A 144179-nucleotide genomic window follows, 5' to 3' on the forward strand; every position below is an offset into this window, starting at 1 on the left:
GAGGACATGATCCAAGAGATGGTCAGAGACTGAGAAGAGCATTAGGGGGGCCGGAGAGCACAGGGCAAGCAGAGAGCACTGGAGGAGCTGAAGGGCGCGGGGGGGGGGGGACTGGAGAGAATTAAGAGGGGTTTGAAAAGCATTGTAGGGGGGTTGGAAGGCGCAGGGGTGGAACTCACTGAGGGGGGAGGCAGGGAGCACAGGGGGGTGGAGAGCACTGGGGGAGCCAGAGAGCATAGGGGGGAGATGAAAAGCACTGCGGGGAGCTGAAGAGCACTGGGGGGCTAAGGAGCGCTGGAGGGCTAAGGAGCGCTGGGGGGCAAGAGCACTGAGGGGTTAAGAGCACTGAGGGTGTTAAGAGCAAGGGGGATGTTAAGAGCAAGGGGGGTGTTAAGAGCAAGGGGGGTGTTAAGAGCAAGGGGGTGTTAAGAGCAAGGGGGTGTTAAGAGCAAGGGGGTGTTAAGAGCAAGGGGGTGTTAAGAGCAGGGGGGTGTTAAGAGCAGGGGGGTGTTTAGAGCAGGGGGGTGTTTAGAGCAGGGGGGTGTTTAGAGCAGGGGGGTGTTTAGAGCAGGGGGGTGTTTAGAGCAGGGGGGTGTTTAGAGAAGGGGGGTGTTTAGAGAAGGGGGGGTGTTAAGAGCAGGGGGGGGTGTTAAGAGCAGGGGGGGGTGTTAAGAGCAGGGGGGTGTTAAGAGCAGGGGGGTGTTAAGAGCAGGGGGGTGTTTAGAGCAGGGGGGTGTTTAGAGCAGGGGGGGGTGTTTAGAGCAGGGGGGGGTGTTAAGAGCAGGGGGGGGTGTTAAGAGCAGGGGGGGGTGTTAAGAGCAGGGGGGGGGGGTGTTAAGAGCAGGGGGGTGTTAAGAGCAGGGGGGTGTTAAGAGCAGGGGGGTGTTTAGAGCAGGGGGGGTGTTTAGAACAGGGGGGGTGTTAAGAGCAGGGGGTGTTAAGAGAAGGGGGTGTTAAGAGCAGGGGGGGGTGTTAAGAGCAGGGGGGGGTGTTAAGAGCAGGGGGGTGTTTAGAGCAGGGGGGTGTTTAGAGCAGGGGGGTGTTTAGAACAGGGGGGTGTTAAGAGCAGGGGGGGTGTTAAGAGCAGGGGGGGTGTTAAGAGCAGGGGGGGTGTTAAGAGCAGGGGGGGTGTTAAGAGCAGGGGGGGTGTTTAGAGCAGGGGGGGTGTTTAGAACAGGGGGGGTGTTAAGAGAAGGGGGTGTTAAGAGCAGGGGGGGTGTTAAGAGCAGGGGGGGGTGTTAAGAGCAGGGGGTGTTTAGAGCAGGGGAGGTGTTTAGAGCAGGGGGGGTGTTTAGAGCAGGGGGTGTTAAGAGAAGGGGGTGTTAAGAGAAGGGGGGGGGGTGTTAAGAGCAGGGGGGGTGTTAAGAGCAGGGGGGGTGTTTAGAGCAGGGGGGGTGTTTAGAGCAGGGGGGGGTGTTTAGAACAGGGGGTGTTAAGAGAAGGGGGTGTTAAGAGCAGGGGGGTGTTAAGAGCAGGGGGGTGTTAAGAGCAGGGGGGGTGTTAAGAGAAGGGGGTGTTAAGAGCAGGGGGGGTGTTAAGAGCAGGGGGGGGGTGTTAAGAGCAGGGGGGTGTTTAGAGCAGGGGGGGTGTTTAGAGCAGGGGGGGTGTTTAGAGCAGGGGGGGTGTTTAGAGCAGGGGGGGTGTTTAGAACAGGGGGTGTTAAGAGAAGGGGGTGTTAAGAGCAGGGGGGTGTTAAGAGCAGGGGGGTGTTAAGAGCAGGGGGGGTGTTAAGAGAAGGGGGTGTTAAGAGCAGGGGGGGTGTTAAGAGCAGGGGGGGGGTGTTAAGAGCAGGGGGGTGTTTAGAGCAGGGGGGGTGTTAAGAGTAGGGGGGTGTTTAGAGCAGGGGGGGTGTTTAGAACAGGGGGGTGTTTAGAACAGGGGGGGTGTTAAGAGCAGGGGGTGTTAAGAGAAGGGGGTGTTAAGAGCAGGGGGGGTGTTAAGAGCAGGGGGGGTGTTTAGAACAGGGGGGGTGTTAAGAGAAGGGGGTGTTAAGAGCAGGGGGGGTGTTAAGAGCAGGGGGGTGTTAAGAGCAGGGGGGGTGTTAAGAGCAGGGGGGGTGTTAAGAGCAGGGGGGTGTTAAGAGCAGGGGGGTGTTAAGAGCAGGGGGGGTGTTAAGAGCAGGGGGGGTGTTTAGAGCAGGGGGGTGTTTAGAGCAGGGGGGGTGTTTAGAACAGGGGGGGTGTTAAGAGAAGGGGGTGTTAAGAGCAGGGGGGGTGTTAAGAGCAGGGGGGGTGTTAAGAGCAGGGGGGTGTTTAGAGCAGGGGGGGTGTTTAGAGCAGGGGGGGGTGTTAAGAGCAGGGGGGGTGTTAAGAGCAGGGGGGTGTTTAGAGCAGGGGGGGTGTTTAGAGCAGGGGGGGTGTTTAGAGCAGGGGGGTGTTAAGAGCAGGGGGGTGTTAAGAGCAGGGGGGTGTTAAGAGCAGGGGGGGTGTTTAGAGCAGGGGGGTGTTTAGAGCAGGGGGGTGTTTAGAACAGGGGGGTGTTTAGAACAGGGGGGTGTTTAGAGCAGGGGGGTGTTTAGAGCAGGGGGGGTGTTTAGAGCAGGGGGGGTGTTTAGAGCAGGGGGGGTGTTTAGAGCAGGGGGGGTGTTAAGAGCAGGGGGGGTGTTTAGAGCAGGGGGGTGTTAAGAGAAGGGGGTGTTAAGAGCAAGGGGAGGGGGGGCTGGAGAGCACTAGGGGGCCAGCAAGTTGTATAGGAGAGGGGATGGGACAGCTGCATATAGATGATTCGATCTTTACATATTCCTTCTGCTGCCGCTAACTGACTGCAGGAGGGAGAGGAGAATCAGCCATTCAACGGCAGCAGGAGAAATACGGAAAGATGAATCCCTCTATATCCAGCTGTCCCATCTCCTCTCCAGTCCAGACAGTCACACAGACACACAGGAGGAGGCTGCTCAGTGCTCACCTTCTTCCCGCCGGCCGCCGCCCCCGCGAGCAGCGCGGACTTTAGAAACTGCAGCTCCTTCACACTGACTGATATTCCGAGCAGCCTGACACCCCCCCAGTGCGTGGCACCCGGGGCGGCCCGCCCCCCCCGTAGGTACGCCACTGGGAGGTCCCAATTCCTCTATGTAGATCTTTATATCACTAGAGGGATAACCAGCAGGAGGAAGGAGATCCCCATTCCTCTATTCCTCTATATAAATCTTGATATAATTAAAGGGTCACCAGCAGGAGAAAGTAGGTCTCTATTCCTCTATATAGATCTTTATATCACTAAAGGGGTCCCCAGCGGGGGGGGGGGGGGGGTGGGGGGGAAGGAGGTCCTGATTCCTCTATATAGATATTTATATCAATAGAGGGGATCACCAGCAGGACAAAGGAGGTCCTGATTCCTCTATATAGATCTTGATATCATTTGAGGGCATCACTAGCAGGAGGAAGGAGGTCCCAATTTCTTCTATATAGATCTTTACTGTATATCACTAGAAGGGTCACCAACAATAGGAGGAAGGAGGTCCCAATTCCTCTATATATAGTTTTATATCATTAGAGAGGTCACCACTAGGAGGAAGGAGGTCCTGATTCCTCTATATAGATCTTTCTATCACCAAAGGAGTCACCAGCAGGAGGAAGGAGGTCCCAATGTCTCTATATAGATCTTTATATCACTAGAGGGGTAACCAACAGGAGGAAGAAGATCCCGATTCCTCTATATATAGCTTTATATCACTACAGATGCCACCAACAAGAGGAAGGAGGTCCTGATTCCTCTATATAGATTTTTATATCACTAGAGGGGTCACTAGATGGAGGAAGGAAGTCCTCATTCCTCTACATAGATCTTTATATCACTAGCGGGATCACCAGCAGGAGGACGGAGGTTCAGATTCCTCTTTATAGATCTTTATATCACCAGAGAGGTCACTAGCAGAAGGAAGGAGGTCCCAATTTCTTCTATATAGATCTTTACTGTATATCACTAGACGAGTCACCAGCAGGAGGAAGGAGGTCCCGATTCCCCTATGTATAGCTTTATAGCACTACAGACGTCACCAACAGGAGGAAGGAATTCCCCATTCCTCTATATAGATCTTTATATCACTGGAGGGATCACAAGCAGGAGGAAGGAGGTCCGATTCCTCTATATAGATCTTTATATCATTGGGGGGGTCATAGCAGGAGGAAAGAAATCCTGATTTCTCTATATAGATCTTTTGATCACTAGAGGGGTCATTAGAATGAGGTAGGAGGTCCTAAATCCTCTATATAGATCTTTATATCACTAAAGGAGTCACCAGTGGGAGGAAGGACGTCCCTATTCCTCTTATATAGATCTTTATATCACTAGAGGGGTCATCAATAAGAGGAAGGAGGTCCCAATTCCTCTATATAGATCTTTATATCACTAGAGGGATAACCAGCAGGAGGACGGATGTCCCTATTCCTCTATATAGATCTTTATATCACTAGAGGAGTTACCAGCAGAAGGAATGAGGTCCCCATTCCTCTATATAGATCTTGATATCATTAACCACTTGCCGTCTGCTCACATTGCTGCTACTGCAGCAATGTGGCTCGTTATCGTCCAGCGACGTAGACATACGTCACTGGACACCTCCCCTTGTGTGCGGCGCGCGCGCCGCCGGAGGCTCGCTCCCGCTGTGTTCAGTCACAGCGGGAGTCGGGCCAGGGGAGGAGCAGCGGCAATCGCCGCTGCTCTTCCCCGATCGTCGGGGAATCGAGTCTGGAGATCCGCCCGCTTGTGTAAACAGAGCGGGCGGATCTCCTAAGTGACAGGCAGGGTCAGATTGCAGGGTTCAGCATAGCTGAACCTGCGATCTGTCCCTGTGTCACTCAGTCACCTCCCCCCACACACGTCAGTAAGCACCAGGCATACATTAACCCCTCCCTCTCCAATAAAATGAACCCCTTCCCTGCCAGTGTCATTTTTTCAGTAACAGTGCATATTTATAGCACTGATTACTGTAGTAATATCACTGGTACCCCCAAAAGTGTCAAAAATGTCAGTCAAGGGTCCGATCTGTCCGCCGCAATGTCACAGTCCCGCAAAAAAAATCGCAGATCGCCACCATTACTCGTTAAAAAAAAACACCAAAAATGACAGAAATCTTTCCCTTAGTTAGTAAACGCAATAACTTTTGCGCAAACCAATCAAAATACGCTCATTGCGATTTTTTCTACCAAAAATATGTAGCAGAAAACAAATTGGTCTAAAATGCTAAAAAATTTAGATTTTTACATTTTTTTTTGAAAATTTCATATGAAAAATATTGTTATTTTTTTCAAAATTGATGCTCTTTTTTTGTTTATAGCGCAAAAAGTAAAAATCGCTCAGGTGATCAAATACCACCAAAAGAAAGCTCTGTTTGTGGGGAAAAAAGGACGTAAATTTCGTTTGGGTATGGTGTCGCATGACCGCGCAATTGTCAGTTAAATTCGCACAGTGCCGAATCACAAAAAAAGTGGCCTGGACATAAGACAGCAAAGTGGTTAAAGTGTCACCAGCGGGAGAAAGGAGGTCTCAATTACTCTATATAGATCTTTATATCACTAAAGGGGTCACCAGCGGGGGGAAGGAAGTCATGATTCTTCTATATAGATCTTTATATAAATAGAGAGGAGCACCAGTAGGAGGAAGAAGGTCCTGATTCCTCTATAAAGATCTTGATATCACTGGAGGGGGTCACTAGCAGGAGGAAGGAAGTCCTGATTTCTCTATATACTGTAGATCTTTAGATCACTAGAGGGGTCACCAACAGGAGGAAGGAGGTCCCAATTCCTGTACTGTATATTGATCTTTATATCACTAAAGGAGTCACCAGTGGGAGGAAGGAGGTCCCCGATTCCTCTATAAAGATGTTTATATCACTAAGGGTATCACCAGCAGGAGGAAGGAGGTCTTGATTTCTTGATATATAGATCCTTATATCATTGGAGGGGTCACTAGCAGGAGGAAGGAAGTCCCGATTCCTCTATGTAGATCTTTAATTCAAAAGAGGGGATAACCAGCATGAGGAAGAAGGTCCTGCTTCTCTATATAGATCTTTATATCACTAGAGGGGTCACTAGCAGGAGGAAGGAGGTCCCAATTCCTCTATATAGATCTTTATATCACTAGAGAGGTCACCAACAGGAGGAAGGAGGTCCCGATTCCTCTACATCAGGGGTCTTCAAACTATGGCCCTCCAGTTGTTCAGGAACTACAACTCCCATCATGCCCAGTCATGTTTGGAGATCCCTGCTCTACATAGATCTTTTTTTTACTAGAGGGATCACCAGTGTTCGAAACAGACTTCTCAGCTATCACGATACTTCAGAAAAGTTGTTTATTTTCTTAAAGTAAAGCAAAACCTACGAAACAGAACAAAACAGAAAGGTTTCATGCATCAAAAGGAAAGAGAGGGCTGTTAAGTGTCTTCAGAGTGTACGATGTTATTTTCTCATCTCTGCTCAATTTGTAGATATAGTTGTCTTTTATACTGTACAGTATGTAAAGACGATGTCAGCAAAAAGTGTGTCCCAAGAAGGTAGTAATTCTAAATATAAAAGTAACACCCACTCTTGCCTATATATGTATACAGTATATATTTTGCCGGACTATAGATCTATGTTTGTCCCAAGCATGTTTGAATTTATTTACTGTTGACTGTCTCACTACCTCTGCTGGAAGTTTATTCCAAGCATCAACTACTCTTTCAGTAAAATATTAATTTCTAAGATTCGTTTTGAACTTTCCTCCAGTTAGTTTAAGGCCCCCATGTTCTTTTTTTTTTTTGTTGCTTCATATTGAAAAAAACTCCCTCCTGAACCATATTAACCACTTCTGTACCGGAAAGGATTTGCCCCCTTAATGACCAGGCACACAAAAAGAGCTTTCTTTTGGTGGTATTTGATCACCTATGCAAATTTTTATTTTTTGCGCTATAAACCAAAAAAGAGTGACAATTCTGAAAAAAAAAAACAAAACAATATTTTTTACATTCTGCTATAAAACATTCCCTAAAAAAAAATAAAAATCAAAACGTTTCATCCTTTTAGGCCAATTTGCATTCTGCTACATATTTTTGGTAAATAAAATCGCAATAAGCGTATTTTGATTGGTTTGCGCAAAAGTTATTGCGTCTACAAACTAGGGCACAGGTGTCAAACACAAGGCCCGTGGGCCGAATGAGGCCCCCCAGGCCATTTCATGTGGCCCTTGCACCTCTCCTGCAACTACGGCACCCCCCTTGTCTCTGCCTCCACCTTGTCTCTGTAGTTGGCAGCAGAGAGGACAGAACTCCCTTGCTAGATCCTGCATCCTCCCCTTCTCAGCAGTCCGCAGCAGAGAGGAGGGCAGAGCTCCTCCTACAGATTCTGCACCTCTCTGTGCAGCCGCAACACCACCTTGCCTCTCCCTCCCCTGGTCTCAGCATTCAGCAGACTCTGGAAGCTGACTCCAGGCCTCCTCTGGTTCTCCTCCAGACCCTGAACTCCTTCCCAGATTCACCCGCATTTTCTTCCTGGCAGCAGCACAAGGTAAGGGGGTGCATTGTGTTGGAAGGAAGGGTGAAGGACTCTTCACTTCTGATGGGGGGGCTTTTGACATCTCATGTAAGGGTTTAAGGGGGCGTGGGGTGCTCTGGACATCTAATATTACAGATCTAACCGGCCCCTTGAGGGCAACCATAATGCTGATGTGGCCCGTGATGAAATTGAGTTTAACACCCCTGAACTAGGGGAAAGATTTATGTCACTTTTATTTTTTTATTTATTTATTTTTACTAGTAATGGCAGCGATTAGAGATTTTTGCAGCGGACAGATCGGACCCCTAACTGACATTTTTGACACTTTTAGGGGGACCAGTAACATTACTACAGTAATCAGTGCTAAAAATATACACTGTTACTTTAATAATGACACTGGCAGGGAAGGGGTTAACATAGTGGTGATCAGAGGGTTAAGTGTGAGCCTAGGGGGTGTTTTCTAACTGTATGGGGGAGGTACTTGTGAAATGAACACAGAGACTTGTGATCCTATATAGAAGAATCACAGACACTCTGTGATCATTTCAGAGAGAACAACGGTCAGCTGTGTTTACAACAGCTGACCTCCCTTTTCTCTCAGCGGGGAGTGATCCCTGCACCACTACCGCGAATCGACGTAACCATACGTCGATTCACATAGCCGAGCCAGCCTGCCGCAGTATATCTGCGGCGGGCGTTCGGCAAGCGGTTAAAACTAGTGGATTAATTTTCTGTAAAAGCATTTAAACATATTTTATTCAAGACAATGTACAACATGAACATGAATTCTTTTAAAACGTATAAAAGAAAAAAGAAAGCACTTGATTATGTCTGCTCAACATGTTTCACCATCTTTTAATGGCTTCTTCAGGAGACTGACGAACATCTTTCACAAGTTAGCATTCTATATGTGATGAGAAATATATAAGAAATATATATGTATTGAATAATGATTATTCCTTACCCCGGGACCCTCCCACGATCTCTTAACAATAAACAAATTACAGTAAGAGAAGCAGAGTACTCTAATGGAAACTGGAGGGGGGTCTCTCTAATGGACACAGAGAGGGCATCTGTTAGAGAGTCTGTTAAACAGAGCCCCCAGACAGGAGATGGTCAGAGACTGCAGACGTGATACAAGAGATGGTCAGAGACTGCGGATATGATACAAGAGATTAATGCTATGATGAAGCCTTATCAGTGCCCACCAAATGCAATCTACCATAGCCCACCAAATACAGCTTACCAGTGCCCACCAAATGCAGCTTACCAGTGCCCACCAAATGCAGCCTACCAGAGCCCACCAAATGCAGCCTTATCAGTGCCCACCAAATGCAGCTTACCAGAGCCCACCAAATGCAGCCTTATCAGTGTCCACCAAATGCAGCCTTATCAGTGCCCACCAAATGCAGTCTACCAGTGCCCACCAAATGCAGCTTACCAGTGCCCACCAAATGCAGCTTGCCAGTCCCCACAAAATGCAGCCTACCAGAGCCCACCAAATGCAGCCTTATCAGTGTCCACCAAATGCAGCCTTATCAGTGCCCACCAAATGCAGCCTACCAGTGCCCACCAAATGCAGCCTTATCAGTGCCCACCAAATGCAGCTTACCAGTGCCCACCAAATGCAGCTTACCAGTCCCCACAAAATGCAGCCTACCAGAGCCCACCAAATGCAGCCTACCAGAGCCCACCAAATGCAGCCTACCAGAGCCCACCAAAGGCAGCCTACCAGTGCCCACCAAATGCAGCCTACCAGTGCCCACCAAATGCAGCTTACCAGTGCCCACCAAATGCAGTCTACCAGTGCCCACCAAATGCAGCTTACCAGTGCCCACCAAATGCAGCTTACCAGTGTCCACCAAATGCAGCCTTATCAGTGCCCACCAAATGCAGCCTTATCAGTGCCCACCAAATGCAGCTTACCAGAGCCCACCAAATGCAGCCTTATCAGTGTCCACCAAATGCAGCCTTCCAGTGCCCACCAAATGCAGCCTTATCAGTGCCCACCAAATGCAGCCTACCAGTGCCCACCAAATGCAGCTTACCAGTCCTCACAAAATGCAGCTTACCAGAGCCCACCAAATGCAGCCTACCAGAGCCCACCAAAGGCAGCCTACCAGTGCCCACCAAAGGCAGCCTACCAGTGCCCACCAAATGCAGCTTACCAGTGCCCACCAAATGCAGCCTACCAGAGCCCACCAAATGCAGATGACCAGAGCCCACCAAATGCAGCTTACGAGTGCCCACCAAATGGAGCCTTAACAGTACCCACCAAATGCAGCCTACCCCCAAACCCTGATCACACGCTCAGATACCCCCCACTCTGATCACACCCCCCAGATACCCCACCATCCTGATCACAAACACCTCCAGATACCCCCACCCTGAATACACCCTCAGATACCCACCCACCCTGATCACACGACCAGATACCCTCACTCTGAACACGCCCCCCAGCTACCCCCCACTTTGATCATACCCCCTACCCTGATCATACCGCCCAGATACCCCTCCATCCTGATCACACACCTCCAGATACCCCCACCCTGATCACATGCTCAGATACCCCCTACTCTGAAAACACCCCTCATATACCAGCCCCCGCTCTGATCACACCCCTCAAATACCCCCCCCCCCACTCTGATCACAGCCCCCAGATACCCCCATACTCTGAAAACACCCCTCATATACCCACCCCCACTCTGATCACACCCCCTTAGATACCCCCTCACTCTGACCACCCCCCCCCCCCTCCAGATACCCACCACACTCTAAACACACCACCTAGATACCCCCCCACCTAGATACCCCACCCCACTCTGATCACACCCCCCTAAATACCCCCCAGTCTGCTCACACACTACAGTCTTTCTTTACATTACAGTATCTCCCCTGTCTGGGGACACTTACTTTTGTCAGGCTCCAGAATGAAGACACATCAGGGGACAGCTTCAGACATTAGGCTAACTACAGGCTCCTGGGGGAGGAGCCGAGTGCAGAGGGGTGAAGCCCTGTCCATAGTGCTGCATGTGGATCTTCTGATTGGCCCTCCGCTGTGGCCAATGGAGACGGAATAGGAGTGGACTAAAGCATGTGTGAGCCAGCCGCTCTCTCTTCTCCCACACTGATAACGGGGGGGCACTCTGACAGCCCGCAGTTCGCCTCTCCCCGGTGTCACAGCGCCGGCCCTGGGTACGCCGCTGGAGGAGGAGAGGACAGCCCGCAGGTCGCCTCTCCCCTGTGTCACAGCGCTGGCCCTGGTTATGCCGCTGGAGGAGGATTGGACAGCCCACAGCTTGCCTCTCCCCTGTGTCACAGCGCTGGCCCTGGGTACGCCGCTGCCGCTGGAGGAGGAGAGGACTCAGTGCCACTGGAGCTTCGGTGCCCCTCCTCCGCCTCAGCTCGCGGCGCCTGGGTGCGGTGCACCCCGTGCACCCGCCTAGGATCGGCCCTGGGTATCAGCAATGAAAAACCGATATTGCTCGATACCTACTTGACACAGTATTTTAAATGAGGTCTCACTAAAGATGTACAGTATCTCACAAAAGTGAGTACACCCCTCACATTTTTGTAAATATTTTATTTTATCTTTTCATGTGACAACACTGAAGAAATGACACTTTGTTACAATGTAAAGTAGTGAGTGTACAGCTTCTATAACAGTGTAAATTTGCTGTCCCCTCAAAATAACTCCACACACAGCCATTAATGTCTAAACCGCTGGCAACAAAAGTGAGTACACCCCTAAGTGAAAATGTCAGAATTAGGCCCAATTAGCCATTTTTCCTCCTCAATGTCATGTGACTCGTTAGTGTTACAAGGTCTCAGGTGTGAATGGGGAGCAGGTGTGTTAAATTTGGTGTTATCACTCTCACTCTCTCCTACTGGTCACTGGAAGTTCAATATGGCACCTCATGGCAAAGAACTCTCTGAGGATCTGAAAAAAAGAATTGTTGCTCTACATAAAGTTGGCCTAGGCTATAAGAAGAATGTCAAGACTCTGAAACTGAGCTGCAGCACGGTGGCCAAGACCATACAGGTTCCACTCAGAACAGGCCTCGCCATGGTCGACCAAGGAAGTTGAGTGCACATGCCAGAGGCGTAACTAGAACCTTTAGGGCCCCGCTGCAAGAAACCATTAAGGACCCCCTGGCCAGGGCCCTTCCCTTCAAGCCTGGGACTCTTCCTACTGATCCTGGGGCCCTTTACTCTACTTGCGGGGCCCTTTATTACGGTCCTACAGCGGGACCCTTTCACAAGTAGAGATGTCGCAAACCTAAAATTTGCCGTTCGCGAACGGCGAACCTCCGCAAATGTTCGCCAACGGGCGAACCGGGCGAACCGCCATAGACTTCAATAGGCAGGCGAATTTTAAAACCCACAGGGACTCTTTCTGGCTACAATAGTAATAATAATAAATAATCTGTGGACCTGACACTCACTGCAATTATGACAGTGGAAAACAAAAAAATTTTTAAACTGCAAGGTACTGTGCCACCTGGCATTGCTGGACATCTTCTGATGTTGAAGGAAAGTAAAGCATGATGTGTCTTTCATCTGTTGCATTCAGCTTCCTTTGCCAGAGAATGCGTGTACGGTCCTCAACCTTGTCCAATCAATGTCCTCTAAGCTGAGAAATATGGGCAAATATTTATCCGTCATTCCATACCATCAGGGAGGCATGTAATTGGCCCCAAATTTATTCAGCAGCCGGAAAACAATCCATAACATACAGCCAATTTCATTAGGAACTATCTTCAGCCTAAAGAAGAACAAGGTGTCCTGGAAGTGATGGTTTAGCACATACAGCACCCTGATCTCAACATCATCAAGTCTGCCTAGGATTATACAAAGAGACAGAATGATCTGAGGGACCCATCATCCACAGAAGATCTGTGGTTAGTTCTCCAAGATGCTTAGAACAACCAACCTGCTGAGTTCCCTTCTGTTCATTTAGGGTTCTTTCACGCGGCCGCTCCGCTTGCCCGCAAACCATCCTATTTTTTTGCGGATGATTTGCGGACATAATGTAAGTCAATGGCACTGCGGATGTCAGCGGAATACCATTCGCTGACATCCGATTTTCTTCCTTTCAGTTCCGTTCCGTTTTTTGGAACGGAACAGAACCCTATTTTTCCTCCGTGTAAAAAACGGAAAGGAAGGAAAATGTCGTCCGCTGACATCCGCAATGCCCATAGACTTACATTATGTCCGTATATCATCCGCAAACGGATGGGATGATATGCGGGCACATGGATCGGATGACACAAATGTCATCCGCTCCGTGAAAAAAGAAAAAAAAAGTCCCGCAGCGGACTAAAGCAGCGGAGTGGCCGTCTGAAAGAGCCCTTACTCTCTCCATTTTGTTAATTGATAAAAGTAAATAATTAGCACTTCTATTTCTGAAAGCCCCCTTAATTTACAGAAGTTTTTCACACCTGCCTAAAACTTTTTGACAGTAGTGGGTATAATATATATATATATATATATATATATATATATATATATATAGTATATATATAGTATATATATATATATATATATACACACACACACTGTGTATATGTACATACAGTATATATATATATATATATATATATATATATATATATATATATACACACACACACACACTGTGTATATGTACATACAGTATATATATATATATATATATATGTACACTGTATATATAAACAGTACTTTTGACTCCATTTTCAGGCACATTTTGAAGGAGCAACTGCAGCGCACAATAGATATATATATATACAGTATATATATATGAAAATAAAAAAAAAATGACTGAAATACCAGCCCTAAAAAGGGCTTTTTGGGGTGCTGTCCTTACAGCAGGAGTGGACCGAGAACACTGACTAACAACTGTCCCTAGCTATTAACAGCAGCAGCAGCACTCTCCCTTCTCTCACTAACACACTGCTTCAGAATGAATCTAAGATGGATGCTGCCATTGCTTATTTATAGGAGGTGGGAGGGTGTGGGAGGGAGGTATGCTGATTGGCTGGAATGTGTCTCCTGTCTGTGAAGTTCAGGGTCAAAGTTTGCCTCAATGATGAAGTATAGGGGGCGGACCGAACATCGCATATGTTCGCCCGCAGTGGCGAACGCGAACAAGCGATGTTCGCCGGGAACTGTCCGCCAGCGAACAGTTCGGGACATCTCTATTCACAAGTTCTGCAGTGGGCCCCCTTCCTGCCATCTTGGGGACTCTCCAAGGTGGTGGAATGCCAGGGTCCTGTCGCAAGTGTGACCTTTGTTATCCTGGAAGTTCACCCACTGGTGTCAGTAGTTTTTATTTTAATTGTATTATTTTTTATCATTTTATTTTATTTTTTTACAATGTCACTGACTATGACTCTGTCCATTCAGAAAAGGAAGGAGCTGGTAAATTACATATTTACCGACCCTTCCTGGTTCTAATAGGCTTCAGAAAAGGGTGGACCCGTGCCCACCCATTGTGTGACAATAGCGAATGAAAATTCGCTATTGTCACACAGATCCTCCTCCTGATTGGCCGAACGGCAAAAACCATGCCATTGGCCGAGGAGGAGGCGGCGGGAGGATGTGAGGCGACGCCGCCGCTGCAGGTAAGTGCACTGGTCTGTCTGCATTGAAGGGGGCACGCCACGCTGGTCTCTCTGCATTGAAAGGGGGCACGGCACGCTGGTCTCTCTGCATTGAAAGGGGGCACGGCACGCTGGTCTGTCTGCATTAAAAGGGGGCACGGCACGCTGGTCTGTCTGTATTGAAAGGGGGCACGGCACGCTGGTCTGTCTGCATTAAAAGGGGGCACGGCACGCTGGTCTGTCTGTATTGAAAGGGGGCACGGCACGCTGGTCTGTCTGCATTGAAAGGGGGCACGGCACGCTGGTCAGGGCCATCTTACCGAATGGGAATGCTGGGCAGTTGCTGCCCAGCTTCCCAGCCCCAGCCAAGCATTAGTCCCAATTCCTGTGTGCATCCCACGGCCAAACTTAGCAGGTGGCAAGCGCCTGTTGGCCCTGCGCTGCTGTCAGGCCACTTGGGCTATGGTTGTGGAGCCCACAACTGCAGGAATGCCTGTTCCGCTCCACGGGAACAGGCACACACAGGACAGTCGAGTCTGACTCCTGTCCGTGTGTATAGCGTTATCAATAATTTGCATTTTTATGCTCATGGGTGATTGTGTAGGCGGGGCCCCAGTGCACTGCATTGCCCAGGGCCCTTTAATGCTCTTGAGAAGGCACTGACGCTGGTCTGTCTGCATTGAAAAGGGGCATGGCATGCTGGTCTGTCTGTATTGAAAAGGGGCACGGCACGCTGGTCTGTCTGCATTGAAAAGGGGCATGGCATGCTGGTCTGTCTGCATTGAAAGGGGGCACACTGATCTGTCTGCATTGAAAAGGGGCACACTGGTCTGCCTGCATTGAAAGGGGGCACGCTGATCTGTCTGCATTGAAAGGGGGCACGCTGATCTGTCTGCATTGAAAGGGGGCACGCTAATCTGTCTGCATTGAAAGGGGGCACACTGGTCTGCCTGCATTGAAAGGGGGCACGCTGGTCTGTCTGCATTGAAAGGGGGCACGCTGGTCTGTCTGCATTGAAAGGGGGCACGCTGATCTGTCTGCATTGAAAGGGGGCACGCTAATCTGTCTGCATTGAAAGGGGGCACACTGGTCTGCCTGCATTGAAAGGGGGCACGCTGGTCTGTCTGCATTGAAAGGGGGCACGCTGGTCTGTCTGCATTGAAAGGGGGCACGCTAATCTGTCTGCATTGAAAGGGGGCACACTGGTCGGTCTGCATTGAAAGGGGGCGCGCTGGTCGGTCTGCATTGAAAGGGGGCACGCTGGTCTGTCTGCATTGAAAGGGGGCACGCTGGTCTGTCTGTATTGAAAAGGGGCACGGCACGCTGGTCTGTCTGCATTGAAAGGGGGCACGCTGATCTGTCTGCATTGACAGGGGGCACACTGGTCTGCCTGCATTGAAAGGGGGCACGCTGATCTGTCTGCATTGAAAGGGGGCACGCTGATCTGTCTGCATTGAAAGGGGGCACGCTAATCTGTCTGCATTGAAAGGGGGCACACTGGTCTGCCTGCATTGAAAGGGGGCACGCTGGTCTGTCTGCATTGAAAGGGGGCACGCTGATCTGTCTGCATTGAAAGGGGGCACGCTAATCTGTCTGCATTGAAAGGGGGCACACTGGTCGGTCTGCATTGAAAGGGGGCGCGCTGGTCGGTCTGCATTGAAAGGGGGCACGCTGGTCTGTCTGCATTGAAAGGGGGCACGCTGGTCTGTCTGCATTGAAAGGGGGCACGCTGGTCTCTCTGCATTGAAGGGGGGCACGGCATGCTGGTCACTCTGGATTGAAAGGGGGCACGATGGTCACTCTGCATTGAAAGGGGCATGATGGTCACTCTGCACTGAAAGGGGGCACGCTGGTCACTCTGCATTGAAAGGGGGCACGATGGTCACTCTGCATTGAAAGGGGGCACGATGGTCACTCTGCATTGAAAGGGGGCACGATGGTCACTCTGCATTGAAAGGGGGCACGATGGTCACTCTGCATTGAAAGGGGGCACGATGGTCACTCTGCATTGAAAGGGGGCACGATGGTCACTCTGCATTGAAAGGGGGCACACTGTACCTTAATTACTGAAGGCCCCTTTCACACTTTTGTGACCTCAAAGTCACGCAACTTTTTACAGCGTTTTTTATTTTTTGCCGCAAAGCAATGCCTATTACATTTTTCCGTTTGCACCCCCCCAAAAATGTTGAGCACCAGCCGCCACTGGTATGATCTCTATGTATGTATTGTATGATCTCTCTCTCTCTCTATATATATATTATATATATATATATATATATATTGTTTGATCCCTATGTATGTATTTAGTATGATCCCTATGTATGTATTTAGTATGATCCCTATGTATGTATTGTATGATCTCTCTCTCTCTCTCTATATATATATTATATATATATATATATATATATATATATATATATATATATATATATATATATATATATATATATTGTTTGATCCCTATGTATGTATTTAGTATGATCCCTATGTATGTATTGTATGATCTCTCTCTCTCTCTCTATATATATATATTTTGTTTGATCCCTATGTATGTATTTAGTATGATCCCTATGTATGTATTGTATGATCTCTCTCTCTCTCTCTATATATATATATATATTGTTTGATCCCTATGTATGTATTTAGTATGATCCCTATGTATGTATTGTATGATCTCTCTCTCTCTCTCTCTATATATATATATATATTTTGTTTGATCCCTATGTATGTATTTATTATGATCCCTATGTATGTATTTATTATGATCCCTATGTATGTATTGTATGATCTCTATATATATATATCTATACTGTATGATCTCTATATATGTATTTCTATGTATCTCTATATATTGTATGACCCCTATGTATGATAGCATTGATCTCTATAGGGGCGATGTGCATGTATGATGCGGCGATGTGTGGGTAGCCGTAGTGGGCGGAGGCTGTCTCTCGGTCTCGCCCTCCAGGCCCCTCCCACATACACACTCTCCGGTCTCGGTGTGCACGGAGCGGATCTCTCCGGTGTGGCGGATCAGGACTCGGGACAGCGGCAGTTCAGCACCCCGGACAGGGACGTATCGGAGGTCACATGGGCGGCCGGCTGTGAGGGGGCGGAGCTCCGGACTATCATCCTCTCATCTGATACAAAGTATCCTCACCGGGAACACCGCATCCGGTCCACCGACACCTCCCACAGGACATGGCCGAGGTGAGACCTACCGACACCCATTCATCACTGACTGCATGGGGGGTCTCTGTGTGTGCATGGGGGGTGAATGGTCGGTGCTCCTCCATGCAGACAGTGACCTCCTATACACTCTCTATGTACACAGTGACCCTCCATGCAGATATTGTATAGGGGGTGAATGTCTGCATGGAGGGTCACTGTGTACATAGAGAATGTATAGGAGGTCACTGTCTGCATGGAGGATGAAAGTCTGATTGGAGTACTACTATCCATAATGATTATTACTATCTGTATGGGGGTATTGCTATTTATTTGGGGTATTACTATCTATATAGGGTATTGCTATCTATATGGGGTATCTATATAGGGTATTGTTGTCTATATATTGGGTATTGCTATTTATGTGGGGTATCTATATGGGGTATTACTATCTATATGGAGTATTGCTGTCTATATGGGGTATTGATGTCTATGTGAAGTTTCAGTGGCACCATGGAGTATGTGAGGTTTGGTGGTGGTACATACTGTACACATATCCAGTATCAATAGACTGAGGATCTCAGTGATGTGACTAATGATGGGAGATCCCGGCACTCCATGAAATCATCTCATTCAGTTGGGGATGTGTTGTGTACTTTACATCTTCATTCATTTTCAGGCTCCATTCACACAGAGATGAACGTCTGGTCATTCTCCAGTTGTTGTCCGGTCTTTCTCTGGTCCTTCCTCTGTCTTTCTCTGGTCCTTCCTCGGTCTTTCTCTGGTCCTTCCTCGGTCTTTCTCTGGTCCTTCCTCGGTCTTTCTCTGGTCCTTCCTCGGTCTTTTTTTGGTCGTTCCTCAATCTTTCTCTTGTCGTTCTTCTGTCTTTCTTGGTTCATTCTCTGGTTGTACTTGGTCGTTCTTCAGTCATTCCCAGTCATTCTCTGGTCGTTCCCCGGTTGTTCTCTGGTCGTTCCCCGGTTGTTCTCTGGTCGTTCCCCGGTTGTTCTCTGGTCGTTCCCCGGTTGTTCTCTGGTCGTTCCCCGGTTGTTCTCTGGTCGTTCCCCGGTTGTTCTCTGGGCGTTCCCCGGTTGTTCTCTGGTCGTTCCCCGGTTGTTCTCTGGTCGTTCCCGGGTTGTTCTCTGGTCGTTCCCCGGTTGTTCTCTGGTCGTTCCCCGGTTGTTCTCTGGTCCTTCCCCGGTTGTTCTCTGGTCCTTCCCCGGTCGCTCTCTGGTCATTCCCCGGTCGCTCTCTGGTCATTCCCCGGTCGCTCTCTGGTCGTTCCCCGGTCGCTCTCTGGTCGTTCCCCGGTCGCTCTTTGGTCATTCCCCGGTCGCTCTCTGGTCATTCCCCGGTCGCTCTCTGGTCATTCCCCAGTCGCTCTCTGGTCATTCCCCGGTCGTTCTCTGGTCATTTCCCAGTCTTTCCCCGGTCGCTCTCCAGTCATTCTCTGGTCGCTCTCCAGTCATTCTCTGGTCGCTCCCCAGTCATTCTCTGGTCGCTCCCCAGTCTCGCTCCCCAGTCATTTTCTGATCGCTCCCCAGTCATTCTCTGATCGCTCCCCAGTCATTCTCTGATCGCTCCCCAGTCATTCTCTGATCGCTCCCCAGTCATTTTCTGATCGCTCCCCAGTCATTTTCTGATCGCTCCCCAGTCATTCTCTGATCGCTCCCCAGTCATTCTCTGATCGCTCCCCAGTCATTCTCTGGTCGCTCTCCAGTCATTCTCTGGTCGCTCTCCAGTCATTCTCTGGTCGCTCCCCAGTCATTCTCTGGTCGCTCCCCAGTCTCGCTCCCCAGTCATTTTCTGATCGCTCCCCAGTCATTCTCTGATCGCTCCCCAGTCATTCTCTGATCGCTCCCCAGTCATTTTCTGATCGCTCCCCAGTCATTTTCTGATCGCTCCCCAGTCATTCTCTGATCGCTCCCCAGTCATTCTCTGATCGCTCCCCAGTCATTCTCTGATCGCTCCCCAGTCATTCTCTGATCGCTCCCCAGTCATTCTCTGATCGCTCCCCAGTCATTCTCTGATCGCTCCCCAGTCATTCTCTGATCGCTCCCCAGTCATTCTCTGGTCGCTCTCCAGTCATTCTCTGGTCGCTCTCCAGTCATTCTCTGGTCGCTCTCCAGTCATTCTCTGGTCGCTCTCCAGTCATTCTCTGGTCGCTCTCCAGTCATTCTCTGGTCGCTCTCCAGTCGCTCTCTGGTCTCTCTCCAGTTGTTCCACGGCCATTTTTGGTTGTTGTCTGGTCATTCTCCAATTGTTCCTTGGCCAGTCTCTAAATGTCTAGTCGCTCTCCGGTCATTCTCTGTTGTCAGGTCATTCTCTGGTCGTTCCTTGGCCAGTCTCTGGTCATTGTCCGGTCGCTCTCCGGTCATTCTCCGGCTGTTGTCCGGTTGGTTCCAGTTGTTCCTTTCCCGTTCTCCAGTTGTTGTCCAGTCATAATGTTGTCGTTCCTCTGTCACTCCTCGGTTGTTGTCTGGTCATTGTCCGGTCATTCCTCTATTGCTCTCCAGTCCTTCTCCTGTCATTCCTCAGTTGTTGTCTGGTCATTGTCTGGTTGTTCCTCAGTCATTCCTTGGTTGCTCCCCAGTCGTTCTCTAGTCGTTCCCTGAACATTCTTCGGTCAGTCTCTGCTTGTTCTTCAGGGAGTTTTGTGCACATTTCAGGTCAAGCATTATTTAACATGTGTTGTTATCCAATGAGAAGCTTGTTACTAGGCAGGAAAAGAAGTAAAAAAAAAAAAAGGTCTACAGGTTTTTCTAGTGCACTCATTGATGTCTGGGAAACACACAGCTGGGCCCCAGGAGATGCTCCCAGGATTTTTTTGGGCTATGCGCTTCAGATGTGTAAAATACACCCTTGCAGAGATAACGCATGTAACGCACACATGAACCCAACACACGGCGCTGACGGCTCTTATACTTGCCTTTCTGGCAGAGGATGATAAAGGCTGACACTCCTCTGAAAAACAAATTATGATAACATCCGCTAACAATTCACTTGTGGCCCCCAAGAAATGTTACAGGGACAGAATCCTTCAGTATTGTCTTATTTTTCAGTTTAGTGCTCTTATTACAGTTCTGTGCTCACTATATTTATTTTGTAAGCCGTAAAATACTTGGATTGTTGTTGTTATTATTTTTATTATTATTGTTCTCATCATCATATTAATATTGTTTGGGAAACAGTGAAATATTTTGTTCTGTTATTTTTATTTGTTGTTTGTAAACAGTAAAATAATATTCTTATTATTTAGAAACAATGTTTTGTTGTTGTTATTTATCATTTTATTCATTTTATTATTTTTTGGAAACAGTTACAGTATATTATATGGACTTTTTATTCACCACTTGTGGATCGCCCGCCCACCATGTACCGTGGACAGGCGGCCTGTGCAGGCAAAGCAATGTACTCCTGCTATCTGCTTCCGGGTTTAGAGCCCCACCCTCCCTCCACCGACACCCGTTACGATTGTACACAGTTGGAGCCTGTAAGCAAGTCCTGGCCAACAATTCATGGCTGGGAACTGCTGATTGGCTGTGTCCAGTCACAGCCGAGAGCCCTGCATTGACAGTCAACTCAGGGCTTTGTACAGACAGGGCCATCTTAATGCATGGGCACCCCTGAGCACTGCACAGGGGCCCCAGTTGCCTGGGGGGCCCTATGATAATCTTGCATAACATCATGCTGGCTAACTGTCCTGGATTTCCTGTGCTTTTTGCTAAGCTGTCCCAGGATGGCCCTGAACCTGTACTGTTCTCTCCTGATTCCCCCCTGTACTGTTCTCTCCTGATTCCCCCCTGTACTGTTCTCTCCTGATTCCCCCCTGTACTGTTCTCTCCTGATTCCCCCCTGTACTGTTCTCTCCTGATTCCCCCCTGTACTGTTCTCTCCTGATTCCCCCCTGTACTGTGCCCTCCTGATTCCCCCCCCTGTACTGTGCCCTCCTGATTCCCCCCCCTGTACTGTGCCCTCCTGATTCCCCCCCCTGTACTGTGCCCTCCTGATCCCCCCCCCCCTGTACTGTGCCCTCCTGATTCCCCCCCCCCCTGTACTGTTCTCTCCTGATTCCCCCCTTGTACTGTTCTCTCCTGATTCCCCCCTTGTACTGTTCTCTCCTGATTCCCCCCTTGTACTGTTCTCTCCTGATTCCCCCCTTGTACTGTTCTCTCCTGATTCCCCCCTTGTACTGTTCTCTCCTGATTCCCCCCTTGTACTGTGCCCTCCTGATTCCCCCCTTGTACTGTGCCCTCCTGATTCCCCCCTTGTACTGTGCCCTCCTGATTCCCCCCCTGTACTGTTCTCTCCTGATTCCCCCCTTTAGTCCCCATGCACACGGGGCGTCAGAAAAAACGAGCTGCAGAGCCACTTCTAACGCCAGGAAAAAGCAGCTGTAAAAAGGTGCTTTTAGTAGCTTTTTTCATTGGCGTTATTGCACGTTTGGCCAAGTCGCTTTTAGCAGCGTTTTTTCTGCCTCCATTCAAAATCAATGGTTCCATATGGGAGCCTATTGATTTGGACGGAAGGCGCATTGCAATTCGGATCAGGATGATCCGACTTGCGGTACGACTTGCGCTCTGAGAATCTTGAGGGGGAACTCCAGGCCAAAATGGAAAAAAAAAAAAAACGCGTGGGGGTACCCCTCAGGTTCCAAACCAGGCCTTTCGGGTCTGGTATGGATTTTGAGGTTTTGAGGGGAGCCCCATGCTGAGAAAACGGCGTGGGGTCCCCCCCAAAATCCATACCAAACCCTTATCCGAGCATGCAGGCCAGGAAAGGGGAGGGGACGAGCGAGCTCGGATAAGGGTTTGGTATGGATTTTGGGGGGGACCCCACGCCATTTTTTTCGGCGTGAAGCTCCCCTCAAAATCCATACCAGACCCCAAGGGCCAAGGAAACTGGGGAGGACCCCCATGATGTTTTTTCCCATTTTGGCCTGGAATTCCCCCTCAAGATTCTCACAGTGCAAGTCACACCGCAAGTCGGATCATCCTGATACGACTTGCGATGCGCCTTCCATTCAAATCAATAGGCTCCCATAGGTATGACATGGCTTAACGCTGTTTAAGCAACGTTATTCAGCCTTTAGCAGCGTCAGACATTTTTACAGCTTGATGCTGCAGCTCCAGAACGCACTGGTCCTCGGTTTTTTTTTGCAGCTATTAAACGCCTATGCCACTTGCAGCTGCAAAAAAAAAAACGTCTGACGCTCCTAACAGCAGCTGCAAAAATGCCCTGTGTGCATGGGGCCATACTGTGCCCTCCTGATCCCCCCCTTTACTGTTCTCCTCTGATTGCCCCCCATACTTTGCCCTCCCGATCTCCCTGTACTGTGCGCTCCTGATCCCCCCCCCCTTGTACTGTGCCCTCCTGTTCCATCCCCCGTACTGTGCCCTCCTGATTCCCCCTTCTTCTGTATCGTGCCCCCCTGATTCCTCCTTGTACTGTGCCCTTCTGACCCCCCCCCCCAGTGTACTGTGCCCTCCTGATCTCCCCTGTACTGTGCCCTCCTGATCCCCCCACTTTACTGTTCCCCTTTGATTCCCCCCATACTTTGCCCTCCCAATCCCCCTGTAATGTGTCCTCCTGATCCCCCCTTTACTGTGTCCTCCTGACCCCCCCCCCCCAGTGTACTGTGCTCTCCTGAACCTCCCCCCCTGTACTGTGCCCTCCTGATCCCCCCCCTTTACTGTTCCCCTTTGATCCCCCCCATACTTTGCCCTCCCAATCCCCCTGTATTGTGCCCTCCTGATCCCCCCTTTACTGTGTCCTCCTGACCCCCCCCCCCCCAGTGTACTGTGCTCTCCTGAACCTCCCCCCCTGTACTGTGCCCTCCTGATCCCCCCCCTTTACTGTTCCCCTTTGATCCCCCCCATACTTTGCCCTCCCAATCCCCCTGTATTGTGCCCTCCTGATCCCCCCTTTACTGTGTCCTCCTGACCCCCCCCCCCCCAGTGTACTGTGCTCTGTGCTCTCCTGAACCCCCCTGTACTGTGCCCTCCTGATCCCCCCTGTACTGTGCCCTCCTGATCCCCCCCCTTTACTGTTCTCCCCTTTGATTCCCCCCCATACTTTGCCCTCCCAATCCCCCTGTACTGTGCCCTTCTGATCCCCCCCTTTACTGTGTCCTCCTGACCCCCCCCCTTTACTGTGCCCTCCTGATGCCCCCCTGTACTGTGCCCTCCTGATTCTCCCCCCCCTCTCCAGGTGCCCTCCTGATTACATTTTAGTGCACCCCCCTTACCTTGAGCTGCTGCCAGGAAGGAGGGGAGCTGGGAGGCAGAAAGTGCAGGGTCTGGAGGAGGGCTGGAGTCGTCTGCTGAATGCTGAGACCAGGGGAGGTGGAGACGAGAGGGTGCTGTGGCTGGACAGAGAGGCGCAGGAGGGGGAGTTCTGTCCTCTTTTTTTGCTACCGACCTTTGAGACTGGGGGCAGATACGAACCTCTCTGTGGCTGCATAGAGGAGTGCAGGATCTGGCGGAGGAGTTCTGTCCTCTCTACTGCCGACTGCTGAGACAGGGTGCAAGGTGGGAGTGGAGATGAGGGGGGGTGCTGTGGATGCACAGAGAGGCGTAGGATCTGTAGGAGGAATTCTGTCCTCCTCTCTGCTGCTGACTGCTAAGACAGAGGGCAGACACGATCCTCTCTTCATCTGCATGGAGGAGCCCAGGATCTAGCGGAGGAGTTCTGTCATCCTCTCTGCTGCCGACTGCTGAGACATGGTGGGAGTGGAGACAAGGGGGGTGCTGTGGCTGCAGATAGAGGCGCAAGATCTTGGGGGTGCTGTGGCTGCGCAGGATCTGTAGGAGAAGTTCTGTCCTCCTCTCTGCTACCGACTGCTGGGATGGGGGCAAATACCAGCCTCTCCGAGGCTGCATGGAGGAGGGCAGGATCTGGCGGAGGAGCTCTGTTGTCCTATTTGGTTCCAACTGCTGAGACAAGGGGGGTTGCTGTGGCTGCACAGAGAGGTGCAGGATCTGTAGGACAAGTCCTGTCCTCCTCTCTGCTAACGATTGCTGAGACGGAGGACAAATTCAAGGCTCTCCGCAGCTGCATTGAAGAGCGCAGTATCTGGCGAAGGAGTTGTGTCCTCCTCTCTGTGGCCAACTGCTGAGACAAGGTGGGGGGTGGAGATGAGGAGGATGCTCTGGCTGCACAGAGAGGCGCAGGATCTGTAGGAGGAGTTCCGTCCCTCTCTCTGCTACCAACTGCTGAGAAGGCGCAGATACGAGCCCCTCCGTGGCTGCATGGAGGAGTGAAGGATCTGGAGGAGGGGTTCTGTCGTCCTCTCTGCTGCCGACTGCTGAGACAAGGTGGGGGTGGAGATGAGGAGGGTGCTGCAGCTGCAGGTGAGGTGGGGGGAACCACTTTTGAATGGCCTGGCCGGCCGGATTCAGCCCTTGGGTCTTGTGTTTGACATGTTTGCCTTAGAAAGTTGGGGAATGTCTTAGTAGATAATGGGTCTCCAATGGTCACATATTTCTCTATCTATATTTGTTACATTGATATTCTGTTTTGCGCAGTTATTATATTCTTTATCATTTCCACTCTGATCTCCTTTGTTTCCAGTGTACATTTTCATTGGCTGATATAGCTGTAGACTTTCCAGTGGTGCAGGATTGGTTGGAGCTATATTCTATAACACTGTCTATGGGGCGTTCTAAATTACAGGGACATGGAATGTAGTCCAGTGGTCATTGTCTTTGTTGGATTTATACCAAGAGGTGGTTACAGCCGTCGTGGTGCACTTGCAACAAAAAAAAAAACTGCGTGCGATCTGCGATACTTTTATTTGCACTAACATTCACATTTTCAGGACAAGCTTCCTGGGGTGTAGCCCCTATCTTCAAGGTCCAGGCAGAACGCTTGGCCCAAGGTGGACTGCTTGGACCTTGAACACCCCGAAAGCTTGTACTGAAAATTTGAATGTTAGTGTAAATAAAGTTTCACAGATAGCGTGCAATTGTTTTTTTTTTTTTTTTTTTTTTTTTTGTTGCAACCACCTCAAGCATGGAATAAATCCAATCAAGAGAATTACACCAGAAATTCTAAGAACCAATCCCAGATCAGGGAATTCTCAGGAGAAGAATCTATCAGATGTGTTGGATATAGCAGTTGGATTACTATTGCTTGCCCTCCCCTCTGCAAATAATAATAATTATTATTTTTATACAAGGTTTATATAGCGCCAACAGCAGCGCTTTACAACATGAGGGCAGACAATAAAGTTACAATACAATTCAATACAGGAGGCATCAGAGAGCCCTGCTCCTTAGAGCTTACAATCTAGAAGCGAGGGTCAAAGTGATACAAAAGGTAATAACTGCGGGGGATGAGCTGATGGAGAAATGGGCGATGATGATGGTTTCTAGTGTTGCTCCCATCCCCCATAGTTGTTACTATGCAAACCATGATGGGGGGGGTTGAGAATTCCTTGGAGTCTTCATTCAGCATTTACAACATTTCTCCAACAGCTGATCTGTATAGTTATTGTTTTCTGTTTTTCTTTACACCTTTTATAGACTATAACTCCAGCGAGAGGGGTAGACCATCAGACATCAGAAGACCGGTTTTGCCTCTTGGGTTACATTTTAGGCCCCATGCACACCGGGAATTAGAAAAAATACGAGCTTCAGAGCCACTACCAACGCCAGGAAAAAGCAGCTGTAAGGCCCCGTTCACACCTGAGCGTTTTTCAGCCCATAAAACGCTCATCTGTGAAAATCCAAAATGCCCAACAATCAAAATCCCATTCATTTCAATGGCCCCTGTTCACATCTTAGCGTTTGGTCCCCTGAAGCAAAATGCCTGTAGCTCAAAAAAGTACAGAAGCTTCTTTTTGGGCTGATCAAGAGCTGTTCTGGTCCCATAGGAATGCATTAAAATGCCATTATCGGCGCTTCACCGGCATTTTTCAAACACACATGTGGTCTCCACCCCTTTTAGCACCACCTACACCCAAACGCCTGCTAAAAACGCCCCAAAAATGTTTATAAAACACCCAAAAAAATGCTTATAAAACTCCCAACAAATGCCAGAGAAACGCCCAAAAAACACCTACAAAAATGCACAAAAAAACGCCTGAAAACGATACGCTCAGGTGTGAATGCAGCCTAAAAATTGCTTTTATTGGCTTTTCCCATTGGCGTTATTGCACGTTTGGCCACATTAGCTTTTAGCAGCGTTTTTCTGCCTCCATTCAGAATCATTGGTTGCCTATGAGCCATCTTTGATACGGCTTTAAGCCCATTGATTTGAATGGAAGTCGCATGCAAGTCGGATCAGAATAATCCGACTTGTGTTGTGACTTGCGCTCTGAGGATCTTGAGGGGGGAACTCCACGCCAAAATGGAACTAAAACAGCGTGGGGATCCCCAGGTTCCAAACCAGGCTCTTCGGGTCTGGTATAGATTTATAGGGGAACCCCACGCAAGAAAAAAAAAAAACGGTGTGGGGTCCCCCCCAGAATCCATACCAGACTCTTATCTGAGCATGCAACGTGGCAGGTCGGGAAAGGGGAATGGGACAAGAAAGCAGCCCCACCCCCTCCTGGACCATACCAGGCCACACGCTCTCAACATGAGGGTGTGGGTGCTTTGGAGCAGGGGGGCTCTGCACCCCCCCACTCCAAAGCACCTTGTCCCCATGTTGATGAGGACAAGGGCCTCTTCCTGACAACCCTGGGCGGTGATTGTGGGGTTCTGCGGGCAGGGGGCTTATCGGAATCTGGAAGCCCCCTGTAAGAAGAAGGCCACCCAGATCCCAGACCCCCCCACCTATGTGAATGAGTATGGGGTACATTGTACCCCTACCTATTCACCTAAAAAAAAAGGCAGTGTAGTGTAAATAATGACAGGAGACGGTTTTAAGAAGTCCTTTATCAAAAATATCTACCAGGTCTTCTCCCTCCGTTCCTCCTCTGACAATGTCTCCCATGATTATGCCGTCTCCGCTCTCTGCGGCTTCTTATATAGCCATGGGGGCATGGCACCCGGTGACGTCACCCCGAGACTCCGCCGCCTGTGTCATCAGCTGATGATGCAGTATGGCACAAGGGGCGGGGCCTCCGTGTGACGTCACCGGGTGGCCACGTCCTCATGGCTATATAAGAAGCCGCAAAGAGCAGAGCTGGCATAATCACGGTAGACATTGTCGGCGGAGGACCGGAGGGTGAAGACCAGTGGAAGATTTTTAATAAAGGACTTCTCAAAACCGTCTCTTGTCATTATTTACACTACACTGCCTTTTTTGGGGGGAATGGGTAGGGGTATAATGTATCCCATACTCATTCACATGGGGGGTCCGGGATCTGGGGGGGCCCCCTTCTTACAGGTTACAGGGGGCGTCCAGATTCTGATAAGCCCCCTGCCCGCAGACCCCCACAACCACCACCCAGGGTTGTCAGGAAGAGGCCCTAATCTTCATCAACATGGGGACAAGTTGCTTTGGGGTGGGGGGGATGCAGGGCCTGGTATGGTCCAGGAGGGGGTGGGGCCGCTCGCTTGTCCCCTCTCCTTTCCTGATCTGCCAGGCTCCATGCTCGGATAAGGGTCTGGTATGGATTTTGGGGGCGTGGAGTTCCCCTTCAAGATCCTCAGAGCGCAAGTTGCACCACAAGCCGGATCATCGTGATCTGACTTGTGATGCGACTTCCATTCAAATCAATGGGCTCCGATAGGAAACAATAGATTTATTTATACATTAAAAAAAAAATGTATAACGTGGCTTAACGCTGTATCAGGAACGTTAAGCAGCCTTCAGAAGCGTCAGACCTTTTTACAGCTCTGACGCTGGTCATCAGAACGCACAGGCCCTGGGGTTTTTTTTGCAGCTTGAAAAGCAAATGCCACTTACAGCTTCAAAATGTCTGTGTGTGCATGAGGCCTTAGGTTATATTTGAATCCGTATAAACCTGGGATACGGAAAAATTTATTTATTTGTTTTTTCCATTGTCACAGTATATAGGACATACAATGTAACAACTGTATGTCACAAATGTTACAACTTCATTTGTTTTTATTCTTGTTTATCTAAGGCCCCTTTCACACTTGTGCGACTTGTCATGCGATTTGGGACTGCAAAATCACATGACAAGTCGTTCTCCATTGTTTCCAATGAGCCCGATTCATATCTGTGCGACTTGAAGTCGCTCCGACTTTAAAGTAGTCCCTGCACTACTTTTGGCATGATTTTGATGCGTTTTGAGGAAAAGACATTATAAGCCCAGTCAAACTCGCGTCAGAATTGCGGTAAAATCATGCGACTTTTAAGTCGTACAAATGTGAAAGGGGCCTAAAAACGTTGATCATTCGATCCTTCAAAATACAAAGCAATCTTTTCTATTTTAATAAAAATGTTATGTATGTTAAGGATCTAATGATCATTTTTTCGGATGGACAAGAATAAAAACATTGTATGTTATATGTAAGAGCACCCTAAACATCACGCTTTTTTTTTTTTTTTTTTTTGTTAGCACCTTAAAGACCCCATAAACCATTCACACTATTCCTTGTCGCTGGAGCAGCTGATGTCCCCACCATACTCATACTACTGTATATGTCATACTCATGTGCCCACCATAATCGTACCATATGTCATACTCGTGCCCACCATACTTATACCATAAGTCATACTCCTGTCCCTCCTGATGTCCCCACCATACTCCTACCATATGTCCAACTCATGTGCCCACCATACTCATACCATATGTCCAACTCATGTGCCCACCATACTCATACCATATGTCCAACTCGTGTGCCCACCTTACTCATACCATATGTCCTACTCATGTGCCCACCATACTCATACCATATGTCCAACTCATGCCTCTGCTGATATCTCCACCATACTTATACCATATGTCATACTCCTGTCCCTCCTGATGTCCCCACCATACTCGTACCATATGTCCAACTCATGTGCCCACCATACTCATACCATATGTCATACTCATGTGCCCACCATACTCATACCATATGTCATACTCATGTGCCCACCATACTCATACCATATGTCATACTCATGCCTCTGCCGATATCTCCACCATACTCATACCATATGTCATACTCCTGTCCCTCCTGATGTCCCCACCATACTCATACCTTATGTCCAACTCATGTGCCCACCATACTCATACCATATGTCCAACTCATGCCTCTGCTGATATCTCCACCAAACTCATATCATGTCCCCACCTTACTCGTACCATATGTCATACTCATCCCTCTGCTGATATCTCCACCCTACTCATACCATATGTTCTACTCCTGTCACTGCTGGTGTCCCCACCATACTCAACCATATGTCATACTCATGTGCCCACCATACTCATACTATATGTCATACATATGCCTCACATGTCATACTCCTACCCCTGCTGATATCTCCACCATACGCATACCATATATCATACTCATGTCCTTGCTGATATCCCCACTATACTCTTACCATATGCCATATGCATTTCCCTGCTGATGTCCCCGCCATACTCATGTCTCTGCTGATGTCCCCATCATACTCATACCATATGTCAAATTCATGTGCCCATCATACTTCTACCATATGCCATACTCTTGTCCCTGCAGACGTCCCCACCATACTTTTACCATATCCCATACTCCTTTTTCTGCTGATGTCCCCACCATACTCCTACAATATGCCATAGTCCTGTCCCTGCTGATGTCCCCACCATACTCATGCCATACTCGTGTCCCTGCCATTTTCCCCATTATACGCCTACCATATGCCATACTCATGTCCCTGCTGATGTCTCCACCATACTCCTAAAATATGTTATACTCCTATCCCCACCATACTCATACCATATGTCATACTCCTATCCCCACCATACTCATACCATATGTCATACTCCTATCCCCACCATACTTATACCATATGTCATACTCCTGTCCCTGCTGATGTCCCCACCATACTCATGCCATACTCGTGTCCCTGCCATTTTCCCCATTATACGCCTACCATATGCCATACTCATGTCCCTGCTGATGTCTCCACCATACTCCTAAAATATGTCATACTCCTATCCCCACCATACTTATACCATATGTCATACTCATACAGACATTCATTGGGGATGATTGACCTATCAATAGTTTTTTTTTTTTTTTTAACTTTTACAAAAAATTGGATTAGGTGAAATTTATTCATATGAACATGAGAAGGATATCTCAAACTATTCCCACTATGTCAGCTACAACCCAAGTAGCGCCGTCTGAAAGCGCAGAGTACAATTGGAAAGTGCTCGTCTTGTTTGTCATCTACGCAGGGATTTTCCATTTCTAAAGCTGCAGCTTATTTTTTCCTGCTGTCAGCTGGATCGAGATGTTGGTAATCCGGTAATATTCTCTATGGTAAGAGAGGTAATTTGAGTAGTGGGGAGGGGTGGGGTGGTCCCCCCCTATAGGACAAGAGCTACTCAACAGCTCTACCTAATGAAGCTGAATGTAGACTGATGTGTGGAACTGATGGAAATATAGAGAGAATGTTCAGCCATTCATATTAGTTCCTCCAATAAAAGTCTACGTTCTGTTGTTCCTAATGGATGCATGACCTAAGGCTTGGTAAATACCTACAGGTGCCACTGAGCGCGCGTTTACATACTATATAAGTGCGACTTGTGTTTTATGCACCTTGTGTTGGGTGTAGGGTAGCCCATTTATTTCAATGGGTTGTCCTACGCACGAGAAATACAGAAAAGAAGTCCCTGACTCCTTTTACAAAAATGCACTGCACCGAATGCAGCACCGAATGCAGCACCATACAGTTCGTAGCAAGCAAAAACGTAGGTGTTTGCATGGCTGTGTCATTAACTAATGGCAATAATTAATTATTGGCACTGCTGCATGTTTTCCAAATGGCAGCGTATTGGGAAAACACCATATCTTGTGCAAATTCCTACATACGGTAGTGTGAACCTAGCCTTTCATGAAATGATCTGTCCTATGTGAGAGAAAGACGAAAAAGAAGTCCTCTGCTCCTTGCCAAAAATGTGCCGCACTGAACTGCATGAAGAAAGGGTTGGTTGGAGGAATAGGGAGTTTACTGGTGAGACCACATCCCGGAATATAGAACAAAGAGGGAAAAAACCCCCAATGGGACTTTAGAGGTCTTCAACAATGGCCCACTGCTATTGAAGCAATGAAGAAATATATTTGTATAAAAGTTATATATTTTATTTACAGAAAATGTAAAAGAACACACGGAAGGTAACATACGTAGGCATCAAAATTGGGTGGCAAGCCCTAAAATGATAGCATCATGTAAGTGGCTAGGTACAGTGCCTTGCAAAAGTATTCGGCCCCCTTGAACTTTGCAACCTTTTGCCACATTTCAGGCTTCAAACATAAAGATATAAAACTGTAATTTTTTGTTAGGAATCAACAACAAGTGGGACACAATCATGAAGTGGAACGAAATTTATTGGATATTTCAAACTTTTTTAACAAATAAAAAAACTGAAAAATTGGGCGTGCAAAATTATTCAGCCCCCTTAACTTAATACTTTGTAGCGCCACCTTTTGCTGCGATAAGTCGCTTGGGGTATGTCTCTATTAGTTTTGCACATCGAGAGACTGAAATGTTTGCCCATTCCTCCTTGCAAAACAGCTCGAGCTCAGTGAGGTTGGATGGAGAGCGTTTGTGAACAGCAGTTTTCAGTTCTTTCCACAGATTCTCGATTGGATTCAGGTCTGGGCTTTGACTTGGCCATTCTAACACCTGGATGTGTTTATTTGTGAACCATTCCATTGTAGATTTTGCTTTATGTTTTGGATCATTGTCTTGTTGGAAGACAAATCTCCGTCCCAGTCTCAGGTCTTTTGCAGACTCCATCAGGTTTTCTTCCAGAATGGTCCTGTATTTGGCTCCATCCATCTTCCCATCAATTTTAACCATCTTCCCTGTCCCTGCTGAAGAAAAGCAGGCCCAAACCATGATGCTGCCACCACCATGTTTGACAGTGGGGATGATGTGTTCAGGGTGATGAGCTGTGTTGCTTTTACGCCAAACATGACGTTTTGCATTGTTCGATTTTGGTTTCATCTGAGCAGAGCACCTTCTTCCACATGTTTGGTGTCTCCCAGGTGGCTTGTGGCAAACTTTAAACGACACTTTTTATGGATATCTTTAAGAAATGGCTTTCTTCTTGCCACTCTTCCATAAAGGCCAGATTTGTGCAGTATACGACTGATTGTTGTCCTATGGACAGAGTCTCCCACCTCAGCTGTAGATCTCTGCAGTTCATCCAGAGTGATCATGGGCCTCTTGGCTGCATCTCTGATCAGTCTTCTCCTTGTATGAGCTGAAAGTTTAGAGGGACGGCCAGGTCTTCGTAGATTTGCAGTGGTCTGATACTCCTTCCATTTCAATATTATCGCTTGCACAGTGCTCCTTGGGATGTTTAAAGCTTGGGAAATCTTTTTGTATCCAAATCCGGCTTTAAACTTCTCCACAACAGGATCTTGGACCTGCCTGGTGTGTTCCTTGTTCTTCATGATGCTCTCTGCGCTTTAAACGGACCTCTGAGACTATCACAGTGCAGGTGCATTTATACAGAGACTTGATTACACACAGGTGGATTCTATTTATCATCATTAGTCATTTAGATCAACATTGGATCATTCAGAGATCCTCACTGAACTTCTGGAGAGAGTTTGCTGCACTGAAAGTAAAGGGGCTGAATAATTTTGCACGCCCAATTTATCAGTTTTTTATTTAACAAAGTTTGAAATATCCAATAAATTTCATTCCACTTCATGATTGTGTCCCACTTGCTGTTGATTCTTCACAAAACATTACAGTTTTATATCTTTATGTTTGAAGCCTGAAATGTGGCAAAAGGTCGCAAAGTTCAAGGGGGCCGAATACTTTTGCAAGGCACTGTATGTGCCCCATATCCACTTGACCTCCAGGCCTATTTCTGACACTTTTGTTTACATGGAAAAATCAGTATTTTTTTTTTTTTTTTTGCTAGAAAATTACTTCTAACCCCCAAGCATTTTATACATTTTTAGCAGAGGCCCTGGAAAATAAATTGATGGGTGTTGCAATTTTTTATGTCACGCGGTATTTGCGCAGCGGTTTTTCAAATGCAATTTATTGGGGGAAAAAATAAACCTTTTTTTAATTTTACTGCAAAAAAATACCACACAACCCGTTGTTTTTATAAAAAATAAAAGATGATGTTACGCAGAGCAAACAGATACGAAACATGTCATGCTTTAAAATTGCGCGTGCCTATGCAACGGCGATAAATGACGTCAAATTTCCTGTTCATAGGTAATGCTTTAAAAGCCTTTACAGGTTACCACTTTAGATTTACAGAGGAGGTCTGGTGCTAGAATTACTGCCCATGAGCTGATGTTTGCGGTGATACCTTACTCAGGGGCTGATGTTGGGCAAAGCCTGGCTCGCAATCTCCACTCTAAATCATCCCAAAGGTGTTCTATCGGGTTGAGGTCAGGACTCTGTGCAGGCCAGTCAAGTTCCTCCACCCCAAACTCGCTCATCCATGTCTTTATGGACCTTGCTTTGTGCACTGGTCCAAATCATTTGGTGGAAGAGGGATTATGGTGTGGGGTTGTTTTTCAGGGGTTGGGGTTGAATGGAGCATACTAAGATATTTTGGACAATTTCATGCTCCCAACTTTGTGGGAACAGTTTGGGGATGGCCCCTTCCTGTTCCAACATGACTGCACACCAGTGAAAAAAGCAAGGTCCATAAAGACATGGATGAGTGAGTTTGAGGTGGAGGAAGTTGACTGGTCTGCACAGAGTCCTGACCTCAACCTGATAGAACAACTTTGGGATGAATTAGAGTGGAGACTGCGAGTGCGTTCTGTAAGAATGGTCAAACATTCCCATAGACACACTCCTAAACCTTGTGGACAGCCTTCCCAGAAGAGTTGAAGCTGTTATAGCTGCAAAGGGTGGGCCAACTCAATATTGAACCCTACAGACCAAGACTGGGGTGCCATTAAAATTAATGTGCGTGTAAAGGCAGGCGTCCCAATACTTTTGGTAATATAGTGTACATATAATAATAAAAAAAATAATAATTATATGTGTGTGTGTATATATATGTATGTATGTATGTGTGTGTATATATATATATATATATGTGTGTGTGTGTGTGTGTGTGTGTGTGTGTGTGTGTGTGTGTGTGTGTATATATATATATATATATAGTGTGTATATGCATGTATGTAAGTATGTGTGTATATGTGTGTGTATATGTATGTATATATGTATATGTGTGTGTGTGTGTATGTATGTATGTATGTGTATATATATATATATATAAACGTGAAGACCTACTACTTTAAATGTATATCTCTAGAACAGAAAGCCGCGTGGAGATTGAAGGCCTAAATACAAAGTAATAATAAATGGTTACAGTCGGGGTAGATATAAACGGGATGATAAATCCGGATAGCGGAAGGGAAATCGGTGAAAAGCTTCATGTCAAATCGCTCTTTGCTCGGTGACGGGTCCCCATTAAGCCCAGCGCATGTTTAGCGAGATCCTGAGCATAGAGTAGTGTTCTCATACATGATGGTTAATGTTGAAGCCGTTGCCTTGAGCAGAAGAGCAGTAATATCTCTTTCTGTCAGATGTTGTTTATCTACAGGAATCATATTGCATCCATCCCGCGTTCTCGTGCCTCCGGGAATACAAACAGCATGTGCATGGAGGAGATTAGGGAAATCTTACATTCGTTCAGCACAGAGTCTTCCAGGAGGCACCACCACCAACATATCGGTTGCGTCCTTTGGCTGTCACAGTCCAATGGATTGGATATGGTTGGTTGAGCATTGGCTACCTCTATGGCAGGTCATACAGAGAGGACATTATTTATTTATTTATTACAGGTACTTTAATTATATAGCGCCATCAATTTAGCGCCGGTTCACATTACCGCGACGCTACTTGCAGGGGCGACCTCCGAGATCGCGGTGCGAGCAGCGCGCCGCGACCTCGGAGCGGCCGCCACGGACTTCATAACATTGAAGTCTATGGCGGTCGCCTCCTGGTCGCCCCAAAGAAGCTCCGGACCCTTTTTCTAGGTCGGAGCGACTTGTGTCGCTCCTATTAGAACGGGTCCGCAGCTTCCCTATGGGAGGCGACCTGCGGCGACCTGTGAGGCGACCAGGTCGCCTCACAGGTCGCCCCAGTGTGAACCGGCACTTACTCCTTTTCCTGGCACTTTTTGTTTACAAGTTTTACATCAGTACTTTTTTTGCTAGAAAATTACTTACAACTCCGAACATTATACTTCTTCTTTTTTTTTTATAGCAGAGCCCCTAGGGAATAAAATAGCAATCGTTTTTTTTTTTTTTTTTTCTGGGACACCGTATTTGCACAGTGGTTTTTTTAACCACTTTACCACCGGAGGATTTTGCTGTCTTACGTCCAGGCCACTTTTTGCGATTCGGCGCTGTGCGACTTTAACTGACAATTGCGCGGGCGTGCGACGCCATACCCAAACAAAATTTACGTCCTTTTTTTCCCCACAAACAGAGCTTTCTTTTGGTGGCATTTGATCACCTGTGCGATTTTTACTTTTTGCTCTATAAACAAAAAAAGAGCGTAAATTTTGAAAAAATAACAATATTTTTCACATTTTTTATATGAAATCCCCCCCCCCAAAAAATGTAAAAATCAAAATTTGTTTACATTTTCGGCCAATTTGTTTTCTGCTACATATTTTTGGTAAAAAAAATCGCAATAAGCGTATTTTGATTGGTTTGCGCAAAAAGTTATTGCGTTTACTAACTAAGGGAAAGATTTCTGTAATTTTTGGTGTTTTTTTTTTTAACGAGTAATGGCGGCGATTTGCGATTTTTTTTTTTTTTTTTTTTTTTTTTTGCGGGACTGCGACATTGCGGCGGACAGATCGAACCCTTGACTGACATTTTTGACACTTTTGGAGGTACCAGTGACATTACTGCAGTAATCAGTGCTATATTGCTATATATATGCACTGTTACTGTAAAAATGACACTGGCAGGGAAGGGGTTAATTTTATTGGAGAGGGAGGGGTTAATGTATGCCTGGTGCTTACTAACGTGTGTGGGGGGAGGTGACTGAGTGACACAGGGACAGATCGCAGGTTCAGCTATGCTGAACCCTGCAATCTGACCCTGTCTGTCACTTAGGAGATCCGCCCGCTCTGTTTACACAAGCGGGCGGATCTCCTCACTCGATTCCCCGACAATCCGGGAAGAGCAGCGGTGATCACCGCCGCTCCTCCCCTGGCCCGACTCCCGCTGTAACTGAATACAGTGGGAGCGAGCCTCCGGCGGCGCGCGCGCGCCGCCGAGAGAGGGGAATGTCTGGTGACGTAGGTCTACGTCGCCAGACGATAACGAGCCACTTTGCCGCAGTACGGTCAACGTGACTGGTCGGCAAGTGGCTAAATGCAAATACATTTTTAATGAATTAAAAAAATAAATAAAATTAAAAAACACAATATATACCCGAATTGTTTTGTAAAATGTGACAAACTACGGTACCTAAAAACTCTATAGGCGACATTGTAAACATCTTCACAGGTTACCTGTAGTTACAGAAGAGGTCTAGTGCTGGAATTATTGCTTTCACTGTTATGTTCGCGGCGATACCACACATGTGTGGTGCGAACACCGTTTACATATTCGTGCATGACTTGCGTATGCATTCGCTTCTGCGTGCGAGCATGGAGGGATGGGGGCGCTTTACATTTTTTTTTTTTTTTTTTTTTTCTTTTTTTCTTTTTTTCTTTTACACTGTCCTGTAATCACTTTTATTCCTATTACAAGAAATGTAAACATCCCTTGTAGTAGAAATAAGGATGACAGGTCCTCCTTATGGGGTCAACAAGACCCCAGATCTCTCCTTTATTTAAAAGCAAAAGATCAAAATAAAAAAATGTTTGTTTTGATCTTTTGCTTTAAAAAAAAAAAAGAAAAAAAAATTAAGTTAAAATAAATAAATATACACATATATAATATCTCACAAAAGTGAGTACACCCCTCACATTTTTGTAAAAATTTTATTATATCTTTTCATGTGACAACACTGAAGAAATGACACTTTGCTACAATGTAAAGTAGTGAGTGTCATGGTCTGGGGCTGCATGAGTGCTGCCGGCACTGGGGAGCTACAGTTCATTGAGGGAACCATGAATGCCAACATGTACTGTGACATACTGAAGCAGAGCATGATCCCCCTCCCTTCGAAGACTGGGCCACAGGGCAGTATTCCAACATAACGACCCCAAACACTCCTTCAAGACGACCACTTACTTGCTAAAGAAGCTGAGGGTAAAGGTGATGGACTGGCCAAGCATTTCTCCAGACCTAAACCCTATTGAGCATCTGTGGGGCATCCTCAAACAGAAGGTGGAGGAGCGCAAGGTCTCTAACATCCACCAGCTCTGTGATGTCATCTTGGAGGAGTGGAAGAGGACTCCAGTGGCAACCTGTGAAGATCTGGTGAACTCCATTCCCAAGAGGGTTAAGGCAGTGCTGGAAAATAAATGGTGGCCATCAAAAATATTGACACTTTGGGCCCAATTTGGACATTTTCACTTAGGGGTGTACTCACTTTTGTTGCCAGTGGTTTAGACATTAATGGCTGTGTGTTGAGTTATTTTGAGGGGACAGCAAATTTACACTGTTATACAAGCTGTACACTCACTACTTTACATTGTAGCAAAGTGTCATTTCTTCAGTGTTGTCACATGAAAAGATAGAATAAAATATTTACAAAAATGTGAGGGGGTGAGGGGTGTACTCACGTTTGTGAGATACTGTGTGTATGTGTGTATATATTGTGACAGGAAGTCAGATAAATCTGTGGGTGTTGTCACAGACGAGAGATACATTTCTGCCTTGTTTAGACAATTCACCAATTACTATCGGGTGTCGGCTGCAGAGGTAGCCAGAAAGGTTTAAGGACGTTGGAAAGCTTCAGCTATTCAGAATGAGGCAATTAAGGCCTCTATAAGTTATCCAGAGGATAACTACTGAATGCTGCCTCCTGAGACTTTTTGCGTTAAGGAGAGCAGTAAGCTGAGAAAGACTTCTGAAGGTGAGGTGGTGTTGACTTTTTCTGTGTGAAAAGAAAACAGAGACTATTGGTTTGCTACTGTATGACCAGCAGTGTCTGTCCAGCAGTAGGTTGGGACAGACACCATAGGTAGGTTTCCTGTGTTGTGAAGGTAGACGCCCCAAGTGGCCAGGGTTTATTTTATTTTTTGTTTGATTTATGCTGTTTGGATGCTTGCACTTGTTTCCAGCAAATTGGAAGAATAAACCATAAACCGTTGTTTTCAACCACTCCTCGGCTGTCTCTCTGTGTAGCGAACCCACGCAAGGGGTCACCCACACCCGCTACAGAGCCAACCCCTTACAATATATATATATATATATATATATATATATATATATATATATTACTTCCAGCCTGTACTGGAAGTAACTCCATGACGTCACTTTTGGTCCTCCAAGACCATCAGATGACCTACCCTTTGATCGCCTATGGGAGCAGCCGGCCGCACTCATATCAAACCAGTAGACATGGTAAGACCGAGAAACACCAGTGAGCGATGGAACCGGAATGACTGACGAGTAACGGAACCGCTCAGAACGCTTTCATGAGCAAGCCAGCCGCTGGTTGATAGCTTCATGGATGATAGCTTCACCCATAATCCTGGTAAACCACTTGCAAACCGCAGCGTATATATATATATATATATATATATATATATATATATATATATATATATATATATATATATATATATACAGTTTGCTGTGGGCAAGTGGTTAATATATTTCCATCTATTGCCATTCATGATGTGAATCATTTTCTTTTTCTTTTTTTTTCAGAGCATTTAACAGCAAGTCAGCAAACGGAATGAAGTGGGTGAGTGGAGTGAGAATAGATTTATTTCGGGGAGAGGAGTGGGAGGACACCTTCTAAACATATCTCAGAATTATACATTGTGAGCGCAAAGGACCTCGCCTCTCTCCCGTGACTCACACTCTCGTTTGGAAGCTTGACATGTTAACAGGACCTCATTAGAATTATTATTAGCGGCTCCTTTAGACTCGCTGAATGGTTTATCCAGCAGCTGAATTACAGGGCTGTCATGTTAGTTGATTGGGGGAAAATAATTGAATGTATTTATTGTAACTGATCTCTGGATGTATGGGGGGGGGGGGGGGGCTAGAATGGAGATGTGTGACTCACCAGTTCTTGTGGAGATGTCAAAATAGGTTTCCTCTTCCGACACAGAGCTTAGAGTTGAGGACACTGACCCAAGTAGAAAAAATTGGTGCCGATATACATCATATAAAAATTGCAAATATACACTAGAGTGTCAAAAGTATTGGGACACCTGCCTTTATACAAACTTACTTTAATAGTGTCTTAGTCTGTAGGGTTCAATATTGAGTTGGCCCAACCCAACCCCAAGAAGTCCCAAACTCTTTTCCAAAAACGTGCAATAACAAACCACTGCGCGTCTGCTACGTGTGCATATCGGAAAGCACAATTTTGCGCACGTTTCCAATATGGTTAGATGTGAATCTATGCATACAGTAGATTTTTGAATAGTGAGCGGAAACTCCAGTATCAGGAGAAAACGCACACCGAAAGGAGTAGACAAGGCGGATCATAATGTCTACTCCTTTCGGTAGGGCTGGGGAATATAATCGAAAGATCGATGCATCGCGATTCGACCCTTCGCGATTCTGCATCGATGCGTGCTGCCAGCATAATCGATTATACGAGGTGACGTCATCAGCCGCGGCCACGCCCTATCGCGCAAGGGAAAAAAAAAAATAACAAGATCGCAGGATCGGCAGCTGATTGGTGGGTTAGTGGGGGGAGCTTAATAAAAAGGCTCCGCCCCTCCCCTTCCGCCTCTTTGACCCGGGCCGAGGCGCAGCAAGACATCCCCCGCGTGTATCGGCGTCCCACCTGCGGCCTAGAAGCCAGCCAGCCAGCCAGCCAGCCATCCAAGCCAGAAGCCGCCAGTCCAGTGAGTCCACACACAGGAGCGAGGAGCCCCAAGTGCGTCCCCATCGCAGCCAGCCAGCGCCGCCAGCCTCACTTCACCTCACCGTAGCCGACAGGCCCTGGAGGCCCAGCCGCCACGCCACGCCACTGCCAGTGACGCCAGCCGCCCGCCACAGAGCCCAGAGAGCAGCACAGCACCTGTCCTCCTCTGCAATGCAGTGCACAACAACCCACACAGTCACACAGCAGGTATGTCCGAACAAATAATTGTGTTATCATTCATGGGGGTCTCTCGTCTGTATCTCTGGGGGATGTCTGTGATGGGGGGGGGGGGGCCTGGGACAGGGGACGGTCGGTCGGGGCCCGGGGGTACTGTTCTGCTGTGGCAGTGGGCTGGGCATGGGCATTGGGCAGTAATCGTGATGCATCGTGGAATCGAATCGTATTGAATCGCGACCCTAGTTATCGTAATCGAATCGTGAGGTAAGTGAAGATGCACAGCCCTACCTTTCGGTGTGCCTTTTCTCCTGGTACTGGAGTTTCCGCTCACTATTTTAATTCACTATGACTAATACACTATATTACCAAAAGTATTGGGACGCCTGCCTTTACACGCACATGAACTTTAAAGGCATCCCAGTCTTAGTCCGTAGGATTCAATATTGAGTTGGCCCACCCTTTGTAGCTATAACAGCTTCAACTCTTCTGGGAAGGCTGTCTACAAGGATTAGGAGTGTGTCTATGGGATCGTTTGACCATTCTTCCAGAAAGCGCATTAGTGAGGCCAGGCACTGATGTTGAACGAGAAGGCCTGGCTTGCAGTCTCCACTCAAATTCATCCCAAAGGTGTTCAGGTTGAGGTGCAGGGCAGTCAATTTCCTCCACCCCAAACTCGCTCATCCATGTTTTTATGGACCTTGCTAAAATAATCTTTTACATAGGAAATAAAATACATTGGGGATAACTTGCATACAAACAATAAACCTTTCTTTTTGGCCCATTTGTTGCCTTTATGACTTTAGATGGACATGCTGGTATATCATTATTAGCTTCAGGGACAAGCCAGTAGAGCAATGAGATAAGCCAAACGTGGCCTCATTTGGTATCAAAGCCACCAGCTGGGCAAGATTTTTGTATCTATTAGAAATTAGCTCAGTTTTTGGTTTGAACACTGACTGTTCATACATTTTATCCAAATGTTTATCCTTTAGGGCATTCGGCACAGACGAACATGATAGCTTCTGGCTTTCAATGGTCGCAAAGGAATCAGCGGCTGCTTGCATTCCCTACAAACCACTGGCGTCACCCGGCCTGTCCATTTACATAGCCAGTAATCTCTGGCCATGTAAGCATATGGGTGAGGAAAGGAGCCATTCATCATTGCCTAAAGATGAGCAGGCGTCCATATTTTGGGAATGCTTTCCAATGGTTGTTAAGGAAGCAGCAGACTGAGGGCAGCCGTCGCATCCTTATCAACCACTGACGTCACCAGGCCTATTCACTTACATGGCCAGGAAGCTCCGGCTACGCATGCAAATGAGTGAGGAAAGAAGCCTTCCATCATTGCCCTAATATGGACAGACAGCCATATTTGGGAAATGCTGTTAATCGTTGTTAAGGAAGCAGTGGCTACTGGCAGCCGCCACATCCTTATCAACCACTGAAGTCACTTGGCCCATTCATTTAAATGACTGGGAATCCCAGACCACGTAAGCAAATGGATGAGGAAAGTAGCCTTACATCATTGCCTAAATATAATCATATTTGGGAAATGATATCATCCCCACCCCTTCTTTATTATATAGCTGATGACAGCTCGGAGAGCTGTTCTTTAGCTAGTGTCACCTTTTAGGGATTGGTTGTTTGCTGTGGGTCATTGGGTTTTGTTTTTTTTTGTTTTTTGGTGAGTCAGCGACGTGTCGCATTGCATTTTATGTCCTCGTTTCCTCATGCAATCCTTGTGACTGAATAGCTTTTTTTCTATACTGAGATCACCATTGAGGTATTTGTAAATTGCTATCATGTCCCCTCTCAGGCGTCTCTTCTCCAGGTAGAATAAATCAAGTGATTGTAAACGCTCCTCATAATTAAGGTCCTCCAATCCCCTAATCATTTTAGTTGCCCTTCTCTGGACTCTCTCCAGCTCCAACACATCCCTTCTGAGGAATGGCGAGCAGAACTGGACAGAATAGTCCAGATGTGGTCGGACCAGAGTTTTATAAAGTGGAAGGATTATAGATTTATCTCTGGAATACATCACCTTCCTTATGCATGCTAATATTCTGCCGGCCTTGGCAGCTACACCTTGACATTGCATGCTTTTGCCAAGTCTATCCTCTACTAAGACTCCCAGATCTTTCTCCATTTTTGATTCCCTCAAAGGTTCCCCCCTAAAGTGTATTGTGCTTTTATGCTTTTAGCCCACAAGTGCAAAACCTTACACTTCTCCACATTAAACCTCATTTGCCATGTCGTTGCCCACTCTGTTATTTTGTCCAGGTCATTCTGTAGGATATCTGCTTCATGATGTGCAGTTATTGCCCTGCCCAATTTTGTGTCATCCGCAAAAACTGATATTGAGCTACTGACCCCAACCTCAATGCTATTTATGAATAAATTGAACAAGATTGGTCCCAGGACTGATCCCTGGGGGACCCCACTTACCACCCCAGACCAGTCTGAGTATGCGTTATTGATTACCACCCTTTGGACACCCTTGTTAATCAACCTCAAAGGGTAGCCATTGGAGAGAAGAGAATACCCGACATATTCATTCAGGGGCTGACTGGCACTTTCGGCCCAGGGGGGCAGGTACAGACCAGAGGCCCATGGTGTGCAGCGACTTGGCCCCCCCTCCCACTCTCTCTCTTCCCGGCCTTCTCCTGACCCCCATTCCAGACTAAAGCTTCTCTCCAGGTACTCTCTACTCAGCATCCGAATCTGGTTTCCCAACCTGGCCAACAGGGGGCGGTTGGGAAAAGCTGGCATAGCTCGGTCGGGGCTGGCGGGGGAGGAGAGTCTCCAGTGGGGCATGGAACTGGTCTCTGCTCAGACACAGTTTACACCATCCATGCGGGGGGGGGGGGCTGTGCTCTGTCCTTGTCTTTATCCCACACTCAGTAGGTCAGCGGTGGGGACTTTTGACTCTCTTCACCAGGAATCCTTTAGACATGTCTGTCTCAGAAGCGGTGCAGCCTTTTTATGGGGCATTAGAGCAGCCCCAGGGGGGGGGGGGGGGAATGCCCTCTGGCCCAGTCCTCCCCTGTATTCATTCTAGTCATGCTAGACTCCAAGGTGTGGAGGTCTAATGTAACAGACAAAAAGAAAGATTGACCAATGGTAAATAATAGGCTCTAATGTACATAAAGCCCCCCCTCTACATTTTACTCTTATTTTCACCAACACATGATATTTGATGTCACAATGCTACTAATTGCTCACTTCATCCTCACCCGTTTTCCAGGATCCTCTCCAGTTTGTCCATGTGCTCACTTTGTCAGATTTGGCATTGGTAATCTCTGTGCTGCTCAACACAAGTTCCTAATTAGTGGCTCTGTCTGGGGAGTTCTGGCAAAAACACGGGGTTCTGAATAGAAAAAATGTGTCATCGCTACCACATTGGGGATAATGATATCAAGAACCCTCTATCTAAACCCACCTCTGAGTCATGGCCACTTCCATCCTAATAAAGTCGGCTTTACTAATGACTGCATACTATCGCTGGTTACATGAGCCTACAAAGCTCAAGACAAGACTACAAGAAATTTTAAAAACGTTTTAATTTTTTTATTATTATTATACAGAAAGTGCTAACAGTTTGTACAGCACTTTATAACATAAGGGCAAACAGTACAATTACAATACAGTTTAATACAGGAGGAATCAGAGGACCTTGATATTTAGAGCTTACAAACTAAGAGGGAGGTCAAGAGATACAAGAAGGTAATAACTGTGAGCTGATTCGAGAAAATAAATGTACAGTTATTAGGTGGAGGCGGGATGGACTTCTCTGAAGAGAGAGGTTTCCAAGGATCGTCTAAAAGTGGACAGAGTAGGAGATAGTTGGACAGATTGGGGTGGGGTGTTCCAGAGGATGGGAGAGAATCTGAAGAAGTCCTGGAGGAGAGCATGGGAGGAGGTGACAAGGGAGCCAGATAGCAGGAGGTCTTGTGAGGAGCGTAGAGAATGATTAGGTTGGTATTTTGAGACTAGGTTAGTTATGTAGATCAGGGCAGAGTTGTGGATGGCTTTGTAGATTGTCCATATTTGGAATTTTACTTTGTTGGGTGAACGGAAGCCAGTGGAGTGATCGGCAGAGAGGGGTGGAGCGCTCTGAGTGGAGGGATTGGCAGAGAGTGGTGGGGGACACAGAGTGGAAACCAGTGGAAGGATTGGCAACCAGGGGTGGGTGACACTTATTGGAAGCCAGGGGCGTATTTTGGAGATGTTGCGGAGGTTGAAGCGGCAAGCCTTGAACAGTAATTGGATGTGCATCCTAAAGAAGAGTTCAGAGTCTTATGAGTCCACTTAGAACCTTGGCATGTGGGGCACGTTGATAGTTGAGCCATCAATCTTGACAGAGAAGTCAGGGGAATGGGAAGGGACATGGGTGTGTGTGTGTGTGGGGGGGGGGGGTGCAGAAATATTAATATAAGCTAATTTTTGGATAGGTTGAATTTGAGGAAGTGGTGTGACATCCAGACTGATATGTCTGTTAGTAAATTAGTGATACGTGAGACTGATGGAGTGAGATGAGGAGTAGAGAGATAGATTTGGGTGTCATCAGCATAGAATTGGATACCATGGGAGGCTATCAGCTGACCCAAGGGGGAGGTTTAAATGGAGAATGGGAGAGGTCCAAGAACAGAACCCTAGGGGGACCCCGACGAAGAAAAGAAGCGGATAACAGGAGGTAGAATTGTAAATGACATTGATGATGCGGTGGGATAGGTAGGATGAGAACCAGAGAAAGTGGAGTTTTTTGTGGAGTAAGGGGTGGTCCACCATATCAAAGGCGACAGAGAGGTCCAGGAGTAGGTTTACAGAATAGTGTCCTTTGGTTTTAGCCATTAGTAGATCATTTGTGAGTTTTAGGAGAGCAGTTTCTGTGGGGTGTTGAGGGTGAAATCCAGACTGAAGGGGATCAAGAACGTTGTTCTCAGTGAGGTGGTTGCTCAATCTGTTGTAGGCCAGACATTCAAGGAGTGGAGAAAAAGGGGAGCGAGTCTTCTACCTAAAGTGTATGTAAACCCCAAGGCTCCTTTCACAATGGCAGCCAGTGGGCGGTAAAGAGAGGTTTTGGCGAAGAGGAGAGAGCAGCAATGGCGGAGTACGATACCTTCGACGATCGGGCTTATAGTAGCTTCGGAGGAGGCAGAGGTTTCTAAACGGAGGGACCTTTTTGGGGCAGTTGATTCTCTTCTGTGAGATTACCACTGCATCTGGCTGGAAAGTCCATCTGTGTTCCCCTGTGCCTTGGAGCCTAAAGTGGAGATATATGCTTATGTCTTTTGCTTTTAAGGCGAGAGGCCAATTCATGTGGTGGCGGATGTTGCACTGTGAGCACCTGTATCTCCAATAAAATTAGTGTCTATCCAGCACACACCTGTTTCACGGGCTTTCTCGCATGGACTCTATACTGTTTGATTTTCACATTTACATGTTTTATCTATATTTGTTATTTTTTATCTTTAGCTCTGCACTATTTACTGTGATAAAGAGAAGTGGTTGACCGGCATTAGCCGATTTTGGGTTTTTGGCATTTATCTTCTGATACTACAAGTGGGTACGATACCACTCAAGTGAACACACATTGCTGCAGCCATGATGCAGCAATTTTAACTCGACAGGCTGCCCATACCCTGTGACCCGGAAGTGACGCAACACACTTCTCTTCCGGGGTCATTATACACAAGAGTTATTGGGGAAGGGGTGTTCCCCGAGTTCCTCCTGCTCTCACAATCCTGCAGTCCCGGGCTCCTTCCATGGGTGCTGCTGGGAGATGCAGTTTGAGAGGTCCATAAAGGTGATTAGGCGGTTCTAGAGTTTCTTGGATCACTTCTATCAGCAAGCCTTGGTAAATCCGGTACCAGGCTTGCAGCATCAGCCATGAGCTTGATTCAACCACTTGTCTACCATGCCGTTTATAAACGTACCTTGGTGGACAAGTGGTTAATTTGTGTTACTAAGGCAGGTCATAGTTTATGTGATTTTTCTTTCCTGTAACCCATGAAAATTGCCCTATTATCCCATCAACACCACACAGTGTTAATGGAGGAATCCCTACTAAAGGAGCTATTGTGTTCTGCAGGCTGGGGGCAGGGGAAGCCATCCCTGCTGGGAGAAGACAATGATTACTGCTAGTGGCTAGGGCCGCTGGCAATAATTGCATTATAGAAATCCGACATGCTGGATTATTTCTCCTGGCAATAAACCCATGCTAGAAATGCTGGATGGATCGACTTGGCTAAAATCAGCCTGAAGGCAACAGTAGGTGTGAAAAAGTAACAGTAGTCCATTATCACAGTACAAACAATGAATCCAAAATTGAGTATTTTTCAAAAACATGACAGCATAAGAGATCGTGGAGAGAAGATAGACCACCAGGGGACCCCAACGGTTGAAGGCACTATGACTTAAGATAGACAAGGAAGCCCAGTGGGCTTATCTAGGGAGATCCTTCCACCCACCGGCATCCATCTCAGGGCCGGCTTCAGGGAATTGGAAGAGACATCCCCAGAGTCCCAGGTCACCACGATAATCACCGAGGGGGTCTCGCGCGTGTATGCCCCCTAGGGGGGAGAGCATGATACAGGCCTAGGAAACAGGCTGAGCGTAGTATAAAGAAGCTAATAAGCTAGTGTCAAACTCTCAGGTCTAGTAGAAGAGGGGTATGGAGTAGAAGGAAAAAACAGGCGTGAAGCTGGAAGCATGTACGTATTTAATCTCGGCCAGGCCCTGCTGAACCAGCCATGATTCAAACTATCTATGGCTGGCTTAAGACCACCACAATGCTGGTAAAGCCAAATCGCTACAACCAGATATCGGTAGGTTTTGCTACTTGTGTCAAATTGTTTCCTTCCAGAAAATCCAATTAAGTGAAGCCCTTGACAGTCTTAGTAGCTCCCGACCTCCTCAGTGTCTCTGATGCCTCCCAGCCCCCATTACAGGCGAGTGTAGGACTCGGCCATTTAATAGTGCATCCTTGTTAGAGCCGACGGGATGCCGAAGATGTGGAGGCATGACCTGAATAAATAAATCATAAGTACTATGTAAGTAACATAAAAAATTCAATCTTTTTATTCTCATCTATCCGCACTGCTGGGCGTTTTTTTTTTTTATAAATCTAATTAAATTAAGGAAGAATGTAAAAGACGAGATCAGAATAAAGCCGGAGACAAGTAACTTATTTCTAAACCAGCAGGTATCCAGATATCAACAGGAGGCACTTTAATTGCTCGTTGTACATTATTTATATAGAAATTGGTTATATTTACCGTATTTTACCACCTTTTATCAGCCGGGCTTCCTGCCCTCATAATACATCATCTCCCGTATTCTTCTGCTGCTTTGTGAGAACCCGCTGAGACCTTCACACTGTTCCTTCGTATATTGTTGTTTCAGGAGCTAGGAAGCCTCCTTCACACCGGCATGCCGAGTTCTATTGTTTGCTTATGGTGTCCCCCTAAAAATCTGACTTTTTGTTTTTTTATTTTCCAGATGCATAACCTGCAGGAGATGAGGAGAAGTGCCTCCCTGGCCTCCAAGGTCTTCGTTCAGAGGGACTACAGTGAAGGAACCATGTGCCAGTTCCAGACCAAGTTCCCACCAGAGCTGGACAGTCGGGTATTATCTGTTCTATAATTATTCTGAGTCATACTGATAACCAGTGGCGTAGCGTGGGTTGTTAGCGCCCGGGGCAAGGCAAGTAATTTGCGCCCCCCAACCTGCGGACTTTTAGCACTCCCGAGTCCCTTCCTACAATAGTACTGACCAGCCTGATTCCTATACTGACCTACCAGTCCACTACGCTAACCTACCTGATTCCTATACTGGCCACTACACTGACCTCTACACTGACCTACCTGTCCACGACACTGACCCTTACACTGACCCACCTGATCACTACACTGCCCACTACACTACACTGCCCCACTACACTACACTGCCCACTACACTGTCACTGCCCACTGCACTACACTGCCCACTACACTACACTGCCCACTACACTACACTGCCCACTACACTACACTACACTGCCCACTACACTACACTGCCCACTACACTGTCACTGCCCACTGCACTACACTACACTGTCACTGCCCACTGCACTACACTACACTGTCACTGCCCACTGCACTACACTACACTGACCTCTACACTGACCTACCTGTCCACGACACTGACCTACCTGACCACTACACTGCCCACTGCACTGCACTACACTACACTGCCCACTGCACTGCACTACACTACACTGCCCACTACACTGTCACTGCCCACTGCACTACACTACACTACACTGCCCACTACACTATACTGCCCACTACACTACACTGCCCACTACACTGTCACTGCACTACACACTGCACTACACTGCCCACTACACTACACTGCCCACTACACTGTCACTGCCCACTACACTATACTGCCCACTACACTACACTGCCCACTACACTGTCACTGCACTACACACTGCACTACACACTGCACTACACTGCCCACTACACTGTCACTGCCCACTGCACTACGCTGTCCACTCCACTACACACTGCACTACTTTATACATAGTCAGGGAACTCCAGTCCAGGCTGCTCCCCTCCCCCCTCCATTCCTGCCAGTCTGCAGTCAGTGTTCTCCAGTCCAGGCTGCTCCCACCCCCCAGATGCCTGGTGTATCAGTCCAGAAACAACGGTCTCACCTCACCTCTCAACGGCTGGCTGAGTGTCACGACAACAGGGAAAGATAGATGAATGATTACTGACTCAGTGACAGTGCCAGGCTGCTGACTCGCTGAGCTGACAGCTATTCTGAACATGCGGCCGATTGTGAGGAGAAGTGGCACAGGCGGGGGTTGGCTTGTAACATTTCCACATGCGCCGCAGCGCCATCCCACCCTATGCCAATGGACAGGTGAGGCACAGTCCAGCTCCGCCCCGCCATTTTCATCCATAGGGCGCCCGCTGGACATCTCCCAGCCTAAAGATGGCGGCAACCGCAGACAGTGTGTGATACTGTATATAATGTCAGACAGAGTGACACTGCGGGATGCGCCCCCCCCCCCCCCAGATGTTGCGCCCGGTGCGGCCGGCCCCCCCTGCACCCCCCCACGCTATGCCACTGCTGATAACTGCAACTGCCAACTCAGAGTCATACTGCGAACTGTCACTGCCGGCTCCAGATCATACTACTAATTGTCACTATTGACTCCGGGTCATATCTGTCAACTCTTGTCTCATGTTTAGTGTTCCTACCAAAAGAGACAACGGTAAATACAGAATATAATATATAGAACAAACAATTAGTGTTCATTAGGGCAGCCCTTCTCAACCTTCAATCATTTTAACATGGAAGAACCCTTCAAATTGCGTTTCAAGGAACCCCTAATAATTACTATGTCCACAGCTTATGGTACTTTAGCATGATGGTCAGTGGGAAGAATTCCCCTTACATTGGTGATCAGTGATTATGTAAGAAGACAATAGTGTACATAATATTTTCTATATGTTATATTTATATAAAATAATGGATGTGGGGGATTTTGTTGGGCGTGATTTTTATTTTTTTTTTGGGGGGGGCAGCATTTCATTCTTGGACCCAGACAGCTTAATGTCTTATGCCAGCCCTGGTGGTCGCGCGCAGAAGCGAACGCACACGCAAGTGATGCCCACATATGTAAACGGTGTGATCACCAATGTAAGGGACATTCTTCTCACTGATCACCAATGTAAGGAGCATTCTTCCCACTGACCACCAATGTAAGGAACATTCTTCCCACTGATCACCAATGTAAGGGACATTCTTACCACTGACCACCAATGTAAGGAGCATTCTTCCCACTGATCACCAATGTAAGGAGCATTCTTCCCACTGATCACCAATGTAAGGAGCATTCTTCCCACTGATCACCAATGTAAGGAGCATTCTTCCCACTGATCACCAATGTAAGGAGCATTCTTCCCACTGGCCACCAATGTAAGGAGCATTCTTCCCACTGACCACCAATGTAAGGAGCATTCTTCCCACTGATCACCAATGTAAGGAGCATTCCTCTCACTGATCACCAATGTAAGGGACATTCTTCCCACTGATCACCAATGCAAGGAACATTCTTCTCACTGATCACCAATGTAAGGGACATTCTTCCCACTGATCACCAATGTAAAGGACATTCTTCCCACTGATCACCAATGTAAGGGACATTCTTCCCACTGATCATCAATGTAAGGGGCATTCTTCCCACTGATCACCAATGTAAGGGGCATTCTTACCCCTGACCATCACCGTATGTACCATGAGTTGTAGATATAGTACTTTTTAGCAGGGGTTACCTGAGACTGGAAAGTTATTTTAAGGGTTCCTCCGTGTTGAAAAGGTTGAGAAAGTCACACTACAGAATGACAAACAGCTCTCTCTCTCTCACTCTCGTGAGAGTTTGCCAGCTAGGAAGGAGGGATAAGTCATAGGCGAGCTAAGGAGAGCAGCAGAGCTGGAGGGGGCTGGATGAGGGCGAAGATAACAGGAGACTGCAGAGATCCATGAGTATTCATCAAGAGAGGAGAAATTTGCAGACAAGCAGTGGTGTGAGTGTGTCTGTCTGTATATATCACCAATGTAAGGGACATTCTTCTCACTGATCACCAATGTAAGAGACATTCTTCTCACTGATCACCAATGTAAGGAGCATTCTTCCCACTGACCACCAATGTAAGGAGCATTCTTCTCACTGATCACCAATGTAAGGAGCATTCTTCCCACTGATCACCAATGTAAGGGACATTCTTCTCACTGATCACCAATGTAAGGGGCATTCTTCCCACTGACCACCAATGTAAGGAACATTCTTCCCACTGACCACCAATGTAAGGGACATTCTTCCCACTGACCACCAATGTAAGGAACATTCTTCCCACTGACCACCAATGTAAGGAGCATTCTTCCCACTGATCACCAATGTAAGGAACATTCTTCCCACTGACCACCAATGTAAGGAACATTCTTCCCACTGACCACCAATGTAAGGAACATTCTTCCCACTGACCACCAATGTAAGGGGCATTCTTCCCACTGATCACCAATGTAAGGAGCATTCTTCCCACTGATCACCAATGTAAGGGACATTCTTACCATTGACCTCCAGGATCTTCTTTAGTGGCACCACAGAGTGGGGTGAAATGTCAGTGCCATTAATGTTCCCTATCCATGTAATGTGTAGTGTCGGTATGTGTGGTCACGCTCTGTGCCAAGAGCCGCCATATGGATATTTTCTCCATCAGAGCCATAATACACGCTGCATCTGTTCCATGCATGGTCTGCGGCGCGGATCACATGCAGGGAACGTGTTAATTGCTCTGCGAACGCCGAAATATTGTCACACTTCTGTCCTCTGTTGATTTACACATTTACTATTTTGGGATTCTTCGTGGGGATTTCATGCCTGCGGTGAATGCTGCCAAGTGTCTGGGGTCCTTTAACTGTCAGATCGGAGATGAGTCATTCATCAATAGAGCAGAATAGTCCGGGGGGGGGGCGAGGGGGGATTGCCATGGGGGGCCGCGGAGAGACATCCAATTCCGACGTTTTTTTGCTCTAATTACTGCAATGAACTCGGACATACAGGAGGAGGAAATCGCTCTGGAGGACTTTGTAGGAGACATAAAAACATTTCACTTCCTGCGATGTATTTTATGTGACAATGAGAAGGATACAATGTGAGCGGAATAAGAATAATAAAATCGTACAAATTAGAGGATTAGAAATGAGGCCATAAAAGGAGGGGAGTCCTTTATATAGTCCGGGGCTCTTACTTTAACCACATTTCTACCGGGCACTTTCACCCCCTTCCTGCCCAGGCCAATTTTCAGCTTTCAGTGCTCTCACACTTTAAATGACAATTGGGCGGTCATGCAACGCTGTACCCATATGACATTTTTAGCTTTTTTTTTTTGGTGGCATTTATTCACCACTCTGGGTTTTTATCTTTTGCAAACAAACGAAGAAAGACTGAAAATTTTGAAAAAAAAACAAACAAACATTTTCCTAAGTTTCTGTTTTAAAATGTAGCAAACAGGTAATTTTTCTCCTTCACTGATGTTCGCTGATCAGGTAGCACTGATGGGCAATGATAGGCTGCATTGGTGGGCACTGATAAGGCTGCACTGATGAGACGGCATTGATTGAAACTGATGAGGTGGCACTGATGGACACTGATATGCAGCACTGATGGGGGCACTGATGGACACTGATAGGCGGCACTGATAATGGCCGCTTTCGGTGGCACTGATAGATGGCATTAATGGGCACTGATAGACGGCATTAATGGGCACTGATAGGTGGCACTGAGGGACACTGATATGCAGTACTAATGAGGCGGCACTGATAATGGTGGCATTGATGGCCACTATAGGTGGCACTGATAGATGGCATTAATGGGCTCTGATAGGTGGCACTGATGAAGAGGCACTGATAAGGCGGCATTGATGGGCACTAATAGGTGGAATTGACAGACGGCACTGATAGAGGGGCACTGTTGGCCAGTTATCAGCTTTCCTTTCCTCAGACACTGACAGCGCTGAGGAAAAGAAATGCAGATAACCAGCATTTATTTACAGTATCTCACTGTGAGTACACCCCTCACATTTTTGTAAACATTTTATTCTATCTTTTCATGTGACAACACTGAAGAAATGAGACTTTGCTACAATGTAAAGTAGTGAGTGTACAGCTTGTATAACAGTGTAAATTTGCTGTCCCCTCAAAATAACTCAACACACAGCCATTAATGTCTAAACCGCTGGCAACAAAAGTGAGTACACCCCTAAGTGACAATGTCCAAATTGGGCCCAAAGTGTCAATATTTTGTGTGGCCACCATTATTTTCCAGCACTGCCTTAACCCTCTTGGGCATGGAGTTCACCAGAGCTTCACAGGTTGCCACTGGAGTCGTCTTCCATTCCTCCATGATGACCTCACAGAGCTGGTGGATGTTAGAGACCTTGCGCTCCTCCACCTTCCATTTGAGGATGCCCCACAAATGCTCAATAGGGTTTAGGTCTGGAGACATGCTTGGCCAGTCCATCACATTTACCCTCAGGTCTTTAGCAAGGCAGTGGTCATCTAGGAGGTGTGTTTGGGGTCGTTATCATGTTGGAATACTGCCCTGCGGCCCAGTCTCTATAGGGAGGGGATCATGCTCTGCTTCAGTATGTCACAGTACATGTTGGCATTCATGGTTCCCTCAATGAACTGTAGCTCCCCAGTGCCGGCAGCACTCATGCAGCCCCAGACCATGACACCCCCACCACCATGCTTGACTGTAGGCAAGACACAATTGTCTTTGTACTCCTCACCTGGTTTCTGCCACACACGCTTGACACCATCTAAACCAAATACGTTTATCTTGGTTTCATCAGACCACAGGACATGGTTCCAGTAATCCGCTTGTCTTCAGCAAACTGTTTGCTGGCTTTCTTATGCATCATCTTTAGAAGAGGCTTCCTTCTGGGGCGACAGCCATGCAGACCAATTTTATGCAGTGTGTGGCGTATGGTCTGAGCACTGACAGGCTGACCCCCCACCCCTACAAACTCTGCAGCAATGTTGGCAGTACTCATACGTCTATTTCCCAAAGACAGCCTCTGGATATGACGCTGAGCATGTGCACTCAACTTCTTTGGTTGATCATGGCGAGGCCTGTTCTGAGTGGAACCTGTCCTGTTAAACTGCTGTATGGTCTTGGCCACCGTGCTGCAGCTCAGTTTCAGGGTCTTGGCAATCTTCTTATAGCCTAGGTCATCTTTATGTAGAGCAACAATTGTTTTTTTTTTTAGATCCTCAGAGTTCTTTGTCATGAGGTGCCATGTTGAATTTCTAGTGACCAGTATGAGCGAGTGAGAGCGATAACACCAAATTTAACACACCTTCTCCCCATTCACACCTGAGACCTTGTAACACTAACCAGTCACATGACACCGGGGAGGGAAAATGGCTAATTGGGTCTAATTTGGAATTTTTTTACTTATGGGTGTACTTACTTTTGTTGCCAGCGGTTTAGACATTAATGGCTGTGTGTTAAATTATTTTGAGGGGACAGCAAATTTACATTGCTATACAAGCTGTACACTCACTACTTTACATTGTAGCAAAGTATAATTTCTTCAGTGTTGTCACATGAAAAGATATAATAAAGTATTTATAAAAATGTGAGGGGTGTACTCACTTTTGTGAGATACTGTATATACGTTGCGGCTTTGAATTGGTTTAACAGGATTATGGCTAAAGCTATCAACCATAACCGTGATATTTATTTTTTCTTTGGCGGCTGGCATTTCCATGAAGGGTTTCCGAGAGGCTCATTAGCTGCTGGACCACTTTCAGAAGCAGCGGGATGTTCCCCCCACTTCCGCCACTTGCCTGTGTTTCTCGGGCTTGCTGTTTTTACCGGCGAAGAAACGATCTGCTTGTTACCGAGGCATTAAAAGACCAGATCGTCTTTGATTGCCTCTATGGCCTTGAAGGACCGGAGCAACACCATGATGTCACTTCCGGTTCAAGGTGGAAGTAAACTTTATTTTCTTTTATTTTTTTAGTCTTTTGCTTTTAAAGGTAAAGGAGAGATTTAGTCTCCATTCACACTGGTGCGACTTGCCAGGCGACTTGGTCAGCCTGACAAGTCACGCACCGTCGCGTCCCATAGTGTAGTACAGGACCGGTTCTAATGGGAGCGACACAAGTCGCTCCGACTTAAAAAAAGGGTCCTGTACTACTTCGGGGCGAACCTGGAGCGACTTGCATAGACATTCATTTTATGAAGTCCGTGCAAATTGCGCCGAAGTCGCGCTGCACGCGACTTCACAGGTCGCCCCGAAGTCGGATCTGACCTAGTGTGAACGGAGTCTAAGGGTCTATTTTTACCCCAGATTGCTTTATAAAAATGACCTGTTATCCTTAGTTCTATTACAAGAAATGTTTACATTTTTAGAAATAAAAGTGATAAAAAAAAATATAGGGACAGTGTAAAAAAATTGTAAGCGGCCCCATCTCTTTGTGCTCCGGTTCCGTCGCTTGCTGGTGTTTCTTGGTCTTACCATTTCCGCCAGTTCGCCCGAGAAAAGATCCGACGGTGCAGCCGGCTGCTCCCATAGGCGATCAAAGAGTAGATCCTCTTTGATCACCTCTATAGCCTTGGAGGACTGGAGGAACGTCATTGCGCCACTTCGGTTCAGGCTGGAAGGAAATCATTTTTTTTTTTTTCCAACCAAAAGATTAAAAAAAAAAACATGTATTTTGATATTGCTTTTTTGAAAGGTAAAGAAGTGATTTGGGGTATTTTTGACAGTAGATCTCTTCATAAAGAGGACCTGTCACCATGTATATTACAATGGTTGTTTACATTAATAGAAATACATGTGATAAAAAAAAAAAAAAAAAATGATAGGGACAATGTAAAAAATAAATAAATAAGAAAAAAAAATATAAGCGCCCCCATCCCTTCGAGCTCTGGTTCCGTCGCTCGCTGGTGTTTCTTGGGCTTACCATTTCCACTGCTTCGCCTGAAAAACAATCTGACTGTGCCGCCAGCTGCTCCAATAGGCGATCAAAGAGTAGATCCTCTTTGATCACCTTTATGGCCTTGGAGGACCAGAGCAACGTCATGACGTGACTTCCAGTCTAGGCTGAAAGGAAATCATTTTCTTTTTTTTTTTTTAAACAAAAATGTTATTTTGATCTTTTGCTTTTAAAGGTAAAGAAAAGATTTGGGGTCTTTTTGACCCCAGATTGCTTCATAAAGAGGACCGGTCATCCTTATTTCTATTACAAGGGATGTTTACATTAATAAAAAATAAAAGTGATTAAAAAAATATATAAATTATACAGGCCGTGTAAAAAAAAAAAAAAAAATTAAATAAATAAAAAAATGTAAGCGCCCCCATCCCTTCGTGCTCCAGTTTCGTCACTCGCCGGTGTTTCTTGGGCTTACCATTTCCACTAGTTCGCCTGCGAAATGATCTGATGGTGCCGCCAGTTGCTCCCATTGGCGATCAAAGAGTAGGTCCTCTTTGATCGCCTTTATGGCCTTGGAGGACCACAGCAACATCATGGTGTCACTTCTGGTCCAGGCCGAAAGGAAATATATATATTAGGGATGCACCAAAATTAAAATTCTGGACCGAAACAGAAACCGAAAATTCAGGAGGCCCTTGGCCGAAAACTGAAACCGAAAAATACTTTTTTCCCCTACTGTATACAGATGCTTAATATGTTGTCACTCACTGCTCTCCACAGATAGCAGGTTGACTCTGGTTCTGCTCCTGTCCTTTCTATCCGCAGCGGCCATACAGTAGAAGAGGGAATGAGGAGGTGGGTGGAGCCAGAGAGTCAGTAATAAGCGCGGAGGAGGATGAGGAAGATCCTCCTCCGCTCTGCATGCTGGGTCCTCTTCTTGGCCTCGCTTTCCTCTCTGGACCGTGACGTCACTGGTTGCTAGATGCCAGGTGGCTGGCGATTCTAGCAACCAGTCTAGCACAGTGAGGAGGTATAAACGGCGGGTCTCGGGAGCGTATTTTTAAAGCGTATTTTTAAAGCAAACATTTTATTTTGATTGCTCTATAAAGAGGACCTGTCATCCTTATTTCATAAGGGATGTTTACATTTCTTGTAATAGGAATAAAAGTGATAAAAAAAAAAAAAAAAAAAAATGAAAAGGTACAGTGTGAAAATAAATAGTAAAATGAGAAATTTTTTTTTTTTAAAAGCACCCCCTAGAAGCGAATGCATACGGAACTCATGCATGGATATCTACATGGTGTTCGCAGCACACTTGTAAGGTATCACGGGGAACGTTAAGAGTGAGAGCACAAATTCTAGCACTAGACCTCCTCTGTAACTCTAAACAGGTAACCTGTATAACATTTTAAAGCGTTGCCTATGGAGATTTTTTAATTACCATAGTTTGTCGCCATTCCACAAGCATGCGCAATTTTAAAGCGTGACATGTTAGGTATCTATTTACTCAGCATAACCTCATCTTTCAGATTTTTTTTTTTTAAATGGGAATATATATTGTCTTTTTTTTTTTTTTTAATTTTAAAGCTTTTTTTTTTCCAAAAAAAATTGCATTTAAAAAACCGCTGTGCAAATACCATGTGACATAAAAAAATGTCAAAGACCACTGTTATCCCCTAGGGCAGTGATGGCGAACCTTGGCACCCCAGAAGTTTTGGAACAACATTTCCCATGATGCTGATGCACTCTGCAGTGTAATTGAGCATCATGGGAAATGTGGTTCCAAAACATCTGGGGTGCCAAGGTTCACCATCACTGCCCTAGGGTCTCTGCCAAAAATATATATAATGTGTATAATTTGCTAGCAAAAAATACTGATTTAATCTTGTAACAAAAAGTTGCAGAAAAGGCCTGGTCTCCAAGTTGACTTGTACCCCACCCCCGCACTCGTCTTCCATTTGCATAATAGGTGAAATCCATCCGCCTTCAGATATATTTATAGTATGTTTGTGTTACTTCCTGAACGGCTGATTCATGGTGGCTCCGGTCGTATGCAGAAGATGCTTCAAGTAATTCTGTCAGTGGAAGTCTTTGTAACATATATTTTACTTCTGCCCCAATAACGAGCGTAGAGCGCGCCTCTGCCGGATAATTGCATCATACACTCAGTGGTCAGGAAAGTAGAAACCCATCCTGGACTGATCCACCACAGCTGGTCAGAGCGGCCAACATTTGTGGTAGAGACGCCAAGAATTCTGCTGTATATTTGGGTTAATGGCCATCTATAATGTCCAAACCTGCACCAAGACCAAGGCTCCATTACCATAGATAATCATTGTAACATTTTTTTTCTGTGCCCAAAAGATAGTGCTTTCTTTTGGTGGTATTTAACCCCCACTGGGCTTTTTATGTTTTGCTAATAAAATTAAAAAAAGATCCAAAAATTAAAAAAAAAAAAAAAAAGTGTTTCTTTGTTTCTGTTATAAAATTGTGTAAATAAGTAATTTTTCTCCTTCACTGATGTGCACTGATAGGCTGCAATAATGGGCACTGATGAGGAGGCAGTAATTTTCAGCACTGATGGACACTGAGGAGGAGGCACTGATATGCAGCACTGATAAGGTGGCACTGATGAGAAGGCACTGATATGCAGCACTGATGGGCACTTATGAGGAGGCACTGATTTTCAGCACGGATGTGTTCTGATGAGGTGGCACTGATGGGCACCAATAGGTGGCACTGATGAGGCGGCACTGATGGGTACTGATGAGAAGGCACTAATATGCAACACTAATGGCACTAATGAGGTGGCACTGATAAGAAGACACTAATATGCAGCACTGATAGGCACTGATGAGGAGGCATTGATAGGCGGCACTTATGGGCACTGAGGATGTGACACTGATGAGAAGGCATTGATATGCAGCACGTATGTGTTCTGATGAGTTGGCACTGATGGGCACCAATAGGTGGCACTGGTGAGGCGGCACTGATGAGAAGGCACAAATATGCAGCACTAATGGGCACTAATGAGGTGGCACTGATAAGAAGGCACTAATATGCAGCCCTGATAGGCACTGATAGGCAGCACTGATAGGCAGCACGTATGGGCACTGAGGAGGTGGCACTGATGAGAAGGTACTAATATGCATCACTGATGGGCACTTATGAGGAGGCACTGATATGCAGCATGGATGTGTTCTGATGAGGTGTCACTGATAGGCACCAATAGGCAGCACTGATGGGCAATGATGAGGAGGCACTAATATGCAGCACTGATATTCGGCACGTATGGGCACTGAGGAGGTGCCACTGATGAGAAGGCACTAATATGCAGCACTGATGAGCACTTATGAGGAGGCACTGATAATCAGCATGGATGTGTTCTGATGAGGTGTCACTGATGGGCACCAAAAGTTGGCACTGGTGAGGTGGCACTGAAGAGAAGGCACTAATATGCAGCACTAGTGGGCACTAATGAGGTGGCACTGATAAGAAGGCACTAATATGCAGCACTGATAGGCACTGATGATGAGGCACTGATATGCAGCACTGATAGTATGGGCACTGAGGAGGTTGAACTGATGAGAAGGGACTCATATGCAGCACTGATGGGCACTTATGAGGAGGCACTGATATGCAGCATGGATGTGTTCTGATGAGATGTCACTGATAGGCACCAATAGGCAGCACCGATGGGCATTGATGAGGAGGCACTGATGAGAAGGCTTTAATATGCAGCACTAATGGGCACTAATGAGGTGGCACTTATGAGGAGGCACTGATATGCAGCACTTAAGAGCACTGATAGGTGACACTGATGAGAAGGCACTGATATGCAGCACTGATGGGCACGGATGAGGAGGCACAGATGAGAAGGCACTAATATGCAGCACTAACGGGCACTGATGAGAAGGCACTAATATGTAGCACTAATAGGCAAGATTTGGCATCACTAAGTCTAGGCACATTTGCAAACAGTTATGGATTTTGTAGATATACCATCCATCTATAATAATAAAATACAAGTGTCTCTGCGTCCTGTCCCTGTGTCTGTGTCTGTGGGATTGCGGTACTGCGCATGTGCCCCACGGACAGCCGTTGGGAGTGCAGAGACTTTGCCCCGCCCCTACTTCAATCAGTTAGGGCAGGACTTCCCAAACTGTGGGTGGCAACCCACAGCCGCATCTGAGTGAGTCACCGGCAGCCACTGCTGCCAGCCCATAACAACTGCCTTTTCACATTACGGTGATGAATTCTGTCATGAATGATAAAAGCCATTTAACCGCTTGCCGGCAGACAAAGTGACGTACCGCTACGTCACTAGCCTGTGAGTCAATAGGGGGCGAGCGCGCGCCGCCGGAGGCACGCTCCCGCCCCCCACTCGTTCACGGACACCTCCGCGCGAGTGACCGTCGGACCCAATGTCCGCCGGTCACTCGCGATCGTCAGTTACAGAGGGAGAAAAGCAGGTGGCTAATGTAAACACAGCCGCCTGTCATTCTTCCCTGTGTAACAGCAGAGATCATCCGGTCCTGCTATGTAGGATTGTAGATCTCTGCTGTTACGTGAACAGCCACATCCAATCACAGTTAGAAACACGCCCCTAGGGACACACTTAACCCCTCCTTCCCCAATAAAGTTAACCCCTTCCCTGCCAGTGTCATTTTTACAGTAACAGTGCATATGTATAGCACTGATTACTGTAGTAATGTCACTGGTACCCCCAAAAGTGTCAAAAATGTCAGTCAGGGGTCCGATCTGTCCGCCGCAATGTCGCAGTCCCGCAAAAAAAATGGCAGATCTCCGCCATTACTCGTTAAAAAAAAAAAAAACAATAAAAATGACAAAAATCATTCCCTTAGTTAGTAAACGCAATAACTTTTGCGCAAACCAATCAAAATACGCTTATTGCGATTTTTTTTTTTTTTTTTTTTTACCAAACATATGTAGCAGAAAACAAGTTGGCTAAAATTGTAAAAAAATTTTGATTTTTACATTTTTTTGGGTGGAATTTCATATAAAAAATGTGAAAAATATTATTTTTGCCAAATTGTCACTCTTTTTTTGTTTATAGCGCATGATCAAAAAATCGCACAGGTGATCAAATACCACCAAAAGAAAGCTCTGTTTGTGGGAAAAAATGAACGTCAAATTTGTTTAGGTACAGCGTCGCACGACCACGCAATGGTCCGTTAAAGTCACGCAGTGCCGAATCGCAAAATAGGGCCTGGTCAGGAAGGGGGTAAAATTTTCCGGTACTTAAGTGGTTAAATGTTGTATTCAATGTACTTCATAATGCACATATATATATTAAAGACTTTACATTTCATTCTGCACAATTATATTAGAAAAGAATAAATACAGCATGGCACTTCAGCATGTGATCAGCTCTGCAGTTCTGTGGGTAATTTGCATAAACCACTCCCACCTACCAATCAGACAGTAGAAGTTAACTGCTCAGCAGCACACATAGGCTCTGTGTACACCATTGGGGTTACATAGCAGATAAGTAGAGAGAGAGAGAGAGAGAGAGTAGGAGGCGTCTCATTACTCTGTGAAACTGACATTTTGTACTGTGTATATATATATATATATATATATATATATATATATATGTATATGGGAATATTGTCTGATTAGAGAACACAAACACAGCTCTTAAAGGGGACTCAGACGGCATTATTAAAGGGGGACTCCGACGGCATTATTAAAGGGGGACTCCGACGGCATTGGACTCTGACCGCATTATTAAGGGGGACTCCGGCCGCATTATTAAGGGGGACTCCGGCCGCATTATTAAAGGGGGACTCCCACCGCATTATTAAAGGGGGACTCCGACCTCATATTAAAGGGGGACTCGGACCAGGGGCACTTTAACCGGGGCTCATACAGGGGAACTCTGACCTGGACATATAAAGGGACACTGATGGAGGCACTCAGATGGGGGCACTGATGTAAGGAGGCACTCCAATGGGGACACTGATGTAAGGAGGCACTCCGATGGGGACACTGATGTAAGGGAGCACTCCGATGGGGACACTGATGTAAGGAGGCACTCCAATGGGGACACTGATGTAAGGAGGCACTCCGATGGGGACACTGATGTAAGGAGGCACTCCGATGGGGACACTGATGTAAGGAGACACTCCGATGGGGACACTGATGTAAGGATGCACTCCGATGGGGACACTGATGTAAGGGAGCACTCCGATGGAGACACTGATGTAAGGGAGCACTCTGATGGGGACACTGATGTAAGGGAGCACTCTGATGGGGACACTAATGTAAGGGAGCACCCCGATGGGGACACTGATGTAAGGGAGCACTCCGATGGGGACACTGATGTAAGGGAGCACTCTGAGGGGGACACTGATGTAAGGGAGCACTCTCCAGTGGGGACACTGATGTAAGGGAGCACTCTCCAGTGGGGACACTGATGTAAGGAGGCACTCCGATGGGGACACTAATGTAAGGGAGCACTCCGATGGGGACACTAATGTAAGGGAGCACTCCGATGGGGACACTAATGTAAGGGAGCACTTTGATGGGGACACTAATGTAAGGAGGCACTCCGATGGGGACACTGATGTAAGGAGGCACTCCGATGGGGACACTGATGTAAGGGAGCACTCTCCAGTGGGGACACTGATGCAAGGAGGCACTCCGATGGGGACACTGATGTAAGGGAGCACCCCGATGGGGACACTGATGTAAGGGAGCACCCCGATGGGGACACTGATGTAAGGGAGCACTCCGATGGGGACACTGATGTAAGGGAGCACTCTGAGGGGGACACTGATGTAAGGGAGCACTCTCCAGTGGGGACACTGATGTAAGGGAGCACTCTCCAGTGGGGACACTGATGTAAGGAGGCACTCCGATGGGGACACTAATGTAAGGGAGCACTCCGATGGGGACACTAATGTAAGGGAGCACTCCGATGGGGGCACTGATGTAAGGAGGCACTCCGATGGGGACACTGATGTAAGGAGGCACTCCGATGGGGACACTGATGTAAGGGAGCACTCCAATGGGGACACTAATGTAAGGGAGCACTCTGATGGGGACACTAATGTAAGGAGGCACTCCGATGGGGACACTGATGTAAGGAGGCACTCCGATGGGGACACTAATGTAAGGGAGCACTCCGATGGGGACACTAATGTAAGGGAGCACTTCGATGGGGACACTAATGTAAGGAGGCACTCCGATGGGGACACTGATGTAAGGAGGCACTCCGATGGGGACACTGATGTAAGGAGGCACTCCGATGGGGACACTGATGTAAGGGAGCACTCCGATGGAGACACTGATGTAAGGGAGCACTCTGATGGGGACACTGATGTAAGGGAGCACTCTGATGGGGACACTAATGTAAGGGAGCACCCCGATGGGGACACTGATGTAAGGGAGCACTCCGATGGGGACACTGATGTAAGGGAGCACTCTGAGGGGGACACTGATGTAAGGGAGCACTCTCCAGTGGGGACACTGATGTAAGGGAGCACTCTCCAGTGGGGACACTGATGTAAGGAGGCACTCCGATGGGGACACTAATGTAAGGGAGCACTCCGATGGGGACACTAATGTAAGGGAGCACTCCGATGGGGACACTAATGTAAGGGAGCACTTTGATGGGGACACTAATGTAAGGAGGCACTCCGATGGGGACACTGATGTAAGGAGGCACTCCGATGGGGACACTGATGTAAGGGAGCACTCTCCAGTGGGGACACTGATGCAAGGAGGCACTCCGATGGGGACACTGATGTAAGGGAGCACCCCGATGGGGACACTGATGTAAGGGAGCACCCCGATGGGGACACTGATGTAAGGGAGCACTCCGATGGGGACACTGATGTAAGGGAGCACTCTGAGGGGGACACTGATGTAAGGGAGCACTCTCCAGTGGGGACACTGATGTAAGGGAGCACTCTCCAGTGGGGACACTGATGTAAGGAGGCACTCCGATGGGGACACTAATGTAAGGGAGCACTCCGATGGGGACACTAATGTAAGGGAGCACTCCGATGGGGGCACTGATGTAAGGAGGCACTCCGATGGGGACACTGATGTAAGGAGGCACTCCGATGGGGACACTGATGTAAGGGAGCACTCCAATGGGGACACTAATGTAAGGGAGCACTCTGATGGGGACACTAATGTAAGGAGGCACTCCGATGGGGACACTGATGTAAGGAGGCACTCCGATGGGGACACTAATGTAAGGGAGCACTCCGATGGGGACACTAATGTAAGGGAGCACTTCGATGGGGACACTAATGTAAGGAGGCACTCCGATGGGGACACTGATGTAAGGAGGCACTCCGATGGGGACACTGATGTAAGGAGGCACTCCGATGGGGACACTAGATTGGATTGCTAGAGCAACAGGGACGCAGTGCACAGTGCGTGACAGGTTGGACAAGGAGGCTGATAAGGGAGAGACTTAAAGATATTAAAAGGACATTGTATGAGGAAACTTCTACTTGGAATTGGATGAGGAAACTTATACTTGGCAAACCCTTTGACTGTAATTTTTGTGGTGAAAAAAAGTGAATAGAGCCATGATTAATTTTTAAAGGAAAAAAGCTGTTGCTGTCAGGAAAAGGATAATTTAAACAGAGGAAAAAACCTGTCACACTCAGCAAAGCAAATCTGCGACTGTAGAAACGCTGTTAAAGGGACATGGCCTGATTGAAATCTACCACTGTAAGTGCATTACTGTAAAAAAAAAAAAAAAAACGCAGAACACAGACACTCTATTAAAGGGACATTTATAAGCAAACTGACTTTAGTAGCGAAATGTGCCTACAGAAAATCTGCGAGTGTGATTGTGAAACCTTACAAAAAAATGGAAAGTTAAGACACGTTTTGAAGGGGACATTTGTAAATAGAAAGACTGCAGATGAAAAACACGCCTGAATGAAATCTGCGACTGTAGGTGCATTACTGTAAAAAAAAAAAATCGCAGAACATAGACACGCTATTAAAGGGACATTTATAAGCAAACTGACTTTAGTAGCAAAGTACGCCTTACTGGAACAAGTCTGTTATTACAAATGTTTGACCACATATGTTCTAGCGCCCGTTAATTTAACGGGCTTAATGTCTAGTTGTATAATCAAACGATTATACCGAACAGGTGCTAATGACCAACAAGACAATTTGTAGAATAAAATACAATCATTAAATCAAACCAGCTGTTCAGGAGGGATAAAATTAGGCGAGAAAAATACATATTTCTGAAGCTTCAGTTCCGTGTAATTCTTACACATCATGGCACAGCACTAGACAAAAGTTGGCATCAATAAGGTCCCTCATGGGCAGAAATTGAGATTTCAAGGCATACAGGTGTTCCTGAATGGGCTGTCCAAGCCCTTTTGCAGGAGCACAAAGCATCAAGCAAAGCTGAGGACCAAAAACGCAGTGATCAGCCAAGGAAACTTGCAGACATATTGGGGTTGATTTATTAAATCCAGTTGCTCCAGCGCTTAGTAAATGAGGCAAAGAGTACCCAATCATGTGCAAATGAAATAAAAAAAATAAAAACAGCACTTTTGCTTGCACATGATTGGATGATGAAGATCCCCAGAGCTTCTGCTCATTTACTAAGCTCTGCAGCAACTGCACTTGCCAAGTGCACAGTCTATTTGCCTTAAGTAAATCAACCCTATCAAGTTGACTTCCCTTCACAATTGGAAGAGGATCCATCATCCATGGCACCATCAGCTCAGACCTAGGAGAAACCAGTAGGACTATGGTACACCCGTCTACAGTCCAGAGAAGCTTGGTCAGAAGGAGTCTTAATGGAAAGTCCTACCTTGGATTTGGAAAAAAATCCAAGAGACTCCTCTAAGCACAAAAACACCAGAACTGGTGTGCAGAAAAATGCCCACAGGTGTTCTGGAATGCCAAGTCTAAATTTGAAATATTTTGCTGTAACAGAAGGCAATTTGTCATGCGTGCACCCTAAACCCGGAAGCAGGCAGCGGCATACCAGTACGTCACTTTGCCTACATGGGCTGCCAGTCCGCAGTACATTGCAGGCGGGCCGCTCACAAGTGGATATATATAGTGACAGTGTGAACCCCATGGCCCAGGACTCTGTTGAGGAGACAGGTGTGCTTCACCCAAAAACCAGATGGTATTAGTCTAGGAGACAGGAGGGCTTTACACAGGTGCCAGGAGATCCCCCTATAGAGAGGCCAAGATATAGGCACGTGCAGCAGGTAGCTACAGCTAAAGACTCCAAAACGATATGGTGATGCCACCTTTCTCCTGCGCTTAGAATCCAAGCTCCCCGACCACACTACCCACGGGACTCACATATGGCATCTCGGATGGCTAGAGTCTTGCTGCCCTAAAAGACTGGGGTAGTCCAACAGTACTACAAACAAAAGAAAACAAAAGAAAACAAAGAAGGGCGCACCGACCTAGCGCATTATCCTCAATAGTATGGCTTTATTAATAAATCATAAAAATGGCTACTCACAAACAGAAGTTACAAATGATCATATCAGACTCAATCGCTTGAGTGTCAGGAATAGTCCATGTCCATAGTCCTGTTGAGATGACGGCTGATGCGTTTCGAGGCCTAGCCTCTTCCTCAGGGCTCTGAGGAAGAGGCTGGGCCTTGAAACGCATCAGCCGTAATCTCAACAGGACTTGAGTATGCTGAGAGAGCGGCAAGAGAGTGTTGCGAAGGACACCGGTCCGAGGAGGGACCAAGGGACAGGCCAAAGCTTCAGGTTGAGAAGCTTTGCTGTAAGAAGAAGCCAGGAGGCTTGGTATTATTTGTCCTTTCCTGTTTTGATGGTGGTTTATCTATCCAGAGGTGACTGCAGCACCAATGACATTTCTGGCGTTCTTCTATTCTCGTTCCATATTTCGTAAGCCCTTGGTAGCATGCCACAGCCTTCATGAGTAAGCAAGTTTAAATTGCATACCAGTTAAGTCATAGGACACATTTTCAGGAGGGTGCAATGTTCTGATTTGTAATGTATTACCTTATTTCTTTAACCGCTTGCCGACTGCTCACAGTATATTTACTGCGGCAGTCAGCCCCTCACAGGCAGAGCGACGTAGGTCTACGTCGCTAGCCTGTGAGGCTCTGGGGAGCGAGCGCGCGCCCGCGGAGGCGCGCTCCCGCTCCCGCGCGGTCCCCCCCTGCGCGTGTGACCGGCGGACCCGATGTCCGCCGGTCACTCAGCGATCGTCGGGGGAGAGGGAGAAAGTCAGGCGGCTTGTGTAAACAAGCTGCCTGTCATTCTCCTCGGTGTAAAGACACTGATCACACAGATCTACTATGTAGATCCGTTGATCAGTGTCCTTACAGCTCAAGCCACAGCCAATCACAGTAGAAAGCACGCCCCTAGGGACACACACAGCCCCTCCCTCCCAAATAAAGTTAACCCCTTCACTACCAGGGTATTTTTACAGTAACAATGCATATGTATAGCACTGATTACTGTAGAAATGTCACTGGTAACCCCAAAAGTGTCAAAAATGTCAGTCAAGGGTCCGATCTGTCCACCACAATGTCGCAGTACCACAAAAAAAATTGCAGATCGCCGCCATTACGCGTTAAAAAAAAAAAAACAACAAAAATGACAAAAATCTTTCCCTTTGTTCGTAAACGCGATAACTTTTGCGCAAACCAATAAAAATACGCTTTTTGCGATTTTTTTTACCAAACATATGTAGCATAAAACAAATTGGCCGAAAATGTTAAAAAATTTTGATTTTTACATTTTTTTTTGGGGAATTTCATATAAAAAAATGTGAAAAATATTGTTATTTTTGCAAAATGTACGCTCTTTTTTTGTTTATAGCGCAAAAAGTAAAAAGCGCACAGGTGATCAAATACCACCAAAAGAAAGCTCTGTTTGTGGGAAAAAAAGGACGTCAAATTCGTTTAGGTACAGCGTCGCACGACCGCGCAATTGTCCGTTAAAGTCACGCAGTGCCGAATCGCAAAATACCCCCTGGTCGTTTAGCAGGAAAATCCTCCGGGGCTTAAGTGGTTAAAGTGGAAGTTTTCCTGCATTGAAGTTTGTAAAGCTGCAGCAGGAATGTTAAGTGTTTGGTACCTGCACATATCATTGAGTCTCTTTTTGGAGTAGCTCAGGAACATCCTATCCTGCCACACTATCATTTTTGCTTTGTATCTTTTATACTATGGGTCCTTAAATGTGACGGGAAGAAGCCAAGAGTGAAGCAAGGGAGCAGAGGAAGAATGGGGGTGTAACACTACTGCTGCCGAATACCAGTGCAGGGGGTTATTATTGCGGACACTAGCACTAATGCAAGGGGTTATTATTGCGGACATTGGCACCAATGCAGGCGGTTATTATTGCAGTTCCTGGCAACAATGCAGGGGGTTATTATTGTGGACACTGCCACCAATGCAGGAGGTTACTATTTCAGACAGTGGCACCAATGCAGGGGGTTATTATTGTGAACACTGGCACCAATGCAGGCTGTTACTATTTCAGAGAGTAGTGCCAATGCAGGGGATTTTTATTGGGGACACTGGCACCAATGCAAATTATTTTTATTGTGGACACTGGCACCAATGCAAAGGGTTTTAATTGTGGACACTGGCACCAATGCAAGGGGTTATTATTTTGGACTCTGGCATCAATGCAGGGGGTTACTGTGTCAGTTACTGGCACCAATGCAAGGGGTTATTATTGTGGACACTGGCACCAATGCAAGGGGTTATTATTGTGGACACTGGCACCAATGCAGGGGGTTATTATTGCGGACACTGGCACCAATACAGGGGGTTATTATTGCAGTTCCGGGCAACAATGCAGGGGATTTTTATTGTGGACACTGGCGCCAATGCAGGGGGTTATTGTGGACACTGGAACCAATGCAGGGGGTTAGTCTTTCAGACAGTGGCACCGATGCAGGGGGTTATTATTGTGGACACTGGCATCAGTGCGGGGGTTTATTGTTGCGAATACTGGCACCAATGCAGGGCTTATTATTGTGGACACTGGCACCAATGCAGGGGGTTACTATTTCAGACAGTAGCACAAATGCAGGGGGTTATTATTGTGGGCACTGGCAGGAGTGCAGGAGGTTATTTTTGTGGACACTGGCACCAATGAAGGAGGTTACTATTTCAGACATTGACACCAATGCAGGGGGTTATCATTTATGCGGACACTGGCACCAATGCAGGTGATTATTGTTGCAGACACTGGTACCAATGCAGGTGGTTATTATTGCGGACACTGGCACCAATGCAGGAGGTAATTGTTGCTGTACCTGGCACCAGTTATGAAGGTGGGGGGGGGGGATTTTGGCTTCCTTGCCATGGACATCAGATGAGCTTGTTCTGGCACTGTTGTACATGTGTGAACTGAATTTATTTGAATATTTGGCTTTGTGACTAATCATGATGGAAACCTCATATATTAGTAGTGCTGGAAATGTGATTATTGCGGACACTGGCACCAATGCAAGGGGTTATTATTGAGGACCTTGTCCACAGTCACCAACCATCTTCTGTACCATGTCTGCAGTCCCAACCAGTACGTCACTTTGCCTGCATGGGCGGCCCATCCACAGTACATACCATTTCTGCAGTCCCAACCATCTCTTGTACCATGCCTACAGTCCTCAACCATCTCTTGTACCATGCCGGCACTCCCAAACCATCTCCTGTACCCTGTCTATAGTCCCCAACAATCGCCTGTACCTTGTCTACAGTCCCCAACCATCTCCTGTACCATATCTGCAGTCCCCAACCGTCTCCTCTACCATTTCTGAACTCACCAACCATCTTCTGTACTATGCCTACAATCTCCAACCACCTTCATCACCTTTTCTGCAGTTCCCAACCATCTCCTGTACCATGCCTACAATCCCTAACCATCTCCTGTACCATATCCGCAGTCCCCAACCATCTCCTCTACCATTTCTGAACTCCCCAACCATCTTCTATACTATGCCTAGAGTCCCCAACCACCTTCATTACCTTTTCTGCAGTTCCCAACCATCTCCTGTACCATGCCTGCAGCCCCAACCATCTCCTGTATCATGCCTACGGTCCCCAACAGTCTCCTGTACCATATCCGAAGTCCCCAACCATCTCCTCTACCATTTCTGAACACCCCAACCATCTGCTGTACTATGCCTACAATCCCCAACCACCTTCATTACCTTTTCTGCAGTTCCCAACCATCTCCTGTACCATGCCTGCAGTCCCAACCATCTCCTGTATCATGCCTACGGTCCCCAACAGTCTCCTGTACCATATCCGAAGTCCCCAACCATCTCCTCTACCATTTCTGAACTACCCAACCATCTTCTGTACTATGCCTACAGTCCCCAACCACCTTTAGTACCTTTCCTGCAGTCTCCGACCATCTCTTGTAGTATGTCTACAGTCTCTGACTCTGAATATTTCCAAAAATTTCTAATGTCTGAACGATGATGCGGTATAATAAAATATCAGATTTTTGATTGTTTCTGTAAATTTTTTGTTTGTTCTTTTTTTCCATCAGATTGAGAAGCAGTTGTTTGAGGAGACAGTGAAGACTCTGAATATGTACTATATGGAGGCTGAGAAGATTGGAGGTAGCTCTTATCTAGAGGGATGCCTAGCTTGTGCTACAGCTTATTTCATCTTCCTCTGCATGGAGACACACTATGAGAAGGTAAACTGGATTATGTTTTTATTTTTAGAGACTCTGTCATTTCGCCCACTTGGGACATAATAACCGAGTCCATTGAAAGAACAAATCCCCCACCTGCTGCTCCATTCTTCTCCTAAAGCCAGTAGTTCAAACCCTTTGCTAGCTCCATGTTGGACCTGGACCATGTCCTCCCCTTCCTCATCTACAAGGCATCCAAGGATGGGGGTCACACACTCCCCCATATTTAGAAGCATTGCGTATTAGCAAAGTGAATATTTGGATAGAGTAGAGAAGAATTAGCACCCCTGCCCAGATTTACTTGCTTAGATAAGCCAAAAAAGAGCACCAAACGATTGTTTCAAATTAAAATATCCTTTACTGGTATTACAAGTGACAACACAAAAATTAAAAGCAGCCAACATGTTTAAGGGGTAAAAAATCTCATCAGGGCTTAAACAATGTAGCAAAAGTATCTATAGGACTGAGAGTAAAAGCTCCTGGGTAGAAATCTCTGTTTAGAGAAGTCTGCCTAATGCTGCTTCCTGTGATGGGGTGGCAAATATGCTGCTCTGCTCCTAAGTTCAGAGCAATGTTGTCACCCCCTTGTAGGCTGTGCCTGCTTGTACTACAGTGGGAAGGGACAATGTTACAGGAGTTGTGGCTATCAGCATTGTCCTTGCTGATTGAGAAGCCTGTAGCTTGCCAATCAGTACCTGGCCACAGCTAATCCCGCCTAACTTCAGGCTTGGTACTTGGCATGGTACAGGAGATGGTTGGGGACTGCAGGCATGGTATAAGAGATGGTTGGGGACTGAAGGCATGGTACAGGAGATGGTTGGGGACTGCAGGCATGGTATAGGAGATGGTTGGGGACAGATACTGAAGGTGGTTGGGGACTGTAGACATAGTACAGGATATGATTGGGGACTGCAGGTATGGTACAGGAGATGGTTGGGGTTGCAGGCATGGTAAAGGAGGTGGTTGTAGACTGCAGGCATGGTACAAGAGATGATTGGGGACTGCGGGCATGGTACAGGAGATGGTTGGGGACTCCGGACATGGTATGGAAGATGGTTGTGGACAGGTGGTTGATGACTGTAGTTATAGTACAGGAGATGGGTGGGGACTGTAAGCAATTGGTAACATGAGATGGTTGGGGTTGCAGACATAGTACAGGAGAGGTTTGGGGACTGCAGGCATGACACAGGAGATGTTTGTGCTGCAGACATGGCCCATGAGATAGTTGGGGCTGCAGGCATGGCGTAGGAGATAGTTGAGGGCTGCAGGCATGGCACAGGAGATGGTCGGGGCTGCAGACATGGTACAGGATATAATTGGGGGCTTCAGGCATGATACAGGATATGATTGGGGACTGCAGGTATAGTTCAGAAGATGGTTGGGGTTGCAGGCATGGTAAAAGAGGTGGTTGGGGCTGTAGGCATGGTACAGGAGATGATTGGGGGCTGCAGGTATAGTTCAGGAGATGGTTGAGGCTGAAGGCATGGTAAAAGAGGTGGTTGGGGACTGCAGGCATGGTACAGGAGATGGTTGGGGACTGCAGCCATGGTATAGAAGATGGTTGTGGACAGGTACTGGAGGTGGTTGAGGACTGTAGACATAGTACAGGAGATGGTGGGGGACTGTAAGCAATTGGCATAGGAGATGGTTGGGGAGGCAGAAATAGTACAGGAGAGGTTTGGGGACTGCAGGCATGGGCCAGGAGATGGTTGGGCTGCAGGCATGAAGCAGGAGGTGGTTGAGGGCTGCAGGCATGGCACAGGAAGTGGTTGAGGACTGTAGACATGGCACAAGAGATGGTCGGGTCTGCAGGCATGGTACAGGATATGATTGGGGGCCGCAGGCATGGTACAGGATATGATTGGGGGCCGCAGGCATGGTACAGGATATGATTGGGGGCCGCAGGCATGGTACAGGATATGATTGGGGGATGCAGGCATGGTACAAGAGATGGATGGGTTTGCAGGCATGGTACAGGAGATGCTTAGGGTTGCAGGCATGGTACAGGAGATGCTTAGGGTTGCAGGCATGGTACAGGATATGATTGGGGGGGGGCGCAGGCACGGTACAGGATATGATTGGGGGCTGCAGGCATGGTACAGGATATGATTGGGGGCTGCAGGCATGGTACAAGAGATGGATGGGTTTGCAGGCATGGTACAGGAGATGCTTAGGGTTGCAGGCATGGTACAGGATATGATTGGGGGCTGCAGGCATGGTACAAGAGATGGATGGGTTTTCAGGCATGGTACAGGAGATGCTTAGGGTTGCAGGCATGGTACAGGAGATGCTTAGGGTTGCAGGCATGGTACAGGAGATGCTTAGGGTTGCAGGCATGGTACAGGAGATGCTTAGGGTTGCAGGCATGGTACAGGATATGATTGGTGGGGGGGGGGGGGCGCAGGCACGGTACAGGATATGATTGGGGGCTGCAGGCATGGTACAGGATATGATTGGGGGCTGCAGGCATGGTACAAGAGATGGATGGGTTTGCAGGCATGGTACAGGAGATGCTTAGGGTTGCAGGCATGGTACAGGAGATGCTTAGGGTTGCAGGCATGGTACAGGACACAGTTGGGGGCTGCAGAAAAGGTACTGAAGATGGTTGGGGATTGCATAGCACAGAAGATGATTGGGAAATGCCAGCATGGTACAGGAGAGGGTTGGAGACAACAGAAATGGTAAAGGGGTTGCTAAAACCCTCCTGCAGTGAGCTGCAATGTCTGGGAGGAGGAACGTGTAAGACGCAAACAAAGGAGGATTTGGCTCAGTCAGGGGAGATACAGGAAGGATTTTGGACTGCAGCCATGGTATAGAAGATGGTTGTGGACAGGTACTGGAGGTGGTTGAGGACTGTAGACATAGTACAGGAGATGGTGGGGGACTGTAAGCAATTGGCATAGGAGATGGTTGGGGAGGCAGAAATAGTACAGGAGAGGTTTGGGGACTGCAGGCATGGGCCAGGAGATGGTTGGGCTGCAGGCATGAAGCAGGAGGTGGTTGAGGGCTGCAGGCATGGCACAGGAAGTGGTTGAGGACTGTAGACATGGCACAAGAGATGGTCGGGTCTGCAGGCATGGTACAGGATATTATTGGGGGCCGCAGGCATGGTACAGGATATGATTGGGGGCCGCAGGCATGGTACGGGATATGATTGGGGGCCGCAGGCATGGTACAGGATATGATTGGGGGCTGCAGGCATGGTACAAGAGATGGATGGGTTTGCAGGCATGGTACAGGAGATGCTTAGGGTTGCAGGCATGGTACAGGAGATGCTTAGGGTTGCAGGCATGGTACAGGAGATGCTTAGGGTTGCAGGCATGGTACAGGATATGATTGGGGGGGGGGGGGCGCAGGCACGGTACAGGATATGATTGGGGGCTGCAGGCATGGTACAGGATATGATTGGGGGCTGCAGGCATGGTACAAGAGATGGATGGGTTTGCAGGCATGGTACAGGAGATGCTTAGGGTTGAAGGCATGGTACAGGAGATGCTTAGGGTTGCAGGCATGGTACAGGAGATGCTTAGGGTTGCAGGCATGGTACAGGAGATGCTTAGGGTTGCAGGCATGGTACAGGATATGATTGGGGGGGGGGGGGCGCAGGCACGGTACAGGATATGATTGGGGGCTGCAGGCATGGTACAGGATATGATTGGGGGCTGCAGGCATGGTACAAGAGATGGATGGGCTTGCAGGCATGGTACAGGAGATGCTTAGGGTTGCAGGCATGGTACAGGAGATGCTTAGGGTTGCAGGCATGGTACAGGACACAGTTGGGGGCTGCAGAAAAGGTACTGAAGATGGTTGGGGATTGCATAGCACAGAAGATGATTGGGAAATGCCAGCATGGTACAGGAGATGGTTGGAGACAACAGAAATGGTAAGGGGGTTGCTAAAACCCTCCTGCAGTGAGCTGCAATGTCTGGGAGGAGGAACGTGTAAGATGAAAACGAAGGAGGATTTGGCTCAGTCAGGGGAGATACAGGAAGGATTTTGTACTCGTGGGGTTTGTACATCACATAGGAACTGGAATTCGGACTTCTTTGGACTGTCCTACAGAAGCTTTTATGTTTATTAAACGTATCGGTAGATTCTGCTATCCTTTTTATTATAATAAGAATGTAGAGCTGTAAAAAGCCGTTTCCTGATGACGGTCTCATGTTTTGGTCCCTATTGATATCGGAGAGCAGGAATGGATCCTTAGCCTGAGAAGTGACCTTACACTTTTCTCAGTATGTCCCACAGGAAGTCATTGGTGGGAAATCTGCTTACATTTCAACTTGTTACCGAAGGGCAACCAGCTTGTAAGGGGGCAGGATTTGAATTTCGCAGAGTCGCCGAGTCTCAGCGCTACGTTTTACAGCTTTGAACTCGGTCCAAAATCGACAAAGCTAAACTTTGGAGAGCAGGATGGAGTCGCACGTCAGGCCCGGCATTTCACATTATTATCTGTCTATTTCTTGGTGAGCAGATTTAATCCTTCCTTCAAACGCTTGGGAAAGGTTGTCTCAACATGCAGGCACTCAGCAAGCTCAGCTAATTGCCCAATCTCTTTATATCACACCGTCCATCTGGGCATTGGGCCAAAGCAAACTCAACCTTTGTAAGCTGGAAATTAATTTCCCAGCAGATCCTGTTCCCACTTCAACCCTGGCTGATACTGAGAAAGGATACATTATGTAGCGGGGAGGGATCGAGAGCTTTTCTATAGATCCATACCTCCAGCCCATGGAACCTTCTAGTAAAACACATTGGCTAATTTCCTGTACAGTTCTGGATGGAGTCTTTTATTGGAATCGCATGAATCAATACGGCGCTTGTTAGCTTTACCAAATCACGTCATTCCTTCTAATTAATCATTTTTATCTTCAGTGATAACCTGCTAATTCCAAGCTTCCTCAGGTCTACAACCAAGGCAGATATCTTCAAGTCCCTGCCCCCACCTAAAGAACCCCCTGCTAAGATCTTCATTCTCTCAACCAGTTCAACTCCACAGCAATTTTTGCACATACATGTAAAAAACTTAAAGGGTAACTCCACTTTCGTGGGGAAAAAAATCAGCAAATAATGAAAAAAAACAATATAGCGTATACAATAGCGACACAAATCATACTGTAATTCAATGTTATTAAAAATGACCTTTCCTTTTCCATCTGCAGCTGTTGTCATTTTCTGAAAATGCAATACAATATGGCCGCCTGGAGCTGTTCTGTACACAGAATGTATACTGACCACACCCCCAGAAACATAATTTCCTGCTTGTGTGATTGGCTCACCAATTTTCCCAGAAGTCTGCACTAAGATAAAAGTCAGATTTCTGGCATCCTCTGCAACAAAAATGTCATTTTTGGTGAGATACTCCCAATAGGAACACATCTAAAGGCATGGAGACCCGGCAGATTTCCTCATTAGAGCCCTGCAGCTGCCACAGCTGATAGATAATTATGAAATCACTACCATTTGACTCACCCCTTACCGAGGAAGTCATGACGCGGGAGCGTATGACGCAACGTGTTCAGGGGGCGGTGACTACGAGCGGCGACACGGCTCCTCCAGAGGCTTTTTGTATTTGTTACGAGTACTACCAGCTAGCAGAAGCTGCGGATTGTGCCTATCTTGTGAGTGTATCCTATTGTTTTTTAATTATTAACCACTTTACCGCTGAGTACTGGAATAGTACTGCGGCAAAGTGGCACGATCCCGCCTGACGACGTAGACCTACGTCGCCAGACTCCTCCCCTGTAGGCGGCGCTCACGCGCCGCCGGAGGCGCGCTCCCGCTGTTTTCATTCACAGCGGGAGTCGGGCCAGGGGAGGAGCAGCGGCGATCGTCGGGGATCTAGTGTGGAGATCCGCCCGCCTGTGTAAACACAAGCGGGTGGATCTCCTCAGTGACAGGGAGTGACAGATCGGAGTGTTCAGCATAGCTGGACATCCGATCTGTCCCTGTCTCACACAGTCACCCCCCCCCCACGTCAGTAAGCACCAGGCATACATTAACCCCTCCCTCTCCAATAAAATTAACCCCTTCCCTGCCAGTGTAATTTTTACAGTAACAGTGCATATGTATAGCACTGATTACTGTAGTAATGTCACTGGTACCCCTAAAAGTGTCAAAAATGTCAGTCAAGGGTCTGATCTGTCTGCCGCAATGTCGCAGTCCCGCAAAAAAAATCGCAGATCGCCGCCATTACTCGTTAAAAAAAAAAACACCAAAAATGACATAAATCTTTCCCTTTGTTAATAAACGCAATAACTTTTGCGCAAACCAATCAAAATACGCTTATTGCGATTTTTTTTTTACCAAACATGGGTAGCAGAAAACAAATTGGCCAAAAATTTAAAAAAAAATTGTTTTTTACATCTTTTTTGGGGGGAATTTCATATAAAAAAATGTTAAAAATATAATTTTTTCAAAATAAACGCTCTTTTTTTGTTTATAGCGCAAAAAGTAAAAATCGCACAGGTGATCAAATACCACCAAAAGAAAGCTCTGTTTGTGGGAAAAAAAAGGACGTCAATTTTGTTTGGGTACGGCGTCGCACGACCGCGCAATTGTCAGTTAAAGTCGCACAGCGCCGAATCGCAAAAAGTGGCCTGGACGTAAGACAGCAAAATGCTCTAGTGGTAAAGTGGTTAAAGGTACCATATCAGAGAGCATTAGATATCCTGTTGCTTTCTTTTTCATGTTTACCGGGAGTTACTGTGGTTATATGCGGGCATTCCACATATCCCCTTAGGGCTCTTTCACACGGTCCGCCTCCGTAGGCGGATCCGTGTTGCTCAGCGGGGATCGATCCGCCATCCCCGCTGAGCCGGCGGGTGACAGCTCCGTCTCCGCTTGCAGAGCGGAGAGGGAGGTGTCTCAGCCCCCGCTGCCCTCTATGGGGGATCGGATGAGAGCGGACTGCCTGTCCGCTCTCACCCGATCCGATCCGATTACTGAACGGATGGAAAAATAGGGTTTCCATCCGTCCAGATTTCACGGACAGGATCGGATGCGGATGGCAGCGGGTGTCAGCGGAGGCGTCTCCGCTGACACCCGCTGCCCCATAGAGCTGCATGGAGGATCCGATCAGATCCGCCTAAAAAACTGACAGGCGGATCTGATCGGACCGCCCGTGTAAAAGAGCCCTTAAGGAGTAGTAGTGCTTCATTGATATCCCCACAAGGATCACTTCCATTGGGATCATTTACTCCTTTTATAATCTGCTGGGTGGAGTAGTGGATCTATGATATCCCCACCAAGGATCACTGCCACCGTGATTATTTTCTGCTTATTGAACCCGAGGGAAGGTGAGAGGCTATCCATTAGTTGTGATGGTGGACACATGAGCACCGAGTGTGGAAGCATCTGACAAGCACCCTATCTTGCTGATTTTGCACATTTTGAATGGACTTCTCATAATTAATACTATTTTATTTTTACTCTTGGTATGCACTGTTCTCACTTGCACTGAGTGATTCGCACTGTATCTATTTTTCAGATTGAAGTTTATATATGGATTATTTTAGTGGATTCTTCATTTGATATATTATTATTGTTATAATATTTTCAAGCACTTTTATTAAGCACCTGCCACTTTATTTCAATACTTTTTTGGTATTGATATTTATATAGCAGGCACTTTATTAGCACTTGACACCTTTTAGCACTTATTCACTTTAGCGCTGTACCCCCATTTGTTAGTATTAATACAATATGGCCGCCTGGAGCTGTTCTGTAGACAGAATGTATACTGGCCACACCCCCAGAAACATCATTTCCACATAATTTCCTGCTTGTGTGATTGGCTCACCAATTTTCCCAGAAGTCTGCACTAAGATACAAGTCAGATTTCTGGCATCCCCTGCAACAAAAATTTCATTTTTGGTGAGATCCTCCCAATAGGAACACATCTAAAGGGATGCAGGCCCAGCAGATTTCCTCATTAGAGCTCTGTAGCTGCCACAGCTGATAGATAATTATGAAACCACGCCCATTATACCCACTCAGCACAGAGGAACAAACAATGATTTCTTCAGAATAACAAAAGTTAGGAATCTGCAACAAAGTTTGTTACAATCCCTGCAATGTACAGAGATCACCCGGAGGGGAATGTTTTTTCTCAACAAAAAGAGTTATTACTTTAATTTTTGGTAATAAAGTTACTTAAACCTCCAGATCATTATATATTTTCTGAAAGCAGAGGCCCTGGAGAATAAAAAGGTGATAGTTGCAATTTGTTATGTCAAATGATATTTGCACAACCTGGTATGGACCGCCCCAAGCAGATATACTGCAGCAGGGCGGCCCTCCTGCGTGAAATCACATACCTGTACATGATGGCATGCTCTGTGGCGTGGGCGCGCACCGCCGCTGACCCGCACCTGCTGTGATTGGACAGGGCAGGAGCTAATCAGCAGGTGATGCGGACGCGATGTCCGCCGGGACATGCCGATCCTTCTCAGGAGAGGCAGAACGGTGATCTACTTATGTAAACAAGGCAGATCGCCGTTCTGTGAGAGGGGAAGATGGAGATCTTGTGTTTCTGCTAAGCAGGAACACGGATCTCTGACTTCTCCAACCAAAGTAACCCCCACACAGTTAGAAGGCACTCCTTCGGAGCACATTTAAAGGAGCTGTAAAGGCAGACGGTGCATTCTATGTATTAAGATAAAAAAAACCTTCTGTGTGCAGCAGCCCCCTTAGCCCCCCCCCCCAACACTTACCTGAGCCCATCTTTATCCAGCAATGTTGCTTGTCATTGGCTAAGACAGTAGTGCAGCGTGATTGGCTCCCGCTGCTGTCAGTCAAAGTCAGTCAGCCAATCAGGAAAGAGGGGGGCGGGGCTGGATCGCGGCTTCTTGTCTGAATGGACACAGAGAACTGTGACTCAGCTCGGGTGCCCCCATAGCAAGCTGCTTGCTGTGGGGGCACTCAACAGGAGGGAGGGGCCAGGAGCCTCGAAGAGGGACCCGAGAAGAGGGTGATCTGGGCAACTCTGTGCAAAACCAACTGCACAGAGGAGGTAAGTATGACATGGTGGTTATTTAAAAAAAAAAAAAAGACTTTACAATCACTTTAACCCTTTGATTGCCCCTAATGTTAACCCCTTCCCTGCCAGTGTCATTAGTACAGTGACAGTGCATTTTTTTTTAGCACTGATTACTGTATTGGTGTAATTTTGCCCCAAAAAGTGTCACCCCCGTGTCAGATTTGTCCGCCACAATGTTGCAGTCCCGCCAAAAAAGTGCTGATCACCGCCATTACTAGTACGCTATAACTTTTGCGCAAACTGATCAATATACACTTATTGGGATTTTTTTTTTTACCAAAAATATGTAGCAGAATACAAATTGCCCTAAATTGAAGAAGAAATTTTTATTTTACGTTTTTTTTTTTTTTTTTCTACATTGGGTTTGTTTGTTTTATAGCAGAAAGTAAAAAATATTGTTTTTTATTTTTCAAAATTGTCACGCACACACCATATCATACCCATTTTTTGGTTAAAATATAAAAGGTGAGGTTGCATCGAGTAAACAGATACCCCATGTCATTAAAATTGCGTGCGCACACGATATCGCCGAAAATTATGGTGCCAAAAAATCTCCATAGAGGATGCGTTTGAAAGCCTTTACAGCTCATCAGTTTAGAGTTTACTTGGAGCTCTTTTGCTAGAATTATTGTTCGCACTCTGACATTCGCGGCGATATGTCACACGTGGGAAGCGAGCGCGGTTTACATGCGCGTGCGCACCGTGGGCTTGCGTTTGAGTTTGCACAGGGTTTTTTTCTTTCATTTTAACCACTTCAGCCCCGGAAGGTTTTACCCCTTCCTGAGCAGGCCCTATTTTGCGATTTGGCACTGCGTCAGTTTAACAGACAATTGCACGGACGTGCGATGATGTACCCAAACCAAAATTTACATCCTTTTTTCCCCACAAATAGAACTTTCTTTTGGTGGTATTTGATCACCCGTGTGACTTTTATTTTTTGCGCTATAAACAAGAAAAGAGCGACAGTTTTGAAAAAAATAAAACAATATTTTTCACATTCTGCTATATAATATCCCCCCCCCCCCCCTTCAAAAATAAAAAAAAAGTAAAAATCAAAATGTTTTAACATTTTAGGCCAATTTGTTTTCTGCTACATATTTTTGGTAAAAAAAATCCCAATAAGCGTATTTTGATTGGTTTGCGCAAAAGTTATCGCGTCTAATAACTACGGGAAAGATTTATATCATTTTTATTGTTTTTATCTTTTTTTTACTAGTAATGGCGGTGATCTGCGATTTTTTTGCGGGACTGCGACATTGTGGCAGACAGATCGGACCCCTAACTGACATTTTTTACACTTTTGGGGGGACCAGTGACATTACTGCAGTAATCAGTGCTAAAAATAAAAACTAATGACACTGGCAGGGAAGGGGTTAACAGTATAGGTGATCAACTGTTTGGGGGTGTGGCTTCTCAAATGATCACAGAGACCTGTGATGCTATATAGAAGGATCACAGGCGCTCTGTGATCTTTCCAGGGAGAAGAACGGTCAGATGTGTTTACAACCTCCGTCCGTCCTTCTCTCTCAGCGGGGAACGATCGCGGGTGTCCGGCAGCAATCAGAGCCGCCTGACACACGCATCGGCTTCCCCACTGATGAGCGGGGGCGGGAGCGCGCTGCCGACGGCGCACGCTCGCCCCCTAGACTCCCCAGAGCGAGCGCCGTACATGTACGGCGATTTGCCTGGGAGCGGCTGCCTTCCGCAGTTTAACTGCGGCGGGCGGTCGGCAAGCCGTTAATATATTTTATAATAATGTTATTTTTTAAAACGTTTTTCTTTTATTTATTTTATTTTTATTTTTAATTGATTGCTGTCGCAAGGAGTTTATAAACCCCTATGTGATCGCATTGGGCAGGTGACGGGTACACATGGAGACATTAAGGGTCTAATAGACCCCATTGTCTCCCCTGCCCTTCACAGCACAGATCTGCTTGGTTAGATGTGTCCTCTGGCTGTGCTGGTCAGGAAAGGTGCATCTGAACCCGGAAGTGACATGACTTCCGGTTCCATTGTTTGCTTGTGAGATCGAGGCATGGATTTGCCTTGGTATTACAGCGCCATTCCTCCCCTAGCTGGCGGTTATGTTTTTGGGCTCCGGTAACTGGGGGGGGAGGCACTGCACTGCCGGCTCTGTGAAAGTGATCATCATCTATGGAGCTTTCGCATTTCTTTCACTTTGAAGCCAGGAGCCGGCTGAACAAAACCCACACAAGCTGATGGCTGCTTCTTGTGGCTAAAGGTTCACTCTTTGGACGTAGGCAGTAACAACTCAAAGTCCAGTTGTAGAAAAGCGAACTGTATTGGACTTCAGCAATGCACAACAAGCCCAACGGGAAGACAACCTATCCAGTGGAGGCTTCCAGGAAGTATGGCAAGACAAGAGGAAGAGGAGGCTGATCGGTAACCTGCTCACTGCCTGAACATATACAATATCTCACAAAAGTGAGTACACCCCTCACATTTTTGTAAATATTTTATTCTATCTTTTCATGTGACAACACTGAAGAAATGACACTTTGCTACAATGTAAAGTAGTGAGTGTACAGCTTGTATAACAGTGTAAATTTGCTGTCCCCTCAAAATAACTCAACACACAGCCATTAATGTCTAAACCTCTGGCAACAAAAGTGAGTACACCCCTAAGTGACAATGTCCAAATTGGGCCCAATTAGCCATTTTCTCTCACCGATGTCATGTGACTCGTTAGTGTTACAAGGTCTCAGGTGTGAATGGGGGAGCAGGTGTGTTAAATTTGGTGTTATCGCTCTCACTCTCTCATACTGGTCACTGGAAGTTCAACATGGCACCTCATGGAAAATAAATCTCTGAGGATCTGAAAAAAAGAATTGTTGTTCTACATAAAGATGGCCTAGGCCAGTGATGGCGAACCTTGGCACCCCAAATGTTTTGGCAACAAAGTGAGTACACCCCTAAGTAAAAATGTCCAAATTGGACCCAAGGTGTCAATATTTTGTGTGGCCGCCATTATTTTCCAGCACTGCCTTAACCCTCTTGGGCATGGAGTTCACCAGAGCTTCACAGGTTGTCACTGGAGTCCTCTTCCACTCCTGCATGACGATATCACGGAGCTGGTGGGTATTGGAAACCTTGCGCTCCTCCATCTTCCGTTTGAGGATGCCCCACAGATGCTTAATAAGGTTTAGGTCTGGAGACATGCTTGGCCAGTCCATCACCTTTACCCTCAGCTTCTATAGCAAGGCAGTGGTCATCTTTGGAGGTGTGTTTGGGGTCGTTATCATATTGGAATACTGCCTTGCCGCCCAGTCTCTGAAGGGAGGGGATCATGCTCTGCTTCAGTATGTCACAGTACATGTTGGCATTCATGGTTCCCTCAATGAACTGTAGCTCCCCAGTACCGACAGCACTCATGCAGCCCCAGACCATGACACTCCCACCAACATGCTTGACTGTAGGCAAGACACACTTGCCTTTGTACTCCTCACCTGGTTGCTGCCACACATGCTTGACACCATCTGAACCACATAAGGCTAACCCCCACCCCTTCAACCTCTGCATCAATGCTGGCAGCACTCACACGTCTATTTCCAAAAGAAAACCTCTGGATATGACGCTGAGCACGTGCACTCAACCTCTTTGGTTCGACCATGGCGAGGACTGTTCTGAGTGGAACCTGTCCTGTTAAAACCGCTGTATGGTCTTGGCAACCATGCTGCAGCTCAGTTTCAGGGTCTTGGCAATCTTCTTATAGCCTAGGCCAGTGATGGTGAACCCTGGCACTCCAGATGTTTTGGAACTACATTTCCCATGATGCTCCTGCACTCTACAGTGTAGTTGAGCATCATGGGAAATGTAGTTCCAAAACATTTGTGGTGCCAAGGTTCGCCATCACTGGCCTAGGCCATCTTTATGTAGAACAACAATTCTTTTTTTCAGATCCTCATAGATTTATTTTCCATGAGGTGCCATGTTGAACTTCCAGTGACCAGTATGAGAGAGTGAGAGCGATAACACCAAATTTAACACACCTGCTCCCTATTCACACCTGAGACCTTGTAACACTAACGAGTCACATGACATCGGTGAGAGAAAATGGCTAATTGGGCCCAATTTGGACATTGTCACTTAGGGGTGTACTCACTTTTGTTGCCAGCGGTTTAGACATTAATGGCTGTGTGTTGAGTTATTTTGAGGGGACAGCAAATTTACACTGTTATACAAGCTGTACACTCACTACTTTACATTGTAGCAAAGTGTCATTTCTTCAGTGTTGTCACATGAAAATATTTACAAAAATGTGAGGGGTGTACTCACTTTTGTGAGATACTGTAGACATCTGAAAAACACTGCAGCCGACCAGCATTACATGTGACTGTGCTCCCGGCAATCCTGTTGTTTCCATTCAGCTAGAGTTGTGTGTGCTGCAGGATTTGTATTGCTGTAGTGGTCGTACCTTCTTGTATCTCCCTCCCGGCGCCCCCATTCAGCCCCGCTCCAGCAGTTTACAGTCAAATGTGGCAGGCTGGAGAGGGGCGGGGAGAGGAGTGTCATACTGCCTGCTGACTGGCTGTAGATGGAAGGGAGGAGGAGCTCCGCATATTTTCCTGCCCATCCCCGACATCAGAGCTTCGATTTGACAGCTTTGCTCCACTCACTCTCACCATCACTACATCCGTGGATGTTTAGACTGCTGTAGGTCCTGCTAGGCTGTCAGCAATCGGTATGGGTGCCGCTCCTGAAAGCGGGGACAGACTTGGTCTGGGGACAGACTTGGTCCGGGGACAGTGTCCTCAGTCCAGGGACTCTCCCCGGAAACCGGGGGACGTCTGGTCACCCTACGTTTGGGTGTCCTAACGTAGGTTGCTTCTAATGAGCCCATACCTTTCCATACATCATCAAAACCCTTCCAAACCTTTTGTTAATTGTCTCCATTTTAAAATGTAAAACCTCTTTTCCTGTCCTTTAGGCTTTTTTTTTTTTTTTCTCCATTTGTGTGTTTTTTTTTCCCTTTAATTGGCTCAATGTGTGTGCCCTTCAAGTGTTTAAGTCTCAGAAAAGCCCCCTAATAGAATGGTTTAGAGTAGCCCCTTATGATGCCATGTTGTAGAGAGTCTGGTCCGGTTCCCAGATTCTGAAGACAAAGGAGAGTAGATGTTGAAAGTGCTCTTCATCCAGTAAGTGGACTCAATGGGTGGCTGCTGGTCCATGCAATAGATGCTCCATTTTCAGGTAGGCTTACAAGGGTGCTAATCGGGACTTATTTGAGAAGGTAGAACATCTACCAAACAAGTGTGGTAATTTGTGTTTAGTTATCTGGATACAGTTCTGCGTTTTAATCTCCAATTCTTTGTTTTCACTCGTTTGATGCACAACCCCTGCTGCACCTTGTTACCTAATATTCACTATAGAGTCAAAGGTGGCCTTGAGAAACTTGGGTCCGCTCCTTTAAGAATGTGGCTTCTACAAACAATATGTACTTATCTATTCATACCGCAAAACCTGCAAGCATGTTTCTATGTTTATATATTTTACTATGGCATCGGGCACCCAGGTTACCTATTTCACATCTTATTATAATTATTTTTTAGATGTATTTACTAAGTAAATATTATATATACTCTGTGTATGTGTGTGTATGTATATATTGTGTGCGTGAATGAATATATATATATATATATATATATATATATATATATATATATATATATATATATAATGTGTGTGTGTGTGTGTGTGTATACATATATATATATATATATATATATATATATATATATATGTGTGTGTGTGTATATATATATATATATATATATATATATATAATGTATATGTATGTATGTGTATATATATATATATATATATATATATATATATATATATATATACACTATATATATATACATATATATATATATATATATATATATATATATATATATATATATATACACTATATATATATATATACACACTATATATATATACACACTATATATGTACAGACCCAATTCCCAAAAAGTTGGGGCACTGTACAAATTGTGAGTAAAAAAGGAATGGACTCATTTACAAATCTCATAAACTTATATTTTATTCACAATATAATATAGGTAAGATATCAAATGTTGAAAGTGAGACAATATGAAATGTCATGCCAAATATTGGCTCATTTTGGATTTCATGAGAACTACACATCCCAAAAAAGTTGGGACAGGTAGCAATAAGAGGCCGGAAAAGTTAAATGTACATATAAGGAACAGCTGGAGGACCAATTTGCAATTTATTAGGTCAATTGACAACATGATTGGATATAAAAAGAGCCTCTCAGAGTGGCAGTGTCTCTCAGAAGTCAGGATGGGCTGAGGATCACCAATTCCCCCAATGCTGAAGTGGAAAATAGTGGAGCAATATCAGAAAGGAGTTTCTCAGAGAAAAATTGCAAAGAGTTTGAAGTTATCATCATCTACAGTGCATAATATCCAAAGATTCAGAGAATCTGGAACAATCTCTGTGTGTAAGGGTCAAGGCCAGAAAACCATACTGGATGGCGGTGATCTTCGGGCCCTTAGACGGCACTGCATCACATACAGGAATGTTACTGTAATGGAAATCACAACATGGGCTCAGGAATACTTCCAGAAAACATTGTCGGTGAACACAATCCACCGTGCCATTCGCCGCTGCCGGCTAAAACTCTATAGGCCAAAAAAGAAGCCAAATCTAAACATGATCCAGAAGCGCAGGCGTTTTCTCTGGGCCAATGCTCATTTAAAATGGTCTGTGGCAAAGTGGAAAACTGTTCTGTGGTCAGATGAATCAAAATTTGAAGTTCTTTGTGGAAAACTGGGACGCCATGTCATGCGGGCTAAAGAGGACAAGGACAACCCAAGTTGTTCTCAGCGCTCAGTTCAGAAGCCGGCATCTCTGATGGTATAGGGTTGCATGAGTGCGTGTGGCATGGGCAGCTTACACATCTGGAAAGTCACCATCAATGCTGAAAGGTATATCCAAGTTCTAGAACAACATATCCTCCATCCAGACGTCGTCTCTTTCAGGGAAGACCTTGCATTTTCCAACATGACAATGCCAGACCACATACTGCATCAATTACAACATCATGGCTGCGTAGAAGAAGGATCCGGGTACTGAAATGGCCAGCCTGCAGTCCAGACCTTTCACCCATAGAAAACATTTGGTGCATCATAAAGAGGAAGATGCCACAAAGAAGACCTAAGACAGCTGAGCAACTAGAAGCCTGAATTAGACAAGAATGGGACAACATTCCTATTCCTAAACTTCAGCAACTTGTCTCCTCAGTCCCCAGACGTTTGCAGACTGTTATAAAAAGAAGAGGGGAGGCCACACAGTGGTAAACATGGCCTTGTCCCAACTTTTTTGAGATGTGTTGATGCCATGAAATTTAAAATAAACTTTTTTTTCCCCTTTAAAATTATACATTTTCTCAGTTTAAACATTTGATTTGTCATCTATGTTGTATTCTGAATAAAATATTGAAATTTGAAACTTCCACATCATTGCATTCTGTTTTTATTCACAATTTCTACAGTGTCCCAACTTTTTTGGAATCAGGTTTGTGTATATGTATATATATATATATATATATATATATATATATATGTATAGAGTGTGTGTGTGCGCGTGTGTGTGTGTATATGTGTATATATATATATATATATATATATATATATATATATATATATATATATATATGCATATATATATATATAATTAATTTAATTCAAATTCAGACTACTTTATTAATCCCAAAGGGAGATTATTAAATCTACTATATTTTAATTAAATATAAGGGAAATTAAGAAAAAAATTTTTTTTTTAATTATTTCTGTTATTTTATTATTACTGATATGCTATTGACTGGTATTACAATTACTAGAACTTATGGCTCTCCGCCTGGTTCTTCTACAGATTCCCAGATAATTTTAGAGCTTTGATTCAGAAATTCATATTCTCATCCAGCTTCTCTTTTTGTGTTGAAGGTTTTGAAGAAAATCTCAAAATACATCCAAGAGCAAAATGAGAAGATCTACGCTCCCAGAGGTCTCCTAATCACTGATCCTGTAGAACGTGGAATGCGCGTTGTATCCTTTTCAAACTATTTTTTTTTTTTTTCATCAGGTAGGGTAAGTGTTGCTCAGTGTTTCCTCTGGCTATAATAATGAATTTTAATTGTGCACATTGAGGCATAGCTACAGGGGTCGCAGGGGTCACAATTGCAACCCAGCCTCATGCTCCAGGAGGCCTATGTGGCCCCCCCTGTATGTCAGGATAGGAGGGGCGGTGGCATGTAGAGGAACCGATTTCCCCCCCCCCCCCATCTTCCTCCTGCAGCCGCTAAATGCCCGCTTTTCCTCTTCTCCCTCCTGTCAGCACTAAAATGCTGCAGGAGGATGGGGGGGGGGATTTGTTCCTGTAGATGCCACTGCCCCTCCTATCCAGTTTCCTCCTGCCCTCCCCTGGGCCCCCTCCTGGCTACTGTGCTCTCCTCGGGCCCCTGTGCTCTGTCCTGGCCCCCCTGAAGTGTTGCCGGGTTCCCCTTTCCCCTCTCCCGCCAGCTGCTGCTCGGGATGCTGGCAGGATGGAGAGCGAGGAAGGGGCCGGTAAATGTGTCTGCTGAATGCTGAGACCAGGGGAGGCAGAGGCAAGGTGGTGTTGCGGCTGCACAGAGAGGTGCAGGATCTGTAGGAGGAGTTCTGCACTCCTCTCTGCTGTGGACTACTGAGAAGGAGGGGGGGGCAAGCCTTTCTGCAACTGCACAGAGGAGTGCAGGATGTGTAGGAGGAGTTCTGCCCTCCTCTCTGCTGCAGACTGCTGAAAAGGGGGGGGGGCAAAGACGAGCCTTTCTGCAGCTGCACAGAGGAGTGCAGGATGTGTAGGAGGAGTTCTGCCCTCCTCTCTGCTGCGGACTGCTGAAAAGGGGGGGGGGGGGGTTAGGCAAAGACAAGCCTTTCTGCAGCTGCACAGAGGAGTGAAGGATCTGTAGGAGGAGTTCTGCCCTCCTCTCTGCTGCGGACTGCTGAAAAGGGGGGGGGGTGGGCAAAGACGAGCCTTTCTGCAGCTGCACAGAGGAGTGCAGGATCTGGCAAAGGAGTTCTGTCCTCTCTGCTGCCAACTACCAGAGACAAGGGGGGGGGGGGTGCCACAGCTGCAGGAGAGGTGCGAGAGCCACATGAAATGGCCTGGGGGGGGCCACATTCCGCCCGCGGGCCTTGTGTTTGACACCTGTGCAGTAGGAGGTCCACTTTAGAACTCGCTCCTAAAGTTATTGTCCATATTCCACCATCGGAGAGTAACCAAAGTCTCTCATTTCCATGGATTTGATTTGTAATGAAAGTGTGTGCAGGAACTCTGATAAGCTATAAAATGTGCCCCAATTAAAGAGACAATTGCTTCAACTAATTTATACCTGAACTCTGGGTGAACTCTTATATAGCGATTTTTGTTGCTGCTTATTCTGCTTTGCTCTCACCATTGTAGGCGGATGTGAGAATTTAATATCTCTCTGTTGTTTCAATTATGAATAAGTCTCGGAGGTGAGCGCATAATCTCCGCGTGCGTTTATCAGCCCTTATTTCTCGTGCTCAGCAGTTTCCACGTCGAACGTGTTTTTCGAGGGCAATCATTGTGTGCAGATTTCCTCCACCTTTCTTCCAGAATTTAGTCTGAACTTGTTGATGTGGGATGAAATTACTGGCAATGGTCGAGGGTTCTTGGAGTTTCCGTCAAGTCCCTGATAATGTCATTAATAATGTCGGGTGAGGATCCTCCTTCTTTTCTCAGGTTCAGGCAGGATGTCTGACTCCAGATGGCTGTGTTGTACCGGAGTATGCCTTGTTTTTTAACAGGTTTTTATTGTACGTCATGGTTTCTTTATGAATATTTTAGCCATATGTTTATAGCTTACAATAAGAACACAAGGGGGCGCCACTTAACCACTTAAGCCTCGGAGGATTTGGCTGCTCAAAGACCAGGCCCTATTTTGCGATTCGGCACTGCGTGATTTTACCGGACAATTGCGCGGTCATGCGACGCTGTACCCAAATAAAATTGATGTCCTTTTTTTTTACCACAAACAGAGCTTTCTTTTGGTGGTATTTGATCACCTGTGTGTTTTTTTATTTTTTGCGCTATAAACAAAAAAAGAGCGCCAATTTTGAAAAAATAACAATATTTTTCAAGTTTCAAAAAATGTAAAAATCAAAATGTTTTAACATTTTAGGCCAATTTGTTTTCTGCTACATATTTTTGGTAAAATAAAATCACAATAAGCGTATTTTGATTGGTTTGCAGAAAAGTTATCGCGTTTACTAACTATGGGAAAGATTTATGTCTTTTTTTTTTTTTTTAACTAGTAATGGCGGCGATCTGCGATATTTTTTATTTTTTTTGCGGGACAGCGACATTGCAGCGGACAGATCGGACCCCTAACTGACATTTTTGACACTTTTGGGGGTACCAGTGACATTACTACAGTAATCAGTGCTATAAATATGCACTGTTACTGTCAAAATGGCACTGGCAGGGAAGGGGTTAACTTTATTGGTGATCAGTGGGTTAAGTGTGTCCCTAGGGGCGTGATTCTAACTGTGGGGGGCGTGGCTTGTGATGTAACCACAGAGACATACGATCCTACATAGCAGGATCGCATAGCCTCTCTACTTACATCAGGGAGAATGACAGACGGATGTGTTTAGATCAGCCGTCCGTCCTTCTCCCTCTCCTGCGGGAGATCACGAGTGGCCGGCGGACATCGGAGCTGCCGGTCACACGCACAGGGATGTCCGTGAACGAGCGGGGGTGGGAGCGAGCCTCCGGCGGCGCGCGCTCGCCCCCTACAGGCTCCTGGGTCGGTTTGCCCAGGAGCGGCTGACTGCTGCAGTAAATAGTCATGTAGCGGTTGGCAAGTGCTTAAGTGCAGTAATTCAATACAGGTTTACCACTTGAAGACCAGGCCTTTTCTGGCACTAGTAAGGGTCCTTTCACACGGGCTTTCCGCCCAGCGCACTCCGTTTTGCTGAGCGGGGATCAATCCACCGATCCCCGCTAGAGCTGCACAATTAATCGTATGAAAATCGCGATCTCGATTCACCCCCCCCTGACGATCTAAACCTGACATATGCTCGATTCTTTGCATAGGAAGCAGAGAGAACAGCTGTGGAAAAAAAAAAAAAAAAAGCCTCCCGCAAATGCCTATCAGCATTAAGTCTCCCAGTAACTATAAACAAAATGATTACATTGTATCTTTTCCTTCCCTCTGCCAGGGAGAAAGGAAGTTTAACCTCTTAAAGACTAGAGCTTTTTCTGACACTTGTTGCTTGCAAGTTAAAATCATTTTTTTTGCTAGAAAAGTACTTAGAACCCCCAAACATTTTATATATTTTTTTAGCAGAGACCCTACAGAATAAAATGGCGATTGTTGTAATATTTTATGTCATACTGTATTTGCGTAGCAGTCTTTCAAACGCAATTAATAGACTTTAATGAATAAAAAAAAAAAACAGTAAAGTTATCCCAATTTTTTTTTGTTACACAGAGAATCGTGATCTTTATTCCAAGCTAAAAAATCGTGATTCTCATTTTGGCCAGAATCGTGCAGCTCTAATCCCCGCTGAACAGGCGGATGACAGGTTCTTCTCCGCTTACTTTGCAGAGACAGACCTGTCAGAGCACCGCTCTCCTCTATGGGAGATCAGATGAAAACGGACCGCCTGTCCATTGATAAGATGCAGATGTGGTCTGATCCAAAATAGTCAATGGACCCTACCACACCTATTAGTGGGATTTTTGAAGGGAGTTTGATTGGTGCAGGCAAGCATAAATCATCAAAACAGAAACATTATTTCAAACAAAATAAATCATTTTATTAATATAGAAATATAAAACATCAGAAGGCTAAAAGTTGAATAGACTTGACAATAAACAACGTCTGTTCATATCTATAACAACATGGTCCTAGCCCCTAAGGGACAATAGCTTGTGAGTAATCATAAGCAAATAGGGATGTGTTGACGCGTTTCGCTGAACCACACAGGTTCATAACTGCTTCTTCAGAGACCCCTTTAAAATCCCAGGCAGACAACAATATATATAAAGCGTAGTGTGAATGCAGACTCAGGATGAGAGATGCCCTGAACCCATGTTACGGATATCCCATGGAGGCAACTGAATGGGCTCCCCAGACAGTGTCAAGGGACCCAGATAGGGAAGTGTCGAGTCCCACAATCCCAGCTGTAGAGGACGCTTCAATTCAAGCAGTTGAGAGCCAAGCATGGGCAGAGATGATCACATATGAAAATCATACAAGGTATGGACAAGATCTTAAGTGTGGTTCAATCACATAGGCCAGTTCGTGTGTTTGCACTTCCCCTGGGTAGGAGACCGCCTGTCCATTTTCATCTGATCCGATCCTCCAGATGGATGGAAAATAGGGTTTCCATCCTTCTGGATATAATGGACCACATCGGATCGGATAACAGCGGGTGTCAGTGGACATGCCACTGCTGACTATTTTAAGTTTGGATACATCCTACTGTCTGAATGACGAAAAAATTTGTCTGAATTTCGATTCGAACCAGCACATGTCTAGTCCTGTTTTGTTTTATATTAGAGAATGTGTGGAAGTATTGCTGTGTTCTTCTTTGGTGTCCTGGCCTTAAAAAAAAAAATCCAGAGGCCCTAGATCACAGGTGTCAAACACAAGGCCCGGGGGCCGAATCCTGCCCTCTAGGCCATTTCATGTGGTCCTTGCACCTCTCCTGCAGCTGCTGCATCTCCCTCATCTCTGCCCCCACCTTGTCTCCGCAGATGGCAGCAGAGCTCCCAGAACTCCTCTGCCCAGGGGCAGACTGCCAACTTTCAGCCCAGGGGGCAAGTACAAACCAGAGGCCCATGGTGCAGCGACTCGGCCCCCCTCCCACTTTCCCTCACCCCCCATCCCAATCTCCCAATCCTCCTCCTGACCCCCATTCCAAGCTGAAGCCCTGCTCCAGATACTCTCTACATACTGGCTGAATCTGAGTTCCCGACCTGGCCAGCAGAGGAAGGTTGGGGGGGGAGCTGGGACAGCTTGGTTGGGGCTGGCCAGGGCAGAAGAGTCCCAAGTAGGGCATGGAACCAGCCTCTGCTCAGACACAGTTTACACCATCCATGCTGAGGGGGTTGGGGGGAGGCCTGCGCTTTGTCCTTGTCTTCAACCTGTACTCAGTAGGTCAGCAGCATGGACTTTTTACTACTCTTCACCAGGAATCCTTTAGGCATGTCTGTGGCAGAAGCGGTGCAGCCATTTTATGCGGCATCAGGGCGGCCCAGGGGGAAATTGCCCCCCTGTCCCCTGGCCCAGTCCTCCCCTGCCTCTGCCAGATCCTGTGCTTCCCCCTGCAGCTGCAGAGAGGACCCTGTCACGGGGTAACGTGGCAGAGCCTGACGTAAGAGGAGTGGCTTACCGGGTAACTGGCGTGGCACAGGGTCACCAGAGGCGCGGAGTCTAAGTGTTAGCCGGTTTTCACCAGGGCCCCAGATGGTGGGGATGGATTTGGCTGCTTGCTAACACCAGGTCGCGGTCCCCCGGATTCCCTGGGAGAGCCAGGAACAGGTCCAGGACAAATAGCCGGTAGCAGGTAAACAGATCAGGACGAGACAGGAGGATAGTCAGGACAAGCCAAGGTCAGGGCGGGCAGCAGGTAATCAGAATCCAAAGACAAGCCGGGTCAGGTAAACAGGAACAATCGGAATCCAAAGACAAGCCGGGTCAGATCAACAGGAACAGCAGATATAACAGGCACAGGATACAGGAGAGCTGAAGACAACACAGCAAAGTGCAGTGCTGCTGGGCTGTTTAAATAAGGCAGCCTGTTTGCCAATTATTGCAATTAGTCTGCCTTCGGTTAACCCTTTAGGTTGCAGACTCATGACAGCACATCAGTGTGCTCAGGAAGCGTTGTGCAGGGTATTGAGTCTCTGACATTGCCCCCCCCTTAAGGGCAACCTCCGGGTGCCCAAAAGGTTCCTTTTGTGGGGATGGTTGCGGAAGAATTTCCGGATTAAGTCCTGGGCATGGAAATTCTGTACCGGTTCCCAGGAATTTTCTTCGGGACCGTAGCCCCTCCACTTAACCAGGTATTGTAGCTGGTTCCTCCGCCTTCTGCAGTCTAGGATGGCCTCCACCTCAAATTCTTCGTCCCCGTTGATTGTGACAGGGGCAGGTGGTTCCGAACTTCTACCAGGAAAGGAATCAGGTACTGCAGGTTTCAAGAGTGAAACGTGGAAGACTGGATGGATCTTGAGGGAATCGGGAAGCGTCAATTCGTAAGATACCTCATTTAATTTTCTCCTCACAGGGAACGGGCCAATAAACTTGGGTGCCAGTTTTTTGGAAGGGCATGCCAATCGGAGATTGGTGGTGGCTAACCATACCAGGTTGCCAGGCTGGAGAACCAACTCACCTCTTCTTCTTTTGTCAAAAAACTCTTTATTGGAGGACTGAGCCTTGGTCATGGCATCCTGTAAGATTTTGTTGTTCTCCTTAAGGAACTCCAAGATATCCCGGACTGCTGGCACTGTAGGTTCAGGAATAAAGCAGGGCAAGAAAGATGGGTGAAACCCGTAGTTAGCATAGAATGGGGACTGACCTGTAGCCGAGTGTTTGGCATTATTGTATGCGAACTCTGCTGATGGTAGTAGCGAGACCCAGTCATCTTGAACAAAGGTGGTGAAGCATCGGATATATTGCTCGAGGGTCTGGTTGGTCCTCTCAGTCTGCCCGTTAGTCTGGGGATGGTATGCGGAGGACATTGACAGCTTGATTTTCAGTGAATCACATAAAGCCCTCCAGAAGCGGGAAGTAAATTGGACACCTCTATCCGACACAATGTTCATTGGGACCCCATGAAGTCTTACAATTTCTCTGATGAAGACCTGCGCCGTCTCAAGCGCGGAGGGTGTACCTCTTAGTGGTATGAAGTGAGCCATTTTCGACAGACGGTCTACTACCACGAAGATTGCAGAATAACCGTCTGATGGAGGAAGTTCCACGATAAAATCCATGGCAATCATCTTCCATGGTCTGTCAGGGACTGGTAGTGGTCTGAGCAGGCCCCATGCCTTATTTCGGGTTGCCTTGCTTCGTGTGCAAACAGTACAGGAGGAAACATATTGTTTACAACACTTCTCTAAGTTGGGCCACCAGAACGTGCGCTGCACAAGATCCAGGGTCTTATGGATCCCGAAATGACCAGCCATCGGGTGGTCATGACACAGTCCTAGGATGGACACACGAGCACTTTCTGGAACGAAAATTTGATCCCCTCTCCATAGCAGTCCATTTCTGGGTACCAGTATAGTTCCAGCAGGATGGGGAGCATTTACTGTGGCTTGTCTCAGAGCGGTAAGAAGGTCAGACTGTAATAGCAGAAAGTTACCTTGTGTTAAGATGGTGTCAGGTACAATGATTTCTTTAGAGCTGTCGTACATTCGAGAGAGAGCATCTGGTTTGGTATTCTTGGAACCCGGTCGGTACGTTATATGGAACGTAAATCTGGAAAAAAAAAGTGCCCACCTTGCTTGGCGAGGTCTCAGGCGTTTGGCCGTCCTCAAATACTCCAGGTTCTTATGATCCGTGAAGATGAGTATGGGATGTGCCGCCCCTTCCAATAGATACCTCCACTCCTCCAGGGCGGTCTTGATGGCAAGGAGCTCCCGATCCCCTACATCATAGTTCCTCTCCGCAGGAGAAAGCTTACGGGAGAAGAAGGCTACCGGATGAATTAGGTCCTTGAGACCTTGACGCTGGGAGATGACTGCTCCTACTGCGATTTCCGAGGCGTCAACTTCGAGGATGTAAGGCAGGGCGGGATCCGGGTGGCTGAGGATAGGGGCAGAAGTAAACAGCTCCTTCAGGGCTGTAAATGCGACTTGCGCCTCGGGAGACCAGTGGAAGCGGGTACCTTGTTTGGTGAGCAGGGTAATAGGGGCGATGATGGAAGAGAACCCCTTGATAAATTTCCTGTAGAAATTTGCGAATCCTATGAAACGCTGAATCCCCTTTTTATCCACCGGTGCGGGCCAATCCAGGATGGCGGAGACCTTCTGAGGGTCCATTTTGACCCCTTCAGAGGAGATTATTAACCCGAGGAATTGGATACTCTGCTGTTCAAATTTGCATTTCTCGGGTTTTGCATAGAGCCGGTGTAGCCGGAGTCGGTGGAGTACCTTTTTAACGTGTTCTCTGTGCTGGGCCAGTGAGGAAGAGAAGACCAAGATATCGTCCAGGTAGACAATTATAAAGATGTCCAGATAGTCTCTGAAGATGTCATTGACGAAGTGCTGGAAGGTGGCCGGGGCGTTGCAGAGCCCGAAAGGCATCACCAAATATTCATAATGCCCGAATCGGGTGCGGAATGCTGTCTTCCATTCGTCCCCCTCCCTAATACGGACCAAATTGTAGGCTCCCCGTAGGTCCAGTTTGGTGAATACAGAGGCGGTTCTTAGTCTCTGGAAGAGTTCAGGAATCAAGGGTAGGGGGTACCGGTTTTTGACCGTAATTTTATTTAACTCACGGTAATCGACACATGGCCGAAGTGAATGGTCTTTTTTCTCCACAAAAAAGATCCCAGCTCCTGCCGGAGAAGTAGAGGGTCGGATGAATCCCTTCTCTAGATTCTCCGTCACATAGTCTTTAAGGGTACCCAATTCTCGTTCCGATAAAGGAAAGATACGTCCGAAAGGGATCTCGGCCCCCGGAAGCAATTCAATTGGACAATCATAGGGGCGGTGGGGGGGTAAGGTCTCAGCCCCCTGTTTACTGAAGACGTCCAAGTATTCGTGATAAGATACTGGGACAGAGGAACGTATCTCCTTATCAGCGTCCATACAGAGTAGGGTGCTAGGAGCACTATGGCGTACTGGCAGGCAATGATTCTGGCAGTAAGGGGACTGGAACTTGACGTCTCCAGAAGTCCAATTAATCTGCGGGTTGTGTGCCTGCAACCAGGGTAACCCCAGAATAACAGGAAACAAGGGAGAAGAGATGGCATCCAGGCACAACAACTCCTTGTGCCCTTCGAGAGTGGCCACGGGCAATGGAGGGGTTTCTTGGGTAACTGGCCCAGACTTGATGTGGGACCCATCCGCTAGGAAGATGGAGAGTCCCTGCGACTTGGGTCGAAGTGGGATGCGTTGATGGGCAGCAAAGGTAAGGTCAATGAAGCAGCTGCATGCCCCGGAATCAATAATAGCGGTGACCGGAATCGGGCCTTCTGGGAGCTGGAATGAGATAGAGAGAGCCAGGTGAGTGGTATTGTTGACAGAAACTGGATAACTTGAGGGGGATATAGAAAGACACTTACGCATCTTTGCTGGGCATGAGCGTACAAAGTGTCCGGCCTCTCCACAGTACAGACACAGGTTGTTCTGACGTCGTCGTGAGCGTTCTTCTGTTGATAAGGAAGGACGCATAAGCCCAAGTTGCATCGGCTCTGACGTATCCGATTCAGAAGTAACCGGAGCAGTGTTGCTGGAACGGGCACCGGAGGAGAAGGTGTGGATGGGATTAGGAACCCGTGGCAACATCCAGACTGGGCGGATCTGCTGCGTGGACCTCTCTGCTCTACGCTCACGGAGCCGGCGGTCTATCTGTATGGCCAGGGTGATTAATGCCTCCAAGGTCTCGGGTATACCCACTCGGGCCAGTTCATCTTTCAAGTTTTCTGAAAGACCCAGGCGGAACTGATGTCGCAAGGCTGCGTCGTTCCAGTGAGTGTCTGTACTCCAACGCCTGAAGTCAGTGACGTAATCCTCTACGGCTCTACGGCCCTGTTGAAGTGAAGTGAGCGCGGTTTCTGCGGTAGCAGTGCGCTGCGGGTCTTCGTATAACTGCGCCATTGCGTTAAAGAAAGCCGTCATGGAGTCCAGCTGGTCGCTGCGCTCTTCAAGCAGGCGGTGAGCCCAGGACTGAGGTTCACCTTGAAGCAGGGATATGATGAACCCCACTTTGGTTGCTTCCAAGGAGAAGGTTCGGGGTTGCAGGGAGAAGTACAGATCGCAGGCATTGCGGAAGGCTCTAAACTTGCTCCGATCCCCAGAAAACCTTTCCGGCGTAGGGACCCTTGGCTCAGGAGGCAGCATCACCACCGTCGGACCGGAGGGAGCCATGGAAGCAGCAGAAACTGTAGGGTCCGTGGAGGGGTTTAGGGACTGAACGCGTCCCTCCAGCTGGGTATAGCCCTCTTGCAGGGACTTAACGGCTTGGGTAAGGGCCGCAAGGTGCTGGCAGATGTCGTCCATAGGAGAGGCTCCTCTAGCAGGCTCAGTCATGGCTGTGTTGTACTGTCACGGGGTAACGTGGCAGAGCCTGACGTAAGAGGAGTGGCTTACCGGGTAACTGGCGTGGCACAGGGTCACCAGAGGCGCGGAGTCTAAGTGTTAGCCGGTTTTCACCAGGGCCCCAGATGGTGGGGATGGATTTGGCTGCTTGCTAACACCAGGTCGCGGTCCCCCGGATTCCCTGGGAGAGCCAGGAACAGGTCCAGGACAAATAGCCGGTAGCAGGTAAACAGATCAGGACGAGACAGGAGGATAGTCAGGACAAGCCAAGGTCAGGGCGGGCAGCAGGTAATCAGAATCCAAAGACAAGCCGGGTCAGGTAAACAGGAACAATCGGAATCCAAAGACAAGCCGGGTCAGATCAACAGGAACAGCAGATATAACAGGCACAGGATACAGGAGAGCTGAAGACAACACAGCAAAGTGCAGTGCTGCTGGGCTGTTTAAATAAGGCAGCCTGTTTGCCAATTATTGCAATTAGTCTGCCTTCGGTTAACCCTTTAGGTTGCAGACTCATGACAGCACATCAGTGTGCTCAGGAAGCGTTGTGCAGGGTATTGAGTCTCTGACAGACCCTCCCAACTTAGCAGTTGGCAGTAGAGGTGATACACTGTGATGTGAGGGATGAGAGGGTGGGGGCTCTTGACTTTTGATAGTGGTGGGCTATAGATAGAACTGGCCCTCTGAGGGCGACCAAAATGGGGATGCGGCCCACCATGAAATTGAGTTTGACACCTCTGCCCTAGATGGATGCATGAGTGATTGCGTCAGACAAATCATGCCAAGTATCTTCCTTGATCCCTTCTGTTAAAGATCGAGATCTCCATCTACGAGGACCGATGCAGCAGCGGCAGCAGCAGCAGTGGTAGCTCCAGCAGCACCAGCAGTGCCGGCGGCGGTGGAGTAGCCGGTCGTGCCCGATGACTGGCAGAGAGTCCCTGCGGGGACCTGTACTGCCGAGACGATGGCCTTTCTGAAATACGAAGACTGAGATATCAGAGCACAAGGTTCTAACACTAGATAGGACTCCTTATAGATAGACATGGAGTATTACAATGTTTCCACTGACTTCTTGACAAGAAACTGAGTCAAGCAAAAACAACCATCGCACCTTTTAATGAAGGCTTCTATACCACCGTTCCACCCGCCATGGAATGTGCAATCAAACAGGTTTATATTCTAGTTTCTATATATTTTTCAGATAAAGCAATTATAGCTGCTACAGAAGAAATGGCGCATCATCTCCAAAGTCAGAACAAATGTTACTTTGTAGCCGTAACTGGGATACATATCAGTCTTCTTCATCATTTAAGGAAACCGTATTATCGTGGAAAATTATAGTGGCATATATTTTCACCATTTTAGTATATATCACGGCGATTAAAAAAACTATTTGGATGGTACTTGCATGTTTCCACAATGAAATCTGTAACCACAGACTAATTACTGGATGTTTCCTTTATAAAAAAAAAAAAAAAAAATGCAACCTATTAGGAATGCTTCCATTGACGGAGATTTCTGAACAACGCAAAGTTGGAGAAAACGCTCCTTAAACCGATCAAGTTCAACTTCCTGACCCGGAACCTCATCTTATTCTGTTGCCTTAATTTGAATAAATGTATAGACAATTGTAAATATCTCATTCAAAGACAATGACTTAGATGTTTTACCTTTGCTTTGAACTTAGGTGTAATAATGGAGATTAATGAGGTATTTTCCATTGTGCTGAGAATTGTTAATGGATGATAATGTACAAATCCCCCCTCCCAATGACTTGTACATTTGTATCTCTGATTTTAATGAGTTTTAATGGTTTGTTCTCCGGTTACTTAGAAAACGTAAAGCTTAACTACGGGTAAAGTAAAAGCCCTTCATTGCAACAAGGCTGCACCCCCACTACATTGGGTTTCCTGCTCATTTATGTCTAGGGGTGACCGGGTAAAGCCGGTTTGCCGGTACCTTGTAAAAGGTTTCCTGCTCCATGTATGTCTAGGGGGGATCGGGTAAAGCCGGTTTGCCGGTACCTTGTAAAAGGTTTCCTGCTCCATGTATGTCTAGGGGGGATCGGGTAAAGCCGGTTTGCCGGTACCTTGTAAAAGGTTTCCTGCTCCATGTATGTCTAGGGGGGATCGGGTAAATCCGGTTTGCCGGTACCTTGTAAAAGGTTTCCTGCTCATGTATGTCTAGGGGGGACCGGGTAAAGCCGGTTTGCCGGTACCTTGTAAAAGGTTTCCTGCTCATGTATGTCTAGGGGGGATCGGGTAAAGCCGGTTTGCCGGTACCTTGTAAAAGGTTTCCTGCTCCATGTATGTCTAGGGGGGACCAGGTAAAGCCGGTAGGCTTTGTCGATGCAACCCCACTGCCAGGGGTTGGGCTTTAATGGCTGAAATGTATCTAGTAGTAGTTAATCACATTAAACTGGACCTGTTCTGTAATGTTAAAGTTGCTTTTTGGCTTCTCCAAACCACTTTAGTTCTAATCAGTGTCAGGAACATGCGCAAGCTTTTATACCCACACAGGTAGCACTAACACTTTGTTCCCATGAAAAGGCATTGGATTGAATAAATAGGTCTAGTACCCATCTGGTGGCCCATGGGTACCTTGTATATTGACCGCGGCACTTCCTATACTGGATACATTCTTGAAAACTAGAGAAATCGTGGATTTTGAAGACACATATGTATAAAAATAACACATTTTATTGATTTGCATTAAAAAAATGGGTACCATGTATAGGGTTTCCTGCTCATTTATGTCTAGGGGGGACCGGGTAAAGCCGGTTTGCCAGTACCTTGTAAAAGGTTTCCTGCTCATGTATGTCTAGGGGGGACCGGGTAAAGTCGGTAGCCTTTGTCAGGGCAACCCCACTGCATGAGGTTGGGCTTTAATGGCTGAAACATATCTAGTAGTAGTCAATCACATTAAACTGGACCTGTTCTGTAATGTTGATGTTGCTTTGTGGCTTCTCCAAACCACTTTAGTTCAAATCAGTGTCAGGAACATACACAAGCTTTTATACCTACACAGGTAGCGCTAACACTTTGATCCCATGAAAAGGCTTTGAATAAATAGGTCTAGTACCCATCTGATGGCCCATGGGTACCTTGTATAGGGTTTCCTGCTCATTTATGTCTAGGGGGAACCGGGTAAAGCCGGTTTGCCGGTACCTTGTATTGGGTTTCCTGCTCATTTATGTCTAGGGGGGATCGGGTAAAGCCAGTTTGCCATTACCTTGTATGGGGTTTCCTGCTCAGTGTCCAAACATATGCAAGCTTTTATACCCACACAGGTAGCACTAACACTTTGATCCCATGAAAAGGCATTGGTTTGAATAAATAGGTCTAGCACCCATCTGGTGGCCCATGGGTACCTTGTATATTGACTGTGCCACGTCCTATACTGGATACATTCTTGAAAACTAGAGAAACTAGAGAAATCATGGATTTTGAAGGCACATATGTATAAAAATAACACATTTATATGCATTAAAAAAAAAAATATATACAATATAACAATTAGGTAAAAAAAGCTTTCCCTATTTAAAAAATGATTGGTCACAGACAAGCAGTATAGCATATTTGGAACCGTGGGCATAGTAAGGTATACACCAGAATATTCACATATCCTCTAGATATTTGGGTTTTCATTTGTTCTCGGTGAACCTCAAAAGTTCCACTCTACATGTTTTGCGACCTGGTCACTTTTTCAGGAGCTTTAACCACTTAAGCCCCGGAGGATTTGGCTGCTAAAAGACCAGGGGGTATTTTGCGATTCGGCACTGCGTGACTTTAACAGACAATTGCGCGATCGTGCGACGCTGTACCCAAACGAATTTGACGTCCTTTTTTTCCCACAAACAGAGCTTTCTTTTGGTGGTATTTGATCACCTGTGCGATTTTTTTGATCATGCGCTATAAACAAAAAAAGAGCGTCAATTTTGCAAAAATAACAATATTTTTCACATTTTTTTATATGAAATTCCCCAAAAAAAAAAATGTAAAAATCAAAATTTCTTAACATTTTCGGCCAATTTGTTTTATGCTACATATGTTTGGTAAAAAAAAATCGCAAAAAGCGTATTTTGATTGGTTTGCGCAAAAGTTATCGCGTTTTACTAACAAAGGGAAAGATTTTTGTCATTTTTGTTGTTTTGTTTTTTTTAACGCATAATGGCGGCGATCTGCGATTTTTTTTTTTGCGGTACTTCGACATTGCGGCGGACAGATCGGACCCTTGACTGACATTTTTGACACTTTTGGGGTTACCAGTGACATTACTACAGTAATCAGTGCTATACATATGCACTGTTACTGTAAAATTACACTGGCAGTGAAGGGGTTAATTTTTTTGAGAGGGAGGGGCTATGTGTGTCCCTAGGGGCGTGATTCTAACTGTGATTGGCTGTGGCTTCAGATGTAGGAACAGTGATCAACGGTCCTACATAGTAGAACCGTATGATCATCATTCATACACCGGGGAGAATGACAGGCGGCTTGTTTACACATCGGGTCCGCCGGTCACACGCGCGGGGGGGTCCGTGACCGCGCCTCCGGGGGCGCGCGCTCGCTCCCTAGACCCTCACAGGCTAGCGACGTAGACCTACGTCACTCTGCCTGTGAGGGGTTGACCGCAGCAGTAAATAGTCGTGCGGCGGTCGGCAAGTGGTTAAACAATCTATGCAAATAAGAGCATACATACACACTCACCGCCCACTTTATTAGGTACACCTTGCTAGTATCTGGTTGGACACCCTTTTGCCTTCATTCTTCATGGAATAGATTCAACAAGGTGTTGGAAACATTCCTCAGAGATTTTGCTCCATAGTGACATGATAGCGTCACGCAGTTGCTGCAGATTTGTCGGCTGCACATCCATGATGCCAATCTCCCGTTCCAACGCATTCCAAAGATACTCTATTGGATGAGATGTGGTGAGTGTGGAGGCCATTGGAGTACAGTGACCTCATTGTCATGGTGAAGAAACCAGTGGTGAGATGATTGGAGCTTTGTGACATGGTGCATTATCCTGCTGGAAGGAGTCATCAGAAGATGGGGACACTGTAATCATAAAGGGATGGACATGGTTAGCAGCAATACTCAGGTAGCCCGTGGCATTTAAACCCGAGAGATGGTTGTGTGTGAAAATCACAGTAGATCAATCGTTTTTGAAATACTCAGACCAGCCCGCCCATCTAACACCAACAACGATGCCCGTGAAATCCCCTTTCCTTCCCCATTTTGATGCTCGGTTTGAACTTCAGCAAGTCATCTTCCCCACATCTAGATGCCTAAATGCATGGAGTTGCTGTCATGTGATTGGCTGATTAGCATATTGTGTTACCAAGCAATTGAACAGGTGTACCTAATAAGTTGGCCGGTGACTGTATTACAATACAATGTTATATACAAGTTTACACCATATTTTCTTCCAAAAAAAACACAATGGATTGTCAGGGTCACAGAGCTCACCCCCGAGGCCTGGTGGGGGGCCCAAACATGGCCGCAGTATGGCTCAATTACAGATGTGGGGACATACATGAGGATTGCAAGGGTGGCATGTAATAAATGCTTTCATTGACATTCAATGAAACACATATTGTGTAATATATGATGCATATTCAAATTTAAGACTACATCAATCCACTTGTTTAGGGGTATTGATATTCCCCAAAGGACCCAAATCCCACAAAGTAAAATTATAATGCAACCTTTCTATTTATATATGTATCATCCCATTGTGTTACCCCTTTAATAACAGTCAAAAAATATATCTTAGTCCTAGGTTTGCTCCAATGTATGGATAATACAGCTGTTAAAATGGGTGTAAAGCCCCAAAGGGGGGTTCTCATCAACAAGTTTGTCTCTGGTTGTTAGATAATCCGTATTAGTGATGCTAAAAGACATAATAAACCCAGGAATTCATGAGGAGGGAGGGGGGCTAATAAACTAGATATGAAAGAGCAGACAGACCTCCCTCTCATAACCAGAGGGCCAGTGCAGCCACCACATGGGTCCCCCAAGTCACCAGGAGGGGAGTTACATACATAGTTACATAGTAGGTGAGGTTGAATAAAGACAATAGTCCATCCAGTTCAACCTGTGTAGGTGTGTGTGGCTGTAATCATCTCACATAGCCCTGAATCTCCTGATCCTTGAGATGTACGTCTAAGAGTCTTTTGAAAGCCACCATACTTCCCGCAGAAACCACCTCTTGTGGTAGAGAATTCCACAATCTTGTAGCCCTAACAGTAAAGAACCCCCCACGTTGCCTGAGGTTAAAACGCTTCTCCTCTAATCGCATTGTATGTCCTCGAGTCCTCATGCTATTCCTTCGAATGAACAGTTTTTTTTCTAAGCTGAGATCCCCATTAAGATATTTATAAATTGCTATCATGTCCCCCCTCAGACGTCTCTTCTCCAGGAAGAATAAATCGAGCGATTGCAGCCGCTCTTCATAGTTAAGGTCCTCCAACCCCCTAATCAGTTTAGTGGGATCCCACAACATCCCTAAGCAGGCATACATTGGTTATACAGATTTACATGAAAAGCAAAAACATTATAGGAAAAAAAGACCAGACATAATATATATTACTACAATCATAATATATAGATTTACATGCTGTCCTTAACCAATATTATTTTAAACCAAAAACATTTTTTTACTTTGTTATAATGTATACAAAAATGTTAATGGAGATCAATAACATTTATTTTAATACATTTGTGCCTTTAAAGCCCAGGATTTCTCTAGTTTTCAATAATGTACCCATGTTGTCCCAGGACCGGACAGGAGGTGTAAAAGTTGTGGAACCACTCTGTTATACTTACATAATTCCATCCTTGGAGGTCAGGAAGGCTTCACCTGTGTCTGGGGTCTCCAAACTTTCTAAGTAAAGGGCCAGTTTACTCTCCTTCAGGCTTTGGGTTGGCTGCAATGCCCCATCTTTGGTTATAATGGGATGAACAGTGCCCCATGATTGGTATCAATGGAAAGAACCATGTCCCATCATTGGTACTAGTAAGAGGAATAGAGCCGTATCAGTGGGAGGAGTAATATCCCATCATTGGTACCGGTGGGAGGAATAGTGCCCCATCATTGGTGTAAGTGGGAGGAATAGTGCCTCATCATTGGTATCAGTAGGATGAATAATACCCCATCATTGGTACCACTACAAGGAATAGTGCCCCATAATTGGGATCAGTGAGAGGAATAGTACCCCATCATTTGTTTTAATAAGAGGAATAGTTCCTCATCATTGGTGTTAGTGGGAGGAATAGTGCCCCATCATTGGTACCAGTAGTAGGAATGGTGCCCCATCATTGGTGTCAGTGGGAGGAATAATGCCCCATCATTGGTGTCAGTGGGAGGAATAGTGCCCCATCATTGGTATCAGTGGGAGGAATAGTGTCCCATCATTGGTGTCAGTAGAAAGAATGGTGCTTCATCATTGGTGTAAGTGGAAGGAATAGTGTCCCATGATTGGTTTTAATGGGAGAAATAGTGCCCCTTTTTGGTTATCAGTAGAAGCAATAGTGCCCCATTGATGCTGTCAGTTAGAGGAATGATGTCCCATCATTGGTATCAGCTGGATGGGTACTGCACCAGAGCTGAATAAAGGTAAGCAAAGGGCCACATCCAGCCCCTGGGTCACAATTTGGAGACCACTGATCTATGGTAATGCTTTGATTTACTTGGCTGAAGACGTGTATTCTCAAAAAGCCAGGGTAGAGATGGTAAATTGGCATTATATGTGGAAGTCAGATGTGTCGAAGGCCTCCATCCCTGTCCAGTGATTGTTGTTCCAGTTTGACATTGATTGCCTCTGTCACACCTCTTAAGAACCAGTTGTGCTCTTTCTCCAGAATGTGCACCTCACTGGCCTCAGAAGGTTCTAATTAAGCATCAGTAGGATATAAAAAACGTATTACCTTGCTGTCTGTGTGTGCTAATGTCCTGTTTTTAACTGATGGAAATAAAGAAGACCGATTTTTTTTTTTTTTTTTTTTAGCCATGATTTGAGACGTGCATTCATTCATTAATTTGCAGTATCTCTGGCTTGAACCCGACCTGCACCTGTGGCTGGGCAGTGAGTGGTGGGCTGACCTGGAGCGGAACATTCTTTCTTTTCAAGGTCCTTAAGAAGGTTGTCTTTTTTCCCTCCCTAAGGAGTATGAAAACTGTTGAGTCTTAAACCTGTAGACTTTGCCTTCCTGTGTTTGGCTGTTTATTTGATGAGAAGTTGCATCCTCTCCCCAATGTACAGGTCTTTGCATTGCTCACTATATTGCACTGCATATACCAAGTTATTTGTGTGCACCTTCAGCCATGTAAATCGAAGGGCTACACCCTGTAAAGCTTTCCTTAAGAGATGGGATTATAAAATTAGAACAGGTGGGTTCCACCATTTTTACATCTCCCAATCTTGGACAATAACTGTCTTTCCATGTTGACTGGATACAGGTGTCAGTGCTATATGTGGGGTTGTATATGCTGGGGTGTTTTCCTCACGTGTTGGAAGTGAAGAAGTGGCTTGGATGGTCTACAAAATGTCTTCAACATTGCTGAACAAGACCAGTTAAATGTGACCAACTATTACGCCCTCTACAATGATCTGGATGAAAGAGAACCTTCACAGATTTATAGACCTGTAGATAAGACAGTTGCCCTTACACAAATCAGGTAAAAAATGTTATTGGAGTATGACAGAACTTGGCATGAAGACCAAAGGCAGTGACCTGATGAGCCACCTGCTTTCAACTGACCTATTTGTGTGTTGAAGATAATTAACAGCTACTCTCTTCCACAGATCTAGGTGCTGCTGTCTAATGCCTCGTACACACGCATCGATTATTGGCCGGGAATTTTCAGCCAACGTCCGATCGGCCGATTTTCGGCTTGTTATGCCTCGTACACACGCATCGATTATTGGACGGGAATTTTCGGCCAACGTCCGATCGGCCGATTTTCGGCTTGTTATGCCTCGTACACACGCATCGATTATTGGCCGGGAATTTTCGGCCAACGTCCGTTCGGCCGATTTTCAGATTGTTAGTATGATGCTTTCGACAACCGACTCCGACTTTTCGGCCGAAAAAAATCTGTTGTGCAGGCTATTAAATTTTTGTTGGCCGTCAACACAACAGCCGATTTTCCGTCAGTCAGTAGAGATTTCGGCAGACAAAAATCTGATGAGCAAGGCTGGGCATGCTCAGAGAAGAAATAAGACACGGAAAGTAAACCAGCACATGACATCACTTCTGAAGTAGATTTTGTTGGCCGAGAAAATTCGTGTGCAGTTTAGGCACATTCCAACCAACAAAACACATCTTGGACAAAAGTCGGACGATCGGTCGGCCGATAATCGTTGCGTGTGTACGAGGCTTGACTCTTACTGGTGTGTCCAACAGTAGAAAGGCCTGAAGTACTTCAAGAGAATAAAGATTTAAAATGGGGTGCCCAAACTTTCTAAAAAGAGCCAGTTTACTGTCGTTCAGGCTTTAGTAGGGCTGCACTGTGGCCAGTGGGAGTAGAAAATGCCCTAAATTTGGTTGTCAGCGGGAGTAAAAAAAAATAAATAGTGCATGTGGTCAGTAGAAGGAGGAATGGTGCTTCATCATTGGCTTTAGTGGGAGAAAAAGTGCCCCAATGTTTGTGTCAGTGAGGAGGAATAGAGCCCCTTTGTAGGTATCAGTGGGAAGAATAGTGCCCCATTCATAGGTGTTGGAGGAATAATACCCCATTGTTGGTGCCCATGGATGAATAGTGTCCTATTTGTGTCAGTGGGAGGAAAAGTGCTCCATGATTGGTTCCAGTGGGATAAATAGTGCCACATTGTTTGTGTCAGTGAGGAGGAATAGTGCCCCATTGTAGGTATCAGTGGGAAGAATAGTGCCCCATTCATAGGTGTTGGAGGAATAATACCCCATTGTTGGTGTCAGTGGGAGGGATAGTGCCTGTCATTGGTGTCAGTGGAAGGAATAGTGCCTTGTTGATGTCAATAACAGAAATAGTGCCCTGTCTTTGGTGTCACCAGGAGGAATAGTGCCCCATCATTGGTGTCAGTGGGAGGAATAGTGCCTTGTTGGTGTCAATAACAGGAATAGTGCCCTGTCTTTGGTGTCAGCAGGAGGAATAATGCCCCATCATTGGTGTCAGTGGGAGGAATTATGCCCCATCATTGGTGAATAGTGCCCCAAGGACTGGATAATGGTGGGAAAGGACTGCAGTTTGGAGGCCACTTATTTAAAAGAGTTGTAAAGTCTCAGAGTTTTTCACCTTAATGCAATCTATGGGTTGCATTAGGGTGAAACATCTTCTGTGCTTCAGCTGCCCCCCAGACCTCCCTTTTTCTTACCTGAACCCAATCGTTCCAGTGACGAGCTTGAGCCCAGCAGCTCCAACTGCTGTCTTCGGTCCTCATTGGATAGATTGATAGCAGCGGGAGCCATTGGTTGATGCTGCTGTCAATCAAATCTAGTGACGCGGGGGCTGGGGTCGAGTCCTGTTGTCTATTTCAATGGTTGCAGCAGCGGGACATGTGAGCGTGCCCGCACGGGTGCCCCCATGGAAAGGGCCTCTCCGTGGGGGCACCCAATGAAGAGGAGGAGCCAGGAGCGCCCCTGGGGCACCTCAGAAAAGTAGGATTGGGGCTGCTCTGTTCAAAACCCTTACAGAGCAGGTAAGTATAACAACATGTTTGTTATTAAAAAAAAAATAAAATGAACATTTACAATCACTTTAACACTGCCCACTGAAAAAGAAAGTGTTCAGCTTCTACTTTTTTAACTTGATGGGCAGTGGGAGTAAAAAATACCATAGCACCTGTGATCAGTAGAAGAAGGAATGGTGCCCCATTATTGGTATTCATGGGAGAAATAGTGCCCCATCATTGGTATTCATGGGAGGAATAGTGCCCCATCATTGGTGCCATTGGGAGGAATAGTGTCTTATTGTTGGTGTCAGTGAGGACGTATAGTGCCCCATTGTAGGTATCAGTGGGAGGAATAGTACCCCATCATTGGCATCGGTGAGAGGAATAGTGCCCCATTGTTAGCGTCAGTAAGGAAGAATAGTGCCCCATTCATTGGTATCAGTGGGAGGAAAAATGCCCCATTTGTTAGTGTTAGTTGGAGGAATAGTGCCTCTTTGTTGATGTCAGTGGAAGGGATAGTGCCCTGTTGTTGGTGTCAGTGGGAGGAATAGTTCCCCATCTGTGTCAGTGAGGGAATAGTGCCCCATCATTGGAGTCAGCAGGAGGAATAAGGCTGTTATTGGTATTAGTGGCAAGGATAGTGCCCCATTTTGTCAGTGGGAGAGAATGTGCCCCGTCATTGGTCTCGGAGGAATAGTGCCTCATCATTGGTGGCAGTGGAGGGAATAGTGCCTCATTGTTGGGGTCAGTGTAAGGGATAGTGCCCCATCGTTGGTGTCAGTGGAGTCAGCAGGAGGAATAGGGCTGTCATTGGTATTAGTGGCAAGGATAGTGCCCCATTTTGGTGTCAGTGGGAGAGAATGTGCCCCGTCATTGGTCTAGAAGGAATAGTGCCCCATCATTGGTGTCAGTGGAGGGAATAGTGCCTCATTGTTGGTGTCAGTGGAAAGGATAGTGCCCAGTTGGTGTCAGTGGGAGGAATAGTTCCTCATCTGTGTCAGTGGGAGGAATAGTGCCCCATCATTGGAGTCAGCAGGAGGAAAAGGGCTGTCATTGGTATTAGTGACAAGGATAGTGCCCCATTTTGGTGTCAGTGGGAGAGAATGTGCCCCGTCATTGGTCTCGGAGGATTAGTGCCCCATCATTGGTGTCAATAGAGGGAATAATGCCCAATTGTTGGTGTCAGTGAAAGGAAAAGTGCCCCATCATTTGTATTTGTAGGAGGAATAGTGTCCCCTTAATTGGTGTCAGTGGAGGAATAGTGCCCCAAGAGCTGGATAAAGGCAAACAAAGTATGTGAAGATGGTACAGCGCCACTAAATGGAACAACTAACTAACTAAAGAAAAAAGAGGTGAACCAAAGTCCATAAGTCCATGTAGAGGAAAGATTCAAATGCTGAAAAAGTGGCCACAAATCCAACAATAATCTTGAAATGGAGTTTCTGGCAGAGATCACACAATCAATAAAGGGTGTACCCTTACCGGACAGTTGGACCCCCTGTTACGGAAGGTCAAATAGGCGTGCGAAGTCAGTCACCAGAGACAAGTAAACGTCCAAATTCCTCTCCGAACAGCCACAGAACATCCGGGTAGGACCATGGAACTGGCAGACCTCAATGGACCCCAGATGTACATAAGGGATGACCTGCTCTGTGCAGTGGTTTTGCACAGAATAGTCTTGATTCTTCTCTTCTGGGGTCCCCTGCCGGCGCTCTTGCCCCCAATAGCAAGCCGCTTTGTCATGGATATGCAATAATGTCTGGTGGCTTACCTGTTCCTCATGTCTGCAAGGAATGAGAATTTGAATCTTTCCTCTACATGGACTTATGGACTTTGGTTCACCTCTTTTTTCTTTAGTTAGTTAGTTGTTCCATTTAGTGGCGCTGTACCATCTTCACATAATTTTTTGGTTTGATATACTTTGTACAAGCAGCCTTTTTAGCATACTGTTCTTTGTGCGCAGCTTTTTTCCTATAAAGGCAAACAAAGGACTGCAGTTTGGAGGTCACTTATTTAACACTGCCCACTGAAGAAGAAAGTATTCAGCTTCTACTTAGTATTCAGTTTTTTTAAATATCAACAGGGTAATATAAACAAAGTGGGTCCAGAGGATCAGTGAGCCTCCCTTCTCTCTGAGCAAACAAAATCTGTGCGCGGTCACTCAACGCACCAATGTGAAGGTTTAAAGCGCAACTAAACCCCAAAACCAAAATGTAATAATATATTGCAGCTTACTAATTATTGGATGTGGTGGTTGCTTTATTTTCTTTTTCAGGTTTATATTTTATTTTTACCTAGTTATAGTCAATAACACACCTTCTGTCTTGGGGGTGCCACTTAATCTATGGAGGAGCAACCTAGCCACCCTTGGACAGCAGCATTGTGAATCAGTGGAGAGGGTGGTGTTGGATGGACTATAAGTTTTAGATGGACTTTACTTAAGTGTCAAAGATTTTAATGCCCAACTCTAGCTAAACCTTATTAAGTAGTTACAGTGATGTTTGTTTTTCTTTTTGGGATAAAGGTTTTACATAAATGAATAAAGGCTGACCATTATAAGCACCCCTGTTAATGGTAAATAGTTTGTCCCAGTCCTCTGACACTTTAAATGGGCAGCTTGGCTCGGTAATAGAAACTAAAAAGCAACAGACTTACTGGAAGTATGACCAGGTAATAAACTATGGTACAGGGGGGAGTCAGAAAAACAAAGACTGGTGCGTTATTGTATTGACAGACTGGATCGTATACAGTAAAGCTAAACTCCAGGCAGATACAAAAGACACAAATTAATGCAGCACCGTAATCATCAGCACATCATTAAATGTACTATGTATATACAAGCCATGTAAGTTCCTGAATGTGACCTGGCTTCCGCCTGTTGCAGTCCCTATACAGCAGGGCTGGAGTGTGAGAGCAAGAAGCAGCACAAGAGGCCAATCAGTTCATGTGCATGCTTGTAGGAGGAGAGAGCAGAGGGATGAGCTCATAACTGCTATTTCTCCTATAACTGTCCAATCACTGGTTGGGGGCTTATCCGGGATGACGTGGGCTGAGCAACAGACCGTTCAATGATGCTGGCAATCAGACTGAGGACATTTTGTGACCAAAAAGAAGGACTGCAGGGATTATCTCTGGCCTCGTTCAGTGGCAGCAATTTGCTAAAGACAAATAGGCCGTCCACTGCGCAAGAAAATGTCCGATCATCCAATCACACTCAAGCTAAAATGCATTTTTTTTCTTTTCCTAGAATGTTATTGGGTATTCTTTGGAATGTAAATGTTCACCACATTAACCAAGCTGGAGAAAATTCCTTTGCAAAGTGAACAGCCTGTTTGCCTTCAGTAATCAACTCTAATTTTGCAACAAATGAACTATTTATTTTATTTTGTTATTTTTGTCTGGAGTTCTGCTTTAATGCAGCTACAGTTACGATCTTTGCTGTAATATTAATTGTGGTGCCAAAATAATCCCCTAAACATTAAAGCTGATCAGTTTCCAACTCAGTAAGTGTAAATTCTCTTGTGTTTTGTTGTGAAGTATATTTAATATCGGAGAATTCCAAGTATTCATTGCAGATTCCTCTGTTGACATCCGATGCAGGGTGGAGGTAAGTGGGGGGTGAGATGCGTGTGACCACTGTGTGGCAAACCTCCTGTGAGATAACAGTGTAGTCACCGACAGGGCCGGTGCTTCCACTAGGCAAACTAGGCAGCCGCCTAGGGCGTATTGCCACCTAGGGGCGCAGCCACGAGTCAGCACTCTTCTTTATTAATGGTCCCTGTGAGCTGAGGGGAGGGGCAGCAGTGGGGGAGGAAGAAGGGGCAGAGGAAGATGCTAGGTGTCTGGGGCAGTGGCGGAACTACCAAGCCTTGGCTTTCCACCAATGTTGGAGGGGCCCCCAAGACGCAGGAAGGGAGCCCACCGGAGTGCTGCCTGCATGATGATCCTCTTCGGCTGGAGCTGTGGTGAGCACTGTGGTCCAGCAGAGGAGTGTCCTAGGAAAAGGAATCACAGTGAAGGAGGACAGAGTGCGGGCCACTCTCTTCATACCGCTCAGTGAGCGTCCCCAGAACAGGGGATCGGGGTTCCTGGGTGTGACATGGAGGATCCCTGGTGTGAAAGGGAATCGGGGTCACCAGGTGTGTCATGGGGAATCAGAGTCACCAGGTGTGTCATGGGAATCAGAGTCACCAGGTGTGTCATGGGGGATAGGGGTCACCAAGTGTGCCATGAGGAATTGGGGTTCCTGGGTGTGCCATGAGGAATTGGGGTCCCCAGGTGTGACATGGAGGAACATCAGGGTCCCCAGGTGTGACATGGAGGAACGTCAGGGTCCCCAGGTATGACATGGAGGAACATCAGGGTCTCTCCGGGTATGACATGGAGGAACATCAGGGACCCCTGGTGTGACATATATATAGGAACATTGGGGTCACTGGGTATGACATGAAGGAACACGGGGTTCCCTGGTTGTGACATGGAGGAACATCGGGGTCAGTGGGTACGACAGCAAGACATGAAGGAATATTGGGGTCCCAGAATGTGACATGGAAAAACATAGGGGTCCCTGGGTGTGACATAGAATGACATCAGGGTCCCCAGGTGTGACGTGGAGGAATATGTTGGTCACTGGGTACGACAGCATAACATGGAGGAACCATCAGATCAGGGTCACTGGGTATGACAGAGACGTTTTTAACCCCTACCCTTCTTTTTTTTTGGGGAGGGGGGGCAAGTAACTGGTCTTGCCTAGGGCATAAAATAGTCTAGCAACGGCCCTGGCCACCGACACACCCCCATTTTTTATTACAGTGGGTGTTAGTGGGCAGAACAAGTTTTCCAAAAACCCGCCCTCTGAGGGGTCGGCATTGCCACTCTGAGGTCCAACGACTTGGACAAGAAGCAATTTGTGAACAGACATTGTAAAAAATTAACGCAGGAATTTATTTTATTATAAAGAATAGTCCAGTTGTATCACATGGCAATTCAAGATGTCTATGGTTTAGTTTTGGAAAGCATGGGGGGGGGGAGATAAATTTGTTGGGTTTGTATCTCTATCTGTGGCCCCGTGGCAGAGAATTGTCTTCACTTCCTGTTCCTTGTGATTCCCAGTACAGGAAATAGAGGGTCAGAAAGTCACATACAGAAATAAAAAAACTTCACTAGTTCATCCCGTTCCTCACGTTTGTTTTTGTGTCCCTGTTGGGAGAGATTCCCACTTACTTTCTGTCCTGACAATAAAACCGGGACAGGAGACCTCTAAGCCTTCTCTAGAATGTCCAAAGTGAAAAGAGATTGGGTTTGAGTTCGGCTTTATTAAAGTAGAAGTATGGCCTCCATTTTATCAAAAAATGTGCTGCAGTACTTAACTGGCTGTTGCTCTGGGTTTGGAACCCATGAAACCTTCTGTGTTTAACTAAACATGGGTTCCGAACCTGGAGCCACACCCAATATAAGCGGAAATTAAGTCTACATACCTGTCCAACAGCCCTGTGCCGGCATCAGCATCTACTTCTGCGTGCATTATTGGCCGGCAGGAGGCCATCCTCCCAGTACTGGGAAACCGGCCTGGCACTATAAGCTGAGTTGCGCATACGCAGCTTGCTTCACAATGCCGGAGGATATGGCAAGCAGGCAGGTAAGGGCATTTTATTGCAGAAGAGACAGTACATGTCTCCTTTGCAATAAAAGTCTGACCGCTCACTGTTTTTTTACAGTGGGACTTTAGTTCCGCTTCAAGTACTGGAGCTCAGCTTGTTAGCCCAACACTGACAGCTGGTTGTAGCTCCAGGTTCGGAGCCCATGTTGAGTCAAACCCAGATAGCAACAGTCAGTGGAAGGTCAATGAGCTGTGGGTGGGGGATTTTACTCCTGCAGCTAAAAGTACACAAGGGGGCGAAGATGCTCATGACATTTTGACCTAATATGGTCACATTAGGTAGTGTCATTGACCTATTATGGACATGTAGCTGTATTAGGTCGAAGATGTCATGAGCATCCCCAGCCCTTGTGTACAAGCAAAGGAACAGAGAGAAAACAGGTGCCTCTTAAGTAAAGACTGTAGAAGTTTATTAAAAAAAGTTCTTAAAACATGTAGGTATGTAAAAGCAAACTTAGGGCAGTCGTGGGATTTGCCTGGTGTCCTAGAATGGCATGGGGCCACTGTCTGTGGGTCGGCTGTGCTCGCTGGTCTTGCCGGTGTCCGCTGGCGTCCGGTTCCTGTCTGGCAGGAAGTGACGGCGGGAAACAGGGTCTGAGGCCTGGACCGCACTGTGAGCCGTCTGGGATCTTCCGGCGTGCTTACGACGCGTTTCGGAGCATGCGCAGCACTGCCTTACTCAAGAGGCGCCTGTTTTCTCTCTGTTCCTTTACATGTTTTGAGATGGCTTCCGCTCCCCACTAGGCTGGCCCTGAACTAAAGACTATTTACCCATACATCTAAAGGACTTTAAGGGTAGTCTACATGACCACCTTATGAACATTATCAGTTCCTTATGCCTGTTGTTTGCGCCACCTTGTATGTATTTTTATTTCTTGTGTACAAGCAAGCTGCAGGTGAAAAATCTTCTACCCGTGGTTCATTGGCCCGCCACTGACAGGTGCTTTCTGAACCTGGAGCTTCACCAATAAGTGTTAGGCTAACGAGCTGAGCTCCAATACCTCAAGCGGAAAATCTAAAGTGCCACTGTAAAAAACACTGAAAATGGGTTCCAAACCTGGAGCTGCACCCAGCTGTCAGTGCCAATGGGTGCTGGGATTATGAGCTGAGCTTCAGTATATAATATGGTGCGGCATCAAGGTCAGAACCCATGTTTAGTCAAACCCAGAAAGCAGCTGTCAGTGGTAGGTCCGTCAGCTGTGGGTGGGGGGTTTTCTGCTGCACATACAAGGGGCGGGGATGCGTATTACTTTATTGACCTAATATGGTCGCATTGGGTTAATGTCATTGACCTATTAAGGACATGTGGCCAGATCGGGTAATTGGTGTCATGAGTATCCCCCACCTCTTGTGTACTTGTAGGTGGGAAATCCCCCACCCACAGCTCATGACTTCATTGACCTAATATGGTCGCATTGGGTAAATGTCATTGACCTATTAAGGACATGTGGCCAGATTGGGTAATTGGTGTCATGAGTATCCCCACCCCTTGTGTACTTGTAGGTGGAAAATCCCCCACCCACAGCTCATTGGCCCACCACTGATAGTGGCTTTCTGGATTTGATTGGATATGGGTTCCAAACCTAGAGCTACACCCAGCTGTCAGTGCCAATGAGCAGCGCTTAACTACTAAATATGGTTTGGCATCAAGTTTGGTCAAGTTTTAGTCAAACCCAGAAAGCAGCTGTCAGTGGTGGGCCAATGTGGGTGGGGAATTTTCTGCTGCAAATACACAAGTGGGTGGGAATGCTCATGACTTCGTTGACCTAATATGGCCTCATTGGGTTAATGTCATTGACCTATTATGGCCATGTTAAGTCAATGATGTGGCCATATTAGGGTCAATAATATGATCACATGGTCATATTGGGTTAATTCTTCAAAAAATCCCTCACCAACAGCTCATTGGCCTGCCACTGGCCATTGCTTTCTGGGTTTGATTGAACATGGGTTTTGAACCTGGAGCTACACCCAGCTGTCAGTGCCAATAAGCTGAGCTTCAGTACTTAAAGGAGTTGTAAAGTCAGAAGGTGTTTTTGATCCTTCTGCATTAAGATAAAAAGCCTTCTGTGTGTAGCAGCTCCCCTCAGCCCCCCTAATACTTACCTGAGCTCCCTCTCAATCCAGCGATGTCCACGATTCCCTCGGCTGTCCTGGACTCTCCCTCCTGATTGGCTAAGATACAGCGGTGGCGCCATTGAATATGGACACACGGAGCTCCAGCTCAGCTCGGGTGCCCCAACAGCAAGCTGCTTGCTGTGGGGGGCTCTCGACAGGAGGGAGGGGCCAGGAGCAGCGAAGAGGGACCCGAGAAGAGGAGGATCTAAGATGTCCTGTGCAAAACCATTACAGAGCAGGTAATTATAACATGTTTATTATTAAAAAAAAAATTAAAATAGAAAAAACATAAGACTGTACAATCATTTTAAAGCGGACCTTTACCCTCTTAAGTCTCTTTTATTCCACCCTTCCCCATTCTGCAGAAGTATCAGGCTTATATTCTTTTTTCTACATTTACTTTTTTTTTTTTAAAAGTCCAGCCCTTTCTCCCTGCCCATTCTACCTCCTGGGGTATGCACTTCACATATCCCAGGAGACTTAGCCGTCCATTCAAGGAAAGGAGGAGAGGGTGGGCCTATTGGCAAGCCATCGAGAGCCCAATGTCTTTATGGACCTTACTTTGTGCACTGATCCAAATCATTTGGTGGAGGGGGGGATTATGGTGGGGGGTTGTTTTTCAGGGGTTGGTCTTGGCCCCTAAGTTCCAGTGAAGGGAACTCTTAAGGCGTCATCATACCAAGACATTTTGGACAGTTTCATGCTCCCAACTTTGTGGGAACAGTTTGGGGATGGCCCCTTCCTGTTCTAACATGACTGTGCACCAGTGCACAAAGCAAGGTCCATAAAGACATGGATGAGTGAGTTTGGGGTGGAGGATCTTGACTGTCCTGCACAGAGTCCTGACCTCAACCCGATAGAACACCTTGGGCATGAATTAGAGCGAAGACTGCGAGCCAGACCTTCTTGACCTCACAAATGCGCTTCTGGAAGAATGGTCAAACATTCCCATAGACACACTCCTAAACCTTGTAGACATCCTTCCCAGAAGGGTTAAAGCTGGTATAGCTGCAAAGGGTGGGCCAACTCAATATTGAACCCTACGGACTAAGACTGGGATGCCATTAAAGTTCATGTGGGTGTAAAGGCAGGCATTTCAATACTTTTAGTAATATTGTGTATCTGTTTATCCTGCCAGTGAAGTCCACATCATGTAGCTTCCTGCAATGGGGTGACAATGATGCTGCACTGTTTCCAAATTCAAAGCAGGGCTGTCAGTCTCATGGAGGCTGTTGGGCCCCTCGCCCCACAGTGGGTGGAGAAGATGTTGCAGGGGCCATGGCAGTTAATTCACAAGCCTGCAGCTTGTCAATCAGCACCTGGCCAGACCTTGTCCTGCCCACTGCTTTCTAGATTGGGCAGCATTAAAACCCTCCCACTGTGAGCTGCAGTGTCTGCGAGGGTGAACATGTGAGACCCAAATTGGATTTGGCTCCGTCCGGGGAGGTAAAGGAAATTTTTTTGTCCAATTTATTAAACTTGTGCATCCCATAGTAACTGGATTTGGTTCTTTCTTGCACTGTGATACCAGAGCCTTCAGTTGTACTTCAACCTCTTCCCCCTTTAAGAGTTTAAAAGCCGGGCATTTGGGTCGTGTGATCCAGGGCTGGCCCAAGACATTGTGCTGCCTGGGTCCAAGAATGAAATGTCCCCCCACCCCAAAAAAAAAAAATCACACCCATCAAAAGGCCCCCACATCCATTATTTTATATAAATATAAAATGTAGAAAATATTATATAAAAAGTTATCTTCTTCCATAACTCACCACTGGCCGGTCCACCAAACACCCACTGTCTGTCCTCAGTCCTCCTGTCACTCCTGTGTTTGCCGTGAGCACAGCTCTAGAAGATCCAGCCTGTGTGAGATGGAATGCGCTGATGTCGGACGTCATTGCGCACACCACGGTCACACGAGGGATGTTCCCAGGAGGAGACTCTCCGCCTCCTCATACCCATCAGTTTGCACAACAGGCGGCAGTATGAGATTGGGAAATGCTGCCCGTAACGTGACGCAAACTGATGACACAAAAAAGTGCTGAAAAAAAAAACAATCTTGCGTGTCAATTTGCTGACCCTCTCAAAGTTCCTCCTGGGTCCAATGGACCCAGTATGACCCATTGTAGGGCCAGCCCTGATGTGACCACTGTGATTGGAAAGCTCCCGATGCATACTTGCGGGAGCTTTCCGGTACCCACTGGCCACTGTGCTGGGAGCGCGCTCTGAACACGGTAAGTTGTTGTAACAGGGCCACATATATGCGGCCGCTCTGCGTTAAGGCCCACCCATCGAGCAGCTGTATATAAGCGTGTGACCAGTGTCAAAGGGTTAAGCTTCCTTGCAGTTTCATGTATGGCATCTGTAGGGGATAATGGCAGTGCTGTATTTTGGCCTAGGCCAACAAGGCCCAGGCCTAGGGCGGCACTTTGCAGGGGGGCAGCAAAAAAGCTGCCCCCCCCTCCATCTGAGACTCTATTGGCCACTGGTTGCTAGAGCCGCCTCTCTCACCCCCCTCTGTCCCTCTCTCTCGCTCTCACCCCCTCTCTCTCACTCACTCCCCCTCTCTCACTCACCCCCTCTCTCACTCACCCCCTCTCTATCTCTCTCTCTCTCTCTCTCTCTCACCCCCCTCCTCTCTCTCTCTCTCTCATTCACCCCCTCTCTCTCTCTCTCACTCTCATCCCCCCTTTCTCTCTCTCACCCCCCTCTCTCTCTCCCTCCCTCACCCACCCCCCTCTCTCTCTCTCTCTCTCTCTCTCTCTCTCACTCTCATCCCCCCTTTCTCTCTCTCACCCCCTCTCTCTCTCCCTCCCTCACCCACCCCCCCTCCTGTCTCTCTCACTCTCACCCCCTCTCTCTCACTCACTCCCCCTCTCTCTCTCTCTCACTTACCCCCTCTCTCACTCACATCCTCTCTCTCTCTCTCACCCCCTCCTCTCTCTCTCTCATTCACCCCCTCTCTCTCTCTCTCTCTCTCTCTCATTCCCCCTTTCTCTCTCTCACCCCCCTCCTCTCTCTCTCACTCACCCCCCTCTCTCTCTCTCTCTCACCCCCCTCTCTCTCTCTCTCTCTCTCACTCTCACCCCCCTCTCTCTCTCCCCCTCACCCACCCCCCTCCCCCTCTCTCTCACCCACCCCCCCCTCTCTCTCTCACAAACACCCCCCCTCTCGTGAGATCTCAGGGGTTCATGCTGGGACTTGACTTCAATTTTGGAGGGAGTCACATCCATTAAGGAAGGAGTGGGGCAAATTTACTTTGAAAGGGGAGGGGGCGCCCAATTTTAGTCTTGCCTAGGGCAGCATATAACCAAAATACACCACTGGATAGCGGATCTTACTGCTTAGCGAGGACTAAGTATTCAGGTCCACAGATATCATCTGACAGCAGAATGAACGCGTTTACACTTGTTTTATTTTATTTTATATTATTTTTTAATAAATCATTTTATTTTTTTATGTCATTGTTCATTTTATTTATTTATTTTTGTTTTTATTCATTTATAAGCAGAATTTCGATACACGAGTAGCGTTCCCGGCTTTAATTGCTATTTATCAATGTCTGTCTAGATGTAAGGGAACAGATCAATACAGATCTCTGCCCAGCTCTAAAGGAAGCTGAACGGTGAGTATTGGATTTTCAGGCAATTAGTTGGCCCATCCCGAGGAATTTATTGCTGATCAGCCAGATGTAAAATTAATCTTATTTTTTTGGCGGGGTGGAAGATGGTTTGTAAAAAAATTCCTTATTAACAATCCATTTACTTAGTTTGTGTTCTTTTCCGAGAGATTATGCAGAACCTGCTTTGGCTTTATTATTTTCAGTTTAAAAAAAAAAAAAAAACACATAAGGACAGTTTAGAGGCGAGGTTCACAAGATGCCAAAATGATTGACCGGCATATTCATAAACATAACGATCAATACATGAGAAGATGAGAGGTTCCAGCCGGTGATTGGTGTGCCATCACTGGGTGTTGGGTGCCGCACGGTGTCTGATATTTTTTGCATGGCGTTAATTCAGGGTGAGCAGCACTCCTTGTTTGGTAAAAAAAATTGCAAAAAGCGTATTTTGATTGGTTTGCGCAAAAGTTATTGCGTTTACTAACTAAGGGAAAGATTTTTGTCATTTTTGTTGTTTTTTTTTTTAATGAGTAATGGCGGCGATCTGCGATTTTTTTTGCGGGACTGCGACATTGCGGCGGACAGATCGGACCCTTAACTGACATTTTTGACGCTTTTGGGGTTACCAGTGACATTACTACAGTAATCAGTGCTATACATATGCACTGTTACTGTAATAATGACACTGGCAGTGAAGGGGTTAACTTTTTTTTGAGAGGGAGGGGTTAAGTGTGTCCCTAGGGGCGGGCTTCTAACTGTGATTGGATGTGGCTTGAGGTGTAAGAACAGAGATCAACGGTTCTACATAGCAGGACCGTATGATCTCCATTCTTACACAGGGGAGAATGACAGGCGGCTTTGTTTACATTAGCCGCCTGCCTTTCTCCCGCTGTAACAGACAATCGCGAGTGCCCGGCGGACATTGGGTCCGCCAGACACACGCGCGGGGGGGGGGGGGGGGTCCGTGAGTGCGCTCGCTCGCTCGAGCCTCACAGGCTAGCGACGTAGTCCTACGTCGCTTTGCCTGTGAGGGGCTGACCGCCGCAGTAAATAGTCGTGCGGCAGTCGGCAAGTGGTTAAGTGGCCCAAAAGAGATGCCGGTACTCTATTATAGCCTATAAATTTCCCCCCCCCCACCCCACATCAGGGTCCCCACAGAGCACCCCCCCGGCCTGGGCTGGGACTCCGGAGCAGGGGGACTCACTGGTGGGAAGTGATCTGGCTCTGGAGTAGGAAATATTCCTGGGGGGGGGCAATTGATGGCGCAGATGTCCAAATTAAGCGTACTGGTACGCTAAGGCGCACGGAGAGGTGGCAGTATGCTCAAGAGCCATATTTGGAAGTGGCGGTACTGAGTACCAGTGCATAACGGCCCACTTTAAGCACTGACTCTGATGGTACATAGTTACATAGTTAGTCAGGTTGACAATAAGACACAAGTCCATCTGGCTCAACCAATAAAATGTGAACGAAGGGGGAACTGAGGTCTCCAAAATAAAAGAGGAGGAGGATTGAAAGATTTGATTTGAAGGGGGGGGGGGGGAACTGATGGCTCTGATGGGAAGGTGGAGCTCCTTATGCGATGGGTGTCCCCATTTTATACTGGGGTGCTTTGAGATTTTTTTATATATTTTCAAAGGGTGCCATATTAGAGAAGTTCAAAAACACTGGTTTAAGCAACCATGCTATACATTTGTACTAGCTAGCTTCTGAAGGCACTTCCTAATATATTAAAAAAAAAAATATATATATATATATATATATATATATATATATATATATATATGTCTGTTCACCAGTTCAGGTGGGAATCGGGTCCAAATTGTTGCCTGAATTTGCACCTGAATCGACCCCAAACACACACAGGACCCCTTTTCAATGCAGACCGCGGCCGTCCCGGACATGTGTGAATGGACTCCATTGAGAGCTGGTCACAGTCGCATCTCATGTGAAATAGAATGCGGGGAAACCTGCCTCCAATTCACATATGTGTGAACCCACCCTGTTAGCAAAAATAACATCCAAAGTGTGGAGACCCTTGTCCCCCAGCAACCAGAACACAAAGATAGCAAAAACAATGTCTTGGCTGAGATAGAAAACCCAAATCACGTAAGGCAAAAAAAGACAGCTGAGGACAAAGTACCAGAAACCTCTCCTTGCAAGAAAAAGCTGCCAGTTCTGAAACCCTCTGTGCTGAAGTAATGGCATCCTTGAACACAGCTTTCCATGTCAAGAATACCAAGGGAAGGTCTCAAATACAGGCGCACAGAAAACCTAATTTTTGGAGATTTCAGGTAAAAGGAATTATAAAAATGTGTTATCCTAAAATTGCTGCAAAACTGAAAAGACCCTTAAATTGTCCATGCTTCCCTAAATTGTGACACTTTAAAACATTTTTATAAACTGTAGTTTTGAAAACAGAACAACATATACAGATGTACAATGATACATTTAGATACAATGAACACCTTTGATGGTAAGGTAAGTGATGTAATATATATATACTGTAAATAATATTTTCTTGGGTGGGGTTGTTGCACTATCTGTATAGATAGTCTGACTTGTTTGCAAGATGCAAAACGTTTTTTACTTCCCGTAAACTCAATTAGTCAGACTTTGGACAGATAGCGGGGAAGTGTGGACAATCTTGTAATCACAGCAAGTTCTTCTTTTGCCAATCTCCATCCCATAGGATTCCGGATCTTCTAGTATGTTGCATAGTGGACACAAGGCGTACCAGCCAATGCCATGCACCAATGTAGGTGACCGTGACATTAGGAAAAGTGGGGGAAGCAGGAACAATACATCAGCACGACAACGTGTTTCGGGGACGTGGCCTCCTTTATCAAGTCACCCCCATACCAGAAGTTCACAGCTTTTTATCAGGAGTTATAACACCTCCCCTACCACCCAGGGGAGGACTGGGCCAGGGGGCAGGGGGGAAAATGCCGCCTGGGCTGCACTGATGTCCTGTAAAAAGGCTGCACAGCTTCTGCCACAGACATGCCTAAAGGATTCCTGGTGAAGAGAAGTAAAAAGTCCCCTGCCGCTGACCTACTGAGTGCGGGATGAAGACAAGGACAGAGCGCAGGTCCCCCCACCCCAGCATGGATGGTGTAAACTGTGTCTGAGCAGAGGCCGGTTCCATGCCCCACTGGAGACTCTCCTTCCCCGGCCAGCCCAAACTGAGCTGTCCCAGTTCCCCCCAACCGCCCCCTGCTGGTCAGGTTGAAAACCCGGATTCAGCCGGTGAGTAGAGAGTACCTGGAGCCGGGCTTCAGCCTGGAATGGGGGTCAGGAGGAGGCTGGGAAGAGGGAGAGTGAGAGGGGGGCCGAGTCGCTGCACCATGGGCCTCTGGTTTGTACTTGCCCCCTGGGCTGAAAGTTGCCAATCTGCCCCTGCTACCACCCATCATAAAAGAGACCGTGCCAGGAGAGGTTAACTCACATTAATAACAGGTAATGGGACTAGAAGCAACCTTAAATATACTAAAATCCATAATTTCATCAATTCATTGAAAATTGTGTACATGAAAAGATTACATATATGAAAGATGTATAAATATTTAAAACATATAAATTAAATAAATGTAAAACTTAATAAGATCATGGCAAATTAACCAAACACACCTTAACCACTTCCAGCCTAAGGACGTCTTATGACGTCCTGGACTTTGAGTGGAGATATCCGAATGATGAGTGTAGCTGCAGGCATCATTCAGATATCATCTTATGCACCCGGCGATTCTCTGCACCGTAAGAACAATCATAGTGGCAGTTCAGCCCTCCTCCAGTGCACCTACCGGCTCGCCGGTGCGATCGGCAAGCAGGAGAAGGAATCCGCCGGCGGCGGAAGTTCACAATAGAGAATACCGAGGACCAGATGGTCCCCGGCAGCCTCTGTGGCTCTCGGAGGCCCAGGCACAAATGTTTTAGCAGAGACCCTAGGGAATAAAATGGCGGTTGTTGCAAATTTTTATGTCACATGGTATGACGTCAAATTTTTATGTCACACGGTTATGACGTCATGTCCAGCTTAGCAGTTGTAAATACTCCCGTGGACTCAGCTGGAAAGGCTGAGATCATTTTTTTTTTTTTTTTAATCTCAGCCTTTCTTGCCTAGAGGATAGACCCCACATCTCTCCATAAAGAGGACCTGTCAAGCCCTATTCTTATTACAAGGGATGTTTACATTCCTTGTAATAAGGATAAACGTGATCAAAGATTTTTTTTAAAGGAAAAGTGTAAAAATATAAAAATAAAATGAACAATAAAAAAATGTTTATTTTAGAAGCAAATGCATACGTTTGTCGTGCCCACATATGTAAACGGCGTTCAAACCACACATGTGAGGTATCATTGTGAACGCTAGAGCGAGAGCAACAATGCTAGACCAAGGAAAAAATGGTCTTTTAAGCGCTAATACCAAAGTGAAAAGAGCTGCCAGCACAACATAACTGATAGACAGATTATAAAATTGCAAAGGAAAGAATTAAGTGCGGCGCTCCTCCACCTGTAGGAATGCAGCTTACCAGATAGCTCTATGCATTCCTACAGGTGGAGGGACCTGCATATACTGTTCACAATATTTTTTACCTTCGGTAAGAACTACCTAGTAAATTTGTAGGTGGAGGTCTTCACTCTTTTCACCCTACTATTATTCATCATATTTTTGGCACTTTTTGGTGATTCACTTCTCCGGATAGAGCTATTTTTCTTTATCACTCCACATGTGTTTTTGGTTTTACGCTATGGCGTTTTCAATTTGTTCTTGCATATAACCACACTACCGAGGGGATTAGTCTGGACTATAAGAATCGCCCTTGCTGAATCTTCGGAATCTGTGGTTTCCTTTGGCACTTATTTATTGGTTTCCGGTAAGCCTCCCTTCTGTAAGGATATTTCACAAGTCATCCAAAACATCAATTTTTGGACTTTATGGACTATTCACTTGACGTTTGACAAAAATTTAATATTGTTTGATCAGTTTTAGCGCGATTTGTTTTTATTATTTGGTTTTGGGGTGCTAGTCACACTCGAAGTCGCTGCTTTTATAATTTGTGTGGGATTAGCGCAGTTGTTTCTCTTATTCTTATTCAATAAATCTTCTGTGCTGCTAAGTTATTGCCAGTGGAACTCTACTGTCAGGAAGTAGTTTTTCCAGTAGAACTCCCCGATTGGGAAGTTAGTTTGAACACCCCGATTTTGTGGCCAGCTCTTTCATGCTCCCTTCGCCTTTTGTCATCTGACAGCAGGCTTTTTAGTCTCCAGCGAGGCTGAACAACTTCCCAGTGGTGTCCTACATCTGGGGCAGGTCAGAACCTGCAGGGTCAGTCCACTGAGAAGAGGTAGAGATGATGACTGTGATCTGGGTGGAGTAGAATCTTCCTTATCTCTTTTAAATCTACATAGAATTTCTGGGAAGAATCCATATTCTGTTGCCCATACAGGTCCCTTCTAGTGGATTTTATCTCTGGACAAGATTTCAGAGTTACATCTGGTACCATCTCCTTACTGTTACAAGCTGGAAAGCTTTTCCCTAAGGGCCTGGGCCAAGCCCTGGATGCGGATGCTGTCAGATCAGGAAAGATCTCACAAGCAATATGTTTTCCAGTTCCAACCATATACAGTTTTTTTTTGGGGGGTCTGTTGCTAAGACCGTGGCAATGTTTGCAGTAATTCCCTATTGGCCAAGCAGGCCTTGGTTCCTGTCTTTGATACCAGGGTATCGGATTGAAGTCCTTTCTCTCCGATGAGATCTTCTGTCGTTAAGAGCAATATTTCACCTTTGTTCATCTCTTCCACTTTCTCATCCTAGCAGGAAGAGACTAATCAGGTTTGGCTGTTTCTCTAAGCTAATATCTATACATCTTACAAAAGGATTGGAATAGAGCTTGTTCAGTTTGGACTGCTTTGTTTTCTTTGCTTCATCCCTCTGGCCAGGTGCATTCCGGATTTCAACTGATCCTAAAGCTCTTAGAGGGCATATCTCTGCAGTCTCTGTCATATCCAATGTCTCCTGGGTAGACTATCCCTTCCTCATCCAATCCTTTGATGGGGGGTTGCATCTGAGACTCGAAAGAGAGCCAAGTCTCTCTAGGCAGGATTTACTTCTTTCTCTGGGCTTTCTTGCTGGCTCCAGATGAGATCTATTTGCAGTTGAGCCAGGGAAAAGACTGAGCTATGAAGACATGCACTCTAAGGGCTAGCTATTCAGCCAGGACGTTTGCCAAAATCACAGCTTTAACCACTTTAGCTCCGCTCACTGTGCCTCTGCTGCGGCACAGTGGCTTGTTCCCGTCCAGCGACGTAGACCTACGTCGCTGGACTCCTCCCCTTATGGGCGGCGCTCGCGCGCCGCCGGAGGCTCGCTCCCGCTGTATTCAGTCACAGCAGGAGTTGGGCCAGGGGAGGAGTGGCGGCGAATGCGGCCGCTCTTCCCCGATCGTCGGGTAATTGAGTTTGGAGATCCGCCCGCTTGTGTAAACAAAGCGGGCGGACCTCCTAAGTGACAAACAGTGACAGATTGCAGGGTTCAGCATAGCTGAACCTGCGATCTGTCCCTGTGTCACTCAGTCCCCTCCCCCCACACACGTCAGTAAGCACCAGGCATACATTAACCCCTCCCTCTCAAATAAAATTAACCCCTTCCCTGCCAGTGTCATTTTTACAGTAACAGTGAATATTTATAGCACTGATTACTGTAGTAATGTCACTGGTACCCCCAAAAGTGTCAAAAATGTCAGTCAAGGGTCCGATCTGTCCGCTGCAATGTCGCAGTCCCGCAAAAAAAATCGCAGATCTCCGCCATTACTCGTTAAAAAAAAAAACACCAAAAATGACAGAAATCTTTCCCTTAGTTAGAAAACGCAATAACTTTTGCGCAAACCAATCAAAATACGCTTATTGTGATTTTTTTTTTACCAAACATAGGTAGCAGAAAACAAATTGGCCAAAAATGTAAAAAAATTTTGATTTTTACATTTTTTTGGGGGGGAATTTCATATAAAAAAATGTGAAAAATAGTGTTATTTTTTCAAAATGTACGCTATTTTTTTGTTTATAGCGCAAAAAGTAAAAATCGCACAGGTGATCAAATACCACCAAAAGAAAGCTCTGTTTGTGGGAAAAAAAGGACGTAAATTTCGTTTGGGTACGGCGCCGCACGACCGCGCAATTGTCAGTTAAATTCGCACAGTGCCGAATCGCAAAAAGTGGCCCAGACGTAAGACAGCAAAATCCTCCGGTGGTAAAGTGGTTAAGCTAGGAAGAATGCTTTGGTGACTTACAGCTCCGAATGGGATCTCCTTCAGTCCAGTTAGAGAAACGATTGAGCTTTGATGTCAATCACTCTGGGTCTACATCCTCAGCAAGAAGCTTTAGCCAGAATCAGGGCTCTTAAGGGCCCTTGACAGCTTGCTGCTCCAGGTGGAATCTCTTTTAGTTCAGTTTTGTGTAAAGTCTCAGTCATAGAGGTATCGTTTCTTTGGGTTCTTTTCCTCAGTCAGGAAATTGCCGGGATCTGGACCTTGTGGCAAGAGGGATCCTTGTGGCTTTCTGCCCAGTACGGGTAGTGTTTATATCCATACTGGGCAGCAATCTGAGGTGGCTTCAGCATTCTAGGAGAACAAAGGATTTGTTCATCCCATATGCAGGACAACCAAGGATAACTGGTTCCATGCCATGGATATTGGCATTTTTCGAGCATGCTCTCAAGTTACTGTTTTGCTCAGTTCTAGGACATATTTGTCACTCTCTCTAGCAGAATCAGCGGGACGGAAATGTCATCAAGAATTTTTGCTGGATGGGTCATTAGGCTTATAAAGCTCAGGGCTTGGTTCCTATGGAAGCAGTCACCAAGCACTCATTCAGGAGTGTTTAGGATTCGTAGGCTCCCTGTGTAAGGGCGCCAGAAATAGTTGGAGGATGACATATCTTCCATTAAAGCTGTTCTGGCTCTTTGTTGGGTGTAGCTAACTTCCTTAAGCTGTCAATATCTATCCATAGGGTTTGTTGGCTATGATTGAAACCCTACTTTTCTGACATCCCATCCTTGTTTTTTGGGCTAGTTAGTTCCCAAAGGTATGCTGCCATGGAAGTCTGTCAGGAAAATGGAAAATTTACTATCAAATACTTACCGTAATTTTCCTTTCCTGATGGACTCCATGGCAGCAGGAGTTCCCTCCCAGAGTCATGCGTAGGCTAGTTACGGAACGTGGCCTCTGACTCTGAAAATTCTTGGGAGTGGGGTCCTATGGGGTAGGAGCGAGGGCAGGGCTATCCAAACGTATGCTGACATGGAGTTCATCAGGAAAGGAAAATTACGGTATTTGATAGTAATTTTTCCATTATAAATGGAACCAATTAGAACCTCTCCCGATTGTTCATGAAGGAGACATTTTGGAACCCCAATGGGTTAAATGAGGAACTGGAGAACAGTACTCTAATCTAATTGATTCTACTGTATATATACAAATGTATACATTCATATGATGGATGCTGCACTGATATGCTGCACTGATGGGCACTGATATGCTGCACTGATGAACACTGATATGCTGCACTGATAAGGCAGCACTGATGGGCACTGATGAGGCTGCACTAATAAGGCTGCACTCATGGGCACTGATGAGGCTGCACTGATGAGGCTGCACTGATGGGCACAGATGAGGCTGCACTGATAGTTGGAACTGATCGGCAGCACTGATTGGCATGGTCAGGCATCACTGATGGGCATTGATTGGCAGCACTGTTGGGCACTGATTGGCAGCACTGTTGGGGCTGCACTGATAATCAGGGCAATGATGATCAGTACCCTGATTGTCAGTGCAGGTGTTCCCTGTGTGGATTTGTCGCTTTTCGGCTCTCCTCTCCTTACACGCTGTTAGCTTGAGGGGAGGATTGCCAATAACCGGAAAATCCTTTTCACATCCGTGATCAGCTGTGATTGGACACAGTTAATCATCTGGTAAAGAGCGGCCATGATAGGCTCTTCACCTTGATCTGTGCCGATGCGTGCCACAGGTGGCACGCAGGCAGCAAAAGCCTAAGGCAACCTACCGGCAAAGTGCGGCCGCACTGTAGCTGCCATCCAGCTATAGTGCAGTCGCGAAGGGAGTTAAAAAACAATATTACACTAGGGCAGATGTGCGCTCTTTCTTCTTTCCTTGTTTGTGTAAATGCATTTCCACCAACCAGTGGATCATCAGAGAGCTGCAGCTCTATAGTAATAGAAGATTTTAACATATCGAAATTACTAAGCCTGGTTTGAGGGTCTTTTGATCAGTGCATGAACTGGTGATTTGTTGTTTTTGGATTATAACCAAGGAAACTTCTATCATGCACATATTGGACATACTTCCTGCAGCATGAAATCTTTTGTTAAATATGTTAATGACATAAAGGACATACAGGCACATCATATCATGTTTATAATGTATAACATTGTGCTTTCATATTGCACAAATCCAAATTTAAAAAAAATAAATAAATAAATGAAAATTTCCTCTTTTGTGCACCAGTGGAATAGGGTTTTAATTTTGCGAAGAGCAGGGGAGGGTTGGAACCTCTGTCAGGTTTTTGCTGTCTGTATCCCCACTGGGAAGTTGGGCTCTCATATTCAGTCTGGACCTCAGAACAGAAAGTGATAGACCATTTAAAATGTTATAGTTGTTACAGGAGAAGAAAGGAATTCTGGGGGAAACCGGTTTTGACGTTGAATTGCTGTACAGAGCAATTCAACCATGGGGACTCCTGCTCTAAATACAACCTGTGAAGAGGAATTCTTCCATTGGGGACACCTGTTCTGAAGACAACCTGTACAGAAGACTTCTTTCAACGGGAACACTTGTTCTGAAGCCAACCTGTAGAAAGGAATTCCTCCAGTGGGGACACCTATTCTCAAGCCCAACTTTTAGAGAGGAATTATTCCAGTGGGGACACCTGCTCTGTAAGTAACCTTTACAGAGGAATTCTCCCAATAGGGACATCTATTCTCAAGACAACCTGTAGAGAGGAATTCTTCCAGTGGGGACACCTGTTCTCAAGACAACCTTTAGCGAGGAATTTTTCCAGTGGGGACACCTGTTCTGTAAGTAACCTTTACAGAGGAATTCTTCCAATAGGGACACCTATTCTCAAGACAACCTGTAGAGAGGAATTTTTCCAATGGGGACACCTATTCTCAAGACAACCTGTAGAGAGGAATTTTTCCAATGGGGACACCTATTCTCAAGACAACCTGTAGAGAGGAATTTTTCCAATGGGGACACCTATTCTCAAGACAACCTGTAGAGAGGAATTATTCCAGTGGGGACACCTATTCTGTAAGTAACCTTTACAGAGGAATTCTTCCAATAGGGACACCTATTCTCAAGACAACCTGTAGAGAGGAATTTTTCCAATGGGGACACCTATTCTCAAGCCCAACATTTAGAGAGGAATTCTTCCTGTGGGGACACATATTCTGTGAGTAAACTTTACAGAGGAATTCTTCCAATAGGGACACCTATTCTCAAGACAACCTGTAGAGGGGAATTCTTCCAGCTGGGACACCTATTCTCAAGACAACCTGTAGAATGGGATTTTTCCAATGGGGACACCTATTCTCAAGACAACCTTTAGAGAGGAATTCTTCCAGTGGAGACACCTGTTCTCAAGACAACCTGTAGAGAGGAATTCTTCCAGTGGGGACACCTAGTCTCAAGACAACCTGTAGAGAGGAATTCCTCCAGTGGGGACACCTGTTCTGTAAGTAACCTTTACAGAGGAATTCTTCCAGCTGGGACACCTATTCTCAAGACAACCTGTAGAGAGGAATTCTTCCAGTGGGGACACCTATTCTCAAGACAACCTGCAGAGAGAAATTCTTCCAATGGGGGCTCCTCTTCTGAAGTCAATGTTTACAATCCCCTTCCTTATTGCAACTTACACTTTTTTGGGAGAGTCACTGCAATTCATAAAGTGTGTTGTATTCACTCTTTAGAAATTCATCATGTCTCCTCATGACAACAGGAACAAGACTTTGAGGCATAGAAGCATGGTGGAGCTATTGTGGGGGAAGAGACATTAAGGCCAGAATGTCCATACTGGACAAACCAAACTCAGTGCATGTTCAACCTCCAGGCCAATGGCATCCTAGCAACCAATGATGCATCATTGGCCCCATTTATCTGCCGGCTGGAAGATTCCCATCTGCAACCATATATACAGTATCTCACAAAAGTGAGTACACCCCCACAATTTTGTAAATATTTTATTCTATCTTTTCATGTGACAATACTGAAGAAATGACACTTTGCTACAATGTAAAGTAGTGAGTGTACAGCTTGTATAACAGTGTAAATTTGCTGTCCCCTCAAAATAACTCAACACACAGCCATTAATGTCTAAACCGCTGGCAACAAAAGTGAGTACACCTCTAAGTGAAAACGTCCAAATTGGGCCCAAAGTGTCATGTTGCCGCTGGAGTCCTCTTCCACTCCTCCATGACTACATCACGAAGCTGGTGGATGTTAGAGCTTGAGCTCCTCAACCCTCCCTTTGAGGATGCCCCACAGATGCTTAATAGGGTTTAGGTCTGGAGATATGTTTGGCCAGTCAATCACCTTTACCCTCAGCATCTTTAGCAAGGCAGTGGTCATCTTGGAGGTGTTTGGGGTCGTTATGTTGGAATACTGCCCTGCAGCCCAGTCTCTGAAGGGAGGGGATCATGCTCTGCTTCAGAATGTCACAGTACATGTTGGCCTTCATGGTTCCCTCAATGAACTGTAGCTCCCCAGTGCCAGCAGCACTCATGCAGCCCCAGGCCATGACACTCCCACCAACATGCTTGACTGTAGGCAAGACACACTTGTCTTTGTACTCCTCACCTGGTTGCAGCCACACATGTTTGACACCATCTGAACCAAAAACATTTATCTTGGTCTCATCAGACCACAGGACATAGTTCCAGTAATCCATGTCCTTAGTCTGCTTGTCTACAGCAAACTGTTTGTGGGCTTTCTTGTGCATCATCTTTAAAAGAGGTTTCCTTCTGGGATCACAGCCATGCAGGCAAATTTGATGCAGTGTGCAGCGTATGGTCTGAGCACTGACAGGCTAACCCCCCACCCCTTCAACCTCTGCAGCAATGCTGGCAGCACTCATACGTCTATTTCCTAAAAGACAACCTCTGGATATGACGCTGAGCATGTGCACTCAACTTCTTTGGTGGACCATGGCGAGGCCTGTTCTGAGTGGAATCTGTCCTGTTAAACTGCTGTATGGTCTTGGCCACCTTGCTGCAGCTCAGTTTCAGGGTCTTGGCAATCTTCTTATAGCCTAGGCCATCTTTAGGTAGAACAAAAATTATTTTTTTCAGATCCTCAGAGAGTTCTTTGCCATGAGGTGCCATGTTGAACTTCCAGTGACCAGTATGAGAGAGTGAGAGCGATAACACCAAATTTAACACACCTGCTCCCCATTCACACCTGAGACCTTGTAACACTAACGAGTCACATGACACAGAGGAGGGAAAATGGCTAATTGGGCCCAATTTGGACATTTTTTATTTATGGGTGTACTCACTTGTTGCCAGCGGTTCAGACATTAATGTGTTGACTTATTTTGAGGGGACAGCAAATTTACACTGTTATACAAGCTGTACACTCACTACTTTACATTGTAGCAAAGTGTCATTTCTTCAGTGTTGTCACATGAAAAGATAGAATAAAATATTTACAAAAATGTGAGGGTGGCCCACCCTTTGCAGCTCTAACAGCTTTAACTCTTCTGGGAAGGCTGTCCACAAGGTTTAGGAGTGTGTCTATGGGAATGTTTGACCATTCTTCCAGAAGCGCATTTGTGAGGTCAGGCACTGATGTTGGATAAGAAGGCTTGGCTCACAGTCTCCGTTCTAATTCGTCCCAAAGGTGTTCTATTGGGTTGAGGTCAGGACTCTGTGTGGGCCAGTTACGTTCCACCACCCCAAACTCGCTCATCCATGCCTTTGTGAACCTTGCTTTTTGCACTGGTCCAAATCATTTGGTGGAGGGGGGATTATGATGTGGGGTTGTTTTTCAGGGGTTGGGCTTGTCCCCTTAGTTCCAGTGAAGGGAAATCTTAAGGCATCAGCATACCAAGACATTTTGGACAATTTCAAGCAATTTTAAGCAGTTTTCTGTCTCAGCACTAGCCATTTTCCGTAGCATGCAGGCTGGAGGGAGGAGAAAGCCAAATCTTCCCTCCAGTAGCAGCTTTTGGCTGCTGCTCCTCCTGACCGGAGTGACACTGCAGTCACTCTTGCCAGTAAGAAGTGGAATGAACAGCCAGCTCGGCAGCACACCCCCCGCCCCCTCAATACAACACCCGTGGCAGGTGCGTGCCTGCTCCCTCCCCCCTTTAGTTCCGGGCCTGCTCTCTGGAGCAGCGTAGTTCTAAGCGCAAGAAGCAGAGGCATAACTACAACCTTCAGGGTACTGGTGCAAGAAAAAGGGCCCCCCCTAACCCTCCCTTCACCTTCCATCTGGGCTTCCAGTTCTGGGAGGGCATCCATGGACATCCCCCCAAAGCCCTGCCTCCAGCGTGCCCCCTGGGGTGCACATCCAGTATACTCTGTTATTACTGTGTCCTTTGGGACACAGCTGATCATGGTAAACGGCCTTTTACCATGTGATCAACTGATCGCATGTAAACAGACTTGCCGGTTATTGGCAGTCATTTCCTTCCACGCTTTGTCTGTGTGAGGAAAGGAGAGCAGTTAACTGGCAAGCCTGACAGTACATTGTTTACACTGATAATCAGGGCACTGATTATCAATGCAGCCCCATCAGTGCCATCTGTCAGTCCTCATCAATGCCACCTATTAGTGGCCATCAGTGCCACCTTTTAGGGCTCATCAATGCCACCTATCAGTGCCCATCAGTGCAGCCTATCATAGCTGCCTAGTAGTGCCCATCAGTGCCGCCTATCAGTGCTCACCAATGCCGCCTAACAATGCCCATCAGTGTGGCCTATCAGTGTCCATCAGTGTTCATCAATGCTGCCTGTCATTGCCCATCATTGCTGCCTATCAAAGCTGCCTAGTAGTGCCCATCAGTTCTGCCTATCAGTGCTCACCAATGCTGCCTAACAATGCCCATCAGTGCTGCCTATCAGTGTCCATCAGTGCTCATCAATGCTGCCTGTCAGTGCCTATCAGTGCTGCCTATCAATGCCACCTATCAGTGCTCCTCAATGCTGCCTATCAGTGCCCATCGGTGCCACCTATCAATACTGCCTATCAGTGCCTCCTCAGCAGGACTCTGAACTAAGAGCATCTCTCTCACACAGCCCAGAGCCTGCACTGACAGTTCCCCCTCCCTCGCATGGAGAGAAAGCCGATCTGCTCCTTCTCCTCCTGCCCCCCTCTGTGTGTGCACCGCGGGAAGTGTGGGAAGTGCGAATGATTAAATTCAGCTGCTTAGCATCACACTTCCCGTGGTGCACAGAGAAGGAGAGGACCAGGAGGACAAGGAGCAGATCGGCTTTTTCTCTCCCTTACATTTGTGCTAGGGAGAAGGGAACTCTCAGTGCAGGCTCTGGGCTGTGTAAGAGAAACACTCTCAACTCAGAGCCAGTGGCAGCTGGTGCATGATAATTTGTGGGGGGAGGCAGCAAAACTAACACCCCCCCCCCGCGGGACGGCAGGCCAGCAGTAAAATCCACCCCCCCCGGAATGGACAGATGGCTGGCCAGCTGGATAGCCAGCTTCCTTACCTCCTCCTTCCCCGAGTGGCTGTGAGTCTCCTCTGGCCGTGCATCTCCTCCCTCTTCAGTAAAATCGCTTCTCTTTTCAGCCAGTCGGGAAAGGGGACTCGCGACCCGCTTCCTGATTGGCTGGGAGGAAAATCAGTGTGATAATAGCGAATATTCATTCGCTATTGTCATACAACTGAGTGGGCTCGGGGCGCAGTGCTCTGCACCCCGAGCCCACCCTTTTTTGAAGCCTATTAGAGCCTCTGGCTCTAATCACAAGCTTAAAAAAAAAAACCCTATTGGAATCCATGCATCCGGCGCCCTGCATGTAGATTAGGGGGCTGGATGCATGGAGGGGCCCCTAATGGAAGGGCCGCCACTGCTCAGAGCCAGTGGCGGCTGATGCTCAAAATTTTTTTGGGGGGGGGGGGGCGCAAAAAGAAAAATGTAATAGGTATTGCTTCGCGGCAAAAAACGCGGTAAAAAAATTGCGTGACTTTGAGGTCATGGTACAGGCATGGCACATGTGATGGTATAGGCATGGCACATGTGATGGTATAGGCATGGCACAGGTGATGGCATAGGCATGGCACAGGTGATTGCATAGGCATGGCACAGGTGATGGCACAGGTGATGGCATAGACATGGCACAGGTGATGGCATAGGCATGGCACAGGTGATGGCACAGGTGATGGCATAGGCATGGCACAGGTGATGGCACAGGTGATGGCATAGGCATGGCAAAGGTGATGGCATAGGCATGGCACAGGTGATGGCACAGATGATGGCATATGCATGGCACAGGTGATGGCATAGGCATGGCACAGGTGATGGCACAGGTGATGGCATATGCATGGCACAGGTGATGGCATAGGCATGGCACAGGTGATGGCACAGGTGATGGCATAGGCATGGCACAGGTGATGGCATAGGCATGGCACAGGTGATGGCACAGGTGATGGCATAGGCAAGGCACAGGTGATGGCATAGGCATGGCACAGGTGATGGCATAGGTGATGGCACAGGTGATGGCATAGGCATGGCACAGGTGATGGCATAGGCATGGCACAGGTGATGGCACAGGTGATGGCATAGGCATGGCACAGGTGATGGTACAGGTGAGGGCACAGGTCGGCTTACCTCACTTACCTTCTGGCGGCGGTGGGATAGCAGGATTCCGGGAACCGAGACGAGCAGCGCCGTGGACGTCCTCCTCTTCAGTCTTCTGTCTTCCGGTCCGGGCGGTGGGAAGGAGATCAGGTGGTGACGGTGCGTGACTGACGCACGCACCGGCACCGCCCCCATTGTGAGTCAGCGAAGTCCTGGATGATGATTGGTCCAGGCTGGAGACTGGACCAATCACAGCCAGGATATCACGAAGGTGGGGGTGGCTCAGTGCTTTTTCCTGCGCCCAGGTTACGCCCCCAGAAGGCAGCCAATCGGTGCCTCTTCTGGGTCGTAAAACCCCCCCCCCCCCTCCCATAGCCACCAGGCCGAGCGCATAGGCCTGCGAACACAATTTTTTTTTTTCAAAACTTTATTTGTTATTTTTGTCTTTTTTTTTTCTATTTTTTTTTCTTTTTTTTTAGGGGGTGGGGGGGGGCGGCGCTCTGGAGCCCCCTATGCACGGGCCGCCACTGCTCAGAGCCCTGCAGCAAGCAACCACGATGGGGCCCCCCCAACAGTGGCAGAACACCAGGGCCCAGTCGCAAGTGCATCAACCTTTGTGACCCTGGTAGTTCCACCATTGCCAAGAAGTCCCCCCAAGTTCTGGTTTTGTCTCTCAAACAAGTCACCAAGGCTGTGTCTCTGAATGGCAGCAATTGACCTGTACTCCTCTCAAACCTGGCTTATAACGACCCTGCACACCTGTGCACTCACACAGGCTGCAGGCATCCAGCAAAGTCTGGACACAGGATTAAGGGCTCTGTCCCACCTTAGACACTTTGGAACCTTCAAACTCCAGGCCCCGATCCAGGATCAAAAAACCCAGAGAAAGCTTAAAGCCCAACGTTCTCTTCTCACAATACACATGCTGCAGTTTTTCAAACTCAAATTTAGGAATCCTGGATCATCCTTACCTGCCTTTCCTAATATCACACCATGATTGAGATATTGAGATTTAGTTTTTATTTATTTTTAACCACTTGCCGACTGCCGCACGACTATATACGGTGGCAGTCAGCCCCTCCTGGGCAAAGAAACGTACCGATACGTCGCTCGTCTGCGAGCGTCTAGGTGGCGAGCGCGCGCCGCCGGAGGCACGCTCCCGCCCCCGCTCGTTCCCTGCCATTCCAGCGCGAGTGACCGGCGGCTCCGATGTGCGCCGGTCATTCGCGATCTCCCGCTGGAGAGGGAGAAAGGCAGACGGCTGATGTAAACACAACCGTCTGTCATTCTCCCTGGTGTAACTGCAGAGATCATACGATCCTGCTATGTACGATGGTTACATCACAAGCCACGCCCCTTTACAGTTAGAGGCACGCCCCTCGGGACACATTTAACCCCTGGATCTCTAATAAAGTTAACCCCTTCCCTGCCAGTGTAATTTTTACAGTAACAGTGCATATGTATAGCACTGATTACTATAGTAATGTCACTGGTACCCCCAAAAGTGTCAAAAATGTCAGGCAAGGGTCCGATCTGTCCGCCGCAATGTCGCAGTCCCGCAAAAAAAAAACGCAGATCGCCGCCATTACTAGTTAAAAAAAAAAAATCAATAAAAATAACATAAATCTTTCCCGTAGTTAGTAAATGCAATAACTTTTGCGCAAACCAATCAAAATACGCTTATTGCGATTTTTTCCACCAAAAGTATGTAGCAGAAAACAAATTGGCCTAAAATGTTAAAAAATTTAGATTTTTACATTTTTTTTTGGGGGGGGGGGGGGAATTTTATATAAAAAAAATTTGAAAAATATTGCTATTTTTTCAAAATGTTCGCTCTTTTGTTGTTTATAGCGCAAAAAGTAAAAATCGCACAGGTGATCAAACAGCACCAAAAGAAAGCTCTATATGTGGGGAAAAAAGGACGTCAATTTCATTTGGGTACAGCGTCACACGACCGCGCAATTGTCCGTTAAAGTCACGCAGTGCCGAATCGCAAAATAGGCCCTGGTCTTTGAGCAGCCAAAATCCTCCGGGGCTTAAACCGTGGCAGGGCCTTACACTGTCACAGCTCCTATTGTATGATCTGCTACATTTATACCTTGGTGCCATTGAGAGATGGAGGCTAGGTATGTAAGGAGATTATAATTCCCAGGGCAGTCATTTCATTAATCTGCTGACCCCGCCTTGTATGTAATAAACTGTCATACTGCTTTACATATTCCTCTACCTCAGTATGCATAGCAGTGGGCAGGAATTCGGTCACCCGAAAAGTTCTTCTGATTAGATGAAGACGTGGAGCCATTATATCAGCTCAGACAGTTTGAGAAACATTGGATTGCAACAACCAGTAGATCTCACCTTTCATTCTAATGTTCTTACACCAGTTAAATATGATTGGAACTTAGATTCAGTCGGTTACTATGCTGCAGTTGCCCCCCCCCTGCTTTATGAAAGGTCTGTATTGTGTGTGTTAGATTTGACATTGCCACATTTTAACTCTCTTTCTCTTTAAGGACTTTATAATGAAGAGCTACACAATGACATTGAAAGGGACGAGACATGGAAGATTCATCCTCAGGTAGGACAGGAAGGGGGGGGGGGGCCATCGTATCGCCATGAATCATTTTCTTTTATCTCTGCTTTCCTATAATTGGAAATCTCCCATCTGCTGCCTCCTTTATGATCGGTGGTGGAATCCTCTTCCAGCTGTTTGAAGATTAAATTCAGTCCCCGTCCAATAATAATTCCATGTACAGAAAGTCAGAAAAGCCGCTGGAATGGCCACCATATTGGATGTCTCCTGAAGGTGCTGCCACGTTGAAATATGGCATCATTGCCCCCGGCTCAGTGTTACCTATGGAGGAGGGGGGACCTTCTGTGCTGTTAAGTGTCATATGGGGAGTATTTCTCTCCCTGCTTAGCACTTCAATCACTACCACCTGTACACTAAATCAACTACCATTCAAACAACTCCTCACAAATAGCTCCTGCATCTCACATCAAATCCCAATGTGGATTCATCTAATGAAATCCTGGAGATGCCGCACTTACAGTTACCTAAACCACTGAAATATCACAAAAACACAAAAAAAAGGAGAAATAGGACAGCAAATAACAATACATTCAAAATCCTGAGAACATTACAACCAAGGCCACCAATGGAGAGGTAAAGCTGCCCCTGGCCATGGCCAGCTGTTCCCAACACTTATAGTGCAGTGCCCTGGGCCCCAATAGTACAGCAGGAGCGCCCAGGGCAGAGATGGGACTTCTTTTTTGTTTTTAGGAGTAGGTAGAGTAATAATAAATGACTTGACAGTCACTTCTGACCACTGCACCCTGCACTTTGTTACTTACTCCTGATTGCTGCACTCTATACATTGCATACTTCTTATCCCTGCACTCTGTACATTACATACTCCTAACCCCTGCACTCTGTGCATTACATACTTCTAACCCCTGCACTTTGTACAATACCTACTCCAGACCCCTGCACCCTGTTTGTTACACACCTCTGACCCTGCACTTTGTTACTTACTCCTGATTGCTGCACTCTATACATTACATACTCCTGATCCCTGCACCCTGTACATTACATACGCCTGACCCATGCACTCTGTACATTACATATTCCTAACCCCTGCACTCTGTACAATACCTACTCTGGACCCCTGCACCCTGTTTGTTACATACCTCTGACCCTGCACTTTGTTATTTACTCCTGACTGCTGCACTCTGTACATTACGTGCTCCTAACCCCTGCACTCTGTACATTACATGCTCCTAACCCCTGCACTCTGCATTACCTACTCCGGACCCCTGCACTCTGCATTACCTACTCCGGCCCTGCACCCTGTTATATACTCTTGATTGCTCAACTCTGTAACATACTCCTGACCCTCGCAGTCTGGACAATACATACTCCTGGCCCTGCCCTCTGTTTGTTACATACCCTGACCCTGCACTCTGTACACTACATACCTCTGACCCCTGCACTTTGGTACATACTCCTGAGAGCTGTACTCTGTATGTTACACATGCTTGACCTCGGCACTATGTAGATTACCTACTCCTGACCCCCTGCTACATACTCCTTACTACTGCACTCTGTTAAATATCCCTGACCCCTGCACCCTGTTACCTACTCCTGACTGCTGCAGGACATTAAAAACCCCTGACCCTTGCACTCTGTTACATACTCTTGATCCCTGCACTCTGTTACATATTTGTGTCCCCTGCCCTCCTGACTGCTGCACTCTGTATGTTACACACTCCTGACCCCTGCACTCTGTACATTACCTACTCCTGACCCCTACACCCTGTTACATACTCCTGACCCCTGCATCCTGTTACCTACTCTTGACTGCTGCACTCTGTTACATATTACTGACCCCTGCATCCTGTTACCTACTCCTGACTGCTGCACTCTGTATGTTACACTTCTGACCCCTGTACATTACATACTCTTGACCCTTGCAGTCTATTACATACTCTTGACCCCTGCATTCTGTTTCTTACATACTCCTGACCCTTGCACTCTGTTACAAACTCTTGACCCCTGCATTCTGTTTCCTACATACTCCTGATCCTTGCACACTATTACAAACTTGTGACTCCAGCACTCTGTATATTACATACTTTTGACCCCTGCAGTCTGTTACAAATGCCTGACCCCTGCACTCTGTTACATACTCCTGACCCTGACATTTTCCAATTAAATAGTGCAATTTTACTGCTACATTGTTTCATTGCACTACTTAATTGGAAATGTAATAATTTTATTCAATATGATTTTGGCACCTTTTTTTCTATTATTTAAAGGGATAGCATAACATTTTTATCATTTATTTTCTTGTATTTAGATCATTTGAGTTCGGCTTGTCACTATTGTGATTGGATGTTTTTGGAGTTTTTTTTTAGTTTTCTACCCTTAGGAGTTTCATACAATTTACATTTAGGTATTATCTGTCCACCCATGGTGAAGGAGTACAATGTATGGCCGATGTCCCTTCACCGGAATTCTGCTTTAAGAAAACGCCAAGCCACACGAAAATTTGTAAAAGATAAAAAAGGTTAATGGTGAAATTACACTGTTATTATAAAATATGGTTTTCCTTAAATTGCTTTCCTCCGAGGAGCGCGGCAGCTCTTCCGAGGGAATGACCTGCCAATTAGTCAGGATGTGATTAGTACTCTGCAGCTGCATTAAATATGCATTGACAGTTAATAGGTCCCTTAAATTAAATCCGAGATGAATTCACTTAGAATGGTGCAGGAATTTTATCCACAAGGGCAATGTAAAGTCAGGACGGGAAGCGAGGTTTCGGTGTGCGGCGCGGCGGACGCCCTAATACAATATTTAACAATGAAGGGTTTTGCCTTAACTTGTATTTATACCGATTTCATGAGAAAATGCTGCAAATGAGGTTTTGGGCAGATTAGGATAATAGACGGCCATATTTCGGAGCTCAGAGTCGAGGATATTATTTTTAATAACGGCCCATAAAAAATCAAAATGTTTTCTGATTAATTTGGGAGTGTGGAAACTAAACTCCACACCGGCCCATTCATCTCTGGGAGCGCTACATACAGCCAATGTCTAAGTAGAGGAAATCAAAGTTTATTCTAAACTTTATCTGTTGAATTTTTTTTTTGATATTTTGTGTGAATAAGAGCATTAAAACCTTACAGTGACTGTAAAGAATGATTTAAAAAAAAACAAAAAACAAATATGTTATTAGGGTTGCACCAATCCTTTTTTATAGTGCTCGCCGATACCAATTAACGATACCTACTGCAATTGTTTTGTTTGTACTTCAGCAGTCAGCAATGGTACAAAGCATTTAAAAGTTTTTCACAAATTAAATTAAATTTTCTTTTTAATTTTGCGCTTTTTTTTTTTTAATGTGAAACGTATAAATATATGTTAAAGGTGAAAAAATATTAACAAACAAAGCAAACAAAAAAAAAGTTTTAATTAGTAATAGTTTTTAAAATAGAAGTAAAAAAAAAAAAAAAAATTGCCAAGAAAATAATAATTAAATGAGAATAAGGAGTAAATTAAGGGTTAATATAGGGTTCAACAAAGGAACACTTAATAAAAAACGAAAAATATTTTTAATTTTTTTTTTTTTTACTTGACAGGTTGCTTTAAACTGATTTCATCTGCAGATCGAACTTCATCCTTTTGATCTGTAGATGAAGAAAAACAGTAACATACACAAAGAAACAATGTTTCTTTTTATCTTTTGGCTGAGCAATGTTGTTGATAAACATTCCTGCGTTTTTTTTTTTTACAGCTCCAATTGCCGGGATTTCCGTTTACACTTCAGCTGTCAATAGGGGAACCCCACAAACAGCTGAATGAGTTATCGGTTGTTAAACCGATAACGAATGCTAGTATCGGCACCGATACCGGTATCGGTGCAACCCTACATACTATACTTCCCTGCTCTGTGTAATGGTTTTGCACAGAGCAACCCTGATCTGCCACCTTCACTTCTGGGTGTCCCCTGCTTGTGCTCATGGCTTCTCCTGTCTTCAAGTAACCCTCTAGCCAGAAGCTTGCTAGGAGGATACTCATGCAGGCTGGATCCCCAGATGCACTGCGTGTATCTATTGACAGACACAGTACGGCTTTGTCCCACCCCCATTCCCTTATCGCTGGCAATGTCAGGCTTCTGCAGAATCACAGTAAACTGTCTGCCCATACCTCCCACATCTCCCATACTCCTCATATCTCCTGTACCTCTCATACCTCCTATACCTCCCACACTTCCTGTACCTCCCGTACCTCCTGTACCTCCCATACCTCCCGTACCTCCTGTACCTCCCGTATCTCCTGTATCTCCCAGACCTCCTGTACCTCCCATACCTCCTATATCTCCTGTACCTCCCATACCTCCCGTATCTCCTGTACCACCTGTACCTCTCATACCTCCAGTATCTCCTGTACCTCCCAGACCTCCTGTACCTCCCGCACCTCCCATATCTCCCGTACCTCCCATATCTCCCATATCTTCTGTACCTCCCATACCTCCTGTATATCCTGTATCTCTCGCACCTCCCGTATCTCCGGTATCTCCCATAACTCCCGCATCTCCTGTACCTCCCATATCTCCTGTACCTCCCTTTCCCCCCCGTATCTCCTGCAACCCTTGTACCTCTCATACCTCCCGTACCTCCTGTATTTCCCAGACCTCTGTACCTCCCATGCCTCCCATATCTCCTGTACCTCCCATATCTCCCGTACCTCCCATACCTCCTGTATATCCTGTACCTCTCTTACCTCCCGTATCTCCTGCACCTCCCATACCCCCTGTACCTCTCATATCTCCCATATCTCCCATAGCTCCTGTGCCTCCTGTACATCCCATATCTCTTGTACCTCCTATACCCCCTGTACCTCCCATACCTCCTTTACATCCCATTTCTCCCATAGCTCCTGTGCCTCCTGTACCTTCCATATCTCCTGTACCTCCCATACAGGCAGCTTACTGGAGAGCAGAGGATCAATGAACCACAAGAGTACTCACCAGAGCCCTCTTAGTTTATTGAGAACTGCAAGCCATCTGCCGCAATGGAAGAGGGTAGTTGTAGTTCATTCATTCACAGAACTCTGTGAATGAATGACGTGGTCGTAGCCCTGCACAGCTGCACTCTTTTTAAATTTGTGACAGCAGGTGCAGTGAGAAGATCTTCGGCCCACTAATCTAATGGGGGATCAGAGGGGCTCAGACAGGTGCTCTTTGGTAACATGTTACATGTTCCACCCTCAACACGGCTTAAACATGTTATTAAAGATGACCCTATCCCCCATAGCGGTGCCCAGCTCCTCATGCAAATTGGCCTTGCAAAGGCCAGAAAAGTATGGCAAGATTTGGCTCCATAGAATTCAGCGCGGTTTGGCATTATGTTAGATGCCGATATGTTCATCTAGATCAGGGATCCTCAAACTACAGCCCTCCAGCTTTTGCAGAACTACACATCCCATGAGGCATTGTAAAACTCTGACATTCACAGACATGACTAGGCATGATGGGAGTTGTAGTTCCTGAACAACTGGAGGGCCATAGTTTGAAGACCCCTGATCTAGAGAATAGAAATGCTGCACTGCCCCCATAAGGACTGCCAGAATCACACTTTTCACATCCCCCTGAGTTACCAGCATACAGTTCTTTAGTTCTTCTTCCTTGGCTCGTTTTAATAATCAGTCCAGGGGTATTTGGTTGTTTTGTGTTTATTTAAATTAGGGATAGGAGAAGGGAATAGTGGGATACTCCAAATTAAC

At 46.6% G+C, this 144179-nt stretch overlaps 1 protein-coding gene across 1 annotated transcript; it reads left to right on the top strand.

Annotated features, from left to right (window-relative positions):
- Positions 1-16973: 16973 nt before the first annotated feature.
- On the top strand, positions 16974-99357 carry GOLGA7B (golgin A7 family member B). The gene is made up of 5 exons (XM_082269114.1): positions 16974-17263; positions 47969-48094; positions 70498-70650; positions 87685-87786; positions 98837-99357. Exons 1-5 carry the CDS (start codon positions 17255-17257, stop codon positions 98945-98947), a joined length of 501 nt encoding a protein of 166 aa, XP_082125240.1. The 5' UTR covers positions 16974-17254; the 3' UTR covers positions 98948-99357.
- The last annotated feature ends 44822 nt before the right edge of the window (positions 99358-144179 follow it).

The sequence above is a fragment of the Pelophylax lessonae genome (genome assembly GCF_965119305.1).
Source record: "Pelophylax lessonae genome assembly, chromosome: 9".
Taxonomy (NCBI): domain Eukaryota; kingdom Metazoa; phylum Chordata; class Amphibia; order Anura; family Ranidae; genus Pelophylax; species Pelophylax lessonae.

Coding starts and splice junctions, on each gene's coding strand:
- GOLGA7B (XM_082269114.1), top strand. Junction 48,095..70,497: donor CACCAGAGCTGGACAGTCGG/GTATTATCTGTT, acceptor TTTTTCCATCAG/ATTGAGAAGCAGTTGTTTGA. Junction 70,651..87,684: donor TGGAGACACACTATGAGAAG/GTAAACTGGATT, acceptor TTTGTGTTGAAG/GTTTTGAAGAAAATCTCAAA.